This window comes from Vidua macroura, chromosome 1 (genome assembly GCF_024509145.1).
Source record: "Vidua macroura isolate BioBank_ID:100142 chromosome 1, ASM2450914v1, whole genome shotgun sequence".
NCBI lineage: Eukaryota > Metazoa > Chordata > Aves > Passeriformes > Viduidae > Vidua > Vidua macroura.
This window is the reverse complement of record NC_071571.1, coordinates 49,439,359-49,570,223: the sequence shown is the minus strand read 5'-3', so window position 1 is coordinate 49,570,223 and position 130,865 is coordinate 49,439,359. Positions and strand designations below refer to the sequence as shown.

The following is a 130,865-nucleotide window of genomic DNA, read 5'->3' as shown; positions in this document are numbered from 1 at the left end:
GGTACACGGTGAGTTTGTGGGCTTATCTGTGCATCTCCAGAGGGATGGGTGCAGGCGTGGGGAGTGTTTTCCTCTCCACAACGCAAAATGAACCAGCAGTGCCTTGCTGAGGTCAATGCCTGCTGCAGTGAGAGTGATGGTGCTCAGGTGAGGGCTGAGGAGAAGTGCCAAAAGGCATTGGACTCTGGCGACCAAGCCTCCCTGAAGAGCAGCACCGGGATGGATTAATCCTGTTATTTCAGATTCCAGCTTTGGTATGGGCATGAGGAACTGTGGGTTGAAGCTGGGGTCCATCAGCTGGTGGTCTCTGTCGGTACTCCTGCTCCCCATGAATGGTGTTGATCAGGTTTGAACACTCTGAAGGCAGCTGATGAAGGGAGCTTCCAGTTCGCACTAGCACTTACAGAACTGACATCTGTCCCTCATTCTCATTTGTCTTATATTGGTCCCAACACAAGTCAAAAGAAACCCCCACAATGAGAGGAAACATACTAATGGTGATGCCAGGATTTATTTAGCTAAATATATAAATGGAATAGTTTTGTGTTGCTGTTGGAACTCAGCAAGGCTCAGAAATGTTGTTTTCATATTCCCATCCTATTTTGCTTTTATTTCAGCTTCTTAAAATTTTTTCCCTTAGAAATTTGAAGCTGGGCAGAAATGTTCAGTCTGGCAAGAAACTATGAGCTACAAGAAGCAGAAATAAGGAGCTCACCCTTCTCACTGCCAGAACCCCTGGTGTCCTACAAGGCAAGGGGCTGGTAGGCAGCTACAGGCATAGTGTGAGAATGATGAACTTGTGCAGTGTTGGTTTTGGTCTCACAAAAATGACTCAAGCTCAGGAACTCCTGAATGAGAAATTCAAGGAAGCAAGTAACACCATAGCAGTAGAAGTTTTAAAAACACCTACATTTGATGAATTTGGGAAGATGATGCTCCGATCCTGTTGACTTAAAAAGAATTGTAGCCTTCTTCCTCTCCTGTATACCTATAACTGGCATATGAATCTACAGGCTGAAAACTTGCAGATAGGTTTTAGGTAGCTTTGAATTTTCTGTTTATCCAGAGAATAGGAAGGACAGCAGGGTTGTTGTTTTGTTTTTGTTTTGGTTTTGGTTTTAGTTTTGGTTTTGTTTGTTTTTTGGGGGTTTTTGTTTTTGTTTTGGGTTTTTTGTTGGGTTTTTTTTTTTTTTTTTTGTTGATTTTTTTTTTGTTTTGCATTGCCTTGCCAGCCTAACTCAGAAAATTGTAACATGCATTGAGTTTATGTTTCTTTTACTAGCAACATAACTAAAGGCATAAAATGCAGTTTTAACCCCCTCATACACCAATTGTTCCACCCCTACTCTAAAAAGTGGTGGACACTTTTAGTAAGACAGCAAAGAGATTCTAGAAACTGAGTAAGTAATTACAGCAAGACTCACAGACATTAACAGAGACCTACCATTACCACAGCAATAGCTCCAGGTTTCCCCGACACTTGTCATAGGGATGATGACTTTGTTGGCCCTTTGCTGTCCTCATGAGTTTAGCCAAAGCAGGTAGAGGAAAGGGCAGTATCTTCTGGATTTCCATCTAAAATTCCTAAGGTCTATTGGGTTAGTTTTGCTATAATTGGCTCATTTCCTTGTGTTGATATAAGTAAAGGCATGTTGCCACTCTGGCTTCTGTCTTGGAAAATCTCAGCTTGTATTCTTGAGTAGAACATCTTACTGATTTTAAAGAATTACCACAAGACCACAAGATCTGTTCCCTTTTGAAGGCATGAACAATTTGTAAATGACCTGGCTTCTTCCTGCCATCCCATCTCAACTGTAAAGGAAGTCTGTAAGTGTGGAAAGGTAAGGATATTTACCAGTTATGAATTCCTGGAAGGTAAGTATTTCACTGCCAAACAGTTGTCCTTCCAGTCTTATATTCCAGCAAAAATTCCTGGTCTTAGTGTATTTTGGAAGATTTTTATAAAGCTCAGCAGAGTAGGTTTTATACTTAGAAGATATGCATGGTTTTGCATTGAAATCAACATTAATCAAGGAAAAAAAAATCCTGCTTTTAGAATTAAATCCTTCTTGGAACCAAAATCTCAAAATGAGATCCGTAAGTTAAGATGCTTAGAAACAGATATAACCTTTTGCTCTGGCATTCATGGCACTATAGTAACACATCAGTCAGACTATTCAGTGTATAAAATACAATGTATTATGACAGATTGCAAAAGATTAATTGTGCCTGCAGCTTTACACCGCTGATAGATCGTGCCTGCCTTGGGAGCAGTGAAGATGCCAATGGGGATATTTTATAAAACAGAGTTTCATTGTGTGCAAACTTTTATGCAGCGAGTAAGACACAGGAAAACACTGGGTTCTAAAGCATGTACATACATATATGAATGAATACACACAAGACACCTGTGTGCTGTGAGGCACACAATAAAGGTTTAGACATCTACAACCTGAACAGCATCTGTGCACATTTACATCTGGAATATGTCATTCAAGTTAGAGTGGATTGTTAAGACTAAATAAAACACCTGAAAGAAATGAAAGTGAATAAAGACACATTTGCAAACAGCAACACATTTATTTACAGTATATTAATATATACTGTAAATAAATTATATTTGGTCTCTTCATATTTGCTACTAGGAATATTTACTTTCTGCCACTCAAAATTTATATACTGTAAACATTGCTCCAATTCTGCAGATTCTAACACATGATCTTGAGCCTTTTCAAGATAAGGAGTAGGGTCCTAAAGTCTTGAGCAATAGGCACTCTGAAATATTTGCTATCTCAAGCCAAGCTGGGTAGATGTTGAGAGATTTGTTAAAGTGCTGCAGCTGGCCAAGAAACTGGTCTTTGAAGAAAGAATGCTGGAAAGTCATAGGAGTGGTCACTTTTCATATCAGAAGAAAGCACAATAAAAATAAAGTTTCTGTTCAGAAAAAGATACCTCTCTCCTCCATCACTAAAGCGTGAGATTCTGTTTAACTTGATTCTCTGCAGAATAGCATAACTTTAATAGATGTTGATGATCTGCACAATTTAGCTTGAAGAACTGAATTTAAATGGGATACAGGCTTCAGGTTTACTTATCATCCTAAATTTTCACTACTTTCTTTTTAAGAAAGAGATCCAGAAAGAGGGCAAGGTGGCAACTAAATTGCTCTAACCAGCACGATTACTAGAATTTATAATACAGTCTGAAGTTCTGAAGTCCTGTCTTGAGCTGAAGTTGAAAGGAGCTAAATTCACAAATAACTGTGGCATACAGTTTTCTCAGTGCCCTACACTCAGTTGCAGCATCTACACAGAATTATGGCCCTCTAGGATAACTCTATAACTATTTGCAGTGATACCACACCCAGGTATGAGTTCCCTTTTCCCAACTTTCAGATACCAGTTATCCATATATAAATGCAACCAAATAACTGGTTTCCTATGGGCCAGACATGTTGACAATGGCTCTCTGTAGATACTGGGGGACTGTGGAAACCAAGAGGATTTGGGTTCTGCAGCTTTGTGCTGCAGCAACTTGTAAGCCTGTACAGCCTCTCTTCACATATGAACAGAGATAACCAACTTTACACACCGTTCTGATATGCTCTTAGTGAATCAACACAAGTTCTTTATAGATACTTTCATAGTATCATATCATTGTAATGGGGGAAGTCTACGCCTTGTGCCCCTGATGGAAAAAGGACATAAAGAATTATGACTTGGCTTCCCAAGGACCATGTAAAGGGATCTGAAATACTTAACAGATTATATAGCATTTACATACAAGCACTGCAATGACATCTCCGAAAGGATATGGAGTCTGTGTGACTGAAAGGCAGGCAGGGAACCTTGGTAGTACTGTACACCTATTATTTCTATGGATAGTACACCTACTGTATACTGGGATCCAAACTTTTTCTGCAGCTGTATCCAAGCTTCTAACCCCCAAAAGCTAACTGGAAATGTGAGAGAAAAAAAGTGGGAGAGAAAGATCTCTTTGTTTATAAAATGTGAATTATTAGGCAATGGCAACACAGACAAACATTTTTCAGTGTCTGGCAGTCTGCAACAGTCTACTAGCTGCAGAGAACTTTTTATTTTATTTATACAGAGTGTTTGCACCTAATTAAATGAAAAAGTAGAAATGTACAGAACTACCTGAAAGTAATTCAGGGAGCTGACAAAAAAGGAGAATTTTTTTTTTAAAAAGGAAAAGACATATTTCCCCCACTTTCTGGGTGGTGGGTTGAACACAGGGATCTGTGTCATGGAGCTGCTGACCCTAAGAAAGAGTGTGATTCTTACACTTACATCATGCTATGTGGGGTCAGGTATTGTCATGTGACAGGCCATGACCCTCATATAAATCACTGCCATGTAAACTGTAAAAATCACACTTCATTTCTTGGAGACTGAGCAGTCTCAAGAAAAGAATGAAGATATCTGGTCATAAAATAGCAGCTGCAATATTAGTGATATACAAAATTAATTCAATTATTTTTTCTGACAAACATAGGTAAACCAAACTTTTGGCTGCTCTTGGTTGGTGTTATTTGTCTGGGGGAGTGTGGTAAGTTTTACTTTTTTCTTCTTTTAAAGCCTTGCATCAGTTTAAAGGGTGAAAGTTATGTAGCAGTGTAGAAAATGATGTAATTTTACCCAAATGGTTTATCTTTGTTCTCCGTGGGCATCTGTAAATAGGTGGATAAGAATCTAATACCTTGCCTAGATTTCTATGCTGAGCCTGCAGACAAAACACTCCCATTTAATTATTTCATCCAGTTTCTCACACTCTCCAACCTTCACTAGCCATGATCTGCAGTAAGATGAGAGAGAGCAATTAAATTCAATGCTGCCTTCATCTCCCCAGTCTATAGCTGCTGAATGCCTCACACTGTGGATATATGGCGTGGTATGAGCAAGTATGGAATGTGGCTCATCTTCTCATGGTCCCAGGACAACAACCAGATAAAAGACAGTCCCTTCCTGTGGTCTCACTAATGCTGAGTCACCTCCAAAGCAGGCTGCCTGCACTAGCACCTGTATCTGCATCAGCAGGTGCTGTGCTGCATCCCCTGCTCACACAGGGCCAACAGGGACCAACACACAAGAGCTGACCTTCAGTATTTAGCACAAGACCTCACACCATCTCCATCCACTCCCATTTTAAGTGCCTTCAACATCCTGTGAGCTGCACTGCATGGAGACCCAGGAATACTACAGGGCCAGTGGCAGGAGGACTTTGGCCCCAGCAAAGTTGCCACCTCCTTGGCACACAGCACATGGAGTTTCCTTCCCCTTGCAGAACTGTGCTCCAGCATCTCCACTTTGGTTTTCAAAGGGACAGGTCCAGTCCATCCATTTGCAAACAGATCCCTGCAAATATGGAAGAAGGAGTCCATCAGAGCTGCAAATGCTCCCAACCAGCTGTGGGGAATATGTAAGTGTTTGTAGTGTTTGTCATGCTTCCATCATGGCAATTAATTTGTCATTTATTTTACCAGTCACCTAATATTTTGACTTTTGTGTTTCAGCTTCCCTGTCCAGCTATTTCCTAGGAGTTCGTTTAGCTGCATTCTAAGGTATGTTCCCTGGATCTTAAGGCACCCTAATTTGTCGTCAGGTGTTAGCTCTGCCCTCTAGTGCTGTGTATGACACAGGGTGTTGTGTCACAGAGCCATGGCTGGTGTTCAAAAGCTGACTGGTCAAACATTAAACAGCCAAAAACTTATAGGCTGACTAAAGTGACTTGACATTTTTTGTGCCTCTTGGGGGTGGGTCACCAGTCTATTTCTAATCATTTAAACACAGCCTGCCTAACCCCCAGCATTTTACAGCACCAGCCAGTTCAACTAACCTCTATTTATTGCACGTTTAAGTGGCTCAACCTGTGGCTCTGATCCACCCCACAGGTTCTTGGCTGCTGGGGGTGTGACCTCAAGTGCTGTGTTGAGCAAAGGTTTTCACCTCATTGCCTGGAATTAAAGGTCCCAGTGAAAGGAACAGCTGAGCCAAAGGGAGGACAGGGCTCTGCTGAAGCAGAGGGTTTTTATGGAAGACTGTCGCAGTAACCAGCCATGGTACAGTCAGGAAATGTGAGTTTTGGCCTGGACGCTTTGCAGTTTGCAAACTTTATACAAGAACTTGTGATAGTGCTTTGCGCTAAGCCAGTAGTATTTTTAAGTACAGTTTTATGCAGGCTCTAAAGTGCTGTGTTTTCCTAATTCCACTTGGGGAAAATGGCATTGCTCAAACGCGCTGTAACAGTTAGGATAAAGTTGTCACGTTTCCTAACCCTGCAGAACTGAGTACAGAGAGTTGAGAGCAAGGCTGTTGATATCAATATTTGAAATGCCTTCCCTCCTTGCACAAGCCAAGCATGCCATTACTAAGATCACTTACTTTATTTTTGGTAAGACAATAAATAACAGGGAAATGCTGAAGAATGTTGAGTCTTTCTCATCATAGCTCCTCATTTGTACTTGGAAGAAAATAACCTTTCCCAGTCCCCATCTTCCCTTTTTCCACACAGCATGCTTTCAGGTCAGACCTCTTTCACACCTCTCCATGATCTTTCCAATATATGCAGGTACTTGAGAAGCATGGAAGAGAGCATTTGGGAGCATAAGGCTTCTGAGTGATACGTAAAGATCATTGGAAGAGTTAGTATAACAGAGAGTAGATTAGAAAAGCTCATGCAGCTGCAGATATTTCCAAGCTACTGTGGGACTTTGGAGAATTGAAGCACGGAGAAGAGGATAGAACGAAAATTATCAAGGTCTTTTGCTCTTAGGTTAGGGAAGCCTAATTTCTGTTTTCTCAATTCCCCACCTCCATATTTTCAAAAAATATGTTTATCAGGTTCCTTTCAATCTCTTCTCCTGCATCTTTTTTGCATATTTCCTCCAACATTTCGGCCTCTGAATCTCATGGTGACACTCAGGTCTTCTGGTGAGATATGTGGGCGTGGGGGTGTGTGTCAAACACCCAAGCAACTTATATCAGCAGACCTACCTGCCATCAGTTTTACAATAATTAGGGTTCACTTTGGGAGCATCACCTTGCATCTTCTCCCTTTCAAAGCATCCTTCATTTTGTGTCAGGAAAATGGATACAACAACATTCAAACCACGTTCACACTACCTGCCAAATACCATGCAAAACACCTAAAGGTCTCTACGCTTCCATCCTTACAGTAAATCTAAGCATCAGGAGCTGACTAAGAATTGAACAACTGTTAAGGCAAACCCCACAACCCCCCTAATGGTGATGGGGGTTGGGCAAAAACATAATTTGTGTACCAAAATATGGTCTTAAAAGTCTATGAGCTACTGTCAGCCTCTGGAACTGGTCAGCTCTTGCAAATGGGTTTGAGTTGAATAATGTAAGGAACTGTAATTGGTGTGCCCACAAATGCCAGGCTACTAACATTGCAACCATTGATTTTTATTACCCACTACAAAAATAGTAGTGTTTTATTATTTACTAAAAAAAAACCCTGAGAATATAAATACGTTGTTACATTAAATCTAAATGGACACCAAAATATGCTCTTTTAGCAGTGGAAGTAGGATATTTTTAGCAGGATATATTTGATATTAAAATATTTATTTAAAAGAAAAAAAAACCCTATTATCCCTTATTGGTTAAAAAAAAAAAAAATAAGAAGAAAAATCAACACTGTGTGTGCACAAAGAATTGGTAATTTTAACTCCATAAGCAGAAGGAAATTCGTAATAACTCTGTATTCCTAGGCCAGTTCAATGGTTGAATATGTCTACTGAGAAGATGACTAATTTCTTTTTAACATATTAATTATATATTTCATTTGCAACCAAAACTGAGCTCTGCCCTGAAGTTTTGGAACATCTGCAATTTGTAATTGTTCAAAGAAGCTGGGAGAAGTGAATCGAAACAGAAGCTTTTTGTGTGTACGTGCATGCATGCATGCACACCCACACGTGTGGGTGGGTGTGCTCTTGTGGGTGTAGGAGAAGGAGGGAGGGAGAGAAAAAAGGAGAAATATTTTCCTTGGTTCTTTATTTTTGCAGCTCAGGACCTGGCACTAGGTGATTTCCAGACATGGATCTAATGGTGCAGACTTCATCATATGCTGATAATGCCTAAATTACATATATGGCTAAGGCTTCCCACTCGGAGAACTTTTATATTGTTCCTGTGTGCCTCATGAGCATGTGATATGTTTCATTAAATGTATGAAAAAGATGCACTAAAGGATCAAATTAAGTTAGATTTAAAGTTCATTATTCACAAAAGAAAAAAAGTCTATGGGATAGGAAGGTTAAATAGCAAGCTATTTAATAAAAAAAAAAAATTAAAAAATAATTTTGATAACTAAACCATTATTTAATTATACAGTAAATATGACCTAATTTCAGTAGCTGAGGTATTGCTGACCAAGTTACTTTACTAAAAGTCAATTTCAAACCAGCAAAGAATTATTGACCAACACATAATGCCTGAAATAAGTCCTGTCTCAATCTTGTTTGGTCTTTAGTCATAGCATATTTATCAATCCATCTTTTCTTTTTATTTGCCTGATCTTTTTTAGTCTCTTTCAATCTACTTGTTGCCTTTGCAGAGCACAACCAGTACTTACTACTAAGCCAAGCAGTCTTAAGGGAGGAGAGATGAGAGAGAGCTTTGCATGTGAATGCCAAGTGCAAATACTCCATGCCTTTGTGTGCAATAGAGAGAAGTTAATGAAAATTCAAGTCTATTTGTGTTTCGACCTTTTACTGGTCAGAGTTATATCACAATAGCCATCTTAGCTTCTCATCTAAGTCACAGAATCAGTGCTTCTCTGGTTATGTATTCATCACTCAGTGGGAACACCTCCTTCCAGGTAGATTGTATACAAGGAGCCTTATTCTAATTTTGGCTTTGCATTTGAAATCTGGAGGGGGAGGGAAAGTCCTGATATTTACCAAGATTAAATATGGCTTACCAACTACCAACAAAGCTAAATCCAACCTTCCTAACTAGATAACACGTTAATTACTCTTCATTCCATAGGAACATGGGATACATGGAGTGGCTAAGCAAGTACTAAACGTGACATATCTATTTCAGGAGGCCTAAGAGTAGATGGTTGCAAAGAGAACATGTTATGGCTCATGTTACAGAAATCTTCCAAACTCACTGACATATTTAAAAGAAGATGGGAAGCAGTTCAATGTACAATAAGTAGGACGTCTCTGATTTTTGGGGCAGAGAGAGAAACATAAAAGAGTTAGAGCAATGGAAAGACAATTTGACATCACATGAAAGGAATAAGAATGATACAGGAGACACAGTAGCAAAAACATACAGAAGAGTAAAAGGGGAAGTTTCTTCTAAAATAGAGAAGAAGCTTTTCCTTTGAAGAAATATCCAGACTTCTGTGTTGTGCTGAATTGTTCCTTCAAATCTTCTGCAAGTCATGCATCACATATACTCAGGCTATCAAAAATCAGACTGTGATAGCCCTCACCAGAGCTACCTGCTAAAGAAAGCAAATTTTGCAGATTTAATTTCAGACCTAAGAATTTTAGAGTGTCCCTCCAACCCAACTCTTTAAAGATCTCTAAATTTCAGGTTAACTTGGCCCTGTAGAAGACACATAAATTCAGAGCTACATGAGTGTGCAGCATTTAGAAGTTTGAAAATACCTGGTTTCCAAAGGTCCACCTGCTGCTGCCCATTTGCTTTGGCAGCACTAATTCTTGGTTAAATATTGGCACAACTTCAAATAATTAATTACAGACACATAGCTATTTATAGCCCTAATAGATTCCAGAACTCCAAAGCTGCCGTCATACTAAAGGACAGGTATAGGCAGAATTGTCTTTGCTCTGTGTTAGCTTTGCTTTCTCCTGCTAAATCTTCTCCATGGCAAATATTTCCATCCTCCTGCTTCATCTTCCTTGCCCTCCTTCCTCTTTTTTGTTGCCTTAAGTTGCTGCCTCTCCATCCCTAGCTCTCTGTTCTCATGTTTTTATTCATACTAACTTGTCCACTTTCTTCTTCTGTCCTGCCCTAGACTACAGCAAACAAAACAAAACATGAGGTGAACAAGATTAATTATTTCACCTGCAGTAAGCTTACTGCACATCTTATGCTATTTGGTACATGAAACCTTAACATAGGACTAGGGCTGGACTTAAGAAATAGTAATTTTTATTTGGAAAAGAGAAAGCAGCTTTCTAGCACACATGGTTTCTGAGAAAACATTATCTGAGCATACCCTGAAGGCTAAGAAACCAAAGGCAAATAAAAGGAACCTCAAATTGATTATTTTTAAGCCAGAAGGCAAATAAAAAGGAACTCCAAATTGATTATTTTTAAGCCACCCTCATCACGTATGATTTTGGAACACTTAGAGCTGGCAACAGTACAGCACATATCAAGCAGAGGATTTGCCAAAAATCAGTCTGAGCTTTCTCCATACATTTGCTTCCTCTTCTACTCTTACCTTAAATCTCAGCGCAGGATTTTTTAGGACTGACTGTTAAAATCTGTTGTCTGAAAAACAGCAGTGTGTACCCTGAAAATCGGTGAAAAGAAGTGATGATTGAAATAAGGAATAGGGGAATTTTGTGACTGTCGTGCTTCCTCCTTTCTCAATTCTGAAGTGTGGATGGGCTCTGAGTCTGGCTCTGAAAACAGTGTACTCTTCTGCCTCATTTCTGTGGCTGGTCCCCCAGGCCACCTGTTGTCTTGTGATCACAAAGACCAAATAATGGCAAAAAAGAGTGGCAGTGTGACAACACTGGCAAGTGGTGAACATGATTTGTGCTCAGGAATGAAAAGGGAGCATGCTAAACCACAGCATCATCTATCTTCACCTTGGTGAGGGGTATTGCTTAGCTTTGTTTTTAACAGCCTCAAAGATGTCTCAGTAACAGCTTAGCTTACATAAAAATCTCTAAACTTGACCAGATCTTTGTGATGGGTGCTTAAATCTCATCAAGCTTTGTATTTTCTATTTTGTTTTGTTATGAGAGGGAGCAGAAAAGTTACAAACCTGTGACGATGGTCCCAGTTCTCAGTTGTTACCTTCTGTTTGTGTAGCCAAAGTGTCTGGCACCCTGGCCATACTGAATATATCCCATGACATGTGCCTCTCTGTGCAGCTGCTATCTTATTTTTCAATCCCTTCCAGGCATGAATTTATCTCTTCCACTCTGAGCTGATCTAAAGCTCAGAAATCAGAAATTGTGGAATCCATAAGGGAAATAGCATACAAAGAAGAAAAACAGCTATTTACAATTATAGCGACTGGGGTTTTTCCAAGAAATTCTAATTTTGTGTATTCCTCTGCCCACGGTGTTTCAGTTTCTGTGGTGGACAATTTGATGGATCTGAATTGGAATGACATGCAACACCATCAGGGCAGAAACAAATGCAGAAAGCTTGGCAGCGCTGCTGTTGGCTGCCTGCTGGGGTCGAGCATATGGAGGCTAATGGGCGCTGTAGCTCAGGACACAGCGAGTTAGGGCTCGACTGCTGAGAGCGAGCCATGGAAGGGGTTCAGCAACTCCTGTCCAAGCAGAACCGAGCATGAGGGTTTTGTGGGTGCACTGCAGAGGTGCATGCCTGCCATGACTGCATACACAATGTGAGGAAGACAAATGTCTCTAAAGCCTCAGCAATGCTAGGAGATCACAGATTAAGATTCACCTTTCCTGAAGTGCACCAAGCTGTTTCTGCATGTTAATGTCACCCTGTTCCTCTTCTGTGCGAGGCACACCTGTCTCCTTCCTAAACATTCTTGCCATTTCTATGTTTTCATGTTACTGAGTAAATGGGAATAAAACCAGCTCTAAATTTACCCTGTTCCTTTCCTGAGCTGCACAGGAAGATAAGGTGCTTAAAATCTGCAGTAATATCCAAGGCTGAATGGTGCATTTAAAAGGTGGAAGAAAGTGGCCTTTGAAGCAGCACCTTTTCGAGAGTCAAAGAGTCTCTCAGAGATAGAGCCAAGCTGTTAGAAAAATTCCTGACTGTAACACTCATCTGTCCAGTTCATAAATCTGCCTCCCTATTCTTCAAAGTGCCAAAAGTTATCTAGCCAGACATCCAGCTTTTATAAGACAGTCTAACAAGCTGTCTGGCTCAATTAGTTTAACTCAGATGGTGCTCCAGATTTTCAGTCATCAGACCACTTTGTAAGGAAAATATCTTCTTGCAGACCCAGTTCCCTTCCAGTGCTGGTAGCTTAACCTACAATGTTACAGTTCTTAAATGTTTTTTTCAATGAACCATAAAAAACCAAAAAGCTCTGCAGTCCATCTACTCACCACAGTTTCAGTTCCTCAATTCATCAGCCACTTTTTTTCTTGGCCTTCTTCACTGTAAATGGTGGAAGCAGTATTTTCTATGGTCTGGTTGTGCAGAACATATTGTGAAAAAAAAGCTACATGCTTGGTTATGACTGAGAAATTCTGAGTACAGAATTTCTGAGCTCACTGTGTTCTTGGATAATCATGTAACAGACTGTTCCGTATGACCGCGGATGTAAATGGTCCCACAGAAGCTGGGCTCTATTACTAGGTTAGGCTGCATAGCCAAGTTATATCTAATTTCTCTTTCCATTATAACTTCTAGTACACACCTGATATGGCTCAGTTAAACAGAAGCAGTCCTTATAAAAGTACAGTTAGGACTTTTGATCAATAAAGAGTAAAATAACTACTACAACTACAGACTTGGTGTGATGCCTCTTTCTAAAAAATGACACTCTTAAGAAAGTAACTTTTTTTACTAGCTACCCAATTAACCTAATCTTTCAAGTTTTACCTTTTGTCAGTCAGCATACATACTGAGAGATTCACTTTCTCTCCAGGTAGACAAGGGGCAGAGATGTTTTTACCTTCCTGTGTTTTTACTGTTCACCACTATTGACTTCAGGAACCTTCCCACCAGTGGTCCCAAGAACTCATCTGCTCCGGTGATCCCTCACTAGTGACATAGGCGTAAGTAAGGCAGCCACAGAGGCAAAACTTTAGGGTGCAAAATCAAACCAGAAAGCTGAAAACCTGGAGTTTTCACAATGAATCATTTCCCATCATTTCATGCATGGTTTCTTTTTTTTTTTTTTTTTTTTTTTTTTTTTAATGTAGGCCATGCAAAACTTACTCAAATATGTTTTATCCTCTGACTTAAAGCTGACAGTGATAAAATTCTCAGTCATGCAAAACACAAAGAAAAAAGGTAAATACACATTAGGAATGCAGTGTTATTACAGCACTTATGTGTTCAAGATTTACTACATTTTAGCAAGCAAACTCAGCAAAACCATGTGGATTAATTTTTGTCTGTGTTTAATTTTTGGATTTTGAACAACCTTTAGCAATACAACGTGAATCCAAATAAGATGCAACTTCTGTATAGTACGTCATTAACTTAATCCTGTATGAAGAAAATATCAGAGAAGAAAAGCTAAACTGGTTGCACGGACTTCAACACATCCTAGCGCAGACCTTATTTTCATAAACTTCACAAGTTAATATGCTATTTATATGAGAGATAATCAGCAGAATTATGCGGAAAGATGTTGGCACTGTAACACATACAGTAAAACAATTCTCAAAATACTAGTCATTATTTTCAATTATGTTTTCTATTTGATTGTTAGAAGCCAATCTTGTTGATCCAGCAATATACACTTGGCTTTGCAGCCCCTGTTGCTGCTTAGTAATGTCTTGGGAAATCCTATGCCTTTGAAACTCCATGCAAATCATCTAAAAGGAGCCAACATTAACACTCAGGCTGAATTAGAAAATAGAAAAATACACGAAGAAAGTTGTTTAAGGACAAAGTTGTCTCCAGCTAAAATTAAGCACTGATTCACAGTGACATTATGAAAACACTGAACTGTACATTAAAATTCCTAAACATCGCTGCTATTCACAACAGGCCAATGCAAACATTTGTTACTTCTCTGTCTGAGAGGGAATTTGTAAGTTAGGAAAATGATGTCAGTACAAAAGAATTCAAAACTAATTTTATCTGATTGGCAACTGAGTTAAAGTACTGAGATACTAAATAAATATTTGACAGCACCATTCCATAGTATAATTTATTTCACATATGCACTAAATTAAAAGGAAAGCTTTCCTAAACTGCAAGCAATTTCCAGGCAAACCACTAAGCAGGATGGTGGTGATCGCTGCCATTGTGTCATGGCACAGCAACTTCCTACCCTTGCAAAGGTCACCAGAGTTTTGAGCAAATAATCAAAACCACAAGGCAGAGAATGGTACAGTAGGTTCAGTTTTGTCACACTTGTGATGGGGAATTTAATTTTAATTTTATACTGAGCATTTCTGAGTATGAGGATGAGGAAACAATGCTGAATGCCTGGCCTTGTATTTGTGTCAACAGGGCTATCACTATGGATAAGGAGTTCAGAGTTTTGCCTAGCAATTGGCCTTGCTGGGAAAATTCATTCCAGCATGATAGGGCTGTTGTTAAGAACCTATTTTAAATTTTTGATGTGTCTTAATAAGGGAGTGCATGGAAATGTGTTATTCATGCAATGACCAGTTCTCATGGGCACACAATGGCACAGGGGGGATATAAGAGGTGTGCAAGAACTATTAGATGGGATGTACAAACAGATCTAGGACTCAGAAGTACTTTCAGAGACTATACCAAGATATAGTGTGTGCCATTTCTTGTTGTGTGGTGAAATCGAAGTTGTAGAGGTGCTACATGTTTAGGTACACAGTTTTGGCAAGGTTGTTTTGTTCAGTGGTTCCTTCCAAAGTAGATTTTCTATGAAAAGTTTGGTGATCTGAGATACAAGCAAAGGAGAAAGAGTCTCACATCATTACAAGGGCATAGAGCTGCATTTGTAATACTGTAATTATGGAGATAGATATTCAGCCTGGTTTCGACCTTGTTGAAACTCTAGGGTCAAAGTTAGAACTGAAATTCCCTGGAATTGAGAGGCATTTATGCAAGATTTTTATTAACTCCCCTGTAGAGACAATAAATAGCTGCAAAATTCAGCTGGTTTATATCCCAGAGGACTTATCAAGGGCAAGGTTTATAACTAATTATGGAGAAATATAGGTAACATATAAAAAATGCAAGCCTTAGCTGTATGTAATATATGGTTTGTAATATCATATGCTTTTAAAATTGCTGTACACCTTACCACAATGTTTTGGATACTAAATGCAAAACAAAAAGTATCCAATTCTAATTTCACTTACAAAACAATAATCATAAAATCTGTGCTTTTTTTGCCCTTTACAGAAAAAGGAGAGTTGTAGACATCTATTGTCAAAAAAAAACCGAAAGAAGAAAAATGCAAATTAAAACCCAATTTATATGGTGAGATTAAATTCAGAATGACAATTTTCTCTTTTTTTTAAATAGTACATTTTATGGTTTTTACTTAATTTTCTCCCTTAACTTAGAGAAGCCAGGAATATCTACTGATTATCCTACAAATCATGAAACTTTAACTAACATGTCTTTAACGTGCTTCAACTATTAAAAGGAAAGTGAATACAGACAGCATTGAAGGTTGTACATTTGTACACTAATCTTCATTCTTGACATAATTATTTATATCATACATGAACATACATGGTCTAGTCTTCTTGAAATACTTTCTGTCATGTATGCAGGGTCCTTTTTCTAGACAGTGCTAATACAGAAACATGCACATGTTCTGAAGTTTTCCTAATACAAAGCTGGGTCTTTGGTATGGCACTTTGGCATTGTTCTGGGTGAAAAGCATTACACACATGTAAGCTATGTCATTTAAAAAAACAATTTGGAGATTAGAAACTGTGAAAGCGAGAAAGAAATTGGTGGTTATGAAAGAAAATAGTGGTGCTAGGAAGTCAATGCTTTATCTTGCTAGACTTGCAATGCAATATAATCACCAGCCTGAAGTAGCTGTTCACTTTGTTTATCATTGTAAAATAAACTCTCTTTGTGTGCATGCAGGTTCTGCTGCACTTTGGAACTGACTACACATCATGTCTATGGAAACACCAGCAACAAACCATTAACAATGAGCAGGAGGAGTCAGAAGGCTGACTCATAAGTCAGCACCTACTCAGTTACCTACTACTGATTTCCAAACTTCAGAGGTCTCAATATCTTTTCTAATTTTTCCTGTTTTAAAACTTTCAGCCTAAATGTCCATGCACAGATCTTACAGGCAAGTACACCTGTCCCCAGACTGGACACAGTCCGGATACAACTGTTTGGTTCGTAGAAGTTGAAAGAGCTATTTGAATGACAGGTTTAGGTAATTTGATTAATAGTTTGTAGCAAATGTTTGGATTGTCTGTATTACTTCTAACTACAGGTGAATTAACAACTTAAATTTAATAGCATCTCTGAGAGTATGAATGCATGGTATAAAGTTGTGGCAAACCGAATGAGAGTTGCTTTAGTGACATTTTAATTAAACAGATACTGTGAATGCCAAATCATGTGCTCCTAAATTGGTGAAACTCAGTGAAAATATATTACAGCTACATCTACCTGTGACCACACCTGGTGTGAGCTGAAGTATGATATATTCTGGTATCTGACTAGGCTAAGTGCTACACAAGAGCTGAATTATTCTTTGGTTACTATAAAATTGCCAGAAAACACCTTGGTTTTGACAGGAAATAACTTTAATAAAGCATATTGTCACCACATTACCTCACTGTTTTCAATGTACTATTACTGAGAAATAATTTTTTGGTAGGTGAAAATTTTACCATGGGATCTAAAGGCAATTGCACTGCTCTTCTTTCTCTGATCTTTAAGTACATTGACTTCCAGCTTTTCCTTCACTGCTCACTCCTGTCATGACTCCAGTGCAGTGCTGGGTAGTCCATCAAAATGTACTAGTTTCTCTTATGGCCTTTTTCTGAGCACAGGCTTCAATTCCTGCTGATCTACATGGTGCCTGGAGAATTGGTTCCTTTTGAAATGAGGTTGGTTTACCACCCTGTGTTGTAAATGTCCTCTAAACAGTGCAAACACAAGCACATAGGTTGGTTTGGCTTATCCGTGTCTTTCAAATCCTCCACGTTATGCTCCAGTAAATTTTACCACAGAACCTTTGCAATAGGCACATTCCACCCACCCAAAGCCTAGTTCTCTACAAATATGTTTATGCAAATGCCTCGCTTCTCAGTATTCTTGTTAATTTCTGTAGCTTGGCCATTCTTGCTGCCAAGTATCATTTTCTTCTGGAAAGGGTAAAAAGACAAGTGAAGAAAAACAAATATGTCTGCAAAATTAAAAAATTGATAAGGCAAGTGGAACTGATGTTTGTTTGTTAGTGATCTCAGATTTGCAACAAAGGTGTGAAATTAAAATTTTCAGACTTCTGATCAGCTGAGAGTGCTAATCACTAAATCAAATGGTGGGAGCAAAGAAATTGCTAAGAAAAATTAAGGCAGTCAGTGCCTCACTCCTGCATCACTGAACAAGGAACCTGTCTGTCTCCATTCATTACAAAGGGAACACAGACACTGTGACTATTGAATCAGCACATGCAACACATGTACTTCTATGATGTCTACTACACAAAGGCTGCAGCTCATCTGGCAATATCTGCAGCCCTAGACTATACTTACCTTTTCTGAGAAAAAACACCTTTTGAAGCATCCATCTGCAGGACAGCTGGAACCTTCAGGCTCCAGGATCATGCCAGCAAGAGAGGTAGATGGAAGAGGTAAAGCCAAAACAAAGTAGCACACCCTCATCTGGGTCACAGCTCTCTCGTCCTGAGGGTCAGCAAGGCAAAGCATTGGCCAGCAACAAAGAAGGCCAACTGCATCATGGGCTGTATTAATAGGAACACATCCAGTAATTTCAGAGAAGTTATTATCTCCCTGTGCTCAGCACATGTTAGACCAGATCTGGACTACTGCATAAATTTTTTGATCCCCAGTACAAGATAAATTGGAGTAAGCTCAGCAAAAAGCCACCAAAATGGTTAGAGAGAGTTGGAGTGCTTGTCCTGTGGGAAAAGGTTGAGGGACCACAGCTTGTTAAGGCTGGAGGATAGGAGAATTTTGACCTAATAGAAGACTGCAAATACCTCTTGAGAGGCTGTTGAGAAGATAGAGACAGGCTCTTCACAGAGTGGTACAAGATGGAAGCACAAGAGACAACAGTTACAAGATAAAAACCAGGCTTTTACCAGATATTAGGAAATCCTTTTTCTCTATTAGGGTAATCAGGGAGTGGAACATGTTACCTAGAAAGACTGTGTCATCTGTGTCATTGGAGGTTTTAAAGACCAAATTGGCCAAAGTTCCAAGCCACATGCTCTGATCTTAGAGCCAATCCTACTCTGAGTACCAAGTCAGACAGGATGACTGCCTTAGATCCCCTCCAAGCTGAATTACTCTGTGATTCTGTAATACTAAATCATTATGTGTACTGCTCAGAAAAACAGCTGCTAGAAAAGGACACTTTAGTTACCTCTGATGTGTTGATTTTACCCTGTCTGACATTCTGCACTCAGAAGAATGCTGGGTTGCACTCTGAAAAATTGTTAAGGCTAGTCCAAAACTATGCCTTTCTTCCCAATTAATAACCTCTATAGAGCTGACTCTTGGAAATATAGAGATTTCTGGTGTTTCCATTAGATTTTTTTTCTTCCAGCACCCTATCTCCCAAATCCACACCTCAACCCTGTTCTGCTGCTGTAGTCTGTAAATGCCAGGAATACGGCAGAAGGATGACCATAGATAATTCCAGTGCAACCACATAAAATGAGAGGGAAAACATCAGGAAGAAATAATAATGCTGCAGAATGTTATAAAATAAGTATTTTCAAGCCAAGTAATTTAATTGGTATGTAAAAAACTTTTCTTCTTCCTTCCTTGCATAAGATGACCTTGTTCACCACCACTTTAGGATTGATACTTTTTCTCAGAACAGAAGATTGCACTACACAAAGTCACACTACACATTATTGCTATTAATAGCTTAGCATCAAACTCACATTTTAACAATGATAACTCTTTCTGCCTGAAATCTGCTATTGCTTCACCCTGCTGCCACCACTCCTCTGTAAAACATCTGTTTTTCATCCATCCTCACTCTCCTCCAAATTCTGACTCTTCTCCCCACAGTTTCAGAGATCCCAAGCCTGCTCATTTTTTGGCTGCTTCCTGCCTTCCTTGTTAGCCAAACTGTGACTGGCAGGAAGTGAAAGAATGTAAGGTCGATCAGTCTGCTACAGAAAATACACGCAACAGATGGAACAAATGCACAGGCTTCATAATAATTCTATAGATGAACAACACAGGAGGTAAGGCACGCTCCAGCAAGTGACCTTAAATAACACATTATTGGCATAAGAAAGGAGACATTGCAGTTGAATGTGACAACATCTGTGTTGTCCGTAGATGTCACTTATATTTTCCGTAGAGACAGGTGATGTTCAGGCTCTACAAGGAGTAACTCAGGGAACATCTGTTTGCCTCCTCCCATGGAGTCATGGGACATCACACTTATGTCAGGTGGGACCAACAGCAATTATTGAAGGGATCAGGGTCCCTCCACGCATGAGGTAAATGCTTTTCTACCACTTACCACTGGATGTAAAATGTTCATGGACTTCCAAGGAAATCCTAAACCGTGCCAAACCTTGACCCACTGAAATCAGTGTCATTTTTCCAATGGATTTATTGAAATTGGCATCTTTTCCTTAGAGTAATTAATTGTTCCATTCTGTATCTTTGAAATGGTTTTTCTATATGGGGTACACTGTGGCAGTTATTTGATGTAATTCTGGAAAATCTCTAGTCCTGCAAAGCGCTTGTCCTTCAGAAAACTAAAACAACATCATACTTTTCTATTTTCCAAATAAAGTACAATCAAAAGAAAAAAAAAATAATTGCAGAGTATGAATTCCTGAACTATCTTCACGAATGCCAGTAGAATTAGAATGCAGATTAATTTAATTCTGTGACTGTGGGGGAAAGAAACTGATACATTTTGTAATTTTTTGTGTGCCTTTATTTTTCTGGCAGTGAAGACACACAAAAATATATTCTGTATATATTCCTATATTGTCTAAGTAACATATTCAATATGAACTAAGTGTTATTCACCCTTGAGAATTTATTATTCTCTTCACAAATGTACTTATTACAACAGATAGTTGCAGTGTTGCCGTTAGGATTTCGTCACCATTTCATGTAAACCAAACTGAAAGTTATTTTTATCTCTTACGTATCCAATATTTAAGAGATATTTCCTACATAAAAATGTAGAAATTATGGAAATTCTTTAGAAATATGGTCTTGGCCTTGATTTTGTATGTTCTTCTATGTTATTGCATGCTTTTTTGGATAAGTTACAAAATTTCCAATCAACCATTAGTAATAGGTTTAGCAGTTGTTTCAACCTCCCTCAAAACCCTTGTTCTCATTTTTATTCCACAGAAGGCAATTTAGGGATCCATCTGCAAACACTTGCTATCCAAAGCAGTGCTTGCTACCATTGATAGTCCCTGTGAAATCGAAGTACAAGTACTTTAACTAGTAATGGGAGTCTGGAGGACTGGCTGCAAATGTTCATTTAATTTTGGGAAGACATTCAGGCAGGCCATCTTTCACACTAGAAGTGTACATACCATGTTCAGTAATGCCTTCCTTCTAGTTCTAACCTTGCCTCTGCCCAGCTGTATGACATTGAACAGCGGTCATACCGGGCCGTGCTGCAGTTTATCTTGATTTAGAACTGAAACAAAAACTGTTCCTGGGCATTTGGGAACAAAATGCTTCATCACATAATTTGAGAACTAACAGTGCCAATGACAGAAGTACACTGAAATTTTCAGTGGCAATGTACCCTTCCGAAAATCCATGAAATGAAAAAAAATTCAAAAAATCTTACCCTATCCATCATTTCTATGTGGACATCTAAATGGACATCCCATTTGTGACTCCCACTGTTTCTGTATACAGTGGTCCCACCCAGGGGTCCATTACATGAAACACCCTGACAGCATAAATATTTATGCTTTACTTTGTACATATATTTGTGTTTGCATCTTGAGGCATGCAATTCCAGGCTCCCTATACAGTCAATAGGGAGCACATGGATTTTTTACTTTTCACAGGTCATTATAAAGCCAATATATTCTTCTAGCCTAAGCAGCTAATTTAGATGCTTAAAACTCAGCTGTGTCCAAAACTGCGCATTGAAGCAACTGAATGCCAACAAAAGAAAAAACCTCAGGCATGAAGTTCAAACTGGTAATTTGGGAAAGCATCATTACCAAAAGGAGCAATGACTATATAAATTAGGTATCTTTGCTGTTTCTTCATCTCTGTTCTTTACTGTGCTCCAACATTTTGCTGGTGAGCCAGATGAGAAGGACCCCTCTGCACTTAAGTCTAATCCAAAGAGTCCAGGGTTTCACAATGTTTGCTTTTGCAAAGAACCAAGCACATTCTTAAAATTTAAGAAATCTCAAATAAGAAATATGCAATAATGGAAATGCCAGAGGCACGAAATATCTCTTCTGTTAAAGCAACAGAATGTTTTTAAAGTTTAGAGAAAATACACATCCTGCCTAGGCATTTGACCACAACAGTTTTCATTCTTCATTTAAAATTCTAGTATTTTTCTTCTCCTTTGCTTTTATCCAATAAAACTCCATCCAGGTTTCTACCTCCCAAGACAAAACAGATGCAAGGATTTTTAGTTTAGGTGACCAACGACTAACTATATTAAAAGGCTTTTATTTCACAGTTGCAAACTAACATTATTGAAAAATTCCAATGTACGATTTACAGCATAGAATGGGTTTATCAAACATAATTCTCAAACAGCTGAATTGTTGGAAGCTATGACACACATAACCTAAATTCAAATGTTAGGTCTGCTAAATTTTATGAATAATTTGAGTGCAACAAGCTGAGATTTTTTTATGGTACTTTTATGCAAATAAATATACACACATTCCCCCAAAATACAAAACTCAAGACAGAAAGCCTTTGCAAAGCATCTTTAAGAGTTCACATTTGTATCCTTTAGTGAGTGGCTTATAAATGTCTTTAAATTAAAATTAAAACCAAAAAGCACTGCAGCACAATGTATAAACAAAGGGTTTTATTGTACTTTGCAAAGGGTATCCTATTCCATCACTGCTTCTGCCACTCTAATATATTCACATGACTGCAACAAATGGGAACTAATTCAAAGGAGTATTAAACAGTAAGTTTTATTGGCATTTGTTATGACACAGACAGAACATTAGGACATGCAATAAAATACCACTCTGCTTGTGAACCTAAGTTTTATTTTTACTTGCAACCACACAGATCTTATAACAGTGACTTTTTATACCTCTAATTTTGCTTCATTTTTTTTAGCATAGCTCCAGGCCAACTATGCTAGGCTACTGGGGAAACCATACATGGTCAAACTGCTACCAAATGTCTGTACCCTCTGTACTGTTGACAGACATATGCAACAGCAGCTAAACATATGTACTATGTCCTTCTCTGGAACCCAAGTTACCTTTCCAAACTTTTATCAGACGATTTCTCCCAAACAAATATTTTCTAAGGGCAAATGTGATAGAAATTTCAACACCTCTTACTTAAACTGGAAATTAAATTAAAAACACCTGAGCAGAGATCCTTCTGCATAGCATTGAAAGTGTGCTCTGAAATGTAATTTGAATATACCATATTAAAAGAAATACATAGTAAGAAAATTCTGGAGCTGGATATGGGGGAACCTCTATAGCAGCCCTCTGGTTTTATGCTTACTGAACTATATCAGCAGGTGAGGGTAACCAATCACACAGACACTTACAGGACTGATGCCATGGCTTATCAAAGTCTCTCAAATAGATGATAATTGTCAAACTTTGCCAACTCATTATTATTATTTGAGTGACTCTGGTAAAGTTCAAAGACTTTGTCTGGTTGATTTTTTGTTCTTTATTTGCATAAAGTAATTTTCTGCTGCAAATATTCACTAACACAAAACTGAGTCTATAAACACCACTTTTAATTTTTCTAGAATAATGAGAACACAAAAGAAGGACCAGCCCTGGCCTATCAAAGCTAGGAAAAATGGCTGTTATGGGAATGTCTTAAACACAAAGCTCTCACACATCATCTATCTGTGCCTGAAAATACTGTGTGGTTGACATTCAGAAGGCTTCCTGTAAGTCCTGTAGGTAAGTAACTGCAGGGTACTCATGGCCTTGTCCAGCCACGTGCAGAAAATCTCCATCATCGGAGACACCACTGTCTCTGTGATCCCTGTTCTAGTGCACAGCCACTCGTATTGCCATAAACCTTCTTATATCCAGTTGAAATTTCCCTTTTTGCAACATGTGCCCATTATCTCTTAGTCTTGCACAGGACATCTTCAAAGACAGTCTAGCTTCATCTTCTCTATAACTCCCATTTTAGGTAGTAGAACCTTGCAATTAGATCCCACCTGGACATCTTGTCTAGATTAAATAAACACCAGGTCTCCCCTTGCTTGGCATAGTCTGCCAAACACTGTAGTGCTCTTACACCTGATTCTTCCCATTTGTCAACACCTCTCTGATGATGAGGATCCACACAGGCTCACAGCACTTCAGATACAGTCTCATAGGTGTTGAATAGATGGATATAATCACTTCTCTCAGCCTCCAAGCTACTCCCTTGCTAATGCAGTTTTTTGTTGCTGCCAGAGCTCACTTCTGACTCATGCTCAGCTCATTGTCCACCAGAGAGGGACAGAGCTGCCCCTGCCTGTGCTCTTGCAGAGGGATACCTCATCATAGATGCAGGATTTGGCATTTACCTTTGCTTAGTGTCCTGAGATTCCCATCAGCACTTGAGGTTACCATTTTTGCAGTTTGCAAAGGCCCCTCTGAATGGTTGCCCTGCCTGGCAGCAAGTGACACGCCTCTCACGATCTAGGGGTGAGGTGGCTGAAGATGCACCATGCCACTTTGTCAGCATTGGGAGGAATGGGCCAAATGCAGAAAAAAGGTGAGGAGAACTGTAAATTGCTGAATTGATGTTGCAGCTGGGAATAACTTTTGATGAGCCTGAGTGAACAGCAGCAGAGTGATCCTCTAGCATGGATCGAGTTTAACGGTGTCTGTGTCTCTGCTTGGGTACCTCTGCCCAGGTGTTGCATTGGGGATCCCCTAGATAGCGAGGTAATGGAAATAAATTTACTCTTAAATTTAAAACTCTTGTATAAATTACTTTCTAGATATGAGATTGTAGTTGTCCCAGCTGATGGACTTTTTCAGCTCAGAGGGTTTTTTTTGATTAAATTTTTTTTGAATTTTCAGATGATACCACAATATATACAAAAAGGAGTCCAAAAAGTAAGTAGTGTGGTGCTATAACACCGCTAGTTGATCCAGACCCAAAAGGGTGGATTTCTGTCTCTTTTCCTTCTTGTGTGATGAATCAAGGAACCTTTTTCTTGTATAGTCTTTTTATACATAAAATATTGATTCAAATCTATTTTGCAACAATTTGTTCCTTCTGACAGTTTTCAATCCAATGAGAACTGATATTAGGCAATGGAGAGTTTACTCACACATTTGCCTCCTGTCTTGCATCTCTTGCAAAAACACATCCAAATTTGGGTAATTATACTGAATTCCTCATCATCGAAGATGGTGGATGTTTTGTAATGCCCCTTCTTTTTGCAAAATAAGATTTTTTTTCCCCTTCAGCTTGCTGCAACTATAACTGATTCTAATTCCCTAGATTTCATTATTTTTACTGTAGTCATAGGGAAATTTGTCACCATCCTTACAATACAGTCCAGACATTTGCCATATGAAATAAAATTTAAAAAAAAATGTATCATGGGGTAGTAATCTTTTTCTTTTTTTAAATGTGAACCCATAGAATTTAGAAACTGCTAGTCTGGGCCTTCTGCAATTCAGCTGAACATGTCTAAATTGTCTATACATATTTCACATTTCTAAGGCTTTCTTCCCTACTATACAAACCAGATCAGCTGTATCAACCAGGTCATTCTACAAAATCTGGAGGGTAGAAAACAGTAGATTCAAAGATGTGCCAACAAATGATATGTGCATGTACCAACTATTTCCATGTGGGTTCTGAGAAAAGACACTTTCATAAGAAACTATTTTTTACTGTTAATCAAACCAGAATGTTTCATTCCTTAAAGGAATGAATGCAGCCCATTCCAAATAGCAAACTCCTGTTCCTCTGCAACAGCCACTTCTGATTCTTAGAAACCTGAAGGACTGAATCAACAGAAAACAATACCTGCTGGGGCAATTTTTTCCTCACGATTTCTCCCCTCTCCTCGCTTTTGCATGGGGTATTGTGACTGACTAACAGATGTGACCCGTAAGTGCACTACTAACAATGTTGTATTTGGCTTTGACAGTGGTTTTACACAGAGTGTTTGTAGAAGCAAGCCGTGCTCTTACTGACAGCACGCATTGCCTGAAAACTCTTGGCTGGCTGACAGACTGGCTTTTGTGGATTTTTTCAGTAGCGATTTAGGATGTTATCATTCCCCGGTCATCTACAGTCATGGTTGCAAGTTGCAGCCCCCGCGGTGGCCACGCAGGCATCTCGGGCTGAACTTTTCACCGCTCTCCACAGCTACCTGAGGGGAGGTTGTAGCCAGGTGGGAGCTGAACCTCTTCTACCTCCTTGCAGTGAGACGACCAGATGTCACGGCCTGAAGCTGAGACCAGGGAGATTTAGACTAGATATTAGAAAATAAAAAATCCACTGTTAGTGTGGTCAGGCATTGGAATAGGCTGCCCAGGGAGGTGGTGGAGTCCCCATCCCTGGAGGTGTCTAAGAGGTGTCTGGATCTGGCGTTGGGTGATGTAGTTTAGCGGTTATGGGGTTCCAGTGGTATCGCTGGATTGATGGTTGGACCTGATGATCCTTAAGGTCCCCGCCAGCCTCGACGATTCCATGATTCCGTGTCTGCAGGAGGTCACTGTGCCCAATACAAATCCAAAGCCAGGCTGCAGACGGCAGGCAGACGTGCAGCACCCAGCAGAGCCCCGGCAGGGCGGCCAGCCGCCCCGGCCCCTCTCCCGCCCGCGGCGCCGCTCCCGCCGGACGCCAGCGCCTTCCCCCGGTGGGCGGCGCGGGGCGGACCGGCCCCACGGCGCAGGGGCGGTGCCGGTCACGCGGGCGCGCGGCGGCCCCGCCCCGGCTCCGGCGGCAGCGGCGGCGGCGGCGGGGGCACCTGGCGCCCTCCTCGGGGCTCCTCGTCGCCGGGACAACCGGGATCGCCGCCGCCGCGCCTCTGCCATGGTGAGGAGCCCGCGGCACGGCCCCACCGCCCGGCCGCAGCGGGATGGCCCGGCCGCCCGGGGCCCCGGGCGGGCAGCGAGTGCCGGCCGGGCCGTGCGGAGCGGCCCCGGGGCCGGGCGGCTCAGCCCGAGGCAAGGGGGGCGGGCGGGGGAGCGCGGGGCGCGGATGCGGGGCTGGGCGTGTGGCCCGGCGCGGGGCTGCGCCCACCCGCGCTGTAGATTAAGGAAAAGGACAGTGTCTGTCTGTCTGCCCCTCTGTCTGTCTGCGTGCCTGCCCAGAGCAGGTGGGGCCGCGCTGTCCCTCGCTGTAGCACATGCCTGCGTGTCTGTGGTGAGGTGTGACGGGCGCCTTGCCTCCTCCTCCTCCCGTGTTGCGCCGGAGCAGCCATGGCAGGGCTCTGCCTGGCGTGTGACGCGAGTCAGGTGTGTTGTCCGCCTGGATAACACAGGAGGGATGGTGTGTTTATATGGGTGTGTAAGCCGGCCGGAGAATGATGAAGGTGTGTCGTCCCCCTTATAAAGTCGAGAGAAAAAGCCAGGGCGTGTGTCGGTGCGCAGGGCAGGGATGGGGTGTCATCGTCTGGATGCACGAGATGCTGGGTTTGGGCACTGTGCTGTATCCTTATGCGTGTGCCGTGACTCAGGGTGTGGCCTGGGATGTGCAGATAGCAGGTAACAATGAGTGTAATGCTATGACTCTGTGTGTATCTGCTGTGATTTGGGCTTCGAGTATGGTGTTTTTGTGTTGTAGCAGAGATGTGACTTTGTGTGCAGGGCCATGACATGGCATCATATGTATGTAGTTTTGTCTGCCTACTGCTGTCTGGTACGGGCTTGTTCCTGTGTGTATATATAGTGAATATTGGGTGTGGCATAATCTGTGGATATTTTTAAAGGCATGTATGCTATGGGTGTGGCAAGGATTATCCGTAGTCCTGTACGTACGTAGCAGATACAGGGTATGGTGTTTTGTGTGTACAGAGCAGCAGTGGCTTGGGTGTGTGAGCGTGCATGGCTGTGATGTTGTGATGTGTGTGCACGGATACATTTATAATAGATTTGAGGGGTGCGTGTGGCGGGCATAAGGTTTATTTCACCTGTATGTGGGGATGGCACGACACAGAGTACATGCGTGAGGAGGGTTGCAGTGGAGGAGGAAGAGCAGCTGTGGTTTGCTCTGTGGGGAGAGCATATGGGGATGTGACACAGTACGTGTATGCCAAGAGTGGCAGGGCAGAGATGCATCAGATGTTTGTGAAAGGAAGATGACAAGGCAAGGGGGAGTGTGTAGGGACAGGCACAGCATGTTTGGAAAGATGATTGGTTTGAGCCATGTTTTCAATTACAACTTAATTGTCTGATGCCTTAGTGCTTCACAGCGATAGTTACAATGATAGATGCAGCAAAACAGCACAGTTGCTGGCCTTTCCCACATGAGGAAGTACACAGTGTTTTAAGGCAATCACTTCATGTGTACATTTATGTGTGTGTAATGATAGTAGGTTTTCTGGATCAGGTTCTGGGGAGGCGGAGGGAGCACTCAGCCTCACAAAAGGAAGAACTATATTCCTGTGGTGTTGCAACTTTTCATCCTTTACGTGAAGGCTTGTTCATGCAGTCTCTCTTTCTTCCCCTGCACATTGCCTTCTGTTCCTTCCCCATACTAGCCTGCATGTTCTGAAGCCAAACAAAGCAACCTTGAAAACTAAAATGTGAGATGGAATAAAAATATGGATAGACTGTGCATGATTACAGTATGCTTCTGTGTAGAATCAGTTTGGATTTGCTTTGCAAAGGTCTTAGGATGTATCTGTTGCTACAAGGACAAGTAAACCTCTATGAATGAGGCTGTGCATGGTGTAGCATGGTGGAGTGACTGTGATGTGACTCAGTGACATGTTCTTCAAATCAATATTCCATCAGAGAAGATGCAGTATCTTAAGTCAGTTGAATAAAATAGATTTATCTCATGTTTTAAATTTAAGATAGATTACAGACTGAAAAACAACTTACCAAATGTTTATAAACTGCACCCGGGGAGGTTCAGGTTGGGCATACAGTAAAATTTCTTCACTGAAATGATTGTTAAGCATTAGAATGGGCTTCCCAGGGAGATGGCAGAGTCACCATCCATGGAGGTATTCAGGAAACTACTGTGGCACTTAGAGCTATGGTTTAATTGACCATATGGTGATATTCGGACAGAGGCTGGACTCAGTCTTGGAGGTGTTTTTCATTCTTAATGATTCTATTATTCTATAAGTAAATATTTTCCATTCACCAAATTCCAGGCATGGAGATTTTCTTTGTGGTCCATTTTGACATTCCCAATGAGATACCTTTAACAATCTAAACTCAGCAGACATAGAATCTGCGAAGCAGCATTGGTGCTGTAATTGAACAGGGGAAATCTCAGAAATTATACCATCTGCTCTGCAGATTCTTATATTGGGCAGCTTCTTAGTTGCACTTGACAGCTGTTAAGCTGTTAAACACCATTTTTGGTATTATTTTAAAATTTTTCAAGTATTTTATTCAATGCATGCTTGTACTTGAATTTTTCTGTCTTATAGGGTTAGTCCTATTCAAATTGTTCTTTCTTTCTTAATTCTTCATAGCTTTATAGAATTAATTTTGAGCTATTAACATCAGACCTTTTAGTACAGGGAATATCAATGTTCCTAAAAATCAGAAGGACTATTAGCTTACTGCTTGCTTATTTTACAACAGACTGGATTATTTGGTCATCCTAGTTAAAATGAGGGATAACATGGGGCTAGCAGATGTGGAAAGTTACTAACAAAAGTCAGGTTTTCTGTAAAGCATGGCAACTATTTTTAGGTAGGTGTAGAAAAGTAGTACTAGTTTTGGCACTTGACAATATTGAAAATATTGATCTGAATCCCAGCAGAAGGCTACACATTGACAGTATTTCAGCTGTTTCATCACCTGGAAGCCAGAATAACTGCATTAATTGAATGTAAATTGTTATCAACTGGTAATTCTGGCAGTCTTTCTACTGAATTAGAAATGCACACAAGTGAGATATGCTAAGTAGAACAAAACCAGATGACATTGTGACACCAAGGAGTTCTCCCTCAAGCTAGTTTAGACAATAGCCACAACATCCACTTGCATTCTTTCTAGTAATCTTTTTAGGAGGGTGATCCATATTCTTCATAGATATCTGCTTTTCCTTTTTTTCTGTGTTTTTGTTTGGTTTTGTTTTAACCCCTCCATGTGTTTTAGGACAATGCAAGAACTGTTAAAATTTCTCATCATACTTGACCTGTGTATTTTGGGTAACTTGGTGTGAATGTGATAGAGCATGAGCCCAGCAGTTCCCCTGAGCTTTTGCAAAACAACTTTCCCACTTGAACTTGTAATGTAGAGTGGGACCTTCTCATTCTTTGTAAAGCTTCTGAGAAGGAAGACTGTAAACACTGAGTATCTTCTATATGGTAAAAATCAGATTTGCATTCTTAAAAATGCAGAAAAACATATTTTAAGGCATTAAAAGTGTATAATGATGAATTTAAAATTCACTACATACTGGTATCTCCTCTGTCAATTCCATTTTTTTCCAGGATCAATAAATTACTTGCATGTCTCTCAAAGCTTAAACTAACTGTTCTTGAGACTGAAGAACAAATGGTTTGTAAAGGACAAACATTTTTCTCAGCCTAATTTTTCCAAAAAAGTGTACTGTAGTATGAATGTCTGAAAATCTGTGTATATAGTGCAATTCTACAACACTGTATGAAACCAAATGGATTATTTTTGTGACAAAATTAATTATAATGCAACTTCAGTCCCTGTGAATCATTTTGTGGTGGAAGCTGCCTTAGATTCTATTTCAGTATGTCTCTGTAGAGTCTCAAAGTTATCTGAGTGATCAAAGGAAAGTATCTTTCTCAGGTGTTTTGAACTTAGGCTTTTGCAGCTTACATTTGAGTGTTTGATACTTAAGGAGTGATTTGTTACATACCTGGTCAAGGAAAAGTAAGCACAGGATCTGTAAATGCTTAATTTTTGCTGTCTCAAATGACATCCCTCTTATGCATCCACCCCTACCCACCTGAACCAAAACAGAACAAAACCCATCCAAACAAAACTACAGCATGAATTCAAATGTTTAAAATGGAGTCAAATAATTTCTGTTGGGTACAGGGAGGTAATGGAAATGCAGCAATAGTTGATGCAAGGGCATCTCAGCTGACAAAATCAACTACAGGCAATTTCTTGAGGGATTCCCTCTGGCTTTTTATCTTTGCATTGGAGGAACCACTGCTAGAGGAGTACTGGAAATTTGTCCTTTTCTGGACTTGCACATTTTTAACTGTTTGGCGCTATGAACTCCTGCTGTGTAGCCCACAGGAAAGTACTCAATATTTGGTATCAAGCTGCAGCACTCAAAGTATTTGCCTTAATTCTTGTTTTACTCTTCTTTTTCTATTCCATTGTTTTCCTGTGTTCTCCTTGATCGGCAGAAAGAAACAGTAAATTTGGTTTTCATTGAATTTTGCTGTTCAGCTGGTTACCCGGTATGTTCTGTAAATTTAAATCAAGGAGACAACGACATAATCAAATCTGCATAAATGTGAAACTCTACCAGTATGTCAAGTTTGTCTGTCTTCAGAGGTTGAAATTGAGGTCAGAGCTTCGCAGAGAAAAAGCATTTCCATATCATAGCTTGATGTTACATGGTAGTTATATAAATATTAAGGGGCAAAATGTCTTAAGTGTCTTAGCTTGCAGACTATTTTCAGAACTACTTCTGAAACAAAAGTATCAAGATAATTTTATTTCTGCAGAAATTCAAGAAACATACATTTTGGTAAATACTGAATGTCTAGTTTCTCTTCTAAATCTCAACCTATTACCTTTCTTGAAACAGTTTGAAAAAGATATTTTGGAAATGCTACTATAATGCCACTTCCTTTGAAGTCAAGTGTAATTACTGCTTGTAACCATGAAGAGGTACCTGATTTTGTCTCTTATAATTGAAAGCTTTTATTAATAATACATTACATGTATGGCAGCTTTTATTAATTATGCACTACATATATGGCATATGTAGCCACAAAGCAGATTTTTTTTCTTGTTTCTTTCTTGTTCATTTTCTAGGGAGATTTGCCTTGCAGAGAAGATTTGCCCTTCATAGTAAAGATTTAATGCTCAGTACTAGGAAAAACCTCAGTTCTGGTGTAGTGTTTATGAGGCAGATCAAGCACTGCTTTGAAATGGCTTTGTAGAAACTATAGAGCCATTCCCGTAAAAAGCCATACCTTTTATGTCTCAAATGTGTTTTTGAAGAGCAGTTATGGAGGGGAAGGATTCGTAATCAAAATTTCTGTTTCACAGGTGCTTAGAGCAAGGGATCTGACTTCAACCATGCAGTCAGTACTTAAGTTGTGATTTCATTTACAGTTTGAGCTAAGTGCAGTAAGAAGAATTGCCTTTCTGGATGTAGGATAGCGTGACTGGAGGGAGGACTCTGTCAGTTCAAATTAGAATGGTGCAAACTCCTGGGGAAATGGACTTGCAGAAGAATCTCCGTGTGAACACTCCAGGAGGATTTCAGGTCTCTGTTGTCATGCCATCAACCTGTTAGTTTGTATGCTGGTATTGAAGACTGGGAATAAAACTTAGCCATATGTATGTCAGTAAAAACAGCTATATGTAGAAGTGGGGATTCAGAGAAGTTTTGATAGGTATTCTCCTAAGGGTTCTGAATCCGTGATGTGGATTAAATTTGGATGGCTGAAACTACATGGCTATCCCTAGGCAAATGTTGCTACATTGAAATGAATGGATACTAACTTTTCTCCTGGACTGATTTTGTTCAGGAACATATCATGTTCTGAGTGCCTTTGAGAATGTGTATTTATAGCATGATTCTACAAAATGGCGTGACACCAGCTGAATTATTTTTGTGATCACACAATTAGTAACTTGAGCACACAGTCCTTGTAGATGTGACGGAAACTACCTTAGAATCGTCTTCAGTATTTTTACTTAGGGTCTCAAAGTTACTTGAGTGGTCAAAGAAAAGAACCTTTCTCAGGTGTTTAAAACTTAGGCTTTAGCAATTTATATTTGAGACTCTGCTTGATGCTTAAAGAGGGGTTTGTCATTTACCTGGTCAAGAAATACAGAATCTGTATGATGTATAATCAACATTGTGAAGGGCTACTTTGTACCCTTGTGATGAGTTACAGGCAACAACTGCTTAATCCATCTGATTTTAATTTTCTGCCATTCTCCCATTAATTAATGGGTCTGTTGCTTTACGAGCCCATAAAGATGATGATATGGGTTTCCCCATATTCTACTTCAAAGTACTTTATATATTGGACTGCTAATTAAGTGATTTATTTTAATTTAGTTTTTTTAGGAATGATGTCTAAATGCATCATCACATACTATTCAGAAGGGTATAATCTTAAAAGACAAGTAATGGATAATTATCTGAAAAAGGAGATGTTCAGTCATTATTTTTTTAAGAGAAAGCAAATTGAAGGAAAGATTTGCCAATCAGTATATGACTAACAGATGATGATGATAAAACTTCGTCAAACCTGTTTTTTCAGCTGTCTCTCTGCATATGTTTAAAGAATATATGGGGATACAATTAACAGCTTTTTCCAAATTTCTTAGTGTTCATATGGTAGTTGTTGGATTTTTTATTTTATTTCTTTTTCTTTCCTGATCTGAACTAGTCTCTAGTCAGGGAAGATTAGGTAAGGAGTAGTTTATTTTTCTATGTGGTTTAGGTTCGTTCTGCCATCTCTGGTAGTGGCTAGAACTAGATGCCTTGAAAAGCAAATGTGAGCTGGGTGCACTTAAACAAAGGGTTAGTTTTCCATGTATCTCCTATCTCAGAGTAGCATAGGGAAAGTAGAGCTTGCAAAACTTTTTTGCCAATAAAGTGTAATGCCTCTTTCTTTTAGTGAGGTATTGGATTGAACATGATGTTTTCTGCCATGCTGGCTACCAAACACCAGTTACATGATAGCAACTATTGATAAAATGTTATCTTTCAACTGAATTTTAGGCCTGCAAGTAATTAGGTCAATCACTAATCTGCAAACCATTGGATTTCCCCTTTCTAACAAGCAAAAGTAAGAACTATCACACTGGAGTCAGAGAATTGCTGTCTCTTTGGTGACTTAGTAAGAGAGGCTGAGTCTTGCATTAGGGTATGGGTATCTCAGCTAACAGGTCAGGTAAACCTGTTAGACCTTAATACCCTGGCTGCTTGCAGGAATGAAGCTGTATTCTTTAAAAGGCTTGAGTGGTGATTTCCAAATATTTTGTTGGCAATAGGTGACTGCCCTTCAGAAAAACACACAGGAAAGGGTGATGAGAGCTGTTTGAGCAACTGAGAACGGGCTGCTGTGCTCGAGGCGGCAGGAAAGGCAACCTCCAAGCACCTCCTGCTCTGCACTGGGAGGCGCTTGAGTTGGAGCAGCCAGAGGCCTCGAGGTAGAGTTGTGCAGCTGAAGACATCAGTTGTGCAGCAGCTCTGAAGTTCACAAGTGAGCTTGTTCTGTCACCTAGTAAGAACGGGGCCTTGAGAGCCAGGCTGATGCCCTCCAGTAAAATATGAATGATGTGGTATGAATACCAGTGCTGGCAAAACAAGAATGATGGCTTTTCTGGAAAAGAATCAAGCAGCAAAGTGGGCAGTGTGGGCAGCTGCTTCTGCCTGGAAGGTTTTATTATGTTAAACAGCACTTATTCTGGGGAAATTTTAAAAGCATTATGGCCCTTATAAGGGGCCACAGGTCAGCCTTAGGTCATTGGAAAACATTAAGGAAAATCAGAGAGATGTGCTCAGGTGCATTTGTTCTTCTCTGAAGGTGAGCCTTGACTCTTTAAGATGACCAGCACAATAAGAACAGAAGTATTTGATATGAGGTATTGCTTTTGTTCAGTCAATTTGTCATCACAGCGTTAGAAGAGAAAATACCCCAAGGAAAGACCAGTGCAAAAGAAACAGGGCATATGTGGCAGCCAGGAGGAAGCTGTAAGGCTACTGAAGACCATGCCCTGGGCTCTGGTAGTGTGTGTCCAAAGGGAAGAAAATGTTAGTAACCACAGCAGGCCAGGAAGGCTGAATTTTAAAATTCACAAAGGAATAGCCTGAGCCAGAGCAGGGTGAACAGCTGGCGCATACGAGCAAGAGCCTGGAGGGCAGACAGTGTCTGTGTGTTGAAATAAAAGATTTTGCCAGTCTGTCTCTGCTGTAGACAAGCTTGGTTCAAGATGGGATTGCATTAATTTTAGTGTGTTATAATTTTTATTGATTATACAGAAAGCTTTACCATGGGTTCTAGTTTAGCAGCAGTTCTGTGTCATCAGTTGTTGTGTCTTCGATATCACTTACTTCAGTTCTGTTGGCAATGTATATCCTGTCTAACGCTCCTTTTGTTGCCTGGATACGTTTTGCCACTTGCATGGTGTTAAATGGTTCTGCCTGTCTGATGCATTGATTGTACATTTCTGGAGGAAGATCTAGCTAGCAGTAATTCTGTGAGCATTAGAGAATTTTACACACTTGTGCTAGAGTGTAACATGGGATAATCTGAAATTTATGGTAAAGGAAGGTTGTTTTGCCTCTTCTTCCTCCTCCATTTTTGTGGTGTATTTAAATAGAGAGTTTTTTAGGATGCCATTCATTACTTTAGTTTGCTTGTGAGCTGCTCTGGGTAGCAAAGCCAATTGCTTTCAATACCATGACAAAAAGAAAATTGCACAGGTAACAATTAGGTGTCTCAATAGAGGAGGAGAGATATGCAGCAAGCTGCTGGGTTTTGTGTTTGGCAACAAAAATCTGCACATCAAGGTACTGAATAAAACTTTAATTTTATTTTCTCAGGATTTTCCTTTAAAGTTTGGTTTTACCATGTCTATTACTGCATGGATAATACTTAATAAAAATTGTTCTTGCCTGTGAAAACCTGAAAGACTTGATGCTTTATACATATGGCTGTATTTACAATTGAAATTGGATGTGTGCTCTGTCAACCATAGAAAGGAAGGAAATATATGGATTTAATTCCAGCCTATTGTCTCCTTTGGTGAAAATGACCCAATGTCGTTTTTTTTCCTGAATTGATAAATACTTCAGTCTTGTTTTCAGTATATATGCCTTTTGCTGATGCTCTTTAGAGTCTTTCACACGTCTTCTTCCCCAAACCTGCTTTTGCTCATAATTCCTTTAGCATGCTACTAAGCAAGGCTATTTTTGAGAGTCTGGGTTTTTAATAACTTTTGATTTGAGAAGTTGACAGGTTGAAAGTCCTTATCTACTCTGATTTCAGTGAAAATTAGATGCATAAATATCTCAGTGGAACTGAGCCATAATGGATGAGCTGCTACCAAAACTGTTTCATCTGTTAAGAAAATAGTCCTCTTCAATAGAGGACTGAATGACAACTGGAATTGCATGCTTAAAAACATATATATAAGGACTATCACCAAAATTAGTAGTATAACCTTATTTTGATCTTCAAATAACTATATCAGAAAAGACTTCTTTGTCTCATTAATTCTACTGAAAACAGGAGACCCTTATCACTAGCTGTTAGACCAGAAGAGATTAATGTGGTGCTTTCAGTGGTGGCATGCTAAGTGTGGTGTACCAAGAAGTTATGTTCTAGGACTCATGGCGATTAGTATGTTTAATAATATGGAAAGGGAATTCAAATGGGGAGATTAGCCTTTCTGTGTTTCACAGATTTACACAATGGGTGCTTTGTTTATATTATAAAGAGATTTTTAAAAATGTAGTTGCTAAAGAAATAAAATGTAAGAAACCATCAGGTAATTTTTAAAGAAAATACTCCCTTTTTACCAATCTTCCAAAAGTACAGTGAAGATCAGTTAAGTACCAAGAGAGTACCAAGAGACATCAGTTAAGAAATGTAAGAGGTGGCTCAAGATTCAAGTAATAAGGAATTACAGTTTACTCTTGTGGATTTTGTCTTGTGTTATTTGTCCTTGCAATTCTTTTAGAATGTAGAGATCTTCTGTAACTCTTCTCGTGTTTGCAGGAAATTTAAAACTGGTTTTAGAGTAACATTTATTAACATATGTTCAGTTGCATCCTTTTTCCTTGTGCACAGATTTGTCTGTTGTATTTGGGGATTTTATACAGTTAAAACCATACTTTTGCAGAGTTTGAGATACCCTATCATTAACGCAATAAAACTTGCTACCAAATACAAAAGCAAAGAGAGGAGAAGTATACTTTCTACATTCAGGGTATTCTTCATTGTTATTTTGTACAGGTATACTGAGGCATGTCATTGTCAGCACGATCTGTAAGTAAAGAAAAAAAATCATATTTGACAAGAATACTATAATATTGTTACAATGATCAGACACTTCCTTAACTGAATGTTTCTATTGGATTTTTTTTATAAATAGAAACAGAAAACTAGAGGTTATGTAATAAAAAATAAGTAAAAACAAAGAAGAACAATACATGAATGTACTAGGGTTTTTGCTTCATCAGTGGAAGTTTTAAATCATCAGAAACTGTTCAAACAATTAATATATTGTCATTTGCACCTTCTGTCTTCTTTCTCTGCTTGCATGCATTTGAAATCATGTTACAAATGTTTATCTAGAAAATTACTACTCCAGTTGTCCTGTGTCTGTTCTCTGTTAGGGGGAAAACTTATTGAGGAGCCTTTAAAGCAGCCCCTCTCTTCTTCTGAGATGCAAATGCAATATGGCTCTAGAGGCTAATAAACTTTTACAGAGTGAAAGAGTTCAATAAAGAGACACTTTCACTTTTCTAGATGTGCTTATTCCATAATAATAATACGTTATTATATGAGAAATGCTGCCAATATGTACAAGAACACACCAAAGTTACTGTTTGAGGGAAAACAGCTTTGAATGTGTTTGTAGCCTCATCTGTGGATGGTGTAGCAGGTGTGGTACATTGTGTGGCTGGGCAGGTCACACACTTCTTGTAGTATGTAGTAAAAACTGTGCTTTTTCCAGTTTTAATTGGAATTCCTAAATGAAACACATTGATCAGATAAGCTGTCATGTATTCAAAATAGTTTGTCCATCCAACTTTAAAATATTCTTACATAAATATAAAGATTATAAGCCTTTTTCCTAAGAGTTGCTGGTTTGGTTGTAGGTTTAGCTTTTCAGCTTGGCCTCAACGGGACAGAACTTACTACTGTGCTGTGATTTGTAGTGAATTCACTTCTGTTGATGAGTAGTTGGAAATACTGTTTAACACAAAGAGCTATAACGCGTGCTCAGGTCTTTACAGCAACTTGCCTCATACCTTACTAACTCAAATTCTGTGTTATCCTCACACAATGAGCATATATATATATGTATCTCTATATGTATATCTCCATGTTTCTGTATAATTGAGAATCTGTGGGGTAAAAAAAAGTATAATTAGATTTTTTTTTAATATTGGCAAAGTGACAGCACACATGTAAACTAGTAGCAGTCTGCAAAATAGCTGTATTTAAAAATATATGCTTATGCATATATGTGTCTGCTAGATGATATAACTTTTGAGGCATTATCTGCAGCTATGGAATAATTATAAATTAAAAGAGGATTTTTAGGTCTGTGATACTGAATGTTCAGATTCAACCAGAATTAATGAGATCTAAGTTAACTTGTCTGTTTTGCCACAGACTTTGAATGCTCTCTTGGTGGTGACATCCTTTTTTTTGTGATTTATGTTCCTAACCTGCAATGCACAGGAATATTTCCTTATTTGACTCTGTAGTGATCCTAACTTCTATGAGGATGGCATATATGCCCCTTTTTCCTGAGTGAGTTCTGCTGTAAACACAATTAGACATACAGACTGTTCTTTAAAAAACAAAATCCCAATATATGCTATTGTTTTCAGGCCCCAAACTGCAAATTTTGAGTAGCATATAATATAAAAGTGGCACACATGTGGATAATTCATAAACCTATGAGTTGTCAAAGTCAGAATCAGTCAACCAGTTCTAAAAATGTCATTGATGTACATGGTATATTTCAGCCTAAAGGCTGAAAATACCAGCAGCAATGGATATTGGGTATAAAACGACCAGAGCAAAGCTGAGCCTTTGGTCAGCCATGTGGAGGTGCTTAAAGCCAACGCCTCTTCTCTGAAGGAGCTAGAATTGTCCTATTAAAATATATGTTCATGGTTGTTTTATGCTTCGAATACCTGTAGTCCCCAGTCTGTGAATAAATATGCTGCTCCAGTTGCTGAAAAAGGAAGCTTGATTAAACGTGTCAGTCTTATTGAAAGTTGAGAGCTTTATTGTCTTTAGATGTGTGGATAGTTGTGCACAGAGGTAGTGGATGAAGAAATCTCTGTCAAAATTGAAACAGTAGTATGCAGTTAAACTTGAAATCAGTCTAGGATGTACTGGAAGAGAGAAAAGGTTCTTGGCAGCAGCCAGAAGGAGGCTCAAATTTTCAAATCTTACAATATTTTTGGGGAGATACTTTCAAAATTCCCAGGTGTGTAATTTTTTCAGTCTCACTTCCTTTTTGAAGACAGAGCCAAGCTTATATTCAGCTTTTCTTTTCTTTCTTTGCTTTTATGGACCTTTTTTCTTTTTTCATTTTTTTAAACAAGAAGCAAAGCAAATAGTTTCCAAGTATTCAGTATGTGTGGATAGTAGGATGAGCAACAATACCCTGATGTCAAGAACAGCATATGCTTAAATAAAGGGAGAAGATTTCTTCCAGTTGTTTTAATGTTTTGTGTGATTTTCATGTTTACCTTTTAGTGTTCAGAAAACTCAATCTGTTTTGGATCCTTCTTCCTAGTTTTTGTTTCTGGCATTATGGACAGCAAATGAACTCCCTAAAGCTCTTCTCTTAACACAGGAAATGATTGCTTGTGACTTTGACATCTTCCAGTCTTTGCCATGGTTCCTTAAATTCCATTTCACCTTCTATTTTGTTTAGTGCTGTGTTCCTGTGGTAAAATTTCTCAAACCTAAATATTTAGACTAAGTTGTAAATCTGGTCAACATCTTTGTTTTAGTCTTTTTATTTAGCTGTTGACTATATAATCTTAGTATTGCCTGCTTTTTTCCTTGGGTGTTTTCTTTTAGCCTCTCTCTTTTTTCCCCCCTCTTAGGATATGTATTAATAATATGAAGTTTGGGTAAGAGGTATTTTCAGTTTTTCATGTAGCATTTCTTGACCTGCTTACTTTGCTTATATAGCAGTTGCTGCCCTATGTGTGACACTAAATTCTTTAAACATGCAGATAATTATATTTTATCCATATTCACATGCCTAGGCGAAAGTATTTGCACCGTAGACAATGAAAGGAGGGACCTGAATAACTGGGAAGTTTCCAGTTTTGATTTTTTTTTGTTATGGGACAGTTTTAGGACTGTGTAGCCAATGTGTGTTTGTACATGTTTTGCTTGAAGTTTCCCTACTGCTTGAAATACTTTTTGCAGTGTAAGTGTGCTTGCTTCATAATTATTAAGTTGCTCCACAATTTCTGTGTGGTTAAATTAGCACTAGGGAAGAGCAGGTGTATATGGGGGTGTGGCTTTGTTTTCTACATTGAAATAATTTTATAGTATGGACAACTAACATGTTGAAAACTTGATATTAACAGTAATTGAAGAGAATTAAGCACCTAAGGAGGTGAATAGACTCTTTAAAAGATGTTTTTCATGTTGGTTTTTAAAATAGTGTATTTTCTTTCTGTTTCTAGGTTTTCTCAAATAATGATGAAGCCCTTATTAACAAAAAACTACCCAAAGAACTTCTGTTAAGGTAATTCTACGTAACATTTTAAGGAATAAAAACCTGAGGATTGTACATTGCTTATGTGTCTTACAGGCTGTCAAATGCTATTCATTCTTTCTTAAATCCTCTTGAAATAAATAACACACCTGATTTAGTTCTTGGAATTCTTGAGCTTGTTGCCTTGATTTGTTTCAATGTGTTCAAGTTATACTGTACCATGGAAGATGTAATTTAGTTGTGATTTTTGACTTACATGTCAGAAAAAGAAGTGAAATAAAATGTCCAAAAAACTTTGGTGTGCCAAGTAGTCAGGTCTTCCACACTCTTAATGTTTTATATGTGTCTGAAGAGCCTAATTCTCTAATGTAGTTCACACTTCTTGTGCCATGAACTTTATGATAACCAAAAAAAAAATACAAATTTAATGTCAGAGCTTCCAAAAAAGTCACTGCAGTGAAAAGGTCTATCTATTACTATTACTGCCAGTCTGTGTTGTATAGATAGAACCAACAGGGTGGGATCTTTCTTATTGTAGTCATTGGGTTACTCATAAATTTTATCTGTTTGCTAGTGTTTGAGTGGATCATCTTTGCAAAAGTTACCTAGAATACCAAGATCAGTAAGTTCAGCCCATGACTGGTGGGTGTCTTCATGCTCTCATATGATTGAAAGTTGATTTGAAGCAAAGTATAAACCAACTGCCAAATGTGGAGCTATTGCTTGGTTGGATGTGGCCACTGCAGAGCTGGAACTGAACCAGGTCAGCAACATCTTCTGTACCTACAGTGAGGATTTGTTACAGACTAATCCTTAAGGTGAAAGAAAAAAAAAAAAAAGAATGTTTGGTTATGATGGTGCAATTACAGTTTTTAGTGGTGGTGTTATTAAAATTGAGCTGATTCTTTTTTTTCCTTAATATACTGAAGAGATGTTTGGGTCAGCTTGTGTGTATATCACTTCTTCAGTCTGTTTTGAAGTGGAAGAATGTCTCAATGGTATTTTGCATCTTGTGCACAAAGAAAATGCTCCTAAAATCATTGTGACTATCACAATGCTCTCTCAATGGTATTAAAAAAGCAGACTGTGTTAAAGGAATTGAATTTTAAAAGGCTTTTCATTTTTGTTGACATACATTCCATATGGTGGCAGACTGTAATTAGACTCTTAGAACTGTTTAGAAAATGTGATTAAAAGAGACAGTCACTGAAGGATGCCCTGAACAGGAATTCTCATACCTTTTGCTTTGTTGAGCTCAATGCCACACATGAACCACAAGATAAAAGTCAGTGTAGGATGTCCTTAGCTAAAAATCATGATCTACAAGCACTTCTTTTCAAGCATTAAGACTCCCCAATATTTGTGGAAATGACTGTCCTTTTCACTGTTATGGATGCTAAGTATCTCATTTATGTGATAGACTATAATTTGTTTATATGGTTTAGGTAGTGAAAAGTATCATGCACTGAGATAGTAAGGATGTCTTTTGGAGCATCTTTCCTAAGAGAGAGGCTGAGGGAGTTGGGCCTGTTCAGCATCAAGAAGAGATGACTGAGAGGAGCCCTTATCAATGTTTATCTGTAGCTGAAAGGAGGATGCCAAGAGAGGATGGAGCCAGATGCTTCTCAGTGGCGATAGGATAAGAGGCAACGGGCATAAACCGGAGCAGAGGAAGTTCTGCTTGAACATGAGAAAGAGCTTCTTTACTGTGTGGGTGACCGTGCACTGGTACAGATTGCCCAGAGAGGTGATGAAGTCTTCCTCACTGGAGATATTCAGGAACCATCTGGATGCAATCCTGTACCATGTGCTCCAGGATGACCCTGCTTGAACAGGGAGGCTGGACTGCATGACCCTCTGTGTTCCCTTTCAACCTGACCCATTCTGTGATTCTCTGATTTTAAAGAATTCAGCAGGAATAAAATCCAATCAAACAAGTAATTAGACTCTACCAGTGGCTTAGCTGTTTGTTCTTATATTCAAGATAGCTTCGTACAAAGCACCTTGAGGCTTATCTTGCATTTGAGGAAGTGGTGCAGCTAATCCCTGCCACTACACTGTTACAGCAGTGTCTAAAGAAGCCTTTTGCAGGGTTGAAAGGCTTCGTGGAGCTGGAACAAGAACATAAAATATCCCAGGCCAAGCATACGCAGAACTGATTCAGCCAACCATCTTTTTTGTGCACATATGTCCTTTTTGCAATTGCATGGTGATTTACTAAAGTAGTGTTGCAGATGTGGCTAGAAGAGTTGATGATCTGAGAAACTGAACTGGGACTGTCAGCTTTCTCCATAAAGAACATGATGAGCTCATGCTGAATGCTAGGACTGGGTCTGCTCTGTCAGAGGGAAATAAAGTGCTTATTTCATTATACCCACAAGACTGTGCTGATCATCAGGGTTTTGAAATGGAATGGAAGGAGAGGTGCTCTGTAAATCTCCTTTTGAAATTGTACTGCTGCAGGGACAAACTCACAAGGCCAATGGCAGAGCATGTTAGAAAGAGGGGCATGCATCTGGGTTCTCATCCCTGCAGGGTTTAGATATATAAGGAAGTTTCAGGGCACAGACCTGCCTGTCTAAAGGTTTATCAGTGGGGAATTTGTTTTATGAGCCTGCGCCTAAAGGCTGTTGTAAGCCTGAGTCTGAATGCCTTTCGACTCCTGAAACAGGATCTGTTCATGCTACAACATGTTTTAAAATTGTCTTGCCCTATGGTTATGACAGGAGAGCTTAAATATTGCTGCACTGTGTGTAATTAATATTCTAATTATTTTTTCCTTTATTAGCTATGCAGTCTACCTTTTAATTAAAAGGAGAGTAAACCAGTTACAGTGGAAACATTTTGCTCAGAGAGCTGGAATTGAACAGTAAATACCATTGAAAGTGTCATCAAATGTACTTATTTTGCTTCTTGCTTGTATCAGATATGTATGAAAACTGTTAGCACTACAGCCCACTTTTAAAAAACCCTTATTGGACTTGTGGAAAAAATGTAATTAAAATCTTGTTACAAATACTTGCAAATTAAATGTAAACACAGTTTCTTCTATTTCCAGAATTGGTCTTGTTCTCATTTGCACAAATTATTTAAATTTATGTAATCTGGCTATAACAAGCACTCAGTCGAGTTTTTTCCTTTAAAATTGAAAAACTTTCCTGATGGTAGACCAACAGAATAAAACCACTTCGAAATGTATTTGTCGAATAGTGTTACTATACTTGCATACTCTAAAGTTGAATGAAGTAATCCCTTGCAGTAATCTTTTACTTCAGTTCATCATTATCATCACTTTTAATATTATGATTGCAGTTATTACTATTACTAATGTAACAACCAGAATTATATTGGAAGGTTTTCAAGCCAGTGTTATGTCTGTTCCACATTTTCTGTGGAGTATCTACTATGCTTGTACGTAAATTGTTGAGACCCCCAGCTTCTCAGGCACAAAATTCATTTGAAAGGTTAAGAAATGAGAGATTATTTGTTCTTTCTCAAGCAGACCCAGACAACTGGGCAGAGAAGGAAGAGGCTATTTGATTAATATTGACAGTGGTGCTTTTGAAGAAGACTCTTGTTTGGAGGGGCCAGTTATACTTTGAGGTTGATGGTGTAGCTGGAGTGGAGAAAGGGAGGTATTTAATTTGTAACTTTTTCTGGTTTATGGACATTCATTTTTATTTGTAATATTGGAGTATATTTTTACCTGTGAAAGAAATAGTCTGCCTCTAAAAAATTTTTTTGTATTATTCAGGCTAAAGGATAAATTTTCACCCCTGTTAGCTGTTGAAGTGCTATTAGTTTGCCAGTTGGCAAGGAATGCTTGTTCCCTCTACTATTACATATTGCAAGAAGTAAAAGGTTGAATGAATGCTCATTTGTATGATGTTTAAGGATAGTGTGGTGGTATTATATATTGTGTAATTTAAACAGTTTTTGGATGATTGTAGCTTTATTTTTTTTGTTAGCCTATGTGCTTATGATAAAGCATCAATTGAATATACAGGACATTAATTGTAGAATTGAGTTGGTGTCTGAAATTCATAAACTCCTATCTGTCATTAGAAGAATGAGAATTCAAGTCAGGCTAATATAATTTTAATGGTAACTTTTCTAGTAGGATGTCACTGCCTTAAAGTGGCTCATCTTTTTTTTTTGTTTTGTTTTTAATTGCTGGGGAAAAACCCTAAAACAATGGATTATTACGGTTACAGTGTGCATTTGAAAATAAATTGAAACAAAAAAATGAAGTCTATGTAATTAATGTTAGAATGTCCTGATTTTTTTTTTTTTTTGGGGGGGGTGGGTTGATAAAAAGTAGTAATGTACTTTTGAAAAGAAAGTTACAGGCAGTTCTTTTGGCATGTAGAAAGATGGATAACATTTGTTCATTTGTATTTTACCTGCTAATGCTCTGTACTGTGAAAACTGTTAAGTTTTTTTACAAAAAGCTCAAGTTTAAGGAACAGAGATGTTTGTGCCTTTCAGCTGCTTAAACCATTTTCAGTTCCTTTCTGCCTACCAAGTACCAACTTCATAAATTGTACCACAAATGTAGAAACTATTGTGAATTCTGTTGTAAACCATACTTTTTGAGTGCATGTACTTACGAGTTGATCTTAGCTATCAGTTTCAAAATTTGAGTGGTCAATCAGATTTAGAAGAGGATAAGTAAAGTTTTGGGACTTTAGGAGAGGAACCCAGGAGTGGCGTTCCAGCAGCAGCTCTTCTTGTAGGCAATATTATGCATCTTGAAGGTTAAAGTTTTCATCTAATAAAGCTTTTCATGATAATAAAGTTTTAATGTTTCTATTCTTTGTTTTTATTACTGCATACTGCTTTTTGCTGAGCTTTTAGTGTGTTCATTGTTGTAGAGAAAATGTTACCATAAGCTTAAAACTGGTGAAGTCAAACACAGTATTTGATATATTTGAAGTGATGCTTTACCATCTGTGTGCTTAACTGTGGGGGAAATAGAAAAGAAATACAGTAAAGTCTACAGAAAGACATTGTCATAATGCCGTGGGAATTTCTTAGCTAGGACCTGGAGGTATTTGGATGGCTCACAATTGCTGTAAAGTTTGTCTGCTGTATCTTAGTATACAGAGTACTGACTAGTGAGTCAAAGAACTGAAAAATATAAAACTTTTGTCTGGAGCAGTTTGTGTTTGGTAAGAATTTTGTAAGGAGAAAAACAATATATGTGTTTTGAAGGGGAAAGGAAAAAACAATCTGTAATCTCAGACATGATTCATTTTCCCCACTACAAGGATCTGTATAATTAAATAGGGAAATATTTCACCCTGAATAGTTGAGACTGCTGTTTAGTGTTTGACAGTCTCAGGGAAACATTCCAGTTTTATAATGCATATGCAGTCTTTTATTTTGATTTTAGAGTGTTTTGCAAATCTTCAAAGTCCTCTATAGTAGTTTGCCAAACAATTACAGTTAAACTATTTAGAATTAGAAGGAGCCAAATTGATGCAAGTATATAAACTATTCACAGATTATAAACCAAAGGGATTATATTTCTTATGAAAGTAAGACTTCTTTTCTGTATATTTTCACAAATCTATGGTTTTTGTTAAGTAAATTCTAATATTGCCTCATACAAGTACTTTTCATTAAGTCTTTTAATTTAACATGCCTGAAATACATCTCTCCAAAGAATTAGTGCAGAGCAGCACTAATTCACGCTATTCAATACGGTGTGGGTATCCTTTAAATATTTACTAACTAGAAATGTAGAGACTAACACTGACAAGAAGCAGGCAAAAATAATGCAACAGATGATAGCATAATAGCAAATCCTGACTTGCTTCTGTGGAGTCATATATTCATTTCCAGTGGTCCTTACCTCTCAAAAAGTGATCAGAAATTAAACTGAGTAAATGAGCTGAATGAGCCACAGGCACAGGTCATGGACAAGATAAAGCCTTTGGAAATTATTTAAATATTTTGATCTTTAGCTAGAAAAACAACAGAATTATAATTATTTTAGGACTATATAAGATACACAGGGTTCTTTTGGAATACTTATGTGCTTGGCAGCAATTTAAAAAATAATATCACATTATCAATGCTATTTTTGCTATAACATGATTTATGTAATGTTACAATGTATAGTTGTTTCATTTCTCTGTGTCTTCAGACTTCAAGGTAGTGCATCTAATTTCAAATACACACAGACAGTGCAGTAAGTTGCAATTTTCTCATTAATTAGCTTTTTTTAGAAAAAAATCCTTTTATTCTGAAGATGGATGGTGTTTTAAAACTTCCCAGTGACTTATCTCATATTCAGGGCAGAACTTGGGCTCTGCCTGAGAAAACTAAAGGCTGAATCAATGCTTGGTGGTCAGTATACCCCCTTCAGAATGTGAAGAAGGTCTTATGTTGACCTTTTTTTTACACTGCTACATGCATTGTTTGTGTGCTTGTGAAATTCTTACCAAGATCAGTTCCAGATGCAAGTTTATATTTTTCAGTTCTTTGCCTCACCAGTCGGCACTTTGTACGCATTTTCTGCCTTCTTTGTATGAGATGCTAAACATTTGCAAATGATTATATCAACAATTCAGTTTGAAATTGGAGTAGGTAGCTGCCATCCTCTATTTAGTATTTTTAAGTGATTTGGTTTTGTTCATGAACAAGTGCCAGTGTACGCTCAAAATGGAATGTTTTGGGCAGCGGTATTTCAGATGGAATTCCTTTAAAAATGTGAGTGAGAGACTTGAAGAAAAGATGCAGAAAATTGCACACTAGTGCTCTTGTATACTGCATTAATGAGAAAGAGGAGATATGAAAGTGGAAGTGGGGTTTTATTGTGTCAAGGTGCTAAGTAAAATTTGTGAATTTTGAAAAACAAGTATTTTCTTTAACGTTTCTGCTTGGGGCTTCCTTATAATGGAGTGCTTTAGCTTTACTTGGTTCAAGTTACAGGTATTATCTCTCAGTAAGAACATACTTGTGATAAAGGATTAGCCACACCACAACAAACAAAACAAAAGTAAATAAGTATTTGAAGGAGGAGTAACAGCTGAAAGGAATATAGCAATGATTTACACAACCTTTGGAATTGTACTTTACCATTTATTTTGTTTAATTTTTTTTTCTTTTATTTGCTACAAAACCTCTCTTTGGAATATCATATTTAGTGAAGACTTAATTTGATGTAGGGCTTTATTTACCTTGAAACTGGAGTTTAAATAAACTCAGTCTCTTAATTCATTCATTATCAGAACTAAATGTTCAGATGTATTACTGATATAATGAAATCTGCTTTTTATATGGAGGCAGAGGGGGAAATGTTCTTCCTCATTTCCATGTGAAAAGTGCCATCAAAGAACAAAAAGGCAGTCAAAAGATACTCTTACTTTCTAAAAAAAAAATTCTTAAATATTGATGCTAGATATTTTAAATAGAAAACCATACATAAAAATACTTAGACTTTTTGGTCTGTAATTCATGAAGTATTTACAGAAGAGGTGAACATTATTATCTGTGTTTTCATGATGCAAACAGACATCAGGAAGAGAAGTCTTTTGTTCAAGATCATCCTCCAGGCCACTAGCAAAGCTACAGGTTGGATCAAGTCTACTGAATCCTACTCCAGCAACTAACCAAAGCACATAACATCTGTGGCAGTAACTATCTTGGTTTATGGAGTGTCCCTAGGCTGCATGTCACCAGTGCATCATGTTAATTGTCGACTTCTCTAGCTAGCCACTGTTGTGCAGGGTGGGTATAGTGGATTTTTGGCTGTTTGGTGCCCAGATTATAATCCCTTCACTCATGAGAAAAAAGAAATTGTAAAATAGTTGGAATGGCCAGCAGGTTGGATTAGGATTGTGGGCTGCAATTTAAACCACTGTGAATTAATCATTAGGCTAACTGCTTGTATTTAGTAAGATGTGTTATTGTTGCCAAATTTGTACTTCATAAAATCACGTAATAAAAATAAAATATATATTAAAAATTATAGACTATCTGAGGCTGAAAAATTAAACAGAACTGGCCTGTTGCAGGGACACTGGCCCTTTTTGAATTTATCATTGGGCATTTTGTTTCAGATACTGAGAGTATCTGAAAAGGTTGCTGTTGTGTTGTTATACATGATCATACTTTACAAATAAATAAAACTCATTTTCAAAGAATAAATAATAGGATCCACTTGTCCTGCAAGTAACATATAGTTACATAAAAGTTAGATGCTTTCTAAAAGTAATCCAGCAAAGCTGATTTCTGTTGCAATGGAAAATAGATGTCAGACATCCTGTAGTTAGCCTAGTATTTTGCAATTGCCAATACTTATGTCAATGTTCTGTAGTAATAAGTACCTTGGTGAAAGAAAAGGAGGTTTGGCTTGTAAAGAAGTGTTTTTTGGTGCTGCATTTGTTATTGAAAGACTTTCTATGGAGATCAGGCGAAAAAGATCTGAGTTGTTTACAAGTGGAATCTGCAGGGTTAAATTACTGGAACGTTTTGGAGCATGTAACAGAGTTCCTAGTTTAAGTGCTTTGCTTTACAAAATAGCTCATCTGCAGTGAAAAGGGGTTTGTTTTAATAATTGACCTGGAAGGTCAAGCATTAGATGAGTCAATGGATATGTACTTTGTGTAGCAATTGGTGTTCCTCAGCCTTTTGCTATTGAAACAGTCCTGACAGATAAGATACTTGGGGTTTTTTTATAGAAAATAGTGAAATTCCTTTATATTTAAATATGCCTCACTGTTTATCTTTCCAGGACAAGTGTTATTTTGTGGTTTTATTGAATAAGTTATTACAGGATTTAGCTGCAAAGTTTATGAAGTTCAGAAGTACACCAGCAATAACATTGCTATTTTAATCATGTAGCTATAAGTTTATTTATTGAATTTAATATTCATTAAAGATTATGCTTTTCTGAATTATGGCTATGAGTTATTTATCTTACCTGTATGTTTTCTAGCCTGCATATTTTTATTCTAGTGTTTGTACACACTGCTGGACTACACTTAACCATGAGATGCCTCATACCTCAGTAGGGTGTTTAGTAAAATGGAAGACAGAAGGTGAAGAGAAACCTTCCATGTATAACGAATTGTAAATATGGTTTGTATCTGTGAAATATGACATTTTAGGAGAAATATAAGACAGTTTCTATGGTGGTTATCAGACTTTGCCACTGTGTGTGTTCAGACACAATTAGTGTTCACAAATAGTGAATTGAGTGTCTGATGCCCATTTCCACTGTTGCTTGGGCATGCATGGAGTAAATGCTGGGAAAAAAAACTACTAAAAAAAGAAAATCAAAGCTGTGAAAGCTGTACTTTTGTCTCCCTGATACTTTTCCATGCATGTAGGCTTTACTCTTCCATACTGCATGTGAAGGACTTTAATGTGAACAGATTTGCTATGCAAGGAATTGTACAAGTCAGTAAGAAATCCATAGTCTAAAATGGGGAAGACATAACAGATTTGTTGTGTGCATGTTTTGTAACAACTGGACAGTGTGGTAAAGTTGAAAGGGTTTTCTAAGCAAGTTATCTAGTTGATGTACTGTCTTCAGTGAGGCATTTCTCATCCTTATTACTTTGGTTTTCATTTTGATAAAGTTTGTTATTGTCCTTGTGTGCAAAGCCACCATAAATTTAAACAGCATGAAAACCAAATGTTCTGGTTGTGGAATTCCATTAACAAGTCAGTTATAAACAAACCCATATCTTAGGTTTTTGGTGAAGATTTTTAGAAATTACAAGGTGTTTCTGTCATACCAAATTCTGGAGATCAGGCTAGAATTTCTAGGAAGTAAAGTGTCTGTATGTGGTACTCACTGCATGCATCTCATTATCCATTTTTTATCAACCCTTATAGCATTGTATCAAAATACCTACAATGAGTAATTGTTGGGGTATTACTTCAAAAGCATATTCTTCATGTGATCAAATGTGGAAGAGCCTTACAAAAGCAAGAGAGAAGCAGTTTGTCTCTTGCACAAATTGATTTCTCCCTTTTGTAGGAGGTACACTCTACACCGTTGGACTTTTGAGAAATAGCTTGTTTCTTTCTGTTTCCCCTTAGGGAATGAAACAATGTTAGGAGTCAGCTGTCTCTGTGTTTGGAAAGACATTGGGCAGTCTATTTATAGCACAAGAGAATAATAAAGCACATGTGGAATTACATGGGAAGATGCTGGAGACTGTAGACAACCACTTCTTGTTGGCCGAATCATATAAATTGGAGTGAAAATGTCTCAAAAAGGTGACCTAGAAGGTCTGTGGCCCTCATATGCTGAGGTTTGGTGAATCTTGGGTATTATCAAGCAAATTCCAGAGTAGAAGAATATGAATCCTAACTTCAGCGCTTTTAAGCAGGCAAGAAATGGGTGAAATTCTGTAATATTCTTGTCTGATGCTGTGACAAAAAGGCACTTATAATGGTCTGAAATGGCTTTGAAAATGGGGGTGATGAAATCATGCTTCATGTCTGTGTACAGCCTTGTTGATACTAATTAAATTTTTAATGCTGCACATGCTTCTGATGTCTACATTTGAAGAAACATGCTGAAAAAATAATGGGCAGAGAAAAGGAGATTTAAAGAACTGAAGTAAAACAACTGTTAAAATAGGAATTAAAGATGACATGATAAGTGGATTTTAAACTTGGTGAGGATAAAGTATGAACTGCTAAAGCACTCTTTAATTTGGTGAAGAAAAGTAGAAAACGGCATAGAGCTGTAAGTCAGACATTCACCTTGGAAATAAGGGAAACATTTCGACAGAGTGATTAACCAGTGGAACAAACTACCAGAGAAGGTGATGATTTTCTATGTCTTGAAGGCTTTCAAATAAAGAATAGATCCTTTTCTGTAAGTTAGACTTCAGCCAAATGCTAGTTTGCCGTGAGGGAGTTGAGGAACTCTGAGCTTGTACAACTCTTTGTGCCTTTGGCATGAAGCTCACGTGTGCTGCAGGGACTGCTAACATTGAAAAGTCTCCAAGGCCAAACTCATGAAGCACATGTCCAGAATGTCGTGTGCCTAGGGATGAAAAGGCTTGAAGGGCTCAAAGTGTTGCTAAGTGTATTTTCCTTCTTGAGCTCAATACAGGCTAACTAGGGAGAATTGAATAGCCTGGGACGCTAGAACTCCGAACAGATGATCCTAAATGTTACTGTGAATTTATTAACTTAATTTCCATTTCCTTGTATTAATACATGCCAAAGACTGAAGTGGAAATGAATCCTGCTGCTGGCTGCTTCCCCCTACGTAGCTGTGGTCATAGAGGACAGAAGTGCTATACAACCAGCAGCTGCCCTGCTTGGTAGTTTTTTCCACTTTTTAAAGTTGCAAGTGCCTGCTGATGGTCTTTCACCCAAATGCCAGACCATGTCGCTGTCTGTTCCCATCTCATTTTGTTGGTTGCATTTAAAGTCTTTAAAGACTCTGAAGTCTTTTAAAGACTTGAAATTACTTTAAACCTCAGAGTCTTGTGACTTGTTGACCAGTTTTCCTGACTGCTAAGGATTTGCTAGAAATTCTGAGTAATTCTGTGGGACTACAAGAATACAAGCGTGTGTTAGCGGTACACATGAAAGACTGTATTATAGAGGGTAAATAAATAGAAAAGCATGGGAAAAAGTGCTTTCAAGCACATGTGCAAGATGCCTCTTTGGAATTATAAAAGTATTTTCTGGCATCTCTTGCCTATTGTGCTGTTTGAGCAAAGGGTAATAATTGGGCTTTTGATTGCTGATAATGTGTCTTAATGTTGTTACCTGTTTTGATGGGGACAGCTTGGGCTGCCTTGCAGGAAAGGTTCTTCTCTAGAACAAAAAAAAAAAACCTAAAAGCATCACAAATGTTTACACTTGCTAAAATATTTATTCTCTTAATATAGAATAACCACTTTCAGTTTTTAACTTTTTGAAAAGTCACTTCATACAGAATGAAGCAAAAATAAATACATCTGTTCTCCATTTGGTTTTCGTTTAACTTTTTTTTTTTAGCAGAAATCCTGCATCAGCGTTAATCTCTTAACAGCAATAAACAATGAAACATGAAGACAGACTGCCAGACAACTCAAGAGTGGTGGGGGTGTATAAAATACCCTTTCCTCAGCATTCTCTGTTGTTTCTTATTTTGGTAGAACTGGATACCTCACTTCTAAAGCATGTCATGTTCTTATTTAGGCAAGAGTATTGTGTCACAAGTTCTTTCATTGTACAAATAACACGGAAATCTGTCTTTTGTGCTTCTGTAAATCTGAGATAACCCTCAGGTTCCACTCTCGCAGTGGTTCTATGAGGAAGCTTCTGCAAGCCAGGAAGCTTTTGCAGCTCTCTCTCTTGTAATCTCCACAACCTCGTCCGCTGACATTTCCCTCATGGTGGGGAGAAAGGTGATGTCAGAAGAGGGTTCCTGGTGAGTTGCTGATATTTATGCTGCTCCTAAAAGAGAGAGAACACTTCTCAGTGTTTATCTGAACAGTCCAGCGATTTTCTGAGCACATTGTGTACTTTGTGCATTCAATGCCTCTAGGTTTCCTAAAGTGGACAGGCCTCAGAAAGGATGCTCAAATGTCAAAATAGATGCTACCAAAATAAATGTTATTGACAGGATTTTATAAACTGTTTCATAGCTTCTTAAAACATCTTGCCTTCTGTTTGCTTGGCTATTAGTTTTTTGAGAAAGCATATTACTCTATGGTAAAAAAAAGAGAAGAAAAAGATTTCCAGGTGTCAAATGAAATATTGGATGACTACTATCTGAAGTGATCATAATAAATGTCCAGAAGGTTGTTATGATTAAGAAGTACTTTCATTACATTTTTTGTTCTTACTAGAGCTAAAACAGCTTAAGATGTAAGCATCCATTTTGAGCTCTAGCTTCAGATTTTCATTTGAAAAGCAGTAACCAGAATGTTACATGATTCAATTCAACATCTTTTACCAGTTGTTTGCTCTTCAATGTTAATATCTAACTATAATATGAAATTGTTCTTATTACTGTTCATTATTTTGATGACTGAAAAAGTTCCTTGGCAATCAGATAGCAGTTTATCAATGAATTACAGGAACGTCTTTCATATATTTCATAGATTTCATTCTCTGTAATAGAAAATTATTTTATGCTTAAGCTTATTCTTTATGCTTTCTTTTTCACTGAGAACATTCTCTGAACCAATTTAGTTTATGTTTGGAAATGGTATTTAGCAAAATTCATTTCAACAGTGAAAAATTTCTTTCTGTAAACTATTAAGAGTTGACAACCCTGAAAAATTGGTTCAATGATCAGAGTAGTAAATCTGAATTTTCATCTGTAGTTGTTTCTTGCAGAGTAAATTTTAAAAAAAGATACTGTATTAGACTTGGTAGTCACTGTGAAACCCTTTCAGAAATTTGGGTCATTGTCCCTTGTATTAATACTTAGATTCTTGAACTTGGATTTATCTATGTGTTATCTATTTCTTACTCTTCACCAGCTTCTGAAATCTTCATCAGTATTCGTGTAAGTTATTTCCTTAATTGTAGCACAATTAAAGGACTATAAGCTAGTTTCTCTGAATTAAGAAGAAAAAATTATCTGTTATAGTAGGGAGAGGGAACAGAAAATAGATTTTCAGAAGCAGCACCTGTTGGGTTCTCATATGTTGGTGTTGACTGTCTATAGATGATAGCTGTGATATTATTCTGTAAGTCTCAATAACCAAAAATAATTTGATAAAACACTCATATAGAATTTGACCTATTTCTTTTGTAACTGGTGTCTTTCTGTAGAACTACAGAAATGTGAATACATACAGTAGTTGGAATTTATAATTAAGCATTTTAATTGTAGTTTTCCTTTTTTTCTAGAATATTTTCTTTCTTGGACATAGTTACTTTGTGTCGCTGTGCACAAGTTTCCAAGGTATGTATTTCTCTTGGGTTTTTTTGTTGTTCCCTATGCTATTCTCTTAATTACATCCAAATCATGGGATTCATTGCAATCTGCTTCCTGTTAAAAAAAAATTAAAAATTTCTCTTAGTTTCTCTTAGTCTCTTAGTTTATTAAAGCAAATGAGCAGTGGACCCAGTTTTGTATGTAGATGTGGACTTAGTTGCTATGTATGACAGTTCTGTCTGAAGGCTGTGGAAAAGATATCCAGTCCTGTTTGCTCTGTATCTGGAGAAGAGATTAAGCCCAGTTTGGCATGATGGCATTTGCTTTTTATAAAGCATGTGGCTGTATAACACTATTTTTCAGGTATAATTGCTGTTTAAAATTCCATGTAGTTTGGTTAATGTGCACCATGTGTCTAAGAAGTAGATCCATCATTTTCTTGCCAAGTACAAAAGTAGATGGATGTTAAGTAGATGGACTACTAGTGGAGGAAAAAGGCACACACACAAGATATTAGTGAAGGCATGCTAAGTAAGTTTTTATGTTTAGCTTGTCTTAATTTTTTCTCCTTGAAATAAAATGAATAATACTCTGTTTCTACATCAGCTATGTACAATGAACTATATTATTGTACTACATAAATGAACTTAATTTCATATTTTTCTTTCTTCTCTTACAGTTGGGTTTGGTTTGGGATTTAATTGATTGGTTGTTTTAATGTATAATTGTGTAATTATTTCATTCTTTCCCCATATCACCCTGTCCTGCAACTTCAGCAAGTCTTGTGAGTCAGGTAACATCAGGTTTCATCTAAAACCTACAAAACTGCATAAGGAAACCAAAGTGATTGAATAAATTTTATCTTTCTCTGAAAACTTGTCAGTTGGATGTGGTATTCTTTTTTCTCTCATTTTCTGCATATATCTGTGTTTCTCTGGCTTCTTAATTTTGCTTTACTTTGAACAACTATTGCTTTGACAGTGAAGGACAAGCTCTCAAACATATACATGTAACTTAGCACATGGAAAAGAAAGGCCTGGTCCTAATAGTGGAAAGTCAGCAGTTTTCTGAAAGGTTTCTGTTTTCTCAGAATAGTAACTAGTGAGGTTGAGGAAGTGTGGTTTTATTGAAAGGAATCTCATCTGCAGCTATTTTTTTTCCCATTTAGATGTAGCAAAAGTAACTAATTAGAAAACTTTACAAAAGCTTTTTAAGAATGGAGGGTTAAATCTTTCTGTGTATGTGCTTCACATTTAATATCTTGCTTTGCCATATGTTTTGTAGCAACATATTAACCTTTGAAGTGCAATCCATTTATGAGATTTGAGATTAATTTCTGCAAATTCTATGTTTTTAGCTACTTCGTACTGTATGAATACTAATATCTACAATTTTTTTTTAAATGCTGCCTGAAATTGTCAAGTTTGAAATATTTGCATTACTGAGAGGAAAATAAAGGGAGTGGGCAGTGGAAGTAATAAATAAACTCTATTTGTTTTCTGTAGGCATGGAATGTTTTAGCTCTGGATGGAAGCAACTGGCAAAGAATAGACCTCTTTAACTTCCAAACGGATATAGAGGTTAGTGTCTTTTTCATGTTTAGGGTATTTTTTATTCCAATGGAGATGTTTAAGAGCATAGCCCATTCTGAGTGCCCCACACACTGTGCTTGTTTTTACATGTTTTAAAGTCTAAGTTCACGTAAATAGTACTGTGAAGAAGCAAATGAAAAAGAACTCTGTATTTGCCTTTTTTTTTTCTGGATGTATGTTTCAGTTTTCGTTGCCAGCTGTGTATCAGATGATTTTCATATATCATACACATATAGGGCTCTAGAAATTCAAGTCTGCTCATTTCTAGAAAGGAAAGGTGTAAATATGGTGCCTCTAGAAGAGTGAGATTCTTGGAATCACTTTTACAGTCTAGAGGATAGTTTTGCAGGTCCCAAATCCCTCTATGAGGGGGCCATCTAGTGCTGGAAGCTCACTGGACACTTGGCTATAGCATTTGGAGATTGAAGCACTAAAATGCTGGACAACTTTTCTTACTGCAGACTTGCCTGGATTTGATTTGTTTCATAAGATTTGAACCTTGTGTGAAATGCAGGTACATATGAAGTAATGTCCTTTCCAGTGTATAATGAAAGGTTTAAGGGCACACTTGTCTTCTGTAAGAACATGTCTGCATTAATGCTATCATAGATGTGCATAACAAAATAAAATATGACATCTGAAAATGAAGAAAAAAATTAGTGGGGAACAACAATTTCTTGATTCAGTCTGAACTGGTTTATTATTTGTTGTTGATACAAACTAAATGTAGACTACAATAATAGATTTACTTCTGTATTTTATGTTTTAGCTTCTTAGCTGCATGAATAAAATCCAGATGTGTTTCATATACTATTTTTTGCTAAACATGTTGCAAACTGTTCCTAAAGCTTTACAGTAACACAGAGGGTAAATTTTTTTCACCGCTCTTTTAAAACCTTATTTCCAACTCCTCTGCTCTACCTATCTTAAACAAGAGGCTCTTGCAGATATAGGAGAAAGATTTTCGGCATTCTGCCTCAATCTAAATGTGTCAAAGAAGACTTGGAGCTTTAATGTCATGTTTTCAGTTGCCTTTAAAAATCTTATGTTCCTCATTTGCTAAGGAAAAAAGTAAAACCCCATAGATTTGCAGTCCTTCCTCTTGATAGGCCTTTTCTGCGTTTGCAATCATTTTGGTATTTAGAAACACATAATTATATTTTCAAGATTTCAATATGTTTGTCATATATTTTACCTAGCAGTGTTACCCTCTTAGATGCTAAGATATTTGTAGCATGGGATTCAGGAGAAGGAATGAAACTAAGTTATGATCTTCTTTTGCTATAAAAAGCTATGTGGTTTGGAGCAATTCAGTTACTTCAGTATATTGCATTTAAGTACATTTGTAATACATACCCCTTAAATTTACTCATAAAAATGTTTTCAGCAAGAAATTATTTCACAAATCAGTTCTTCAACAAAATAGTTTCACGTTTGGTGTCTAAGAACTCTTTTTAGCTGTTTTAGTATAATATATTTTTGTCTGTGAATTTAAGACAGGTAAAAACTCCCAACTATATTTGGCAACTTTGTACTCAGTTGGACATTGTGCTGTTTGGCGATTTTTCAGTCAGTACTTGATCTGAGAATATCAAATTATGAAAAATTAGGTTTTGTGAAATTTTCTTTATTTAAGACTTCACATGGTAGAGAATAAAGTCGGAGGGGAACCCTATAAAAAGTGCTTGTTTTATATCAAAAATGTGTGATCTTGAATTTAAATGTACCTTAGGATTTCTTAGTATGTGGAACCAATTGTAAGCTGGGGAAGGTCAAAAAACTAGGTTTTTTGAGTGACAAATTATTCAAACAGCTAAATGCATTTGAATGCACAAAAGTTGTCTTCTTTAGTATGCTGATTTTTGGGAGGTTTTACATGATTAAAGAAATAAATGAGTTTGGGAACACTTATTATTTGTTTGTATTTTCTTTGAATAATTCTTTAGGATTTGGCTTTTTTCTGCAATGTAAATTGAACTTGCATTATATGTTATTCATTGAAGAATTTATCCTTATAGTAAAAGTATTTGGCCTTTGCTGAGAAATAATACTGATTAATTGAAAAGCTTTAAAAAATTTAAATTAGATTTTCAGTTAGTTTGTTTTGGTGTAAATTCTTTGGAGTGATAAGATAAGCATTGTCACTTATGGACCAAGAAACAAACTCTGATAAGAAAATATTTTCCCATAGTTGATGGCCAGGATGTTAGTATTAGAGAAGGACAATAAAATGAAACAATACAGCAACAAACAATTCACTGACCTGTAATTCTACACATATTTCTTCTTTCAAAAAATAAAGAGAGAGGAAAAAATGTACAGTGCTGTTAGGTATTAGTCCTGTTGTTCCTGCTCCCACCAAGGTGTTTGACACCTTTCAATTTCAAGCATCTCTATGGCAGGAGCTGTAAAACAGGTTGGACATTGTCATGATGTCTTGCCTAAGCAGGTCTCTGTGGGCAATTTCAACTTATGTGCAGTAAGAGTGACTGGGACCCTTGAGGAGTGGCCAAGCCTCCCATTCCACCTCTGGGGCAGTTCCCTACACATCTGACAAAACTTGAAGATCATTTTAGAAGTCTTAATGGGTGATTGAATGAAAAAAAAGGAAGATTGAATTGAATAGTACCTGAGTGTGAGTGGAAATCCTGAACAGGTAACTGTTCTTTCTTAAAGCAGATCAAGAAATTCAAAGATTTACAGTTCTTGGTATAGTGGGGTGTAGCTGGGGCTAGTCTTAACTCTTGGGATTTTTAATTTGGTTAGAATATTGTGCCAGAATAAAACTCAGCTAAATCTTCCTTTTATTTGGTTTAAGGGTCGTGTTGTGGAAAATATATCAAAAAGGTGTGGTGGGTTCCTGAGACAGCTTAGTCTGAGAGGATGTCTTGGTGTTGGAGACTCCTCTTTAAAGTAAGTAAAATCCTTGATGGAGACATCACTTGTTTCCTAATGTGTACACCAAATGCAATTAGATTACTGTTGTGTCTCTTTGTATTTCTGAATCCTGACTGATGACCAAAATGGGTTGCTTAGGTAAGTACTAAATACCTTAGTATTGACTAAATGAGACATCAGTTTGAGATCAAAATATAGCTTCTGTTATGTTCTAGAAATGAACTAAGAAATGAAAACTGTGCTTTTCAGAAACATGGCTTTTTCTTTCATTAGGATTATGTTGACATTGCTCCATTTTCAAGTGGTTAAAATGTTTTCAGACTATACTCTGGCTTCCTTCAATAGTCAGAGTATCAGGATTAGTGGTTATTTTATTGTTTATCATCTAGTCTGGACAAGAGGTGACCCTAGCAATAGGAGGAAGGATAAAGACTGGTACCTACATTGAGTGCCTACAAAATCAGGAAAGATCTGGAATTCTTTTCTTATCTAAATAAGAACAGGCAGGTGATAAGAACATCTTGGGAGACTCTAGAGAGGACAGTGACTCTTCTTTTACACAGGATATGAACTGAACTGTGCAGTTTGTTCCCAGAAGAATGTTTGAATCCATATAAGCTTTTTTCCAATGCAAACTGTTTAGCCAGGTTTCTCTGGATATTCCTGTGAGTAGTTAAACCCTAAGATCCTACTTTCAGCTGAAGGTGGAGCACCACAAGTGCTTTAGGGCTCAAAGAACATTTGGAGGAAGTCTTGGGGTCTGGCTTTTCGCAGTTATGCTTTCCTTCTCTCTCCCTGGCCTGGATGGTGTTCAGTCTCAAGTACTGTGGCCATTCTCAGGTGGAAAATATAAGCACAAAGATTTTGTTATCAATGGGCATTAAGCTAGTGTCCTGTGAACTTCAGCTATTTCTAAAATTTATAAGTCAATTCTTTAACTTCTGTCTCAAGAGTAAATTCATGCAGCATTAGTTTTCAGATACTTATTCTGAAAGTGATTTTTCCTGTAAGGCTATTTGTGTTGAGTTGTTTCCAGATCTATTAGTTTTGTGGGCAATACTAATTTCTCTATTTATCCTTCTTCTACATCAACTTTTGAGTAAAATAGCCAATTACTGATGTAGGTATTGGCCATGTAAGCACTGAATGCTTGTGGCAGGTATGTCAGGACATGCCCCATGCTTGAATATCAGAGGTAGTTTGCTGTTCCTCCAAAGTGTAGCATCTTTCCAAGTGATTTGAAGAGTGTCTTGATTGTAAATCTCCCTCCAGTACATGAATTTTGGAATAGCTGTTTTGAGTGTTCAAGTGGAAACTCTCACCAGTATAACTGCTTGGTGAGGTTTTTTTTCCCATTGTTTGCAATCCATGCTGTAGAGCCAGAAGTTATTACCAGCTGAGCATGTAGTCAGATCTGTTAACCAGGGCAAGCCTCCAGACAAAACTGTTTTTGTGTGTTTCCTTCCCTCCTGCCAATAAAATCCATGCAGCTGAAGGAAACATGGGCATAAAAGCAGTGTTCTGAAATGCAATGTAGCTGTAAATATTACTTTGCACAGATGAAAAGAAAATGTATGTATTTCTTCAGGCTAATTAGTATAATGATGTATACAGGCTCTCAGCAGTAAAATAGCTCCAATCATCCTTAAAGTTCATAGCCAGTAGTGCACACTGATGCTTTTTAATTTTTAAATTAATAAAGAAGCACTGGTAGTTCTGTAGACTTAGGTCACCCTTTGCTATTGTACCAGGCGTGTCCCTTTATGTTTGCTGTGGGAGCAAGCTCCTTATTAAGACTTGCAAAGGCTTCAGTAATGAGATGTGCAAAAACTCTTCCCAGAAGCCTAATGTTTAACTGATGTAACACTTGAAGGTTTCTGTTTATGCCCTTTGAGTTTTTTGTTACAGTATTTGAAGCAAGTTCTGGCTTATATAAGACAGAAATAGCCACTTTGCCCAGGTGGTGTTTGAGAGAGAAACAGCACATTCCCAAGACCAGAAACTTGCAGTAGGAAAAGGAAGAAGCAACCACTAAGACAAATGTGTTTGAAGCATACTTTGCAATTCCTCTGAAGATCAGGCTTTTTGACCAGGGTAGGAGGAGGTATGGGACAGAGCGCACTCTAGTGACTGCCTTGCACTTGGGACATTTTATTAATTCAGCTTTTTCTTGTGTTTTAGGACCTTTGCACAGAACTGCAGAAACATCGAACACTTAAATCTGAATGGGTGCACAAAAATCACTGACAGGTAAGTCAAAGAGGTTTTTTGATTGATGGGAAAATTTGGAAAAAGAAGTAGCTGAAGGTATTTTTAGTGTGTCTGCTGTTTTACAGCACGTGTTACAGTCTTAGCAGATTCTGTCCCAAGCTGAAACATCTGGATCTGACATCCTGCGTAGCCATCACAAACAGTTCTTTAAAAGGCTTAAGGTAAGAAGATTCAGTATTGTGGGCTAAAGAAAAGTGTTTAAAGAGCTGTTCAGCATTTAATAAAGTTTAAAAATTGGTGCTGAACCTTTATACTGTGAATCAGCATGGTCTGTATTCTATATTGAAGACTTCTGGGGTGTAGACTGTGGTGCTTGTGTGTGGTCTTTTCTCATGACTTTTCTGTGGAGGCCTGGCATAGTCCACTGGCTATCATTAATTTCTAACAGTGTGTTTAATTTGGGTTTCCCACTGTTATGACTATTTGAAGGCTGGATTTAACTTTATGTATTTTTTTAATTCTCCCAGTGAGGGTTGCAGAAATCTGGAACATTTGAATCTTTCCTGGTGTGATCAGATTACGAAGGATGGTATTGAAGCACTGGTGAAAGGGTGTAGTGGACTAAAAGCTCTATTTCTTAGAGGTTGCACACAGGTACATAATTGCTTGGGTGATCCTTTAGGAATAAAATTTTATTTTGGGATTTTGAAATCCCCATGAATTAAAAAATGTCATTTTTGTTATAGTATTTTTTTCAATATTGCAAGATGTGTACATTTCTTGGGCTGCTTTGCTGTGCTTTTAATTTCTTGTTTCTTTTCCTATGTCCAATTTAATTACTAAATACAGTTAGAAGATGAAGCATTGAAACACATTCAAAATCACTGTCATGAGCTTGTAATCCTGAATTTGCAATCATGTACAGTAAGTATTTGAAGCTTCCACATTCTCTAAAAATCAGAAATAATTTTGAATGCTAATGAATTGATCTACTATACAATTAAGTGAGATAGTACATTTCTGCAGTTTACAGGATTTTGTGTGGAATAGTGGCTTTACATGAGCTGGCTGTTTCTACAGCTGACTTTTGACTTGAAGTGTTGGGTTATTTTTTTTCCCTTCTTTTACCACATCTTTTAACTCTGGTAAGCTCTAGAGTAAGAATTAACTGCATTCATTCAAATTTCATGAACTGTGTAGCATTTTGGTCATATTCATAATTCTAAGGTTTCTGAGCAGAAGTCATGTTCTGGGCTACATAATAGAGAGTAAAACATAATGGCATCGTAACTGAAGATGATTCAGAACCTTCAGGCAGAAGGGCATGCCTTTCCAGTATTAATGGAGAACACATTTGTTAGTGATGAAATGACTGGGAATCATTCATGTACTTTTAATTCTACTTAGATAACACAAATTTTCTTTGCTCTGGTTTATATTGGCTTTTTCATTGTTTGTGATGTGACTTTTCAGGAATGGGAAAGGCCTTCTTTTAGATTTTAAATATACCTAAGTCATTCTTTCCCTTCAAATCAGCCTTAAAAGATATTGAAATAAATGAGAATGTCAGTGTTTCAGTCATGTGGATTTGAATAATAAAATTATATTTTTGTTTGTTTGTTTTTGAAAAGTTTTCTACTTTTATTGCTAAAAGGTATCATAAAAACCTGCAAAACCTTCAAGTCTGTTTTACAGATTGTTCCAGAATGAATGTGGCATGGGAACATTTTTTGTTATAATTGAACCTAATAAATTTCTCTGAAGTGTTTCTTTTTTAGTGTTAGGGATTATTTAAAGTTACATTAAAATTGCAGAAAATAAGAACAATACTAATACAAAGCTTGAGCTTCCATGATATAGATGTTTAGTGAAAGAGAATTTTTCAGTCTGAATGTAGGTGCCCACTGAAAGTGGGCAGAGAATGGCAGTGAAGTGCCTTCTTTTGGTCAGAACCACACTTAAATAAAGGCAGTACGTGATTTCTGCCCCTTTTACTCTTCCTTTTGCTTTCCTTCTCACAAGTTCTTTTTCTGTTATGTTTTGCCTGAGACTAATGAGATATATCAAGGCCGGCCTTTTCTGACTATTTTTATGAAAGTATCTCAAGAGGTCTGATGATAATCAGTTCTTATCTCTCCCACTTAACAGTGGCATTGGCACTGAAGTGCACCAGAGCTTTCCCTTGGTCAGGATGTCTGTTGTTATGTAGTACGAACAAAAAATCCTCCTGAGGGGAAGTATTTTTTCCTTTGAGTTTTCTGAGTTGCTAGTCTATGTGACCTACCTAATTACATATGCTTTAAAGCTGTATTTCACTGGAGGTGTGTCCTGCTTGCTGTGGCTTGGAAGCAAGCTTCCAGAAGCATCTAGGATCCATATGATGAAAGGGATTTTTACGCAGCAGGTGTCCTTGTGCTTTATATGACCCCCCACTGTAATTCTAGTGACTCGGTTTTATGGGCCCTGTAAAATGCCAGGCCAGCTCCAGCAGCTGTGGAATGAACTTGTATTAGCTTTGGAAACTGCACATCTGAAAGGTACCATCTTTAGAGATAGATTTGAGAAACTTGCAGGGACTTGCAGGCATTTTTCAAACACTTTTCTTTCCTGCCAGTGATATGGGCATTGAAATCACAAGCAATTTCAGAGTGGAAAACTTTCATATATGACTTGAGGGCTTTTTTCAGCAGCATAAAATTTACATAGTCATTGCCTTCAAAGCTGTCCCTTTTGCCAGTAACAGCGTCGTGAGTATTTCTCAAAGCAAACAGAAGAGTTCCAGAAAACAACATGGTTTTGGAGAGTCAAATCCAGAAGTACCTGACTGATTTAGACAGAACTCCAAAACTTATCTTCTTACCTGTAGATTATACAAATCCTTCTGGATCCCCAAAAAGAAAACGAGACTTCTAATTTTCTGCTGATAATAATTTGACTGAATTAGTTGCAAATCTAAACTTCTGATATTAAAAAGTGTTGGGCTAGGGAGGGGGAAGCATAAGGTAATCTCCCTTTGTGCCAAGCTACTGCTATTTCTCATCCTGTTTTCATTTAGGAAAGGTTATTTTTGTGGTAATAGCATCAGAAATATGCTACAGTTGTATGAGCATACTCAAATGAGGGGCTTATACAAGGCTTGTATATTTTCTATTAAAAGTACAGTGGAAGTCTTTGGTACTATTGCAAGAGTATTATTAAGCCAGGAAATAAAACAACCTGTTCCACACAGCAGAAAAATTAAATTCATAGTGTTAGGAGGAGGAGGAGGAGGAGAGAACTTTTTCCAGAATAGAAGACTTGTAAACAAAATGGTATTTGCACACACACAGTAACCCAGTTCCTGTTGCTACTTTGTGTGCAGCTGCAATGGGGCTATTTATTATAGTTCCTGTTTCAGAGAGAAAACTTATTTATTCATATTCTTAATTTAGAGTTACTGCTTATAGAATATCTACTACAAAATGTTTTTGAGAAATGAAAAGTCCTCTTTTGAGTTAAATCTTTCATCAAAGACAACTAGGGTTGTCTAGGGTAGGGCAAATCTGGCTTTTACACTTACCTTCTGTAAAGAATGGGTTATGTGTAATTGTTTCCCTGTAGCTCTTGCTTCAAAAATTATCAGAAGGTGAAGGGTTTTGCCCTTGGGTCCTACCACTCTTGGGCAAATTAGGTAGTTAGCTCTCCTGCTGTGAGGTTTCAAATCTCTTTTGTACTGTTCCCAAACTTACACAGTCACTGGAACGAAAGACCTGGACCCCATCAATATATAAGAAGTAAGCACAATTAAAAAAAAAAAAAAAAAAGAAAAAATATAAAACAAAAGCAAAGTGAAAGAGGAAGACAACAACAAACAACTCTCACTTTGTGATTCAGACTGCCTTGAAGTAGGACTTAAGGTCTATGGAAAAAATACATAGTAAAGTAGGAATAGTAAATGTTGATTGTCTTCAGTGTTATCTTTGTATGTCGTTTCACAACTGTATTTTTTGGTTGGAAATCCAGGTTGCCTTGGTTATATACAGTATGACAGTAGCAGTTCAGTAGCAGTGTCTTTAGTTTTGTTCTTGGCTGATTACTTGATAAGGAAGTAACTTCAACGTTCTTCTGTATTGCAGCAAATTTCAGATGAAGGCATTGTGAAAATCTGTAGAGGATGCCATAGACTGCAGTCACTCTGTGTTTCAGGCTGTAGCAACCTGACAGATGCTTCTCTCACAGCACTTGGTCTGAACTGTCCAAGGCTGAAGTGAGTATGTCATGAGTGTGTTGTAGGTCATGTTTTTACTGGCCTGATCTAAGAAATTCACTTCTGAAGATGAGCTGCATTTGCAACCAAAACATTAAGTACATAAACTTGAGGGCTGGTCCTCTGTAGCTTCATATTAATGTAGTTCACTGTATATCAGAAAAACAAGAGTTAATATATAACAAATAAGATACGCTCAACCCAGCGGTTCAGTTCTGTGCTTCTAGCTAAATATTGTAGGTACTAACTACAAGCAAGAAAAAAAGAAGATATAAAGCCCATTACTTTTTTAAAAGCTAAAAAGATCTGTGGTTGTGTTGTTCCTTTTGATGTTTGTACTGTGATGTGGTTTTATGCAGTCATTTGTCTTAAAAAATAGCTGAATTATATATGATTATTATATTTAAATATTTTATTATAAAATTGCTTTTAATATGCTCTGCAGTATAGCTTGGTGTTCTTAAACTCTGAAATAGTGTACTCATGTCTTTGCAAGCATGGACTGATATTTATGAGAGATGTTTTGAACAATAGGGGCTTATCAGTTAAAAAATAATAACACATTGGTGTAATTTGTGCAAAGACAAATTACATACACTTCCACACTGGTGTAATTTGTGCAAACATATATGTAATTGTGGGCTTTAAAACCAAAGCTCAGTTATGCAGCAGCTCCCTGGTTATGGAGACATATTGTAGAGACAGATAATACTTCTAATTTTAATGTAAATTAAATAGAAAGGTTTTTTGATGACAAATGGCCACTTATGACAGGAATGCAGGAGTCAGAACTTGTTATCCTTAAATCACAGACCATGGAGAAATGAGTAGTCTGTAAAAATTAGGGGATGCTGCATTCAAATGCCAGTGTACCACTGGGTGACACATAGTGTTCCTTTAGCTGAATAGGTGAAAAAGAGCTTTTGTTACTTTAGAAAACCTGTCCTTAAGACGATTCCAGGCTGACAGTCCCCTTTGTGTCCCTGTTCATACTTATTAGGAGCTTAGGAGCCTTTTGGCAAACTTACTGGAGTTCCCTAGAAAGCTGTGCTATTACTGCTGGTCTTTTTCCACCATTTCTCTCATTTTCTCAATTAGCATCTCAGATGGGAAATAAAAGGAGGTCTAAATTGCTGCTAGTTGTGCAGTTCTTTCCAAGGGCAGTACAAGTGCAGCAGGAATTGTTTCGACTTCAGTAGGAAAGCTGTCAGCCACGAGGGGGAATGCGTCTACTGCTCTGCTCCTGTAATGAGGAGCAGTACAAGGAAAGAAAATGACCCTTTGCAGTGATTACTGCTGAGGATTACTGTACATTGGAAGGACAGAGGATACAGCTGGTTACATACAGCTAGACTTCTGGGATCGTGGATGGAAAGTACTTGATAAAAATTGTGTTGAAAATCAACGGGAAATGTAATTCTACACTTGTTCTGTACCTTCTGAATATTTTAGTGTTGAGTGTGAAAGAAAACTCTGCCTCTGCTGGACTTATTGGCCCAATTTTTGAATATTTTTGAGGAAATTTTTGAGTATTTTCTGTGCTGTGCTACTCTCACTTCAGAATCTTGAATGTCCTACTATGCTACTTTCCATGATACTGCTACATTTCCCTGATTCAGTTGTTACTAGTCACAAATATCTCCTTGGACAAAAACTTAGGTCAAGCTTTCACCAGACCCTTCAGCTACATTTCTTATCTCACATCAACATACAGATGTGTTGTCATCCCTGTTTACATTTGCTCATTTGCTCTTTCAGGTGCTTGGTAGCTTCTCTTTTTTTTTTTTTTTTTTTTTTTTAGCACTTCTTAATGCTAAAATACTTGTAGCTATTTTGGCAAGGCTTGTCAAGAAAAGCACCTGTGAACCATGAATGCCTTTGTCTGGGTGGGACTGTGAAAGTTAGGATCGTATTCCTTTCAGCCCCACCAGCTGCTAATTCCACATGAGTAGGGAGGTGCTGAGTGCAGAGACATTCCAGGTGTGCCCAGAAAACAGCTGTAGGCAATGAATGCAACTGTGAGTCTGTCTCGGAGAACATTTCTTTATAAGAGTGGAGAATCTCCTTTGGATATCATTTTGCCTCATCAGCTCCTATTTTAGGTACTTTTTCACAAATCACTGAGTGGGAAATTCATGTCAGCTGTAACAGGAAAAAAAGAAGAGCCCTCTGTATTTAAGCACAATCAGTAAAACAAGAGGAAAAATTAGAATATTATTTCCATAATACCCAGTGCCTTCCCACCTGTTTTTTCCATTCTGGGGCCTGATTAATGCAGCATGTGTGTATACAGCTCACTCCCCATTCTCCTGCCCTGAGTGTCTGTGCACCCAATTTCAAGAAAGCTAGAGCTGCTTATCTTCTGGTTTCTTATTCCTCTGTTTCTATAGTTGTCTTTTCAACTGGGTATGCAGGAAGTAGCGTCCTCATTATTTTGGATATCATTGCAGATGTCATTGCCTCTCCACCCCCCTTTAAAGTCAGCCATGTAATGAGATGGGGTTTGTAGCAAGTAATTGATGAAAGGAGTTCGAAGGGTGACAAATATGACCTGAATTGTGGGAGTTTTTTTGTGGTGGTGTTGTTTTTCCCCTTCCTATTTGGTATCATAAGCAATTTTCAGAGTAGCTGAGAGTATTTTATGATAGGCTGCTAACTGCCCTTGCTGGAAGGACACAGAATTCCTGAATATAAGTCTGTAAAGTAAGTCCCAGAGTTATTAGAACCATCCATGGGAAAAGATGCCTGTCTTGTACTTAGCTTGAGTTTCCCTTGTACTTCTGAACCTTGTTGAAGACTGGAACTCTGAAAGTGGCTTTTTAAGCCTGTGGGGGCTGCTCAGCTCTAAACTTGGTTGCCTCTTGCTTATGGCTCGGAAGAGCCTGATCCAGCGAAGTCATAGTCAGAGCCCCACATCCTGTACTTTGGTGGTGTTGTAATTTGTTCATGCGCCCAACGTGGCCTTTCCCTTTGCACTTTCTCTCTAGAGAGAGTGTTCTAATGGCCTCCCAAACTAGTGGAAGGATCTGGAGGCTTCTCAGTATTGCCACAAAAAGTTCTTTTGTCCTTCTTTCCCTGCCTCCTCCCCACCAGCCCTGGTATAGCAGTGGTGGTTGCTGTGGTAAGTTGCGCTTAGTTTGTACTGCTCATCCCATGGCACTGTGATTTCTCCTTATTCATCCTGGTACTCATTTCACCTGCAAAGGGAAGTGTTCATTAAAAAAGGACAAAGAAAACAGAGACAACATCATTAGTGGGATGGAGGCCTGTTGTACATACTAGTTGTGCTATTTGGGGCAGTTCACCTTCTGTTTTTTTTGTTGTTGTTTTGTTTTTTTTTTTTTTTTTTTTTTTTTTTCTTTTTTTTTTTTTTTTGTTTTTTTTTGGTTTTTTGTTTTTTGTTTGTGTTTTTTTTTTTTTTGGTCAGTACTGCTTCCCAGTGCTTCTTGGAACAGTATTAGGATTATCTTTCTAAAACACTGTCGTTTTCTTTAAGGTTGTGTTGATATAATTTGTTGTTCTTACTCTGGGCTTGGAGATTTTTAGCTCCTTGCTTTCTGGTAACTTGCTTCACTGTGCTTCATGCAGAGGCTCTGAGGGGATTTCTAGTAAGCACTTTCTCAGTTTTGTGGTTTCCCAGCAGCCTGTGCTTAGATAACAGGTTTTAGATGCAGGCTTCATTTGCATTTTCCTTAACTCAGGGTTATTTTCCCTTATCTTTCCTCAGATAACACATGAGAAAACTTGATCACTATGCTTTTAGTGAAACAAGAGGTTAAAATAACCCTAATTGTGTATAATTTTTTTCCACTTAATGTTCTCTGACTGTCAGAATCTCCTGATAAACTGGATTAAAAGTCTGCTTTTTAATTTGAAATCATGGTGAAAAATAGGGGGAGGGTATGTGTGGTGTCTTTGTGTATATATACACATACTTTTGCTAGTGAGAACTTAAGTTGCAGAAGACAGATATGTATCTCAAATGTGTTTGCTTTTCTCTATGTTAATGTTTTCTTTAACATTTAAAACTTTTCCAGGATTTTGGAAGCTGCAAGATGTTCACATCTCACAGATGCTGGGTTTACCCTTCTCGCACGGGTAAGGGTCATTTCAGAAGGTTACAGCTCGCCCTGTTTCATTGCTGCTGAGCAGCTGTGAATTGATGTAGTCCTGCTGGGAAGCAGTATGAGAAGAGGAAAATTAAAGTAGAAAGAAGCCAGTGGAGAAGGGGGCTAAAAAGCTATTTTATTTCTGGATTATACTTTGATCTGCAACTTGATCTAATTTGCCATCTATCATTGCATTTTTCACTTTTTTAATTTTTCACTTTTTTCTTCTCCTTTTCCATTTGTTTCAATCATGTTTATTACAGTTAACATAATTCTAAACACGTATTATGTATTCTAGCCAAATTTCCCTTGTATTGATGGCACATGTCCTTGTGATATTTACATCAAAAAATAGCATATAATAGATTGTTCTGAAGATAACTTTAAATTACAGATCACTTACATTATACATTATAAGCACCAGTGCCCTGGTTCATGCTGTAAATACATACAGTAAGCATATTGCTGGTGTCAAATGCTTCATATTAGACTTGAGTGTTTGCTGGTTAGGAAATCTGAGTACAAAAATTATACTCTGTAAATGGGATTTATGCTGCTGATATTTAATGTGACTGCAAAGGCGTGCTTTTTTGGTAGCCACAGTGGTTAAACAGAGTGGTTTTCTGATTGTCCAGCATTACATCCTCAGGCTCATGGTAGGCACCTCAAGCCTCCTCTTAAGCCTTTTTTTTCTATTCCTGGAAAAAATGGATTGGGAATTGAGCCGAGCTTTGGCACTGTGTGGTCTGCTGCAAGGTCACAAGGTTACATTCTTTTCTTGAAATTAGTCATGATCAGATATTGAAAGCACTTCTGAAAGCTTGCTGGGGGTCTTTCAGCATGTTGCTGTGAGACTATTGTTTGTGTAGGTGTGACACACAGCTTCCTTCCACCCTTAAAGTAGACCCTATTTTAATATTTTCAGCATTCATTGGCAAAGCAATTTGGTTTTAAGGCTTCTTTCTAATGTATGACAGTGAAGAGAAATGTGCCATGGGCTTAAGTGTATTCCAGATGAGTTAGATGCAGCTGATAAAGGCAGAAGTTGGATTTGTGTGTGTGCAGATGAGTTGGCTTTAGTGCACGGGCTGTAAATACCATGGGTTTGGAGTGAGGGGGGAAGGGAAGCAGGGCTGCTGAGGACTGCTATGTCCTGTTCAAACCTTACAGAACAAGGAGGAGACATTTCACTTTGTAGGAGAAAGGCTGAAATTTAGATGTTTCAGAGGGAGGTGGGGTATTGCTTGTTAATTCATCTGTTTATTTCTTTTAACAGTTCTTTTTTTGTCTTTCGATAGTGATGAAATGTTTGAAGGGCTTTAGATGACAGTTTCCTCTTGCAAGCTGTGCTGTCCCATATTATAAGCCCTGTGCATGATTTTATGTCTATATGTTGTTTTATTTCATTTTTTGTTTATCTGTTCATTTTTTGTTTATTGTAGAATTGCCATGAGCTGGAGAAGATGGACTTGGAAGAGTGTGTTTTGGTGAGATTTAATATGAAAAGGAATATTGAATGTCCAGTGTAAGAATGCAATACATTAACACCTTTGTCTAGATTTTTTTTGGTTTTTATAAATAGTGTTGTGTTTGTGGTAGGAAATAAAAATAATTATTGGGAAATTCTATACAGGGAAATACTTGGAGAGTAACAGGTAATGAGTTTTTTTCCAGAAATAACAGAACCTTCATCTGGTAGAGAAAGAGATACCTTATTGGAGGGTTGCCTCTCCTGCTGTCTGTTGCTTATGGTTGATGTTTGGTTTCTTTTATTCCCAGATTACTGACAGCACATTGATACAACTTTCCATACACTGTCCTAAGCTTCAAGCACTGGTAAGTGTACCTCCTGGTCTGTGGCCTGTGGTTCTCCCCCATGACACACAGACAACTCCTGCAGTACAAACCCAGGTTGTTCACTCTGTGTCTAGAAATAATTCCAGATGTACAGTGACACTGTGCAAAATATGTGCAAGTTTCATAAGTATTCTAAAAGCAGCACATTACTCCTAAAATATTTACATGCATTGTGTGATTAAAAAAATGTTACCAATCAGTGAGTGAAAACCAGAAAGCTTTTATTTTATGGTTAACATCCTTCATATTTGATTCCTTACATATTTGATTTAACTTAAAGCACTCAGATCCTTTATGGATATTCTCAAGTGTTCAGTAATGGTTTTCTTAGGGAGTATGACACTTCACATCAAATATTGAATAAACAAAACCACACAGAGAAGATAAATGTAATCACTCTGTAAGCATGCAAGCACTTTTTTCCAAGCACTTTTTAACATTTACATAATAAATTATGGAAGGTTTCCTTGGACTTGACTTTTGAACATAATTGGAGAGGATTGAGAGTGGGGTTCCCTGCTTACTGGATTTCAAATAACTATTTTCTAGGGAGTGGTTGCTTAGATCTTTCAGGTCATCAAAACCAATTCAAGGTAACATAAATTTCTTTGTTCTTCAATCAAGGTACTTGAAAATTGCTGGATTGTTCTTACAGTAGGAGCTCCTGTATTTCAGGCCAGTTGTCCTTTTCATGTAGATTTGTTATAACTACTTAGATCTACGTGAGAGAACAAGTATCTTTATAATCTGTTCTTAGATGGGATTAAAGGAAGGTGTTCTACTTCCTTAATTAAATTGTGTTATGATTAGTGTTACCCAGTGTTACTAAGGTAGCAACATGAAGAAGGATGGCTTTTAAAAGGAGCTTGTTCACTATTTAATATTGTTGGTTTTTTTTATTTTTCCTTATCAACTGTCCAGCTTTATTTCTGAACTGTCATTCTTGATGTTAAACCAAATGAGTTGTCAGGAGCTGTGGAGCCATTTATATGGGATGTGTTTTTATATTGTAATCCTGGTTGCAGCCAGTTCTTGCAAGAGGTCTTTTGTATGAGTTCTGTCAGTGCTTCAACAGAGATACCATAAAACCTCATAAATCCCAAGCATTTTTTTCTGAACCTGCTCCTCTTTGCTGGCCTTTGTGTGTTTGCCCACAGACAGGGAAGTGTGGTATTGGTAAAACATTTCAGCTTTTCTAAGGGAACCAGAAAACTTGATTTCTTTGGTGTATATATATATATATATATATCTTTATATATAAACTGTGGATAGGACGGATACATACTCAGAGATTGTGTGTGAACAGCAGTGGCTGAGAATTACGGGAAAAGACAAGACAAGGCAGGCACGTGCCAAATACAGTGCATGAGCTAATCTTGGTGCTTCCGGTGTCCTGTAAATTCCTTTGCAGCTGTGCTTTAGTGTATTTGCAGTTAGAACAAATATTTTGGAGTTCCAGAGATCAACTTTGGATTTGCTTTTGTCATGTTTGGAGACTCAGTAGATGGTGGAAATAGGCAAATCTTCAGTATTAGAGTGCTTTATTGCCTAATGTACTTAAGTAATTTCTGGTTAAAGTATTTAATTGTGCATTTAAATTGGTAGAGAAACTGTGAAATACTCATGGTAGTCCTGAAGATGAGAAGACAATTGAATTCTTCACAGCATGTGAAGTTCTCATAGTATGTCATGCCATACTTGATTTATGCACAGCATTTAGTATGTATTAGCAACAAAAACAAACAAACACAAAAAAACCAAAAACAAAACCCAAAAAAACCCCACCCAAAATAATTTGACCATATCTCTTTGTTCTTAAGATTTCAAGCAATTGTATTTGTAAAATTCCACATTATTAATGCTCTTTAGCAGGCTTGGGAAGTCAGAAAAATTCTGTGGTTTACTATGAAGTGTGTATAATTTGGCATATTTGTTCTACAAAGTTCTACGAACTCAGCTGTACATCCTGTATTGTCCTTGCAGTACCAAATACTGTGTCCCAGGAAAGCTGATTTTATAAGCTGCTTACTTCCTGGGGTTGAACACTCCTAATTAGCCAACAGCTTCACACAACCTCCTGTCCTTCCTTGGAACAGCAGGTCTGTTATGAATGTTGGTTAACCCTACAGCTGCTGATTGTCCCCAGGCTCTGAGCCAAACCAAGTGCTCAGAGCACATACACAGAGAAAGGAGATACAGGAGAGACTTGATGTCTTTGAGGACTTGAGAGACTGCCTGAATGGGTGGCAGGAGTTAAAAACCTGTTGGTAGGGGCAAGAGCTTTATTTCTACTGTCGTTTGGAAACTGTGTGCCCTCGTGGTATTGCTTGGAGTCCCTGCTGGCTGCTCACACTTGGCATGTAAAATTGGACCAGCTGGAGCTGAAGGGAAGCTGCCAAGGTGGCTCCCATCAGACTCCAGGGGAGATGCAGACCTGTCTCCCAGCCTTTCTGGGGTTCCCTGTTCATTCTGTAGAGCAAAGGCAAAAAAAGTTGAGGGCAAATTGTTTCAAAGAGCAGGACAGACCCCCTTGTGTCTGGTAGCAGGAAGGAAATGCTCATGACTGTAGCTGAGGTGAAGTAAGGTTGGAAGTCCCCAGGTTGCCCTGTCAGGCTGGAATGAAAAGATGTGTTGTACCCAAAGAGGGGAAAAGTGTTAGAGCTGGGGGCTTGGCAGGAGGTCCTTTTGAGCACTGCTATTTTCTTGCTCTGAGTTAAAAAGTGCTTTTGGACTGCTGCAAGTGTTTCTTCATCAGCTGCTGTCTGAAAAAAAACAACTTGGGGCAAGGAAATGCTACTTCAGAACCAGGCACTGTTAGACTTAGGTACAAGTACAGGCAAAACACAGGGCTGAGCATAAAGAAAGGCACTAGCTCAGAGCCCAGGGCAAGAGGAGTAGAGTTCACAGATCCTGCACATTTCACTGGAGAAAACTTGAGAGCATTCATTTCAGTGGTGACAAAGAATGGTTTTTTAAGCCGCCTCTGAGGAATGTCTGTTTCCTGTTGTTGTCATCATCCGTGCTTCTCCAAAAGTCATGAATTCCCTAAAGAAATGAGGAGAGTGCTTTATGTGGTGCCACTGCCTGAGATGCAACATCATTTTCCGTGTTCTTCAAATTCAAGGGAGTAAAAAAATATGCTGAAGAGGAGCAGATTTTTTTGGTTTGTTATGCTGACTGTTGCAGAAAAGACTGCTCCTGCAGCTGTACAAGATGTTTATTGCTCCTTGTCTGTACAGCCTGAGGTGCCAAATGTTCATGGCTTGTTTTTCTTTGAAATCGTTATTTGGCAAATCAGTCTATTGTGATTGTTCTCTATCTATGTGGACTTGCACAGCCTTGGTCCTGGTGTATGTATGAGAACACGGCAGCTGTGAAACAGTAACCCCTGAGCAGATACTCATCTATTCCCATATGTTCTCGATCATCCTTTAAAGTTGTTTCTGGCATAGTACTGTTTGCACTGTGTGGGACAATTGGAAAAGAATTCCCACATTCATAGAGAGCAAGGGGGCCTGAAGAGTTTTGCCAGTGATGTGTTTTGGGACTCAGCTCGTTTGGAAGCAAAGTCAAAATCAAGTACAGCCATTTTGTTAAGTAAAGCAGTTTCTTTTTTTTTTTTTTACTTTTACAGATTTCAGCTGTGTATTATTTGTAGCTATTTAACCACTGAAGTGAAGGGAGGTTGAAGAGGACTTCTAATGTCCAGAGGCTCGAGTAACTTAGGACTGAGGGATGTTGTTAATTGTTTGCCTCTCTGTTTTAGAGCTTATCTCACTGTGAACTGATCACTGATGATGGGATTCTTCATCTGAGCAACAGCACGTGTGGGCATGAGAGGCTGCAGGTGCTGGAGCTCGATAACTGTCTCCTCATCACGGACGTGACTCTGGAACACCTGGAGAACTGCCACAACCTGGAGAGAATTGAGCTGTACGACTGTCAGCAAGTCACACGAGCTGGAATCAAACGGATCAGAGTATGTGTTTCCTGGCTTGTTCCCATGGAAAAGCCAGAGCTGTTGGTAATGCTTAAGATTGTAGCAGTCCTACAGTTGTCCCAGGCAAGGAAGGCTGGATAAACTGACTGTCCTTCTGTTAGGTCCCCATGTGTGTAACTTCCCTCTATGAACAGCAATAATTGTCAGTTCTAACTTGTGACATTTTGCTGTTGGAATCATGAGCTCTTACCTTCTGCTTTCTGTATTTTTTTCAAGTAGTTTTAGGATGGTGTAATGGCATGCTAAATCCTAAATATATATTAATACACAGACCCAATAGTAAAACATCTGCATGGATATTTCAGTTGATGGGCTGTAGGGCCCTCAGGCCCTGGAATCCAGCCCCAAACCTTTTCCCTGAGTATCTCACCCATTAGGTCAGGGACCACCTGCATTGTGGAGGCAGCGTTTTAGCCTTGAAGTTGAACTTGTCTGCGGCTTTGTATCCCAAATTTGCATCCAAACACTTTTGCAACTGGAAAGATCATCCCTGATAGTGACTCAAATTGAAGGCAGAAGCACAATTTTATTTCGTTCTGCTTTCCAGGATGAGAACAGCAGCAGAAATATGGGAGACAAGGTTCAGAGAAGCTGTCCCTCAGTAGCCAGGGTCCATCCCTCTCGCCTCTGCAGCAAAACATGTGCCTCTCCTGATGCGGAGCTGTCTGGGCTCATCCCTGCTTTGTTGGGGAACCAGAGGGAGCCCTGTGCAAGTTGAGTGCCCAGACACTGGTGTGCCTTAGCTGAATGGTCATGAGGAAGTACCTGTGAGGAGAAGACAGCTTGGCTGGTATCCACTGTATAGATGCTTTCTTCATAGCTAACTAACCTTATAGCCCTTGCTGGCACAACAGTTGAGGTGTGCTGCTTCTCTTTTCAGTTCTGTTCTTTCTCTCCCATTATAATGCAGCCTTTTCACCCACAGGCTCATCTACCTCATGTGAAAGTTCATGCTTACTTTGCTCCAGTAACTCCCCCTCCGTCGGTCGGAGGGAGCGGACAGCGCCTCTGCAGATGCTGTATTATCCTCTGACAGTGAATGCAGCCACACAAAAAATGTTGTTGTTGAAGAATGGGACAGCAAGTCAGCGGAAGGAGTCAGTTTCCTGACAAGTCCTAATGGTGGTGTTTGGTCATCCAGTTTTGTGACAAGAAAAGCGTTTTTTTTTTTCCAGGTAAAAATCTTAACGTAATGTGCAGCTGTGGATTAAGTTGGTGATGCTTTGGTTTGTATTAGTAACTCCTTCCTTCTGCTGGCATGAGAACTGCAGTACCGTGTCAAACATGTGGGCATTGCAGCGTAGCAGCTACTTGGTGGAAGTTCACAAAACTCGGAAGTTAATTTGTATTTGTCAGCACTACTTGGTGTGAAGTTCTGCTGTAACGTGGGGGTCAAGGCTGCCACGCCAAGGAACTGAGCCTGCTGTTCTGTAATATACACCACAGATCAAGTATCAGGTTTTAAGGACAAATCAGCTTTAGCAGATATTGACCAAAAAATGCAAAGTAATCATAAGCTCTTACAGTAAAACAGCAGCTTGTTCTTTTTCATGATCCAGCTTCATATTTAATTATGTAACAGGACATAATAGGTAATGTCACAAGGTAAGGTAGCACTTCAAGATACCCATAGAACTAGAAACACTTCCCAAGTTTTTGGACTTGGTTCAGTTGAACTCTGCTGGTACAAAGCTTGCCTGTCGCCGATGCACGTTCTGCCTGATGCCATCGGCCTTGAACAGGAGTAAGAAATCCACTGTGGTAGAGCCTGTGCACTCTACTGTACCTGCTGCCACAGCCATCCATGGTGCTTTCGCTAATGCCATCCCCGCGTCCTCTGGGACCGCCACGGGGTGGAAGGAAAGGATGCAGCACTTCCAGGAGGAGGGGTGTAGCACACATGATTTTCTACAGATGAATGGAAAACAGGTTAAGCTACAGAAGACAGGATGGAGCTAGGAATTCAGTTTGCCCCACCCATTTTAGGACAAGCATATGGGCTTCTCCGTCTGTAGGCAGGAGTTGAACCATACCAAACCTGTGGTTTTCAAATGTAGAAAGCCAAACTCTTCACATTTGGTTAAGAAGCTGTCAGCTTCTGAATGATAATAATAATGATGATAAAAATCTATGTATTAACTCTTAAGGCCATGCTTTCATCCTTAGTTTTTCAGTGCTAGACGATTAGATAAACTTTTTATATTAAGCAATTTAATTATCTGAAACTACTTGACAATTCAGAAAGCTTTTTTTGTGTAAGTTTGACTGTGTGTGTATGTGTGTTTTAAGAGTTCAGGCCTGTGTTTACTGAAAATTAAAAAGCAGTTGGAAAAGCTACTACTGGACAGCACTGCCATTTTCCCCCTGCAAATTTTAAACAACTTCTCAAAAGGAGTGAGTGTGAACTTGAACTTCTGTGGCCAGCAATGGCTGAGTTGTGTGGACTCACAGTGGATGGGGGCGGTAAATTAAGACCTCAGCTTTGGGGTTAAATTACACCTTAGACTACAGTACATGGATTTCTTTACTTTTACAAAGTAAGTCAGTCTGGGCTTCTTTTGCACAGTAGTGGAGTGCTGTTACAATCATACTTAAGAGTTCCATTCAGACACTGCTGGTTTAATGACAGTTTTAACTAGATTTTATTCTCAACTGTACCAGGGCAGTCATTGATACCAATATGTCAAGATGTGTTGCCTTTTGTTGGCTCATTTTTTTTTCTAAGACCATAATGAACCTTGTAAGTCTATTGCATTGAAGATGTAAAAAACAAATGGAACCTACTCTGATATAGGAGACTTAAATAAACAATCAGCTGATGTCAAACTTGAATTTGTTGGAATTATTTCAAATCTAAGCAAGATTTCTGCTAGAAGCAGATCTATGTGAATGCACTGTGTGCAGGATATACTGCAGGGCTGGTTTACTTCCCTTCCTTACCTTGACCAATGATTCTTGCTAGAGCAGGTCTTGCAATTAATCTAAATCTTAACAATCGACTGTCTCTAATGTGGGCGTGGGGAAAAAAGTAAACAAAAAGAAAAGCACATTTACAAAATTATCGAAAAACATTTATTATACTTAAATTGAAATGTGTACATCTTATTAAAAAACAAAAGCCATTTGCTGGTGCCATAATTTAATTCCAATTTCAAGTGAGCTGGACAAACTACTGTACAACTTTCAATATTCTTTAAAATTAGATATTTGGATACTTTCCAATCAAGGATTTTTCCACTTTTATAAAACATTTGGATTTGAATATGGTGTGAGCTAAAAAGACACAAGTGTCAGTTCAGGAAAATATTAGGACCAAACAATACCCAAAGATGAACAACTTATAGGCAGAAATGTTTAAGTACATAAAATTTTACTTTCAGTGCAGAAAAAAAACCAAACAACCAAAAATAGGAAAAAAATTCTAAGTCTGATGAATTTAAATTTTCAAAATGCTACAGCTTTCAGAAGCTTTTCTGCTAAGCACTTGAGCCAGTTATGAAAGGGGAAATGAAAAAGTCTAAGTTGCTTTTTTACATGCTGTAGTATTGGTTTAAATGGAACACCGCAGCATAAAAAGCAAACTATTCCCAAGCTTTTAAGCCAGAGATCAAGTTGGAACTTTCCAAAGGCACAGAATAACAGCTCTGAAACTGTCGCTTAATACCTCTGGAAATACCCCCCTCTAAGTACCTGACCAACTGAAACTTAATGTTAGCCTAGGAAATGCTGTGCCATGACTTTACAAGACACATCCAAAATACCAAGAAAGCACATTGCCTGTTTCAGAGTAAAGTAAATATTTGGTCATATGGAGGAGGCACTGTAACAGGTGTACAGTATGGATGGATGGAGGGTGCAGGAAGGTCAACTGAAAAGGTAAAAGATTTATCCAGAATAGGAGCTCCAGCAGGGCATTCATCTGCTGGGAAGGAAACTTACAGGGTGTGTATTTAGTGTTTCTCAAGCAATTTATTCGATGCTGCTGAAAGCTATGACAGCCCTGTGGTGCCAGTGGGTCATCTTCCCTCATCTGCATAATTCCACTGAAAACCCCAGTTCTCACTGCCAGTATTTTTAAACCCACAATTTTACAAGCAAAGAGTTAAACTGCAGCAGTGCTCTGCAGAGAACCTAGGAAACTAAACATAAAGGATGCATAGGCAATTCTTTTCCATTAAATTCATTAAAGCAAAACACAATTACTTGGTACCCCATAGGATTTATATTAATCCCTCCAATAAGGTACTATTGATAATGCAGTTTGCTGCATGCATATATTGCATCTGTCTAGGGCTTCTTTAAAGCCCTGTTCTGGCATTTACACTTCTTACATACACTCTTATACACAATTTACACGGGAAGCTGTTTTGACAGCTTTACTCTCAAAGACCTGACAACCTGATCACTATCACCTTAACTACTCATCTCCACACAGATTAGCATGTGCTCTGCTAACATCAAAAAATAAAACCAGCGTAAGGTACAAGCACGTAATAGACAAACTGGCACAGAAAGGTAAATGCCCCAAAATAAGTTTACATTCATCTCCAACTGGATACAGGCAATAGAAAAGCAGCACTGCTTCGCTTCTATAAACTGTATCTACTGGCCATAGTTTGCCTTATTTCAGTGAAGGGCAAGCACCTTTGCTTACATTGTCTTCCATGCCTGTACAGAAGCTGTCATGGCATTATACCTCTCATGAGGACACTTAGCTATGGCAGTGATAAGAAAGTTCACCTATCAAACAGCTCATTAGAAAGGTCATTTTGTGTTTTCAATATGAAACATCTTATACAGTGAAGTTAGATCCTAAGGTTTTGGATGATCTTCATAATCTTTAGGCAGGACTTCGTTCTGCATTGGAGTATCAGTCTAGCAAGTGTGTGATGTCACTTCAGAATTATATGGAAGCCTTCTCCATTTTCAGCTGAAAAAAAACCAAAGGAAATGTCTGTCTGTCTTTGTTGAACAGAATCACAGAAATACAAGCCAATGCACCAAAACACTCTAGTATGGACTTTGATAATAAACTCATCTGCAACAAAAACTTAAAGGTTTCCTACTTGTGCTAAACAAAAATGTTATGAATAATAATTTGTAACTGGATCTTCAAAGAGGGACAGTTTCTGTAGGTAAAGTTTGCACAGAGTCAAATGTGTCCCCTGATTACAGCCATTTGCTGGTATTTGTACCAGAAATTAGTTCTGTGGAAGAATGGGATTCAACAACAGGCTATTAAATGAAGATGACTATTGACTAGCAGAGAAAGAACAGAATGTTATGCTCAGTTTTTCTGACTCTCAGGACTCAGTTAAGATTCAGTTTCTGAACTTCAGAGGTACTACTGCCAGGATTTTTATTTTTTTTAACCTATTTTGAAACTTCACCATTCTCGACAATTATTAGCAGCATCACTGTCCAGTGATGGCTGACTGAATTTTACGTAAGTTTGTTACCAAATCCTGCACTGGTTCTGAACTGAAAGCTCAGAGAAGACCCTGAGATGCTACACAGAGGCTGAAATCTGGCTAGGAGAGGAAGAACTCTGACTGTCTTCTGCCACTGTGTATGCAAAACTTTTATAATTTTTAAAGAAGGGTCCTTGCTGGAATAAACTATTAAGTTTTAAACTGTCAGAAAAGACAACATACCTTTTATTGTGGTGAATAAGAAACAACTCTCATCTTGAAAGTTTTGAACCATCTAAAAAAAAAAAAAATTTCAAAACCTTCTGAGTATGACCAAAACACAAAACAAAAACAATCCTGATATTAAACACAGCCTTTTGTGAGCAATCACGTATTTTTGGTTTTGTTTAGCAAGTGACAGGCATATAGCAAATCAAAATCCATATACTATTAAAATACTGCTCTTTACTCTTGTGACAACCAGCTGGGAGCCTGGCTGTGTTTTTGGGACTCTGTGGAGCAGACACTTCAAGAAGCAGAGTTCAACGATGTTTAGATATTCTCTGCCTTTGGGTGTGCTCAAAATAAATAAGCACTAAATAACTGCTGCAGCTTCTCAGAACTATATAAACCAGCTGCCTCTGTCTTCTCATAGTTTCAGTTTAGTCATGCAGAGGAAAAGTCACATTTAAAGAATCCTCCTGTTCATTTTATTGTAAAGGAAAAAATACTCTAAATGTCAGCAAACACTAGGGTTGCATTATCAAACAGAAAAACCAGTAATAAATGAGCAAGCATAAGAAAACCCTCCACTACCAGTCATAAATAAAATGCCAAAAAAAAAAAAAAAAAAATTTAATTACCTGATCACTAACAAGAATGTGGATGCCTGTGGGACCCTGTCTGTAAACTTGGTTGATCTGATGCAAAGGAATATTAAATGCCAAAGCAAGCTTGCGTGTGACTTCTGAGGCTGCCATCTCCTCTAAGTAGATTGCATGATAAACTACAAGAAAAAAATCATTTACATAAGCATGGTACTAATGGATAACAATAGCTATATGAAAAATATCTGAATTTGTTTAATTGTTTACTTTATACTTTCAAAAATTTTAAAACCTAAAACTTTAAATTTACTCTCTTCCTGTTCTCATTAAAAGCATGAACTGCCCTAACTTTTCTTTCAGGGAAAAATCATAAACACAACTCTGATGGGGGAGGCTTCTATTTGCTCTGAGACTGAAGGCAACTTCCACATTTTTTCCTGTATCCTGCACATATCAAACAGACTTTAAAATGGATCTTTAGAGAGTCACCTAAAGATGGTTTTGAAAGCAATTTTAGGCAGTCTCAAAAGAATCAGGTAATACCTGCATCCCACTTATGTACCTATGCTGCTGCTTTAAATACAGATGTAGATTTTGGGATTTTGGTAAATAAAGCCTTTTCCAACTGTGTGAATTAATTTTCTATAGATCACCTCAGAGCTGAATGCAATACAGCAAAGAGAACAGTGAGACAAAGTAGCTGTTCAGTTTGAAGCTGTATTTACAGTTCGGTATCTTTATTTAACAGTGCAAGAAACTCCTGGCAGCTCCAAGTTTGCATGTTCTTCTGGCTGAAGATATCTTGAGTGAAAACACATATTTGACAGCAGCAGTATTTTATTTACAGATCCTCCTCCACCTCAATTCCTGCATGGAAAATCCACAAGCACTATTGAAGTAGACTGCAGATTTTAGCTGGGGAGAGGGGTCTCTCAAAGCCAAGAGCAAGTAAGGATTAATTTTAAATAGCTCCATTCTCTTAATTGTAAGTGTGACATGGATTTATGAATAAACAGTTACATTTCCATCTGTGTTGAATCAACAATTCTCAGGAAAATAATACTAAAATCAAGAGCGCATATTCACTACTTGGCTGTTTTTCCTTGTCCAGGCTCTACAGTTTTAGTTCAGTTGCACAGAAAATGACAGCAAAATCTAATGGGAAAGAATTGTTTTATTTGCATGAAGCTTTTACATGCACCTACATGGTTGATGCCTTATCTGCAACAACACGCACAGCTGATTCCAGAGCTCCTTCATTCATGACCATGTAACTACAGTTAGTTTTATCAATGCTGAAAATTGAAGTATTGATCAATACTGATTGAGTATTTATCAATACTGAAAATGCTCAATGGTTTAACCTTGAGAGGTTTCAGGTTCTGTGCTGTTAAAGCAGTAACTCAGCCCCTTCCCCACCTACGCAGTTTCCCTGCCGTAAGCCCTGCCTGCCGTACCGTATATTGCACCGTTGCTGTCTCCGCTGCCCGCGTCCTGGCGTTCCAGTTGTATGCTCCGTAAGGGCTCCTGGCACACGTAGATTGTTAAACGGGGCCTCACGGACCTGCAAGCCAAGGAAATCACGTGTCAAACAAAAGGCTACTGCAAATGCAGAGGCTGATATGCCACAACTGTAGGTTCGTTATGCTAGCAGTACACTTGATATGGTTTTTATCACTGAGACCAAAAAATTAAATTAATCTCTAACTAAGTGGTCTGAATTGCTGCTGAATTTAAACAAAATTTCAATCCATTCAGAGCTCCTAGGGACGCTGCTTCTTGGACTCCTGTAACAGGACTACCGAATAACAACAGCAATTCTTCCAGGAGGGCCAACAGTACCAAACACCCATTTCAGACAGAATCAGACATCCCCTGGGATGCTGCCTGTGTTAGCAATACCTAGCCTCAAAAGGCCTCAGGTTGTTCTTAGCTCCTCAATGACCAGTTTTGTGTCTTGGCAATAAATCCATCTGTAGCAAAAAAACTGGCAGGGCCCAACTGCATTGGTGCAGCCTTACAGCCCACCTGCATCTCACCTGGGCATGCCCTAGAGGTGTACACAGGAGGAGAGTTTTAAACATATTGCTACCAACTCCTGAGGCAGATCCCACAGGCACCAAGGCCCATCCACACTAACTTCCCAAATCTCCCTGTTCTAGAATCCCCATCTAAATCTACTCAGCCTCACAGTCAGCACATCACCTGGATTTCAGTGCATTATACAGCCGAATTCCATCGGCTGGACCACAGATTTGTACCAGATCCTCTCTTGTCAGCTTTAATAAATCAGCACCTGGACAAACACATGAGGATTTATTGAAGATTACTGTAGCACATCAATTCTTTCTAAAATAAATGGTACGTTCATTTAAACCAAGAGTAACAAACTTCACTGTGACAAAAATGGAATTTGGGACACAGGAATAAGTAAAATTCAGCCAGGCTCTAGTGAGTGCCAAATAAATCAACCTGCTTTCCAAAGGTGGTGAGTTACAGTTTATGCTGTTTCCAGCTTTGAAATAGTACGAGTCTGCAAGGCACACAATTGCTGTGGAGAGAGATGACTAGAGAAACAGTGGTTTTTGCTGGCACCCCAGGGTAGTGGATTTTGAACACATGCAAAATACAGAGCAAAAATATTCCATGGTTTGTCACGCAGTGAATTACCCCAGACATTCAACTACCCATCCATCATTTCCTCTGGGCACTTAAGTTACGACAATGCACTTGTGTATAGAAGGTGCTGCTGAAGCAAAAAGTGGGAGGACAGATTTTTTGAGAAGCAGCATGAGTGTCAGCAAAGAAAACAACACTCTGAAATACATCAGTCAATGAAATAGTTGAGTGGGAAAACAGGTAAAAAGAGTTTTTATGCATAAAAATACTCCACACACTTTCCAGGAATGCACAAATAAAAGCCAGCAAAAATAAGTGATCACAGCCCTTAAATACTACAGCAAAAAAACCAAAAAAAAACCAAAAAAACCCAACTGAGGTAATATAATAAAACTCACATATATGACACCTCTTGTTTCAAAAACAAAAAAAGCCAGCTAGCTAGTACTTGACTTTTATAAAGATAATAATGAAAAACAAGAAAAGTTTCCCAAGAGTCTTTGTCAGAAATTTGGTACTAAAGTTTATTGAGAAAGTTCAGCAACCCTCCTACAAGAAACACAGGTCAAAAACTAACCAGCAGCAGAAGAATAAATCTTCCCAGAGAAAAAGCCTGGTACAAAGGAATTCTGACAGAAGCATGAGCTAAGCAAAGAGGCAGAGAGCTGGCATCATTCACAACACTGTCCTCATCAAGTGTCACCAAAGAAAAGGAATTTACTTATGGTGAGTACTGTGTCATGCCACCCTTTGCACAATTCCATGGAAGGCTTCAAAACACAGCCCCACACTACCATCCATCTATTGCTGTGTCTTGTGTTCAGACATACAGTGGGAACTGCACTGCTCTTTAACCAGCAAATCAGTAAATAAATATGTATACATATGTATATATATTTATATATAATATAAATTATATATATATATGGTATACATAAATATATATACCATAATGTTCTTAGAGAACTCTTTTCCCACACAGAACTTGCTCAGTAACACAAAGAAAGAAAAAAAGTAAACTATAGATACCTGAGAAATTTGAAAAGAGCCTTGTATAGGCAGAGAACCTATTCTTGAGCAACCATTGCTGAGTTTCCTGGATTGTGGCTGAAGGATGAAGCTGCTGTAAGAAACGAGATTGCATACCATAATTTGGATACTAAAAAAACCCAAACAAAACCCAAGCAATTAAAAAAATCTCCCTCAGTTCAACACTTTCTTATAATATCAAGTGTAAATCAAATACTCTGACACAGCTATACAAATACACTTATGGTCAATATCAGAAAGGAAACACTCACATCTCCTGACCCTTGAGAGGTTCCATCTCCTTGATGATTTGGGGAGGAAGAATTGCTACAGATTAAAAAACAAAACCAAGTATTACTAGAATTCTATAAACAAAAATATTTAAACATTGTTGAAAATTAACTTTAAATTTCCAAAACAATAAATATCACAGTTGAAAGAATTAAAAGACTGCAACTTGTTAAAATAAAGAGAAAGACCATTCCACAGTATATGGATCAGACCACACCACTGTCAATAATTTTTGGATGAACTGCAGGTTTGGTTACAGTAGTTTAATTAACACACCTTGAATCAAAATGCTTTCACCAATGCAAGTTTTTGAAAATACTTGTTTGGGCTTTTTCTTGCAAATTATACTAACTCTGTATGATGGAAATGAAGAGTGTTCTTACTGAAAAAAAGCTAAAAATAGTTTCCATAGACAAGGACTAAATTACAATAGTGAAAAGTAAAGTATCTGCTATATGATGAAGGACAAGAAGTGGTTTTAAAAAATGTATAGTAAGAAAGAAAGATAGCGAGGTAGAAGTAATTACCTTATAACTGAACCATGTGATACAAATGTCATACTCTAAAATGAATATATAGGTCAAAACAATCTCCCAGTTCCCCAGGAGAAACAGAACACAGTTGAATTTAGTCAGAAAATGTTCTGAATAAGCCTGATTAAAATGCCACCTTTAATGGGGATACAGAATAGAAACCTACCTGTCTGGGACACTGTAGGTGTTATGCTGAGCAGAGGTGAAAGTTGGAGCAGGAGTAGGACTGTTGTTTACAAATGTTGTAGGAGTATCTGGCCATGGTGAGCACTAAAGATAAAGAATTAAAACTTAAGCTTCTTTTGACAATACCTTTTTTACTCTGATGCACACTTCTCTCATTTAAAGCCAGGGGTTTATCCACAGACTATTCTGATTTGCACTTCCAAATAAAGACTCCTACACATTACATACAGCTATTCCAGGTAAAAATCAGCTCTGATTTATCTTGTTCTTTTATGAAGACTTCTATTCATACTGTCTTCTCTTTTAAAAAAATATACAGATTATTCAGTTTAAATAAAAACCAACCAACCCTCAGCCACCTGCTGGAAAAAAAAGTTATTTTATCCTGCACAGGATGAAAGGGTTGCTTAAACTGCAGGGGTAATGACATGACAAAAAGTGTTCTGTGATATCAAGTAAAACTATGAAGCTAGATTGCACCTTGTGGATAAATTTAATGTCTCTGCCTTGAGAGCTATCAAATACAAACAAAATTTTCAGTGGAAATCTTGTAAATTCAAAATTTTTAATAATTTACTGCAGGACTAAAATGATGCTTACTTACATGGACTGATTTTTCTGAACTGCTTGGTAAACTCGAATTTTTTAAACAAGCTTAAGTTATCACAAGTATATGATAACCCAACTGTCAAATTTTGTCAGTCTTTTTTGGGTATTTTTTTACATCCTCATGATAAAACTTTTCTAAACAAGGCTACTTTTTAGTGCTTCCAACAGTACTAAAAATCCAGTATTTTAAAGAAAAACAAAAACCAAACAAGTTTTGATATGTTCAAAGACATGATTAAAACAAGCAAGCAGCCCAAGATCAGGTAAGCCAAGACCATGCCTATTAAGACAAAAAAGATTTTTGATATACTTATCATGTACCCATACAAAGCTAAATACCTTGTAAGAAATTTCCAGATGTATATCACAGCCTTGTAGAACAGAGTAGAGGGTATTATTCCATTAATACCAATGGAAACTTGTTTCAACAATTTTGTGTCGAAAAATCCTTCCTCTATTTGGGGGAAACAGTAAATAAGGGCAACATCAGCTGCCACCTTCTGTAAGAGAGTTAGCAACATTTCTGTGCTGGACCCCAGTCTTCACTTGCTAGCGTAAAACGGCACGTTCCCCAGAATGGCACATGGAATTAAAATAAATTTGTCTTGCATGCAAATAGCTTAAAAATGAGGAACTTTCTTTATCTGTCTGAGATTTGACTCAAACCAGCATTTTTGTTAGCCACAAAGTCCACAGTCTTTGATTACGTAGTCAAAACCACCCTTTGGGCTACAAACAGTGCCCCACACAGAGCATGCTCCTCTATGATCTGGTAGGGTGACACATTCTTCCTCCAAATCTGTATATTCCCACCTGTTGTCTCTCTTCTCAAGCTTATTTAATATTAACCCCAAAGATGTTACATCAAGTAGTTACAAGTAGCCCTCATTCCCTAAATACATGATCCAAAACTGTAATTTTAAAATAAAAGCATGACATAATAACACTAAATTTGTTCCTCTGAAATACTTCGAAACTGCAATTAATTTTTTTAAATTTTGTGACATTCTTTTCCTAAATTTTAATCCAAGATGTTTATGTGGGTACACAGATGCCAGTTCCACATCCTTGGCAACCATTCCCATAAAAGATTCTAGCCACTATATATTTAAATTCAGGGGCAGAGAAGAATGCACTGGTGCCAGAGAACACTTTTTGAGCCATTCCCAAGGTAGGTACTGCAGTCGGTGTTTCTGTCCTTCAAACCCTTCAAGCTGAAGTTCTTCACAATGAAGATCTGGGTTTAAATCCAGGAAGAAGCACATTTGAAGTATTCAGAAAAATAAAATCCCAATCCAAAGCAAGTGTCCATTCTTCTCCCACAAGCATGCTTTCCTGCTTTGTCTCCTATTCCAGAAAAAACACCACTAACTATCCACTGAGACTGGTTAGGTTAGTTAAAGGCTGGTTAAAAAGAAAAACTAAATAGTAAGTGTAATATGACTGCAACACATCTATTGCCTCTGTTTTCCTTGTTTCTGTCTTACAGGCTGGGGAGGGGAAAATGAGTATTTGAACACTGAGATACTTAATTCTGAAAGGTTCAAGGAAGAAGAAAGTCTTCCAGCAATTAACCCGAGCCGATTATGCTTTTGGAATCACTCTCATGCACACATATCCTGCACTTCACAAACTGGATTAAGCAAATGCCTGGCAGACCAAATCCATTAACACTACAAAGACTAAGCAAGGATGTGTTTTCTTTTCTAACATCCAGCATGATGATTCTGAATTGAGGGGGGTGAGGGCTACAACACGAATGGATCACAGAAAGCGGCACTGTTTCCCTGAAAAAGCATCTGCCATTGTCACTGTCAGGGACAGAACACGACTTCATCCTTGCGGACTGATCCATCAGGATATTTCTTACATTCCTAAGCCAAAACTGAGTTAAACAAGGGACATTCAGAAGTTAATGATACTAATACAGAAGCCCCTGACCAGTAGACAAAAACCTAGGAGAAAATGTCACCCTGACACAAGGAAGCACTCAACTCTGTAAAGTGCCACCACAGAACAGAAAGAAGATTGGTACTGTGTCTTTACCTGTAATAAGCAATTAATATATGCTGGTGAATTTGCCAAGATCATGTTTTTGAGGTCTGAAGACTAAATGCTCTCCATTACTAGCACACTGATACAATACTACTGATACCACTATACTCCAGAAACAATGTCTTATTTCCAAATGGGGCTTAATTCAGGAGAAAACTATTTTGGTTTCAGATGTTTAACAGCCTTCTGTAAAGGCCACAAATGAAGTTTTACTGAGTTAAAAAGAAATGTAAGAGTTCTTTCTAACTATGACTTACCAGATTAAAGATATATAGCATTTAAACTCAGAACATTCCTAACTGCAGAGGAATTGCAAAATCTCAAATTATTCTACGCCGTGGTTTAATGTAATATCCCTTCCTACCTCCAATATACTGGAATCTGCCCAAATTCATGCCTTACAAGAGAGTAAAGCTGAACTTTGACAAAGATCATACTATATTCAAAGACCAAATAAACATGAAAACAAAATACAAACCCAAATACAGTAAGTCTAATTTGTTCTCCAATTTAGACTTACACTTGGGCACACAGCACCTCCTTAGAGAATAAAGCATCAATTTTCTTATATGTGGTATGGAGCTTTTTCAACCTTTCATGTCTACAATTTAACATTCCAATTTACTTCAAGGTCTATACCTGGAAGTCTTTTAACTTCCATGTGCTCTATAAGCAACTCTATCTGCAAAAAATGACCATTTGACTGGGTTTAATCAATTTGTAGTTTATGTATTCAAGCTTGTGACATATAAAACACAGTACTATAGAAATCAACCAAAATACTGCAGACAGAAAAAAGTGCAAAGGCCCAACTACTACAACACAGATTTTCCCGCTTTTACAAATTCAAAGCAGGGGGATAGAAAACAGTGGGGACTTTTTTCCCTTTTTCATTAGATAAGAATTAACTTTTACACAAGAAGAGAGAGGAAAGCAAAGTGCCTCCTTCATAAAGTGGCCCGCGAATGAAGGTCACATGTACGTAAACATCCACTCTGAGGTCCAGAAGGCAAGGTTAAATTTGTAGCCTTTTATACCTACAAAAAAAGTTAATGCTCCATAGTGTGAAGAGTCTAATGAGCAGTTTAACTGTGTCCTGTCTGTTTGGACAACACTGAGATAAACATTGCAGAACTGCAGTGAATGCACTGAATTTTGATGCATCCTCTGAATTCAGAGAAGTAATGGAAAAGCTTATCTAGATGGCATTCTTATGAAAATAAGTGATAAGGGAAAGATGGGTAGTTAGGATAAAAACCCCTCTGATTCTTCGGAAGGACAGAAGAGCAGAATGACCACTCAGAATGGAAGCTTCACCAAATTCCTTACATTATGTTAGAAAGCCATAAGAATTAAACTGGAAAGAAAACATATTAGATTCAATGTTTTCTGAAGGAAGCACAGTAAGAAACCAATCTGTCCAAATCCAATTGTGACTGAACTGGAAACAATCACATAGGAGAAAAAAAAAAAACAAAAAACCAAAAAAATTGTAATATCTAACAAATAGAACAGCAGAATCTTGGAGAGGTAAAATAAAAAAGCCAACATACAAAATGAGATGCAAAAAGCAAGTAATGAAAGGTTAGGTTAGGTGTAGCAGGAAGATAAGAATTCACAGCTTTAAAATCAAAGAGAATTATAGACAGGATCAACAATAATTTCAAAATTCAAAAAAGGTAACAGAGTATTATTTCTGGCAACTAGTAAGCAGCACTGATTAAGTCACCAATCTTGACTGCATCTAGTAAAAATACATTCCAAACAAATCTGGTTTGGTTTTTTTTCTGTAATAGAGCTACAGTTCCTACAGGACTTGTAGGATCCATCATATAGAAACACATAACATGTGAAACAGTGTCCATCTCGTACTTAAACATAGGGAAACAGGTCTTCACTTTTTGTGTCTCAGCACCTCTGTGACAACAGTACTGTACACATGGAACACTTGATCTGCCTCTCTGAGGGAAGTCTGGAAGTAGCCAAAGCTTCTGATGGCCATGTTTACGAAGACAGATTTGCAAGGACAGAACTGCTTTAAGTAGAAACATTTATCATCTCTGTCCATATTTACAGGGCCCACAAAAATAAGCCTGTCTGGTGACAAAAGAAATAGGTCAATGAATTGACCTTCAAGATGTAGATCAGATACTCCTTTTCTACATCAAGCAAACAAGTTTTACATTCACCTTCTATAGCTAAAACCAGTAATGAGTGCATAGAAATAACCAAGGCTTTACTATGAATGCAGAAAAAATAGTGTTTCTTAGTATTTTGAATGGGCTTGATGATTTCTAATAATTTTGCTAATGATAAAAAACATTGTTATGATGGATATTGCATGTGTTGAAATCTGCAAACACCAAGTTAGCAATGCTGAAAAGATTTCATCCAGTGTGGATAAAATTCAAAATGGTCTCAACAAACTGACCAAATTATCTCAAGACAGAATTTTATTACAGGCAAATGAGAAACAGGAATAGTGAGCTGCATGATTAAGAGAACTGGAAAGCTGTACATGGCTCTTATTCAAAATAGCCTATGGGTCATTATCCTTTGTGTGCTTTGGGAAAGACATCAGAAGTCCAATATTGTCCTATTTAAGCTCCTCTTCACTACAATTAAGGTAACATAGAATTAAGGTAATTCATAGAAGCTTAGTATTCCAAGAGATTGTTAAGGAAAAGTTAGGCTATTTCTAGGTATGATTAGCTACACTTTGTCCTATTCTGGACAATGGATTTGTCTTATCTGTTTAAAAATACCTTTCTCTGTTATTCTTCCTGCTTGATAAGCAACAATCAATCATTCAATGAAATACTTGTAACAGCAGGAGAAAAACACAGAAATCCTTCCAAGGACAAGCTTCAAAAGATGCTTTATAAGCAAAAGTGATAAAAGTCTGTTTTCTCCTGCCTCTCCCCGAAGGCCAGCTGGAACACATAAAAGAATGAACTGCCAAAGAATCATAAAGGTGCACCTTAAAAAAAAGAAAAACAACAACAACAACAAAAAAAAAAAACCAAAAAAAAAAAAAAAACCAAAAAAAAAAAAAAAAACAAAAAAACAAAAAACCACAAACCAAAAAAAAAAAAAAAAACAAAAAAAAACAAAAAAACCAAAACCAAAAAAACCCCAACAGCCAAGAACAGTAGAAGCTCATTCAGACAGCTCAGGGCATACAATAGTTTTGGGTGCACAAAACAAAACATCCAAATATCCTCCAAAGAACCCATCTGACTAATATTGCTTGCTCCTTCCCACCCAGTTACATGGGTTATAAACAACAAGAAGCATTCACTGAAGTATTTTATAACCTAAATATAAAACTTTACATGTCACTTTCACAGATCATAAAATGAACCAAATCATGCTTAAACACTATTGGTAAAGAGCTTCAGCACAGTATGGCTGTTCAAAGAACAGTCAAATAATGGCCTTCCACAGTCATGTTATTGATTGACATTTAAACTTGCCATATGAAAGATGTAGAATTGTTCGTCCTTAAGGAACAACATTTAAGAAATCTAAAATGCTAACCCTTGGCAGGATGACTGCACAGGAAATATGTCAGGGAGGGCACAGGATATATGTCAGATTCCCTCTGAAGTGCACAGATAGGGATAACATAACAGATCATGAAGAGGAGCTGACTCTTCTGAACTGCATTAAACCTGCTTGGAGCACAGTATGTAGATGGTTAATGGAAAAATCACTAACAACCATCTGGAACATGACATGGCTTTTTAAAAATACTGATGTACACGAAAACTTCTACTGAATATAAGTACAAATAGGAACAAACCACTAAATTTAACTGTTCTTACTTCCACTAATTACACATGTATAGCAAAGCAAACTGCTATTTCATTTCAAGTCATATAAACTGAAATCTCTTGACTCAAGTTACACAGTCCCTCTGCAACAGTTTAAGTGTTAGATTTAGGAAGGATTCCTTTGCTGAAAACAAACATGGAGTAATTGAGATACAAAGAAGTGAATAAAATTAAGACACAGCAATCCAAGTATTTTTACTTTACATAATGGAAGTTTCTCCTATATCTAACACTGCACAAGGTTATCTTGCATAATCAAAAGGTAAGCAGAAGTCCCTTACACTGCCTCGCTTTGCCAGAGAATCACCGTAGTCTGCTGGCAAAGTCCGCTTGCTGGACTTTTTCTGCTCATGTTCAACTGCATCTTCAATTATAGGCTCAAGCCTCATCTGGACAAACACCAAAGATGTGGATCAATTTCTTTTCATTATACAGTGAGGAAAGATCTAAAAGCCTTTTAAAAACTTCTGAAATATTTAGAAAACTGCATAGAACTCACTGATGTTTAAATAAAAAAACCTAATGAGGCTCTGGCCCTAAATTCAGTAATCTCTGAAAAACAGACTTCGAAGCTCAAATCTGGTAAATCAACTTTAAAAGTCCCCCCTCTTTTTTTTTTTTTTTTTTTCTTTTCAGCTGCAAGATTTTGAAATCTGTATCAAAAGTCTTGCTCAAGGGTTCAGTACAGTCAGTCAAAAGTGTTCAATCTAAAGTGTGTTTTACTACAGCATCTATTGAATATCTAAATCCAAGTTTACTAAACAAAATCTTAAAATTGAACGTTGCTGCTTGCTGAACAAGTTTGTCAAATAAAACATTTATCTCAATGCAGAAATAATTCTTCCCCAACCCTTCCAAGACTGCAGCTAAGTAATGCGCTGTATCTATGTATATTCCCCTCAGACAGCAAATGCAATTTTATTTTGTTACCTCTGTAAGAACTGTGGTGTCATATGAAGGCTGATACTTCTCTTTTTCATGTGCAGTTCGCTTTTCCATCTTTTCCCTGTCTGTTTTCTGTTTTCTGTCTGCTCCTTTGGGCTAAAAATGAACAGTTATTTGAACATGAACACAAGTGGGAAATTGTTTTAGAGCTGAAATATGATCTCAGACATGAACCATTACAAGCAGTAATAAAATGATTTCCCATATCTTTATGAAAACTTAGAGACTAAAGGATCTGTTTTCTAATGTTACCTTAAAAACTTTGATTTGACAACTGGCTGAATGCAGATGATCTGTATATTCTCCATTTTCAGTCTGTTTAAAGGTGTCAACCTGAATCCTAAAAGGAACTCCTTTCTCTCCTCCGTGTTTACGAGGGGTAAATTCAGTGCTGATACAATGTACCTGAGAAGAAACACGGACCAAACAAAAAGGACCCTCAGAAGCATTTCAGGCATGAACTTTATTATATGTTACCTACATCATATGAACAGTTTCTTGTAAAAAATATAGCAAAGCTATAAAAGGTCACTGACTAGAAGAGTTTTTCATCTCATGCAACCTCATCTCAGAGTATTTTCAAATATGCCCAACTCCTTTAAAACTCCAGAGACTTTTTAATCAGTCTGTAATTGCTTCAGCATCAGAATGAACACTGTGTTTATAAGCTATAAAGACCCCTTAAGGGTATCTAGGGAGAAAAATCAGTGCAATAAAGATTGTTATGAACTATCTCACTGGACAGTACTCCCAATTTATTTTGCTTCCTTATGGAATTTTAAGAGAGCCTGTAGAAAAACCCAACTAGAGTGGCATAATATCAGTTCCATTTTCAGTCTGTTATAATTTATTCTAAGGAAATATATAAAAAAACCTATTCCCTAATTTAGCTCACATTTCTTCAAGGCAACTACATTTTAGCAACTATGTAACTCTTACTAAAAAAAAGTATCTTTATCTAGGTCAATGTTAATTTACTGACAATATAGAATTTAACCTATTTTGACAGCCAGAGTAAGAAAAGTTGCTACGTAAAACTTCACAGCCATATTTTTTTATAATGAAATCAGATCTGAGACAAAAGTAAGCAATGTGAATATGAACATTCCATCTAAATAATTTCCAAAGAAAGCAAGCTCACTTGCCCTGAATATCAAATACACAGATAATAGAATTCCTACAAGGAAACCTACTGACATAGTAAGAAACATTTTTTGAGTGCCTGATTTAAAACACTTTTCTTGTAGGACAATACTTTCAAGTTTGAATTCTTAAGCTAAGCCTCTGCTGAAAGTAGTATTAAGAGTTACTGAGAGGAATCTAAGTTCATTATTATACTTCATACAACTAAATATTTTAACTATGACAGCTTTCTTCAAAGACTTTTTTGAAAACTTTTTATTTAAGTTTTCGATAAACCCAAATTCAATAGAAAAACCTTACTAGGGACTCCAATAAACCTATGAACCCGTGTTTTTTTGGTATTTAATGGCCATCCCACAAATAATAAACCAAGAAGCTTTGTAGTTCAAGTATACTATGCTGTTTGTGACCTGAAAGGCACCAAATACAGACATCCAGTCAAATAAAGTTTCAAACCTGAATAAAAGCAGATGTACATTTTGTTGGATCCCATAAAAATTCAACTGCGTTGAGCTGGCTTGGATTTGTCTTGATATCAATGACTCCAACAGACATTGGAATATCTATTAAAATAAGTAGCATATATTTCAGAACAATCATACAGCAAGTAAACACTATAAATAAATCGTAATATAAGGTTACCATCACCATCAAGGTACGATGGAAAAATGTGGGCTTTGGTGGCTCGACCAGTTTCTCCTATAGGACTGATACAAAGAATCTTAGTAGATTCAACATACAAAGTGCTCAAGGTTTTGGGCACTGTTTCATTCTCTTCCCCTGCTGCCACCCCTGAGGTTATGCAGCAAAAATGATCAAGTTACACAAAGTACAGAAACCATGTTGGCACCGTTTTCACAATCTAATAGAGAAAGTTACTTCTGACTGTGTTCTCACAATCACTGCAACACTTAGCAGTCAAAATCAGAAAGAATATTAAATGTGTATGGCTGCAGAGCTGCTATCTTACTTTTATAGCACTTAACATTTGAAAAGAACATAGAAGTGGTAAGGATGTTTATATTCAAAACACACACTATGACAAAGCAGCATCCAGAAATCTGGTCTGTCCTTTTTCATCAGCCTGAGCATAAATGTGAACGTGATCAATTTAAATTCGGAAATTGAATTCCATACAGTGGCAACAAACAGAAACAATTATACCTAAGTCGAGCAGCCTGTCCCCAGGGCGGTTCCACTTCCAACCCTCTAGCTGCTGGTGCTCTGTGTACTGCAACCTTCTGTCATGGAACACAACTCTTATAATGCTCTAACAAAGAAGAAAACAAGCCTGTGATGAGCCACAGAGTTACTACAGATAAAAGTACTAAACCATCCCAAAATAGCCACAGTGCTAATAAATACATTATTTACAGCAAAAATTTGGCAAGTGTCAGTATCCCAGAATATTCCAGAACACAGAAATAGAACTGAGCAGCCAGAGATACTTGAAAATGTGGTAAAAATGAAAGAGAGAATTACATCTGACTGGATACTCAAAAGGTCACAATGAATTACATACAGTGAGCTGAGCAGTGCTGGCAGCACAGTATCAACGGTGTGTAGGCAACACCAAAGTATTTTAGAGAGAAAACACCAAAGATTTCATTTATTAAGAAAAGTGGTGAATATTACTTGATCATTCTTTTACTGGGAATTTTGTGAAGTTGTGTAGGACATTTTAAGAAATAAAATAGAAGATTCTCTTCCTAGTACTTGTAAGATATTTACAAAAAAATCTTTATTTCTCAACTTCTCTAGATAAAATAGTCATCCATAACAACTACAACATGATTAATTTTATTCAGCTAGAAGCAATTCTCTAACAATACCTATTTTTGTGGGCAGTTTTGCTACTGCTAAATGAATGCACATATAAAGCCATTTGTTACAGACAGGCTGGAAAAATACTGTAAACATTGATTATTACCCAACAAATAGAAAGTAGACAGATTTGCCTGTTTTTTCCATTATTCTATAGTCTTCCATGTATTAACGGCAGCTGGAAGTGTCCACAAAACCCAAGAACTTTTATATGGAGTGCCTCTTCAAGATGGATTGCACTTCCTTGGATTTATTTCAAAGATAATGGAAAGCAAATCTGTGCATGTACACGAACAAACACAAATGCACCATTCCTTCTGCATTGCAAACTGGCACGTTTGGAATTCTGAATTATCTGTAGCCACCTTTACCTCCATGAAATTATTTCTTTGGTAAAATACTGGGCATTGATGCAGCATTACAGTATCTTGCTATGGTAAAATTGACTTTCCTAAACTTTTACACTGCTTTGCCCTATTGTGTCTACCAAATGAGTCATCACCCACATACAAACCTAGAAAATTACAGAAGAGAGACACTCAAGGCTACAAGGAAATAGCACCTAAGGGGGAAAAACAGTCCACATGCTTATAACAGCAAGTCACCATGTCAGGTTGTAAAAATTTTAATCACAGAACTCTCAAATCCCACTTTTATGCTTGTGCTTAACTCTTCCTGAAATGATCTCTAAACAAGCATCCTGCAGACAAATAAGAACAAGGCCTAGAACCATACAAGCAAGCCAAAGTTCACAAATTCCACAGCCCAAAGCTGGCAGGTAAAGATTTAGCCTCCCACAGGCACACTGTTCTGGTGCATTTATCAGCACCACTTTCAAAGTGACTTTAATTGAAGTTTTTCCCTTCTATCCTAATACCTGAATAAGATTTTTTTTTTGAGAATTCAATAAAATCAATAATCATCAGCTGCTTCGAAGAAAAATCCAAACCCCTTCATCAGTTCTTTTAATCATCTGTACTTCAAATTGGTTAATTTTTCAATTTGCCTCATTTTTATACTTCATAAAATACCTCAGATCAACAGTACCTTCTACTAACATTGAAGCACAAGGAGACAAATATGGAACTGAGGAAAGGGTCGCAGCTGTGGAACAAACTGCTCAACAAGCAGCAAAATTAGAGATCCATTCTCCAATGGATGTATCTCCAATATCTCTCTGCTGCAAAACCCACAGTTTGGCTCCATGTGTTTTCTGTAACACTTAAGAAACATGATCACAATACCTCCACTTTTATCTAAATGATCCTCTACCTTCCTCTCACCTCTCCTAATCACTTGAAATGGACAATGTGATGGCTCAGAAGACACTGGATACAAAATATAGACACTGGATACAAAATCTACAGACAACTATCTTAAGCTTTGCATAAATACTTAGGTCTACAGTGCACACAAGTCCACATTGGGTACTTATATCCATACGTTTTTATTTGTAAACATCACTGGTCCACATATTCTGACCAATACCTAGTGACAGCAGAAAAAAAAGAATTCCATAAAATATACAGTCTCTAGTTTGTTAGTAACACTATCTAGTGAACTTAAATTCACCTTCACCAGTTTTCCATTGATCTCCGGTATGTCTCCAGCTTTCCGATTATCTAGCATCCGGATCTCATAGGACTGACCTTTAAAGAGAAAAAAAATTGCATGGGTAAAAGAGCAAGAGCACAAGGTTATTTTGTGTTTAATGCATTTAGATTAGCTTTGGTTCACAGTACACAAGAATACCAGTACCTGAAACTTGAATTTGAGCAATCCAGATAGCAATGCGCACTTCACACCATGCAAATTAACAAAACAAAGTGACACTTTTTGGTCCCCTTAAAACCAGAGATATTTTCAAAGTTTAATTATTTAATTTTGTGTCAAGTGTAACTACTTGCTTCTCTATTTTTTTTTCTGAAAACAAAACATTTCAAGGCTGAATTCCTTTCTTTTTTAAAACTGCTGAATGGCAACATACCGAGAACCATAACTGGTCTTCCAAAACAAACTCCTGTAGAGTTTTCTTACTTTTTCCAAAACATGAGTACTATTCTCTCATGTTTAATTTTGTCCATATACCTGTTGCCTTTGTATGATTTTATGGTCTGTATGATTTCAGAAATAGACCTTTAAAAGAGACAGTTACTGTTTATTTCAACAGTATAAGCAGACCTATCTTTCCAGTGAATATGATAAACTGTTGTGCTTCAGAAGCAAAGCTTGTAGCAATTTATTTAATTACAAGGATCTTTTTCATTCCAGAGTGAGCAGCACATATTCATTTGCAAAATCATATTTCCCTAACTAAAACATGGGACAAAATAAATTTCAACATCTTCACTAAGATGAAATGCAGTAAAATCATCACCTATACTGCCCTTCAGGCTACCTTTATGGTCCAATGTATAACATATTTAAGACATTCTGACATGCCCTACAAGGCAATAACCCTGTGAATGAGCAAATAACTTCTTCATCTCCTTTCACTTTTCACAGACTGAGGTTACTTCCAACTATGGGCCGTTTCAGGGTTTTTTTTTTTGCTCAAACACAATAAGCATATTTATGTATATCCTCTACACGTGTACAGGCTTTCCTTACCCAAGCAGCATGTGAACATTGATACAGTCACTGATGACATAAATCCATATGAAATAGATGTTCACCTAGTGCAGCTGAGTAAATAATATGTAATTCCTCCTCCTATATTTAACAGGAGGAAACTTTTCCTGTTAGTGTGATTTGTTCAATTACCAGTGTTATTCTACTCACACAGCTATAACATGTAAGTTCAACTATATTTAAAGTCAGCATTTCTTCGATCTGGTAATATTAATAAACTTTCTCAAATATTTCTCTGCTCTCTCTCAACTTTTTTTTTTGGGGGGGGGGTAGAGAGGTGGGTGAATAAAAAAATTCTGATTCTTTCCTCAAGAAGTATGGGGCTAGCCTTTCATAGGTACAAAATAGTATTAAGACAGTAGATTTGATAAAGGTAAAAATCAAAGAATACAAGACTTGAAAATGTAAGAACAGCTCTGGAAATTTTCAAGACAGAGGAACAGATACATTCTATTTTGGAGTTTTGGACATGTAGCTGCTCTGAAAGTGTAAAAAGCACCACAGCACTGATTTTTGTCATCCCTACATAAGACCTATATACACTACTTTCTCTGTTCTTTCCTGGAGAACATCCAGAGGAGCAAGGTGACATAGGCTATGGACAGTAAGTGAATCCAGTGTGAATTAAATTCACACTGAACCTGTGGCAGCTTCATTCAGAAAAATCCCGGAATGTTCAAGTTTGGAAGGGACTTCTGGAGGTCATCTTTGGCAATTCCCCTGCTCAAGGCAAGGCCACGTACGGCCAATTGCCCAGCACTAAGCCTGGCTGGTTCTGAGCATCTGAAAGGAAGCTCATTGAGACCATACTTCATAAGCTTCTTGGTAAAGATCTCATGGGAGAAACCAGCAAAAGCCTTACTGAAGGAAATCACTTATAAACAATATCTACTGCTCTCTCCTTGTCCACCAAGCCAGCCAGTTCATCACAGATGTTTATCAAGCTGGTCAAGCATGATACCCCCTTGGGAAACCTGTGCTGACTACTCCTGATGACCTTGTCCTTTATGCACCAGGAAATGGTTACCAGGAAACACTGCTCCATCACCTTCCAAGGAAACCTGTAGTTCTCTGGGTCCTCCTTTTTGAAGATCAGAGCAACATTAGCTTTGATGTAGTCTCTAGCACCTCTCCTAGTCACCAAGATCATTCAAAGACTGTTAATGGTGGCCTCACAGTGACACAGGCCACTGCCCTCAGCACTTGTGGGTGCATTCCATCAGGACCTGTGGATTTATGTATGTTCAGTTTGCTGAAGTACTTCCTGACCTGTTCTTCTTTCACCAAGAGTACATATTCCTTGCTTCAGATTTTCCCCTCATCTCTAAGGCCTGGGATTCCTAAAGACCAGTGATAGCAGAAAAGACTGAGCCCAAGGCATTCAGTACTTCAGCCTTTTCCGTGGTCCGTGTCACCATGGCCAATGTCCTGTTCAGCAGGGGGCCCACTTCAATTGTCTTCCTCTTGCTTACACAAGACCATCTTGCTTTTGATATTCCTCACCAGATTCAGTTGCAGCTGGGCTTTGGCTTTTCTGATTGCACCCCTGCTGCAGGCTTGGACAATACCTCTACTCCTTTCAGGTTACCTGTCCCTGCCTCCACGTTCTGTATGCCCATCTTTTGTATTTGAGTTCCCTTGCTTACTACCTATGCAAGCCTCCTGCCACTTTTGCCTGACTTACTGTTCTTTAGGATTTGCTGCACTTGAGTTTGGAGGATGGATTCAAGTTAATCCTTGAATGCTAACCAGTTATCTTGTGCCCCTCCTACCTCCAGGGCTTTATCCCATGGGACTCTACTCTCCTGAAGTTCAAAGATGTGATCTTGATTTTCTGCCTTGCTTCTTCCTCTCAGGATCATAAAGTCCACCATCTTGAAGGCAGGCAAGCCTTGATACTCGCAAGCCCAAAGAGCCTTTCCCTGTTTCATGAGGTATAGCAGAGCCATCCTCTACCACTTGGATCAGGAAGCTGTCAATCAGCACTTTCCAGTCATGCCCCGCTGCGCTGTCCCTGCAGGAGACATCAGGGTGCTTGAGGTCCTCCTACAAGGACCACGGCCTGTGAATATGAGGCTACTTCCAGCTCTTCAAAAAACATCTCACCTACTTGTTCATCCTGGTCAGGTGGCCTACAGCAGACACCTACTACAATGTCATCCATATGACATAATCCATCTATAATCCTTACCCATAAGCTCTCAACTGGAACATCATCTATCCCTAGGCAGAGGCCCAATATTCCAGCTGTTCTCCCACATAATGCTTAATCTCCCCTCCCTTATCCTCTTGCTCTGCCCTTTCTTTAAGAGCTAATATCCCCACACTGTAACGCGGCACTTTGCAAGCCATCCCATCATGTCACCCTGATCCCAAGATCACACAGATGTCTTAAATCCTCATGCTTACTTCCTACGCCGCTTGCACTACTGATGTGTGTGCAATTCAGACGCACCTCACCATGCTGACTTACCACAAAGGGCTTTGGTGTTTCCTTGGAATGATGCTCTACAGGCACTTACTTGCTCATATCCAAATGCTGGAGATGACCCCGTTTAAGCCTCCTTTTGTTGATGCTGTGTTCCCTTTCATGCTCTTTGCTTATCAACCATGGCCATCACTCCTTCACAGTGATGCTGTTAGTCACTCCCTCCCTCACTGTTCCTACTTCAAAGCCCTCTTTACCAGGTCAGCCACAAGCTGGCTAAGGTACCTCCACTGCCCTTTCTGAGCTGGATCTCATCACTCACAAGCAGTTCTGTGCATTCACAGAACTCCAAGCTTTGCTGCACTGTGTAAACCAACCCAAAGAATGCTTCCTTTTTAAAAGCAATTCTCTTCCATACCACTTCTGCTATTCCATATACATCTAGGTGAACAGCAGCCCACTCAAAACACTCAAAACTCCAATGTTTTCAATGGACCCATTTAACAGATTTTGCAGTAAGAACCCTGCAAACCCCTGAACAACCAACCACCATGGCTCCAAGATCTGAATTTCTAGAATCAGTTTCAGATTAACATCTAATCACGTTAAATATTCCATTAGCTAATACAATATCTCAAGTTGGAAGGACAACACAGGAATTGAATACAACACTCTGCTCCTCACAGGATTACCAAAACCTCAATCACATGACGAAAAACATCAGCTCAGTGCTCCCTGAACTCTGAGTGACACTCTTAGCAATACTAATTAAAATACTTACTGACACAGGGTAAAATCAGGCTTAAGTATTGCCTTAGGGAATGTCACCACAGCTTAACAGACAGGGCAAATGTTCCCACTGCTTCTGATATTCCCAAGCCAGGAAACTAAAACAACTCCTGACAAAATTAAAGAGGGTACTTCCTCTTGAAAATTATTTAAGGCAAGACACTGCCTGAAAATGGGGCCAACCAGAAACCAGATATCTGAATAACCAGGAAGTAAATGACTCTTTAGCTGGAGGACTCAATCTAACTCATTACACAAATGTACCTATCATCGTAACTCAGTGTTGCAGACCGATCCTAATTTTAAGCTGCTTTCAGTATGAAAGGAAACATGTCTCACAACTTTTTTTTTTACTTATCACAGAATTTGATGAGTTGGAAGGGACTCACAAGGATCATTGAGTCCCAACTCCCAATGCTAACTCCCTGCACAGAACACCCCAACAGTCACACCATGCGCCCGAGAGCATTGTCCAAACGCTTCTTGAGCTCTCTCAGGCTTGGTGCTGTGACCACTTCCCTGGAGAGCCTGTTCCAGTGCCCAGTCACCCTCTGGGTATACACATATACACACACTAAGAACCAGTAGAGAAATTTTAATGAAAATGCCTTAACCTAGGCAGTAAATGTACTGTCTTTCTGTCTGAAGTACTAGCACAGAAAGGAGACTGGCAAACTGGTTTTTTTCTTCCCATATATTTTAAGGAAAGGGTATACTGATGCCCTCATTCTTCAATCACCAAAACTTCTTTGCCAATGATGTTTTTACACTGAAAGATATTTTCAAGGACAGATGAAAGAGTTACAGTAACTTTAGACACTGCCACTTTAAATAAGCTCTTCTCTTTAAGGTAAGCTCTTCTCACAAGCAAGACAGCAAGCACTTTCCTCCTTCAGCCTGATGCCTTGTGCTCTGTCTTCAAATTATAGCACATTCTATTAAGATTTAGAATCAAAACCCACAAGACAAAGAAAGCTGAACTAGATACAGGATCGGGGATCCTAGGGCATTACAGCCAGAGGAGGAGGAAGAGGTCGGAGGGTATGAAGCCATTGATATGGTCCAAAACAAATGATTAATGATTGTGAGTTCAGAATACCAGCTGAGTAAACTTAGGACAGCAATGTAATTCTCAGAGGTGAGGAAGGTTTCATCATATGGCAATGACTACATTCAGATTATTCTACCCAGCAGTCAGTGCTCTCTCTAGGGGGAAAAAAAAAATCAATTTTCATGCAAATTAAAACCCAGGAAAAAAGGGAAAAAACCCCCAGCTTGATTCACATTAAGTATTTATTGAGTTAATTTCTGATAAATGTATACAAACTCCAAAAGTAATTGCACTTGTGATCGTCTTTAAACATAATACAGCTCTGGACAGACATGTCTGGTTAATTTGAGAGCAATTACAGAGGTCCCTTTGGTGCAGCACCTCAGGGACTGACATTTTAACATTTATTATGACTTTTGAGGGCTGTTTGTGTGTACCTCATGCATATATTCAATTAACTTGTTCTTATCAATCAATTTTAAGCAGAAATGCCAGATTAGTCCCAAATTTTCAGCTATTACTACCTGAAATTTGTCTCCTAAAAGCTCTGTTGGCTTGATTGTACTGGGGGATGGAGAGGGGCAACACAAAACAGGGAAAAAAAAACCAAACCCAAACCAATAAAGGAAGAAAGACCCCACCCCCACCAGAATCCAAAGGGAAAGTAACACCATACTACAGCTGTGAGCCTACAAATTGGACAAAAAAAGACTACTAGTAAGGCATCCTTACAACCTCAATGTCCACAATTTTGAATATACACACACATGTATGAAAACATGAAATACCACTTCAGTTTCAGACTTGAACCACAAGCTGCATTCACACATGTATACCAACCTTGATTCAAGTATGTGAGAGTTTCATCATATAATTTTACTGCTGGAGATGTTGCAGCACACATAACATACTGGAAAGGTGGATGTTTGGTCTCATTTTCTTGTGGAAGGCTGGAATCTTCCTGTTTGAAAATAGGCAGCGCCAAAACATCACTGAAAAGAAAAAAAAATAGACAACTTTGAGACTGTTGGCCCTGTTTTGATTGAAGTTAAAGAAAAAAAGTTATTTCTGACTTAAAAAAACCCGCAGTGAAATACATACAGAATTTTGTTACTCGTTTTATTAGTAAAATCTATATGAGCAGTATCAAAAACATTTTCCACCAGAACTTTAGGCTAGGATACATAAAAAATACCATGGGACTTAAGCAGACAAACAGTTGCGCTGATCCTTTGAAAATCTAATCTTTGGTTCCTGTCTCCACTTAAAAAATTCAGTTTTCTCTTAACTTTTCACCTGTCAGCACAGCCAAGCTTGCCTAACACTCGCAAATGAAAGCAAAGCTTTCATTTTCTTCTTTGAAATAATGTATTTCCCAAAGTAAGTTACCTACACTGTGAAAGTATCTCTCTCCTCATTTAGTACCATTATATCTAACCTATTAATTCTGTTGATATTCTCAATCTTTTCTTAGGCTTTGGCACACTGATTAGCTCAAAAATTATTAAGCAGCAGATTCACAAAACATAAACTATAAAGTTTGTGCCAGGATTCACTTCACTTATCTACGATGCATAAGCAAGTGCCAGAAAAACTTTGGAAATGCTATGTTTCCAGAGAATAAATAGCAATCCATGTTGTCCACAAGCTGTGGTAAGAGAAACAGTTTCACCACAACCAGCAAACACATCTTCTGCTTTCTACAGAAATTAGTAATCTGTATTAGTAATAATCTTCCTTGTATACAGAAATCCTTCATAAATTAGATTTTAGGAGTTTTTCTTGCACTGAATTTTTGTTTATGATGACATCATCTGCATATCCATGCAACTTTCTTTAAAAATGTTTCTAATGTGAATTAAGATCCCATACCACCTCACCTGTTCATTTAGTTTTTAACCAACATTTATCTTGTTTGTATCTCTCACACTGATCACAAACATGTATTTAATGTATTTTGTAAAACAGTTATAAATGACTGTGTTGCACTACTATTTGTAGGTTGTGCACTAAAACTTTTTTCACTGTTCCTCATTTCTGCAAGAGTCTGCTTTATTTAAAGAAAACTATTAATTACTCTTGGATTCCAGCTCATATCTGAAGAATCAAAATTGTATCATTACAAATTCAAACAATGAAATGACAGCCAATTTTTTTGTGTCACACAGGCTTAGAATCTAAGACTTGGTCTGCTTAAATCTTAGATATGCAGAGTGCAGGTGGGGCACCCCAACTTTTTTTCAGAGCAAGTGCTACATTCCGTTAGAGATGCTACTCTCCAGGCTATCTGGAAGATCTTATATTGACAAGTAAATATTTATGAAGGGTGAAAAAGTCAAAGAAATTTGTCTATACCTTGGAGAGACTGCATAGTGTCTCCCCAAAAAGAGACCAAAAAAAGGCACCCATACAGGTTTCCTTTCACTAGGAAGTAACCACAGGAGATGCTACAAAGACTGATGTAAGCAGGACAAGGCAGTACACCATCCAAAAAAGCATTACAAACCTACTGTGTCCTAGCTACTTCTGACACCACCTCCTCAAACTGTAGCCCAGAGAAGAATTAAGTTACAAAGGAAGATGTGAAATAACCACTTAAGAGAAGTGGACACCCTTAGAAGAGTTTTCTCATACAGAGACAGGGATCCGTGAGTAGGACAGCAAAATCCAGAGATGGGTGGGTGCTCCTTGAGGATGACTTAAAGAAAAAAGGAGCTGCTTCAAGCCCTAACATCATCAGGAGGGCAGCACGAGCAGCCCAACACAAGAGGGAGCGCTGTGACAGCGACAAGCAGAGGGAAGTGTGGTCCCAAGACAGGACTGCTCCACCAGGAACCCATGATCGCCACACACTTCAGCACCCAAAACACAAGTGCCATTATAAGGAGAACTCTAAAATGGCAAGAACAAGGAAACAATGGCAATGTTTAAAATACAAACGAGTCAAAGTGCAACAACCAAGGCATGAGAAGTATCTCACCAAATAAATTACCTGTAATTCTCGACTAAGTTCTGCAGCACTTGCCTTCACATAACACACGAGATTAAAGAGAAGTCTTTTGTGTATTCATGAAAAATATCTTTAAAGCCTTCATTTTCTACTCTCAATTTGAAGTTTAAAATGTAGCTGGTCTTAATAAAGCGTGACGTGGTTAATGAATTAGCTAAGAGGCATGGCATTGGAAGCCTACAAATACACCAATTTAGGCAGCTTTTGCTAATACTTACAAAACATAATGACTAACTGCCACTGCAGGAGAAGGAAAAATAAAGACATCCAGCTCTACAACCCTACAATGTAGCTGTAAAGAGAGCACAGTGTTCATTCTTAAATGCCACCATTCCAAAAAATACTCCAGAAGACAGCACAAGGCAAATTTTTCCTATAAAACTCTTCTGGGTACTAGTGCATTCCAAAGGAAAGCACAAGCCAATGCAATGTAAACTCCTTCCTAGACCATCTCTAAATAAATACCATTTAAATAATATTTTGATTCATTCACTTGCAAATAATGAAATACTGGTGTTTTTTGCATTTCAACATACACTCTTTCCCCATCTAAAAACAGATTAAAGCTGCTATTAAAACAGTCAATAAGTTATGAGTAAAGTATTTCAAATTAAGACCTGAAGGATCAGTTTAAATAGGGACCAGCTAAATTTCACAGCAACAAGCATTTTCTACAAAATAAAATTCATTGCAGCACAGGTGAAGAAAAGATGCAAAGACTGCTCACAGTGGGAAACAGAATGGGAAACAGAAACTTAATATTTTTAACAGTGCTCTTTACTTAAGCTAAAGATGATAAACTGCATATAATATATGCTATTGCATCAATCACATTACCAGAAACTATGGCAGTGCTATAATCTTTTTACCACCTCTAATCTTATACTGATTTTATTTTAACGCCCAACAACAACAAAAAGCAAACAAACAAAAAACCCAAAGAAATCCCACACACAAACAAACACAATACAGAGAACAGATCAGCCTTGTCAGTTCCAGCCTTTTTCCTCTCAGACCCCCATTACAATTTCTGCATTTATAATGAGCCCATGTCCCAGCAGAACAAATCATCTGCCACAGTCAATCCCCGGCAGCCTCCATGCATCCTTTATTCATTTTCCTACTCACCTGTTGAAATCTTGTTTTTGCTAGGCCAGTACAGATTAGAGACAGGGACTTGTAGTGCCAGCTTTGCTTAAGTTATTTCACACAGCAAAGAACTTCTTACCTAAACTGAAGTGGCCACTGGCAGAGCAGCCCAGATGGAAGAAAAGCCAAGTGTTCCAAAATAGCTACTGTTGAAATTACTTCAGACTACAGGGGAACAGAGAGCTTGAAGAGACTGATTCTGTTCCTTTTTTGCCATTATTAACTTTTGATCTTGTGAAGTAAAGACTCACTTCACTTGTCTCATATAAGTGAATTTTAGAACCACAAGCAAGCTGATGTATGGGCAAGCAGTAACCTTTGGAAGGACAAGTAGCATCTTTTGTTATATTTTCTGATATCATTTGAGAAAGTCCATCTAGCAGGGTTTACCCTCCTGATGGAAGGAACTCTGAGACCAAGTTTTTGAAACTTACCTCTAGTAAGAAAAGTCTTATCTCAGTTCCTCACCATGTGCTATCTAAAGCATTCAAATTAAATGCATTCTTTTCTTCCTATAGGGAGGAAAAAAATTTACCCAGAAAAAACCCCAACAGAAACAGTCTTCATTACACCCCAAATACAGGCAGGAAACCTATCCTCCAACACAAGTCTTAGCTACTTATGCTACAGAGATACATACATGAAATATCACCATACAAAAGCAGGAAGGCTTAGAAGAGGAAGCAAGGTGAATGTTACCACTTGAACTAAAGTATCCAGTGGGATGCACCACATGTGAGAAGCTGTCCTATGTCATGTACCCTAGATGAGCATAGTACAAAAAGACCAAGAAAAATGTAATTTATCCCCTCATGCTTGTGAAATGTGTTTGTAAGCCTTCAAAATCAACCTTCCTTAAAAATTTAAAACCTTCTTTCTACACATTGTCCAAAGTGTTAAAAAAAAAAAAACCTAACACACACATACAAAACACCACTCCCTAATAATAATAGGGTCAAAATAATAGGGTCCAAAAAATAATGAAGAATTTCCTGTCCTTACAAGAACAGGAACTACTATGTCAACAAAATTCAACTGATGTTCCATCAATCATCTGCCTTATCTATCTTCTGGATTGTATACTTAAGGGTGTGAGTACTAAAGCATCCCAAGGCCTTTTGAACAGACCTTTTGAAACTTTAAAGCATGGTTTTTATGAGGACAAATACCTTTAAGAAAATTTTTTCTCAAGCAGTTTTTGATTTAAGAGTTAAGATCTTAAGGCCAAGCTCTGAACTGTTCAGAGGTATGAACAAGCCACAGGAAAATGTAAGGCAATGGGAGACCTGGTACTTCCTAACACTTCCCCTATGTCCACAAAAGCAAGTTTGATGGGGGGAAAGACTTGTGGAATTAATTTCTGGGAAGCAACCTTCTCTGCAGCAGCTGTCCAAGAAATCCAACATATGAGAAACAGGTGCAAGTGTAATTCTGTTCCTGGGAATCCCACAGACCATCACACAGAAACTCAAATGGAGAAAGGCTTCAATTTAAGGGGAGTCTGGCACAAAATACAAGAAACCACCAATCAAAGAAAGAAGAAAATGCCAACAACAAAACCTGTGTCATTCCTACCAAGGAAAAGAAGTAAAAATGTTCACCATGACAAATCCACTCCTCCGACAGAGGGAGGTCAGGCAGCCGCTCTCACTTGCAGCAGGCTCCAGTACAGATGGCTCCTACATAGGAGAATGCCTGAAGAGCACATGAAGACAGATCTGCTGCCCTGCTCTCAATCTGCTATGTCCATCCAACATGAGAGGTGACAGGGGAACAGAGAAGATAGTTCTGCACTTTGAAGTCTTTTCCTTAAAAATTAAACTGGCCCCTGACTTTTTGTAATGTATTCACATACTCAACTTGGAAGAAAACAACTCAAACCCAAGCCAACGTCAACGATCTAGAACATGAGGTTTATCTTTCAACATGTTTTATCTGTGGTAACAAAGCAAGGAGGCTTAGGTTTATGGATACACTTTTCCTTCAAATGCCTATTTCCTCACAGGTATTTACTTATTTCTGTGCTTGCACAAAGAATCCAGCTCCAATTCTAATCAGAACCTGACATTTTATTTTAGAATCTATATGTGCGTGAAAATTAATTTTTTCTACAGTGCTATACATAAAAAATAGAACAGACCACTAAAACAGAAGCTTTATAATGTATTCTGCAGAAAGCACTTTGTACATCTAAAAAAGAAAAAAAGGAAAAAAAGTCAGGATACCATCAGGAAACATTCCTCTTTCAAAAATCCAATATAACCAGCAGTAGAGTCTCAAAAGAGTGGGAGACATTAGGGGAAACATAAACAGCAGTTTGTCTGTCATAACGTAATAGCAGCCAAAACCAGGGCCTGAATGAGATAACTTTTTTGGTTTTGCACAGCAACTATGAAATTAAGGAAGTAACTGTCACAACCCAATCGTCTCCTCCTGAAAAGAGAGCTCTAAGTGGTAAGACAGTGTTCCCTCAACTCCTGTCTGACCATCTCAGGGTTACTTCAGCCTGAACTGTGCTTGAGAGGTGGTGGTACACCAAGTCCCCTCACAGCCAAGGCTCTCCACACCACAGTAAGGAGACAAGACTGAAGACTGCATTAGGCTTTCCCTCTTTTTAACCAAGGCAGCAGACAGCTGCATTCTCAAGAAACACTTAAGTGTTCGGGAGATGCAGCAGAGTCAAACTGACTTAATTCTCCAAAAATTAAGGATTGTATGGATGTATTTTCATACAGTCTTTTGTAGAGACTTCTCCATTTCAGAACCAAAAGTCATTTTTTAATTTAGTTTGATGAACTTCAGGTTTTAACCTACAAATATATACCAAAACAGCTACTTCTGAAAATAATTATCAAGTTCCCCATGACAAGCTTGAATTGTACCACTACAAACACCATTAGAACTGCAAACATTTAAATAAATCCATGTACTAAGCTTTCAAATTACACATAAAAATATAGTCACTAAGATACTTGTGTATTAACGCTCAATTAACCCACTGAATATTGATTCAATAATCAAATAATTCATAGATGAAAAATGGAATTCTGCTAGAAATATGACAGGCAGTTCTTTGAAACTTGTCTTTAAATAGCCTCCATTTTTCTGCAGTTCATAGCAACCATAAGCGGTCCTCAAATGTACTCAACTACTGTTGTGTTACAACGGATATTATGAGGGTTTCATAAAAAAAACATGATGGCTGCCATTATCAACAGAAATTAACATTAACTCCCTTAAATTAACTCAAAACTCACTGACCCCTTACTGAAGGGTACAATGTTTTTATACAGGTTTTGGTGCAGGTGTTATTTGACACATCTGACAACTGTTACTATCAATTGAATTTAATTTTGTGATTATAGGCAGTTTCTTATTGCATGAGAAGGTGCTAGAATAGCAATCAGAAAAAATGGGTTTTGAGGAAATTTCAAAAACTATTTAAAACTGGCGTCAATCTGTAGGGGAATTTAGAAGCCACTTAGCTGCCTTCTAACAAAAGAATTGATGGATCCAAAAATGGATTGATGATCAATGATCATGTGCGACTTTCTCAGGAAAAATAAACACAGGAGTAATGCCATATATTCCATCTAAGGGCACTGAGTTATCATCAACTCCAGGAAGTATCACCTCCTTTATATACAACCCAAACAGTTCAAAGAATTACATGCAGATCTTCCTAACAAAATCAAAGGGTCATATACCTTGAGGAGTTCTCCCAGGACTCTCCTCCAAGCAATATTTAATTTTCTTCTTTTTTCTGTAATAAAATGCCACGTAAGTAACTTATACTGGCACAGTGAATAGTGACAGAGCAGTATCTCTCCTGTTCATGCTTGGCCACTTCTCTTGGTTTTCCCCTCTCACATCACTTAACGGACCATAATTTCTCTGAAATTATGAAATCATCATTTAACCAATACACAGAATAATTTAAATATGTGCTGAGAATCACTCTGAATCCAACAAACACTAATGGCAATTAGGTGATCCCTTTAACTATGGGGTCCATGACTTAAGTTACAAATACTACTTCTACTCTGTATGTTTTCCAAAATTACTCTACAGATGAAATGTGTAACAAGATTCAAGACTAATATACAGCTTATTCAATATTACTTTTTAAGTGCTGTTTTAATGGCTACAACTCCTTCTGTGGTAGTTCAAAATGTCCTAATAGGCAGGTATATGTAACAAAAAGCCACCCACCATGACCAGAAAAAACAATCTATCCCACAACAGTAAGGATGGATGGTAATTCTTACACTTTCTAGAACCTGAAGTGTGTGCATTACTGGGATGAGAAACGAAGTTATGAAAATACAGGAAAATATAAAAAAAATTAACAGTCAAAATGCAGAACTTCTAATCATAAGAGATCCTAAAAAGAACTGAATCAAAATAGAGAACAGCAGTTCTTGAACATGAGCACATGCATTTTCCATTGGTGTCTGCACTTAGAACCCATCTAGGCAACAACCACACAGCTGCCCACAAAAACTGGCACACCACTACATGGGACGAATATCTGAAGGTTTGCGAAGACAGAAACAGGACAGAAGTGGGATAAAATCCAGACAAGCTGAATATAAAATCAGGAATATTCTCATCAAGACAAATTAATCACTTTGTTCTCTGAACTGGCAAGTTCTCAATGTTATTTTTAATAAAAAAAAAAAAAACCAAAACAACAACAAAAAAAAAAAAAAAAAAAAAAAACCAAAACACAACCCAAACCCCACACAGAACAAAACCCCCATCAAATATATGTCCCACCATAAATCCACTGAACTCACAATACCAAATACTATCAGAACGGTCCTCATTTCTATCCAGTAGAAGCCCTTTTCCGTAACTTCCAGCAAAGACACTGCACTTCCAAACATTTTTCCTGGGAAGTACTGTCTTAAAGTATACATAATAGATGAAGCTTGTGGTCACCTGCAAGTTTCAGTTTTCCCTCAGAGAGAACGTGCCTTTTATAAAGGCTAGGCATCAAAATTATCAAACTCAAGTGTTTTACTTCTCCAGACAAAACACAAACACTGACAAACCATGTCGAAAACCTTGGACTTAAAATGTCTGTCGCTGTCTCCAAAACAGTTTCTCTTTTTCACACTAAGTCGTCATTCAGGAATCCACACATTCTGCCCATGAGCAAGCTAAAATTTACTCAAACAAGTACAGTTTTAACTTAGTTTCGAAAAGGCACATTCAAACGCTACTTAAACACTAACTTTGTAAGACCTGGAAAACAATCAAAAGGTAAGGAAACCGCCAAGTTTACTACGAACAGAGAGCTACACGGCAAGAAAAAAAAAAACATCATTAAAGATACACTACATAGAAAAAAAACCATCACTACACAAAAATACAGAATAAGTACTAAATAAAGTGCAACCATACTACCCCTCTGTTAACTACAACGTATACCTGGTCGAGAAAGAACATTTTAAAACCTGGCAGGAAACACCTATTGTTTATCACGAACAAGAACTACATTTGTCGAGTGTAAGATGACCGTAGTTTGGAATGTGGGGTCCAGTTACACCCCAAAGGGACAGCGAAATGTCAGTTTTAGAGTTTTAGGACAGGGATTTCGCATATAAAGGGAATAGCACCCCAGCGCAGGCAGCTGCCCGCCCTTCCCGAGCGGCCACCTGCCAGCAGCACGGGAGGGCAGGGCGGGATCCCCTCCGGCACGTGCCCACGCCTCGGGAAAGGCATTCGGAATGAAGAAAGAAAAAAAAAAAAAAAAGGGAAAGGGAGAAACTCCGGCTCCTTCCCGCGCAGCCTCAGCCTGCCCAGCGGCCAGCGGCACAGGCAGGGCTGCGCGGCCCGAGGAGGCCGGCGGGGACGCGGCGCCCAGCGCCGGGGATGAGCTGCGGGGCGAGTTACCTCATGCTGTAGGCACCGGCTCCCAGCTCCTGCCCGATGCCCGAGAGGCTGGCGTCGAAGTCGTGCACCAACCCGGACTCGATCACTTCATCCATCTTCAACACCCACGCCATGTTCCGCCGGCCCCGCCGCGCTCCCGCCGCGGGAGGAGCCGGACGGGGCGGAGCCGCTCGGCACCGGCGCCGCCGGGGAGGCGGTGCCGGGCAGGCGAGGGGGCTGGAGGAGACGGGGGGAGAGGGGGGGAAAAAGCACGTGCGGGGCGGGGGGACAGGGGCGACTCCGCGCTCAGCCCCGGGGGGGCCCTTTCCTCGAGGCGCGACCAGGGCGCGGGGTCGCTCTCAGCATCCTGCGCCCGCCCGGCCGCCGCGGGGCGCTGGGGACCGGGCGGCCGCCGCCTCCTCCTCCGACCGGACACTGCCCAGCGCCGCCGCCGCCGCCGCTTCTGCCGCCGCCCGAGCTCCGACCCAGCCCAGCGGCGCCTCCCGCCGCATTATTCGCCGGGGGGAGGCTGCGGCGGCAGCAGCAGCAGCACCGCGAACGCCCGCCGGGGAGGAGCCGCCGCCGGAGGTCACGGCGCCCCGGGGGCCCGCGCCCGCCGCTCCGGCGCGTCCCGCAGCGCCGCCGCCGCCGCTCACGACAACATGGCGGCGGCTTCCACCCCCGAGCGCCTGCCGGGGCGGTGCCTGCCCGCGATCGGCGCCGCCGATTGGCTGGGCCCCGCTGGGTGGTCCAATCAGGGGCAGGCGCGGAGGGGTGCGGGAGGAAGCCCGGCCAATGAGGAGGCACTTCCTCACGCCAGGTGACGTCAGCGAGACGGGCGCGAGCGATCTCTGCGCTCCTCCCCAGGCCCGCGGCATGGCGGGAGCGCGCCCCGGAAGCGGCGGCGGCCGGAGGCGGAGGGGCGGGAGCGGGAAGTGGCGGCGGGTCGCGCGGGCCGCCGGGAATGGCGGCTGCCTGCGCCCCCGCCGGGCCGCGCGGGCCTCGTTCGCTCCCCAGTGACCTCCCGCGCGGTGACTGCCCTAAGCAGCCGGGTTCGGTGTAAGGTGTCCATTCGCATGGCTGAGGAGCCTGGAACGACATAAGCTTCAAGGCCCGTTCCCAACCCAAACCGTTGCATGGTCGCTTTTCCCAGAGAATACCGAGGAGCCTTCCCAGAAAAACACCCAAACCCCACAGAATCACTGAATGTTCTGAGTTGGAAGGGATCCTGGAGGAACACAAGGTTCAGGTTGGAAGGGACCATGCTGGGTCATCCGGTCCAACCTCCCTGCTGAGGCAGGGTCATCCTGGAGCACACGGCACAGGATTGCATCCAGATGGTTCCTGAATATCTCCAGTGAGGGAGACTGCACAGACTCTCTGGGTAATCTGTTCCAGTGCTCGGTCACCCGCCCAGTGAAGAAGTTCTTCCTCATATTCAGGTGGAACTCGCTGTGCATCAGTTCCTGCCCACTGTCTTTCTCATCCTATTGCTTGGCTCCACCAAGAGCCTGGCTCTGTCCTCTTGACACCCTCCCTTCAGATAGTGATAGATATTGATGAGGGCCCCTCTCTACTGTCAAAAAAAAATACCCTTAATACTTAACAATTCCGAGAATACTTATTAAATTTTATGAGACATTTAATTAAAATGTTAGGTCTGGAGAACAAACTACAGAACAGTATTAAGACTGTAAAATGTATTTTGATCCTATAATAACATGCTTTCAGTACAATTGCACAAGTTTTGCAAAAGATAAAGGCAGGAAGGCCCTAAGTTAATGGTTAACAGAATACTAGCTGTTGTTCAAAATGTGCATATAGCATCCTCAAAGATAAAGAGAGGTACACAGACCATGATTTATGATCTTTAAAGGCAGTTTGTAAGTTAAAATGACTGCCATCTTCTCAAGAAAAAAAAAAAAAAAGTCCTGTGTTTTTCTTGCTGTAATTGCTCTAAGAGTTCTCTGCCTGTCTGGGCAGAGATGAACAGTTCATCTGCATATAAGGGGAAGCTTAGAAAAAGTGAAATGTATTAAGAAGGCAAGGGCTCATGGACAAGCCACTAATATAGGCACTAGCTACCATGTTACAGCTTTTAGTGACAAGAATTGAAATCATCACTGGCAAGATTTCTTTTTTACGCATGACAAGATGACAACAATACCCAGGCAGCAGAAATAACATGAAATGCCATTTTTGTAAGTTTTACAAAAGAAGGTTTGTGGGAAACTAAAAGTATTGCACTTTCTACTTCTGACAGATAAGTCAGGATCTAAGACCAGAGAGGCCACATACAGTATGATTTATGCATAGCAAAACTGGTTTCTCTGCTTACTAGACCTATGCTAACATAGCTACATAGCAGTTACGAGATCATAAATTGGTGATTTTTTATATTGGGAATTGTTTTCTTGTGACATAAATTCCAAGCACTCCTGAGGGTATACAGTGAAACCCATCCTCTTGCATTTCAGTCTTTAAAAGTTGGGTGTAGCTTGTCTGTGATAAACCAAGTGACTGCTAGTATTTCTGAAGATGTTATCTTTAACTATTTTAGGACACAAAATGCCCCTTTTTTGTTAAAATGTGAATATTAAAGGGAAGGTATTTTTTCTTTAGCATTATTTGTATCCCTGGCTCATTCACAACAAGTTTTTTGTAGAGGTGTGCATTGTTTGGTTGTTGCTGTTTTTAAAGTACAGGCTTGTGATGTGTTTCTTTGGGGCAGGTTCCTTGATCAGTGCCATTTCTCAGATCCTCAGCTGAGGATCAGCAATGCACACAAATTGCTTCTGAGCAGGCCAGATCCACAAGTCTAACCTGTTACAGACGACACTGCCTGTGGCCCTGCCATTCCACTTCTGCAGACCCAGTGACTGGAATTGGAGACATGATATAATGGAGAGAAAGTGCAGGCAGTGGAAGTCTGATTTTTGTCAATATATCTGCAAAAGAAGCATTCCAAGTACAGTTCTGCTGGGATGTGGGTATCCTGGGACATTCCTTTCTCCATCTGCTTAGCACTGTTCCTGGCTAGCATCCTCCCCCAAGGTTGATTGCTTCTCTATCAATCTTACTGATGTCCAGATGTGGGACTGAGGTGTGGTGTTTCACTAAAGGTGAACTGAGGACAGAGCCAAGCTACTCAATGATTAAGACCAGACTGAAGCCTCATGCCTGAACTGGTTTGTGTTCTTTCTCCTCAAGGTAGTCGACCTTGAGGGGCAATTTCATTAGAGATCAGCTCCTATATACAGCCCATAATTGATGGAAGGGTCCCCCCCTACGCTGTATTTCAATACCAAAACACAAATGCAGGCTGCCATCCAAACCTAAAGGCAGCTGCTCAAAAGTGTGTGGGAAGAGCAACTTCAGAGGGACTCAAATGGCAGATTTTTAGATAAGGGTGGGAAAATAGAAGCAAATATAGGGAGCAAAGGCGAGGAAAGGAAAGGCAAGGACATGGTAAAAACAGAACCTGAGAAAAACTGTGAGGGGACCAACCTCCTCGTGGCTGAACAGAAGCTGAAGAAGGGAAGACTGGAGGAGGGAGTGGACACCCTCACTTTCCCCTGTGGCTTGCTTCCGTTTGTGCTGGAGCCGTGCATGTCACTTGTAAACAAGGTTGCGTCAGGGAACTCGAGCACCTGTCCTTCATTTCTGCTTTATTGCTTGAGTCAATAGAAACATTGCTGTGTTTGCTGTCTATTTGTGTTAGCCAATCTAAATTCCAAATCACTCTCACCTTTGTACTGAGAAACTCCACTGCAGTTTCATTAGTTTCATACTTTGGAACCCAAATACAGCCTCAATTCCTTTGGGTTTATTTTTGGTTGGTTTGTTTGTTTTAAAATCTAAAACTTAACACATTTCTAATAAAAACATGTTACTCAACAATTCTGCAGGAGAACGAGTAATGCTGTGGTGCAGCAATGGCTGTAAGGCTACCAATACAGAAAGAGCCACATCAAGGTAAATTATTAAACACTGTCATGTTTATGTACATTGTATTTAGCCAAAAAGTAATAAGCTAATGTTTAATACAAAGAGTGAACCACATTAGAAATTGAAACTTAATTAACATCAAGATTATCTGGAATCTCTGTGCCTAGCTCTTGTCAAAGCACAATCATTTTTAATTATAAGAAAATTTGAATACTGTACACAAATGATATTTCAATCATGCAGAGGTGAAGTAGGTTTGTAGCTCACAGGAATATGCTGATTCAATAAGCTGTATATTGCATGAGAATTTCAATGCAAAGCATTTAGCCTGCACTGATATGAGAAGCAGCCCAAAACCCTGGTCCTGCAGATCAACTGAGCTCCAGCAAATAATCACAGTAGATGAGGAGACATCAAGGTATTTCTAAGTCTGTATTATTTCCTATAAACAGTTTTATCTACAGACTGCAAATGTAATTAAAAAAACCCAACCAACCAAACCAAACACATATGTGAATATCATGTTAAGTAGCAAAACATTCCTAACACTATTAGCAGCATGCACATACAGTGACATGGCTTGTGAAAATTGTAGGGCTACAGCAAAGTAAACCTTGACTCTACTGCTCCAATTAATTTCAAATCACCAGCTCTATTTGAAGGCTTCAACTCATGGATTAGCAAAGATTGCACATACAGTCTGCATTATTGTGTATTATAGCATAATAATAATAATAATTATTATTATTATGATGATTAAAAGTCACCCCCATTCTTCACTTACCGCAGGTAGCTGTTGTTACTGGTGGCATACTGGTGGTGGTGATAATGTTCAGGCTGACTGTGCCAAAAAAGCATTTTGGGGTGAGGTGAAGCATTGTGTTCAGCTAAGAGATGGTCACTGCAGTGATGGAAGATAGGAAAGAGAAAACAAATATGCAAATTCAGATTACACTTGCAGTTGGGTTGCTCTCAGGCCTTTACATTCAGCTGCTGCCAGCAAGTTGTCCCTCCCTCCAGAAGAGGCAGGTAGCTGATGGCTTTGGCTGCTCCCCACATGCTTTTCTGCTCCCCAGACTCGCTGTGCTGCTGCTGCTGCCCAGCTGCAGGGCTTTTCTACTACCAATCTGACATAAGTGCAGCTCGGCATCCCTGTTTCTCTCCTCCTGTCCCCCCACACTGTCCTAGAGCGTCACCAAGCAAACCCTGTGTTACAGAGCCAGGGAAAGAGCTGTTTCACTGCACTTGGCCTCAGAGAGGCATCCAGCTCCCTCTTCACACATTCCAGAGAGACCTTGAACACTGTAATCTGCACAGGCATGACTGAATGCAGAGAAAATGAAAAAAAGGTGGAATACACAAAGACCTCTCTAAGGGAGAAAGATGCCTTCTCCGTAGTGTTTAGACTGCAGCCTTTTTGCTGTTCATTTCATTCTGGTGGCAGGCAGACTGCAGCCTTATAGTTACCTTCTTGCTGTGAACCAAGATTAAAGAAAAACCCCAACCCAACAATGAAAACACTGTCAAATTGCAGGAAAAATATTTACTCCAACACCAACCCAACACCACTCCTCAGACACACACTTTAGGGAAAAATATGTTCAGATGCAAACCAGCTGCTTGGTGCACTCAGTGCCATTTGTTTGCTGGAATTTGCAGCCAGGATTGCAGTATCAATTTTAAAACACATAAAGTAGTACAGGTTGAGCCTGCAAAGACCTTGACACTCAGAAGTAATAGGAGGCACACATCCAAAATCCTCATCTGAAAATAGTTACCTGCAGAGGGCACCCATTCTGCTTGAAATAGGAAGGACTACTGACAAAAAGTAGTAGTTCATTGGTGGCTTTGTTATTTTTGGGTTTTTTATAATATTAGTTCATTCTATAAAAAGATACTTTCAAAAGGTATTACAATATTGTGGCAACACACAAGCTATAAAAATCAGAACATCAGAAGCAAGATTCTGGGGAAAAAAAAGAATTATTTAATATTAAAATGATAATAATATGTGGCAGCCAAGAAAGCTTCAAATAAACATAATTGGTTGGGGATTTTTTAATAGCATCTCAGACTGTTCTCCCTTAATTTACTCTATTCATTTAACATCAAACAATGCAAACAAAAAGCAAAGACCAGAATCATAGAATGGCTTGAATTGGAAGGGATCTCAGAGATCACATAGTTCCAACCCCCCTGCCATGGGCAGCGACACCTTTCACTGGACCTGGTTGTTCAAAGTCCCATACAACCTGATCTTGAAAACCTCCAGGAATGAGGCAGCCACAATTTCCCTAAGCAACCTGTTCCAGCGTCTCACTACTCTCACAGCAAAGAATATCTTTCTAATATCTAATCTAAACCTACTCTCAGTTTGAATCCATTCCCCCTTGTCCTGTCACTACATACTTAAATGTCTCTCTCTTTCTTGCGGGCTCCCTTCAGGTACTGGAAGGCTGCAATAAGGTAACCCTTAAGCCATCTCTTTTCCAGACTGAACAAACCCAATTCTCTCAGCCTTTCCTCACAGGAGAGCTGCTCTGTCCCTCTAATCATCTTCTGGTCTCCTCTGGACTCGCTTTACCAGGTCCATGTCCTTCCTGTGCTGGGGAACACAGAGCTGGATGCAGCTCTCCACGTGGGGTCTCACCAGAGTGGAGTAAAGAGGCAGAATCATCTCCCAAACATATAATAATACAGAATAATAGTAAAGGAACTGTATATGTAGGATGATAAACAAACATCCACAGGTGACGTTGCCCAGGAAAGCAGACAAAAATTGGGATTACTGTTCTAGTGAGTCTGAGAGATTATTCTCCTCCAAGTGCCACATAAGTACCTTGAGGAGGGCTGTTATTACACAGATCTGCTTGTGTACACAAACTGATCTTTGGTGCAGCAAGGATGAGAACTCGATGAGTCTTTTCAAGGTTAGTTGTTCCTCTTACATGTCTCTGTAACAACAGACTTGTAACAAGCATTCTCACAGATGTAAAGGGCTGCATGTGTCTCAGTGATCGCTGTTGTATTTTTTTAATAATTATTTTGATTTCAGTGACTGTAGGAAAAGAATATATATCCTGGTATCCAGTTTGCTCCATAAACTGGTAAGTTGTAAAATAATACTACTCTGTCTTCAGCCCTAGATTTTGGCAAAAGAGTTAAACGCATGCAGCACATCTATTTGGAAGCTCCATTTCCATATGCACTTATTATTCTCAAGAAGAGAACTACACATCCCACAAAACACTTTCACAACCTTTCCTTAGGGTTTACATGAACTTCACATATGGAGGGCAGCCATGTTTTGTTCTGACTTGTGTTTCTGTCAAATGGAAAGGGTAATACCACAGATTCCCTTTCACTTCAAGAGCTCTACCACAAAATGGCTCCCACCTCTCTATGCATATCCCACAGAGCTCATGTGGCTTTAAATTGCCCAACACTTTTTCCCCTCCCCAAACTAGCCTGTTGCTTTTGACAGATGCTCATTTGTCAGAATGCAAATGAGAAGGAACACTGCAATTTTGATTAGTCTTTTTTTGTGAAGTCCAAGAGATAACTTGGGAGCAAAAGTATTTGAGACCTGTTTTTTATCTTTAGCATAGACTTGGTTCCTAGCCCTTTTAGAATTCATTTTGATATTTTAAAGTAACATAAACACCATATATCAGGATTGCAGACTTGTTCTTAATATCAAGACACACAATTTGTTGTCACTGAAAATAACCACCCCAGGGGAGCCCAGGCAAGCAGCCCATTTAGCTACTGGTCTGGGTTCAGCCCATGTATTCTGAATGCAGATAATGAGCAAGAGCTTTAGTTCTCCAATTTCAGTTCTCTGTCATTAGCTTGCCCAGCTGTTACCAGAGCTTTGACTCTCATGACCACAACAGAAGGCTGTAATAAAACACAGGAGCATCACAGCAAATGTGCCAATTCAGTCTCTTACCTTCTTTTAATTCTTCAAATACTACCCTTATGTGGACAAGTGAGTAATTGATAATATCCAAAAAACCACTGCCTCCAAGAGATGGGGTGTTTGTAGGGAGGGTGAAATAATGGCAGCTTTTCTGATCTAAGTACCTGTTTCTTACAAAAGGTAGAAGTCCCAGGGCCTGTGTGACAGGTGTCCCTCACGGTATGCAAACTATTTCATACTTGACAGAATGTGACCACAGAAGCTGCTGCAACAAACCATCCTATCCCACCGTGACCACTGTCCCCGATGGTGTAACAGAACCAAAGCACAACCAGGTCTTGTGGACATCTATGCAAAAGCACTGTGAAGGAGGAAATCTTGTCGGTTTTTTCCCCTCCAAGGGTTGACCTGATGATTATCAATCAGAGATGCTTTGAGTTCCTTGTATGGAATATAGTAGACAGAACATGTAGAAAAAAGTTATTATTCTAACTAATTATTATTCAAAATAATTCAGTGTTTCTTTTCTTTTTCCTATTCAGAGTCTTGTGTTTTGACTGATCTCTTGTTGTGAACAGTATATAGGTACAGCTTCAAGTACACTGTAACTCCATTTTTAAAATCAGGATAAACTTCCCAAGTTACGTCTAAATCTGCTATTTTGCCTTGTGAAACACTCTATATTCCCCACACCCACACCACACCTGCTGCCCTTGACTAACCTCTAGACATAAAGGTATGTGGTTACATGGTCCTTCAAGTTTGGGGACAAATAAGGTGAGTTTTTTACCTTGTACTGTTTATTGTTAAGGAGCTATTTTTTTCTTGCTTTATGATCTGCCCAGTAAGCACACAGATCTCAGCAAAGGAGCACTGTATACACAAGCAACAAGACATTATTTATTTAAAACATCTCTTGCTCTAAGGCTTGTGTATGGCATACAAAGTCCAACCTGAAATTTAAGGTGGGGAGTCTCATGTTTTGCTAATGGGTGGATATGCACTGAAGTTAAGTACTTTGGCATATAGTACCTGATAACTTTATTGGATTTTTTTCCCGTGAGCTGCATGCAAAATGATGAAGTCTCCTAAGGCATCACTCAACTTGCTAATCTTTTTTATAGTGATCAGACTCCTCATATAATTTTTCTGATTGCCCTTCTGAGAACTACAACAAATGACCTTAAATACTGGCATTATAACCAGTTATATATGAGCAAATGTCATCTTTGCTCTTTGCTTTCACCAAGTAAAAATTGTTCTACAGACAATACATGAACAACTTAATCAGGCACAATATAAGACACTGTAAATTCACGATCTATTCTGAAAATTTTGTTTAGTGGAAGTTTTTGCTGTCCAGTGATTTTTGTTGTGCTTAAAATACTAGTTTTCCAGTTTAAAGTCAGAAGAAAGTTTTCTATTTATGCAGAAGCAATTCCTACATATTTCATGCCTAAAACAGAGTTAAGGAAAGTATTATTATTTTGGTGCATCCTATTTGGTTTTTGGACTCTTTTTGGTTGTACAGCATTTGCTACCTAATGCAGGGTGGCTTGGATGGGCATAATACATCTCTATAAAAGGTGCTTACATTTCTAGCCCTTCTATTTTTGAGTACACAACTTCTCTGTCTCTCCTATACACCTTGTTAGTGGGAGTGTATTCCCTCCTACTACAGTGAACTTAAACAATGCTGGGTCACAGCCACAAGCAGGAATAACTTCTGCATGTGATCCATCACTGCAATGACCTGCAGTTTTCCACACACCTCCTGACACATTAAGGGCTGACCCAGCCCAGTTCTTTAGCTGTGTCTGGTCATCTGAAGGTGGCAGAAGTGCAGGGTTACTGCTAACAGACTGAGAACAGCAATGCACTGTGTCTGTGGAGTGCAGCAGAGGGTGAGCAGCAATGCCCTCACATGCTCTCCATGTCCACTTGCCAACTTTAATCTGGATTCTTGGATGATTTTAGGTGTTGTAATTTGGGCCTGTTGAATACTGAAGTACTGCAGGGACTGCTGCATTTACCAGCCCTTCTTCTGTGATACAGAAGTCTCGAGAAGCATGTCTGCCAACAAAAATAAAGGGGAAATAGGAAAACCCACAACAAACATTTTTAGTAGAACTCCCAAGTTCCAGTAGAAATTTTAGGACACTGCCAGCAGAGACAAGGCAACACATCACAGGATATCTGATCAGAACTCTCCTTGATGCGTAACACTGCCGAGTGTGCTAAATGTTTCAACAGCTCCTTCTGATCATATCGATCAAATACATCAGATATGCAGCAGACCTTGTGCTTGGACTTGCTTCAGTGTCTCCTTGATATGAGTGAGGCACTTGGAGAAGTAACTTTGTATGTAAAGGAGAAATATGGATTACTTCCAATGCTCAAGTGTTGGGTTACAAATACCATAGATTTGACTGCTTCTGAAGAATGCAGCAGGATATACTCCTTTCCTCATGGGGTCTGTCCCCTTTTATCAAAGTCTCCATTGCAAGGAATTCCTGGTCTGTAGTTTATTTCTCCATAGTCATATTCCTAACACTACCTTCTTCTCAATCTCAGGATGCAGTAAGTTGCTGAGGTATGAACTGAGGAATAAGTGCCTTATTGATTTCACACCTTACAAGATGGAGCATGGCAAGTATTACCTTTGCTTTGTTCTGTTTCATCTCCTGCCTTTTAAGGAAGACCATGACCTACAAAGAAACCTATGACATGGAGATAATTTATAGGCATTGAGATTTCCACAGTATCAGTGGCCAGATAATATTTTGATTTAACCCATTACATCATACCTTAATCTAAACTTAAGCTAGCAGGTTTTTAAAATGGTGGCAAAGGGTGGAGTCCATTTTATTTTTAGACAACTCAGAAGTCTGTAAAGGTGGACAAGTTCAAGTAGTTGTTATTCTACTCTTCTCTGCTTGGTAGCCTAAAATCAGTATTTGGACTCCCAGACTGCTGTGGCATTGTAGGCTGCCCGACACAGAAAAAAGAACTTGATTATTTCTCACTCTTAAAGGACTGACTCCCTTTCACTTGAGGCTCTGAGGCAGCTTTGGTACCTACCAAGTCTAACATCTTCTAGCACTGGGATGGCTTGGGTTTGCAAATAAAGTCCTCCAACATCAATGTTTTCCTCTCAATTCCCAAAGCAGAAAGCAAGACATTGTGTATTCCAAGAAAATTCCCTTCCTAAAAACTTTACAAATCAAAAAGAGGCTTTAAGGTTTTTCAGAACATTAGCTGCAACATACAAGGGCTTAAATTAAGTATATACACCATGTCTTTCTCCTCTTATTTTACAGTAACCGTGCATTTTTCACCTCCTAACAGTGCGAAAATCTTCTTACATGGCTCAAGCAGTGGCTAATTAATAGATTTCTGAGAAAAGGCAGCCTCTGACAGTACCAGCTATTCAAGTGAGCTTAAGCTGGCACTTTCTGAACAATCAGGTAATATCCAATTTATATTTCTTCTCTAGGGCAGGTATAGGCTATATAAATGGTGATGCATGAAAATACCTTAGGGAAAGCAGGTAATTTTGTCTTGGAAAAGTATTTCAATTGATTAGTTGGCTAGCATGGTCATAGCTGTCATCACAAAGATCAAAACCGGCATCAAAAAGCTCAGAAATTCTTTAGATGAGATACAACCATCTGTAGAGGTATTTACTATACTGTAAAAATGTTTTATCTGCATCAGTTTAAGTTGTGCTGAAAGGACACAAAGTAAAAGGCCAGAAGTTACTATTTTTCCAGATTAGAGGATTTGTAATTGTACACTGTTAGGTACATTTCAAATTTATTATTTCTGACTAGTATATAAATTAATTAAGGGTTTTAAAACATGCTGATCTGCAATTTTAAATGGAACACACATCCATTCCCCTACAGGCTTGCACTTGAGCTGTTTATTTAAGCTGTAATCAAGAGTTTTTTCATCTTCCCTGGTATTTTCGTATGAGCTGTATGTGCTCAGGTTAAACACAGTGCTAAGAAACAGGTGTGTTTTCTTGTATTTCCTCCCCCACCACCCCCCCCCCCCCCACAGATTGACCTTCTGAGCCCAGGACAGACATTTGTTCATTCTCTGGCCCAGGTTTGTGAGCCCTTGGTGTTGCTGGAGGACCAGTCTGAGATGATTCCAGACAAATCAGATTGGGGAACATATTAGAGAAGCTCCCACAAAGGTATTCTGTTGGCTCTGCCACAGGCAGGGATTAATAGATGGTGAGGGAATACCTAAACCAGTCCAGCTGACTTTTGAGAATATCTGTCTACTGCATAACTTAAATCTACATATTTGTTTTTAACTGCTACAGGTGTTCCTTGGACAGACAGGCACTGCTTCTGAATTTATCCACACATAAGGTTATCAGAACCATCTCCAGTACAGTCTGTAATATGTTTACACAGGTCCAAAGATCAGCACTGGTGGACAATATCATGACCTAGGTAAGAAAGGATACTGAAAAAGGAAAACTTGTAAAACTGTGATGCCCAAGATCAAGTTCAGTTACCTTTTCACCTCCTATGTGATGTCAGTAGAAGTGGATATCAAACATTTAGACACACATATGTTCCTTTTTCCACCGAAGAAGTATTTTCCATGTTTCACCATCCAGAAGTTTTTCCAATCTTACTCCCTCAAAGTATTTCCACTAGGATCACTTATATTTATACATCAAAAGCGATAGTATTTTTGAATTAAACAGAAATCACACAGTATTCAGAACTGCTTGCAAATTTCTTAGTAAATACACTTACTATCCTAAAATCCCATCAGCAAATGAAGAAACTTCTTTAACTGGGATAATCCAAGCTGCACAGCTTGGAAACTCTGAGCTCTTAAAGTACACTAGAACATAGAAACATAAAAAAAAAACATAGAAAAAGAGTAAGTGAAATTGGATTTTTTTGCCAGACCAGCAGAGTTAGTTCTTCAAACTTCCCACATTTTTGAAAATCTTCTGTGTTTTAACAAAAAAGAAGAAAACATATATAAATTATGAAACAAATCTTTAAAGTACATACATTTAATGATTTGGAAAATTCACGTGGGGGAGAATTTAAAGATGTTTTCTTAAGTGAGCTCAATATAAGTATTGACTTTTATCTTACCTGGAAGCAGACTGTAATTGCAAAACTCATCAGTTTAGTCTTTTAATTGGGAGAAAACAACATATTTTGTTCTCCAGATAATCCTCCAGTTCCAAACTGCTTATGCATCCCCATCACATTTATGTTTATTGTTTCTCTGTGTTTGTGAAGTCCCAACCTAACACAGTGCAAGTTACCACAGCCAGTGGAACCATTCTCACTTGCCTCCCATTGGGAGTAACTGTAGCGTAATTCAACAGATTTATTTCTTAAAATTATTTTCTCTTTTATGATTGTTTTCAAAGGGACAATGGCACATTCAGCATTTGAATTTCTCTGCTGAAAATTCACTGTGAGCAGTTTAGGCCTGCATTCTCAATAGAATTTTGTTTGTGACTTAAATGTTTATACATGGATAGAAACCATTAAGAATATGTGTTTCAGGATCCAGATGTTTGTTCCTTTTGCTCTGTGACTCAGACCGCAAATAATAAACACAACTCAATCTGTTCCAACCTTTATCTTCAAAAACAAACAAGCAAGCGAACTCAGGAAAATTTACATGATCAGCTCTCCTTTCAATTTACACTTATTATCCCAACTTCCTTGCTAAGACTTCATCTGAACATAATGTGTTACTCAAATTTCTTTAAAGCAAATGACATCCAAGTCTGAGACATTCATAATATTAATTTCCCATCCTGGATTCTGCATGTAGCTTTTCTTCTCCTTCCTCTTTTTTAAAGCCCAAACCCAACCTTTAAGAATTAAATTTCAGTATTCAAATGACTGCAATGACCTATCTTCACAGGATATTAAAAGGAACATATAGAAACTCTGTCTGAAAGAACAGCAACTTATAACTGTCCTATTTTTGCTATCTTTATGCTAATCCATTAGAGAAACCACCTCCAGCAGGAACATAAGGCATGACTAATCATTTCTTCAATTTAACTGAGCTATTATCTACTTATAGGAAATGAAGGCAAAAAGCAATGCAGTGAATCTGATCAACTGGCTGCTGTGGAAATAATTTTCTTTTGAAATTCTTACATTCTGATGTGTTCATGTAATATGAATGGATTCTACCTGTTTACAAAGATAGCAAACCAATCTCTGCTGGAAACATAACTAGTCTATCATAAGTAAAATATTCATTTAAATATATTGCATTGAGATTTTTAATACATGGGATATCTTCACTTGAAACATTTAAAGACTGCTTAAAAGCAAAACTGATGAACAAACTTTGGGAAAATATCTTCCTCCCCCCTACCTGGAGCAAAATTTTTCAGTCATATAGGGAATAAAAACTGTATCTTTTGTTTACATGTAAAAAAACTAGGTTTCATACAGAATATATACTGTATGTTTCAATAACTTATATTTTCAGTATGAAATAGCATCTTCAAAAAGATGACAAGTAACAGCCATCTTACAATGGTTCTCTGAAAATAAATATTACCTATACAAAATGCAGGAATAATGTACAGGGCTATTAAGCTTAGAATTAATGCAATTTTTTTGAAGTGACCTTTTGTATAATTAAAATGTAAAAACTACAAGACTGCAGACTGAAAAATATTTTTAAATATTAAAAAAATAAAATGTAAATGATGTATAATGTACAAATAAATGAAATAATAAGCAAAAAAATCTGCCTAGATGAAGGAAACTGTGTTCATAAAGATTCTATTCAATTTTTTAAAAAACTGTCTAATATACTATATTCACAGCATGTTCTCAAATGCCAAGTCAGATTTAGTAACAAAACTATATAAAGAAACATCATTTGGATGCACAAAACATGAAGATTAAGATAAATCTTTTTTAACCAATATTGTATGAATCACATTTCTAATTTTTCTTATAGCATGTGATCAAATAAAACAGAAAAAACAGAATGTATACATTGCTAATCTTTTATGTAATGTTATGTACATTTTATTGCCAGTATATGCACAATGGTAAGCATAGAACTATAAATACACAATGTAATTAAACAGTAGAAAACAACAAGGATGTTACATGTAACAAAGGAAGAAGGAGGAGATACTATTTTCTTCATGTAGCTGCTAAAAAGGGCTAGCGACAAGTTATGACAGTTTTGGGTTTAAGTCTTTACATATATTTCTACAACTTTTCCTCCAAATAAATCTCTGCAATGGCATTGCTTCTTTAATAACCACATCTTAGCTCTTTCTATTGTATTCACTTCAAACTAAAGTAAAAACAACCTTTCATGTTAACTACAAGCATCTGACTTAATATTTTATTCAGTTTTGCTTTTCAGGGTTCCTAGCAGGTAAAGTGTGTAAGTAGTTTCTTATGATATTTGGCTGCAATGTTGAAGAATAGAGTTTTAAATAGACATTAAGTGATAATTTGGAAAAAAAATAAAGATTTTTCTGTAGATAGTTCTTTTAATGGGTGCTATATGCAGCAGCTCAGTCAAAAAAATTAGTCACCCTGAAGAGGTAGAGAGAATTTTAGCCTAGCACAGATCATCATCCTTGGCACCACTATTTTCTCTCTTATCAGGATACACTTTCTACAACAAGACAAAATCACAGTCAAAGGGAAAATAATGTCAGGGAAAAAAAGTTCCACTATTCCTGGGAAGGGCACTGCTTCATCCCATTTCTCAATTAGCTTGCTGCTTATATAAAAAAAAAAGGAGAGAAAAGGAAAAAAAAAGGAAAAAACAACATTTAGGGACACATTTACTTATCTTTGTTCTCTTTCCATTATCAACTTCATAAATACAAAGAACCATTTATTCACAATATACTAACTCTTTTTCAAAAATGGAAAAACAAACCCTTGAAACATTTCCACACCTTAATCCAGATGGGTCTTGAGGATGCTATTCAAGAAAACCATGCAAATAATTTGGTGCAGCTTTTCCTACTCATCCAAAATATATCATTTTCTTTAAATTAAAAGGTGGTGAGATCCATAGCATTTGTGATTATTCCCCCCTCCCCCCATTTAAATTCAATGCAGAAAATCTTGGTGCTTTTCAGAAGGTAAGGAATAAATAGTTTTCTGCACTGTTGTCTTAAGATCCCATGTGAGTTACAATACAAGACTACTTGTTCCAGCAATTAGGTTGAGAGGAAACATTCTAGTGATAAAGATAAATACATACTGAGCATGCTTGGGCAGAGCACTCCATTCTGAAGCATCCTGCTTGAAGAACGGAAGGTGACAAGGATGGTTCACGTCCATCAAGTGACCATGAACTCTGCTGCTCACCAGCAGGCTGCCACACTGTCACCAGCTCGGCAGTGCTGCCCTGGCAGGGCTGTCTCCCACATTAAGAGGTACTGGTTGTACCAGTCCTCTGCTGTGCACACTAAATTCTTATTTATGCAACAAACATACAACCAATGAACAATATCACTGTGACAGAACTGGATCAATCCAGCTTTCTTTTTATAGGCATATTTCTCAATCTCCAGAATATCCCAAACAAGCTGTAAATAAAATGATGAACCACCAGCACAGTGAACAAGTCTCACTGCAGTTCAGACTAGTTCAGCCTTGTTTCACATCACTTCTTGTTTCTAGCGAAGGACATGATATTCAAACAAAACAGCAATAAAAAAAGTAATGTTATCTGCAGATGAAGAAAAGCAACAGAATTTATATTTTAACTTCTGAAGCTTAAAGCACACCTTTTTAATTAGCATTAATTTTTTTTTTTTTTTTTAATACAGTAACACTGGCAAAAGTTAATGGGAAGACACAGTGGATTATGAACAGGGTAACTGATGGATAAGATTATTTTAAAATTTTATTCTGCTTTGATCAACAGATCAAAAAACAGTTAATACTGTTTTTCCTTAGATTTGGAATAATTCTATTGCAACAGTCTCATGCAGGCTGAGGACAGCCACTGGTTAAAGAAAAAAAAATAAACAAAACCCCAAACAAAAGAAAAATAACAAAAGAAAGGGGAAAAAAAAAGAAAAAAGAAAAAAGTTCCAGAAGTTGCAAGTAAGGATTTTCCTTTCACTGAAGAGGGCCTTGCCCTTGCTTAGGAGACCTGGTTAACTCTTGTCAGCTTCATTAGCTTTGTCCAGACATATCTGCTGCTGTATCCCCTGCTCCAGAGCCTGTTTGTGCACGTTTGATGTAAAGGTTCAATAATTTCATCTGCAAATTTAAGCCAGAAATTAACTCTGTTTAGTATTTGCAAACTGTACAGTCTGACTACAGGAATGGTACAACAAAATAGACATTAATCCTTTTTCTTTTCCCTAAAAGCAAAATTGTACTTTACACATTTATTCAAAAGGAACATACATGCCAATGAAAACATCAAATACAAGTAAAATTTGTCAGTAAAAACTGCTCAAGCTTCTCTAAGGATGTAAAGAATATGATATAAAGTAGCTAGATTAAGATAGATGGAGTATTTTCCTCCAATTATAATGCTTTTCTAAATATAGTAGTGGTTTGGGTTTCTTTATCTTTTAAGTTACTGCTGAGGTTTAAGCCTCTAGTCAGAGTTGCTGATGCTGGTATTTACTGAAGATTCCAATATTGTCTAGAGTCACTTTAAATACAATCACAGACACAAAATTAATTGTCTTGTTTTACTCCCAAGGACAATGAGATTCACAACTAAAATATAGCTGTTAACATGCAAAAAGCTGCATGAAAAAGATGTCAATGAAGTCATAAATATCCTGAAACAAAAAGGACCACAGACTGGTTCTTATTATTTCAAATTAGAGGTATTGGAAAGACTGGCGAAAGCAAAATAACAAGGAGGAAGAATAAATGAAACTGGTGTA

The 130,865-nt window shown here is 38.4% G+C and overlaps 3 protein-coding genes across 18 annotated transcripts in view; 1 reads left to right on the top strand and 2 right to left on the bottom strand.

Moving 5' to 3' along the window:
- Nucleotides 1–26,209: 26,209 nt before the first annotated feature.
- Nucleotides 26,210–77,656, top strand: FBXL2 (F-box and leucine rich repeat protein 2). 2 transcript variants are annotated; one of them, XM_053970889.1, is made up of 15 exons: nt 26,210–26,287; nt 40,025–40,086; nt 53,890–53,944; nt 55,423–55,497; nt 58,328–58,422; nt 60,589–60,657; nt 60,744–60,839; nt 61,146–61,272; nt 61,468–61,542; nt 64,734–64,864; nt 68,902–68,962; nt 70,416–70,460; nt 70,753–70,809; nt 74,597–74,809; nt 75,756–77,656. In XM_053970889.1, the coding sequence occupies exons 1-15, from the start codon at nt 26,285–26,287 to the stop codon at nt 75,861–75,863; spliced, it is 1,272 nt and encodes a 423-aa protein (XP_053826864.1). In that variant the 5' UTR covers nt 26,210–26,284; the 3' UTR covers nt 75,864–77,656. The 2 variants fall into 2 exon arrangements, with proteins under 2 accessions (XP_053826864.1, XP_053826873.1); XM_053970898.1 differs by lacking the exons at nt 26,210–26,287; nt 40,025–40,086; nt 53,890–53,944; nt 55,423–55,497 and having other exon boundaries at nt 58,334–58,422; nt 60,725–60,839.
- Nucleotides 77,657–77,879: 223 nt separating this feature from the next.
- On the bottom strand, nt 77,880–113,643 carry UBP1 (upstream binding protein 1). 5 transcript variants are annotated; one of them, XM_053970853.1, is made up of 16 exons: nt 113,098–113,641; nt 103,878–104,029; nt 97,711–97,787; nt 95,479–95,584; nt 94,771–94,877; nt 93,424–93,576; nt 93,157–93,267; nt 92,508–92,615; nt 85,707–85,810; nt 84,989–85,043; nt 84,717–84,807; nt 83,274–83,364; nt 82,526–82,632; nt 81,105–81,247; nt 80,485–80,536; nt 77,880–79,760 (listed from the first exon to the last, which is right to left on the bottom strand). In XM_053970853.1, exons 1-16 carry the CDS (start codon nt 113,208–113,210, stop codon nt 79,723–79,725), a joined length of 1,608 nt encoding a protein of 535 aa, XP_053826828.1. In that variant the 5' UTR covers nt 113,211–113,641; the 3' UTR covers nt 77,880–79,722. The 5 variants fall into 5 exon arrangements, with proteins under 5 accessions (XP_053826828.1, XP_053826820.1, XP_053826847.1 ...); XM_053970845.1 differs by having other exon boundaries at nt 84,717–84,810; nt 113,098–113,640; XM_053970872.1 differs by lacking the exon at nt 113,098–113,641 and adding an exon at nt 107,631–107,670 and having other exon boundaries at nt 84,717–84,810.
- Nucleotides 113,644–127,968: 14,325 nt separating this feature from the next.
- Nucleotides 127,969–130,865, bottom strand: part of CLASP2 (cytoplasmic linker associated protein 2) — a 144,892-nt gene continuing 141,995 nt past the window's right edge. For all 11 annotated transcript variants that reach the window (XM_053970743.1, XM_053970750.1, XM_053970759.1 and 8 more), the window contains one exon: nt 127,969–130,221. In XM_053970743.1, the coding sequence (XP_053826718.1) occupies nt 130,135–130,221 (87 nt within the window). In that variant the 3' untranslated portion in view covers nt 127,969–130,134. The remainder of the gene's footprint in view (nt 130,222–130,865) is intronic.

Bases quoted from the DNA above. Each gene is read 5' to 3' on its own strand.
- FBXL2 (XM_053970889.1), top strand. The intron at 40,087-53,889 runs GTAATTCTACGT...CTTTTTTTCTAG, and splicing joins CCCAAAGAACTTCTGTTAAG to AATATTTTCTTTCTTGGACA. The intron at 60,658-60,743 runs GTAAGTCAAAGA...GCTGTTTTACAG, and splicing joins TGCACAAAAATCACTGACAG to CACGTGTTACAGTCTTAGCA.
- UBP1 (XM_053970845.1), bottom strand. From the start codon at position 113,210: ATGGCGTGGGTGTTGAAGATGGATGAAGTGATCGAGTCCGGGTTGGTG. The intron at 104,030-113,097 runs GTAACTCGCCCC...TTTTCTTTTCAG, and splicing joins GCCGGTGCCTACAGCATGAG to TGATGTTTTGGCGCTGCCTA. The intron at 82,633-83,273 runs GTGATGTGCTGA...CTTGGCTTGCAG, and splicing joins TATAATGCACTGAAATCCAG to GTCCGTGAGGCCCCGTTTAA.